The sequence below is a fragment of the Neoarius graeffei genome, chromosome 1 (genome assembly GCF_027579695.1).
Source record: "Neoarius graeffei isolate fNeoGra1 chromosome 1, fNeoGra1.pri, whole genome shotgun sequence".
In the NCBI taxonomy this organism is placed as follows: Eukaryota; Metazoa; Chordata; class Actinopteri; order Siluriformes; family Ariidae; genus Neoarius; species Neoarius graeffei.
Window position 1 is genome coordinate 6656575 of NC_083569.1, and position 144179 is coordinate 6800753.

The 144179-nt window shown below is 42.4% G+C and overlaps 2 protein-coding genes across 2 annotated transcripts in view; one reads left to right on the forward strand and one right to left on the reverse strand.

Annotated features, from left to right (window-relative positions):
- The first annotated feature begins 20890 nt into the window (after window positions 1-20890).
- Window positions 20891-89586, forward strand: st6galnac5a (ST6 (alpha-N-acetyl-neuraminyl-2,3-beta-galactosyl-1,3)-N-acetylgalactosaminide alpha-2,6-sialyltransferase 5a). Its single transcript, XM_060921305.1, has 5 exons — window positions 20891-20985; window positions 23268-23447; window positions 79824-80236; window positions 88362-88469; window positions 88857-89586. The coding sequence occupies exons 1-5, from the start codon at window positions 20971-20973 to the stop codon at window positions 89101-89103; spliced, it is 963 nt and encodes a 320-aa protein (XP_060777288.1). The 5' UTR covers window positions 20891-20970; the 3' UTR covers window positions 89104-89586.
- Window positions 89587-125795: 36209 nt separating this feature from the next.
- The window catches only part of pigk (phosphatidylinositol glycan anchor biosynthesis, class K), a 94973-nt gene continuing 76589 nt past the window's right edge, over window positions 125796-144179 (reverse strand). The window contains exon 11 of the mRNA XM_060928942.1: window positions 125796-126177. Within this exon, the coding sequence (XP_060784925.1) occupies window positions 126061-126177 (117 nt within the window). The 3' untranslated portion in view covers window positions 125796-126060. The remainder of the gene's footprint in view (window positions 126178-144179) is intronic.

The window sequence follows — 144179 nt, forward strand, 5'->3', positions numbered from 1 at the left end:
GACGTTTCCAAGTTAAAGCACGTTGTGTGTGCAAATTAATAAAGATTAGTACATCCGAAAAGCATGCATTATACGTGCTGAAATAATTTCCAAATTACGTCTTATTATTTCTGCCGTAGAGTTTCATATTAAATGTGCTTTTAATACATACAGCATTCAAAAAGAGCTTTTAATTTACAACTAACCAATAACTTGGTACTGTATTGGCAAAACATTTTTTAGTAAATCAGTGCAGAGAAACCAAGTTTACTAAGGTTAAAACCACCTTTATTTCACTGACGATACATGTCAACCTATACGGAATGTCCGTATTTTATATGGATTTGATTCAATAAACATAGTATACGGGCGTATAAATAAAGTTATACGGATTCTTTAAAAAAAACTTCAATATTTAGAGCTATAATCAATTCCCACGATGATAAAAGAGCGCATAACATTTACAAACGTACTGTACACCACAGACAGTCAGTAAAGAGTCTTATGAAATCGTGCGTTATCTTGTGGTAGCGAGACTTCGTTCCACTTTTGATCGTGCGCACACCGCATTGTGAGAATCCCGCCAACCGTGAAGTCATAGACATATAAACAGACACACCGCCTTCTGCGTAGAATCATACGTCATCCTCGCCGCCATATTGGATGTGGCAAAGTGGAGATTCTTCAACCGTCTCTGGTATAGCGTCTAGACAGTAGCCGAGAATAAAGATGCCTCATTCATGTGCTGCGTTTAACTGTACCAACAGGTTTACCGTCCAAACGAGATCACATGGGATTACCTTTCACAGGTGAGACTGGAAAAATACTTTTCATTGTATTTGGTCATAACGTAATTTTACGAACAGATTTTCCTGACTTTGTGGCTAATATGAAGTCTCGTGCATAATAGCCGCTCGGTGAAACCTGTCTCCAAACAACGAAGTATTTCCTTCGTAACGACGCTGATAACACTGTGTTTTTGTCAAACATTGGAGCTTTGTATTCATTCTGAAGGTTTATTGTTATTAATATTGAATAAAAAGTAACTGGGATATATCATTGTTAATTATCATTCAAATTTTAGGTAAATTATTTTAATTTGCATCTTATACGGATTTTATAAGGGAAATACGGATTTTGGAGGTTGGTTATACAGGTTTGATTGACCAAAGGTTGACATGTATGGATACAAACTAACTGAATGCTAATATCAAGGTATGCGATAAGACATTTTACATCAAATGTATAATATACAGTGGGGAAAACAAGTATTTGATCCCTTGCTGATTTTGTTGGTTTACCCACTAAGAGAGACTTGATCAGTCTGTAATTTTAATGGTAGGTGTATTCTAACATGTGGAGACAGAATATCAAAAAGAAAATCCAGAAAATAACTTTTAAATATCTATATTAATTTATTTGTATTTTATTGAGAAAAAGTATTTGATCCCCTAGTAACGATCAAGAGTTCTTGTTAATTCAGACAAGTTAGACTCTCCAAATTACCTTGTCACCTAAATTGAAGACACCTGATATCACTAATGACTTGTATAAAAGCCACCTGGCCACAGAATCAATCAGTTTGTCAGACTCCAAACTCTCCAACATGGGAAAGACTAAAGAGCTTTCTGTGGATTTAAGGGAGAAGATTGTAGACCTGCACAAGACCGGTATGGGCTACAAAACCATTAGCGAGAAGCTGGGCGTTAAGGTGACAACTGTTGGTGCAATTGTGCGCAAGTACAAGACTCACAACATGATCATCAATCGACCTAGGTCTGGGGCTCCAAACAAGATCTCACCTCATGGGGTTTCCAGGATCATGAGAACGGTGAGAAATAGACCTAATACAACACGGGCAGAGTTAGTGGATGATCTTAAAGCAGCTGGGATCACAGTCACCAAGCAAACAGTTGGTAACACTTTACACCGCAATGGTCTAACATCTTGCAGTGCTCGCAAAGTACCCCTGCTTAAGAAAGCACATGTGCAGGCCCGCCTGAACTTTGCCAATGAACATCTGAATGACTTGGAGAGTGACTGGGAGAAGGTGTTATGGTCAGATGAGACCAAAATTGAGCTCTTTGGCATCAATTCAACCCGTCGTGTCTGGAGGGAGAGACATGCTGCTTATGACCCCAAGAACACCATCCCCACTGTCAAGCATGGAGGTGGTACCATTATGCTTTGGGGGTGTTTTTCTGCACAGGGCACAGGGCTACTTCACCATATCAATGGGAGGATGGACGGAGCCATGTACCATAAAATCCTAAGTGAAAACCTCCTTCCCTCTGCCAGGAAGCTTAAAATGGGTCGTGGATGGGTCTTCCAGCAGGATAATGACCCAAAGCATACAGCCAAGGCAACCAAGGAATGGCTGAAGCCAAGGCAACCAAGGAATGGCTGAAGAAGAAACATATCAAGGTCATGGAGTGGCCCAGCCAGTCTCCGGACCTGAATCCTATAGAAAATCTATGGAGAGAGCTGAAGCTCAGAGTTGCCAAGCGACAGCCACGGAATCTTGATGATTTAGAGGTCATTTGCAAAGAAGAGTGGACCAAAATTCCTCCTAATATGTGCAGAAACCTGGTCATCAACTACAAAAAACGTCTGACCTCTGTGCTTGCTAATAAGGGGTTTGCCACAAAGTACTAAGTCCTTTTGGCAAGAGGGTTCAAATACTTATTTTCCTCAATAAAATGCAAATAAATTAATACAAATTCTTTAAAGTCGATTTCTTGATTTTTTTTGTGATATTCTGTCTCGGCATGTTAGACTACACCTACCATTAATATTACAGACTGATCGAGTCTTTATTAGTGGGTAAACCAACAAAATCAGCAAGGGATCAAATACTTGTTTTCCCCACTGTAGATATTTCGACACTGCGTAAAAGTGGAGCTCCTGATGAGCTTATGAACAAAATATTTGCAAGGGCACAAAATCAACCTGAATAGACTAATAATATTATAGCATAATATACGGTACACTGTATCCCTCTGCCAGAGGTGGACAGTAATGAAGTACGCTTACTTGAGTACTGTACTTAAGTACACTTTTTAAGCATCTGTACTTTACTTGAGTATTTTTTCTTTTGGAAACTTATGACTTTAACTTCACTACATTTGAAAGGCAAATATCGTACTTTTCGCTCCACTACATTTCTATCAAGGTCCTCGTTACTCGTTACTATGAAGCAGCTTTGAAAATGGATGTTTTTTGTTTTCTTTTCTAAAACGTGATTTTTTTTTTAAATTTTTTTTTTGCAGGTGACACTGAGACAGCCGATCACTAATCCCTAGGGTCCAGGGCTTTGAACCAGAATTTTTTTCCTATTGGTTCGTTCCGAACAGAAACGGAATTTTAACGTTTCCGGTTTTGGGTTCCACCATTAAATAGACGTTCCCGAACCGGTTAGAACAAAAAATTTCGTTCCCGGAACAGTTAATTACGTTCCCTGTCAGCTGTTTAACAAATGGCTATACAATTATGTCTCTGTCTCATCCAGCTTAAGCCAAATGTAGGCTAATTCTATTACAACCTTCATTAAATAAGACAAGAAATAATTCAAAACAATTATTATTTCAAATGTTGGCGATTTGGATTCTCAGTATGTCTTCCCATCTACACAAACAGAAAAAGTGCCAAAAATGAAAGAGAATTCGTTTAGTGTGTTACCAAAGGCTAGTCAGGCCCTATAGAGGGCTACCGCATGACGTCACCGCGCCGCGAGATTTTGTTAGGCGCCATATTGGAAGACCAAGTACACATCTATGCAAGTACATACATACATAAAACAAACTACACCTGAAATGTAGCCAGGGCCGGTTCTGCCCTAATCTGGACCCGGGTGCAACATCGCACAACCCCCCCCCCCAAAAAAAAAAACCCAGTCTAAATCAGGACAACCATCACATAACTATAACTATAAACATTTTAGATCAACTATTTTAACTAAATGGGCTATAATAAATAAGCCTGCAGGCAGCCACGGCGGGCTGCCTCAGAAAAGTAACCATTTGTCCTACCTTAAAACTCGTTTTGCATTTTCTGCCTCCTTTTTTGTATTTTCGACCCTCCGTTTATTTTCTTTCCTTTTCTGAAAACCCGATTTGTGTCCAGACATTTTGCTCTGCTACCAACGAACTAACTCGTCAGGTCTCGTCTCTCGAGCCCGCGATGATTCCCGTGGGAAGGGCAACAATTGATACGTTTTTACAAACAGCCAATAGGGAGGTTGCATCGTTCAGGCTCTTCTTTGCTCAGACACTCAGGCTACGTTTACATTACGTCGAATCAGCGGATCATCAGATTAATGTTCTTAAAACGATTCGCGTTTACACTAAAACCGTTAACCGTGCACACAGCAACACCAATACGCGGATACGCTCGGCTCCACAGGCATCCTGCGCTCCAAATCACTCCGCCCTGAACAGCGAGTGCCCTCTGGAGGGTGCGCACTCCGGCCCTGCGCAGCTCACACAGCGCGCGAGTGAAGTGAACAAGCAGTGATTCGGGACTGAGCCGCTGTGTGTGTGATCCCAGCGCATATCACTTACCACTTGCAAGTGGAAGGATGGCAAGCCTAAAGACAATCATAACTACACAATGGGCAGTATTTGCATCAGTATTTGCAGTATTTTCATACTTTTATACTCTTTAATGAAAGGTGATACAAGGCGGAAGTCCGCGCCGTTTTTCAGCAGTCGCGTCACATGACCAACGCCAGCGAATCAGGAAGGTGGATGTCACAGTGACGTTGTCCAATGAGACGCCAGCTAGAGCTCAGCACAGCGTATTCGCGTATTCTGAATGTTTACACAGCACCGGAGCTGACACGATCTGGATTGAATACGTGGACGCTGGCGGATTCCCGTTTCCTGGCTTTTCCAGGGGGTTTAATGTAAACGGACAGTGCGTCCGCGAAGAAAACGAGACAGATACGGTCTAATGTAAATGTAGCCTCAGTAATTCACTTATTATCACATGGAGACGTGATAGTAGTCCACCCTCCCGCTCTCTCCATTCAATCAGCGAACGTCACACAGGAAGTGAACCCCAGCGAGTCATAGAAACTTGCGCAGGAGAAGAATGACTTATTTGTAGGCTACAGAAACTTTGAGGAACGAAATAAAAACCGGTATTAACCGGTTACCATTATTTTTAATAAGCGTTTCTGTTCCGGAACATAAAAAATAATAAAGTTTCTGGTTTCGTTTCTGTTCCATGTGAAATAGAAAAAGTTCCCGGTTTTCGTTTTCGTTCCTTGAACCGGTTCAAAGCCCTGCTAGGGTCACGTCACGTCCACAGACTGGATAAAATCAAGTTCAATTTCTCAGCAGTATTACTTGAACACGATCAGTTGATGGCAGAATGGAAGGAGGCGGTTCTTCTGGGGAATGCACGCACCCATGGCCATACCGAGAACCCATGTTTCAGTTTTCAGAAAGGATTAAAGATTCGTTTCGTTTTTTTAAATGTTTGCTTTGTTTGCCGAAAACGAACCCCATCACGGCCTACGAAAACTTGCTGTCCAACCTGCGGAAGCATATTGAGGTCTGTAAACATTTTATTCCAAGAGAAAGCTTGCAACGAAGTTGTCTGTGCTTTTAGAGCTAGCGATAATGTTGCAATAGATATGCGGTCTGGTTAGTCAAATGACTTCACCCAGTTGCTCCAGCCTGGTCCGTGTATCATCCGATCATTCAAGTATTCCATTCAATCTGGAAAACGAAAAACAAAAAAACCACTCAATATTTCGTTTTCCTGTTTTTCTGTATGACCAAAAAATGAGGGATTGGTGTTTGTTTTCCTTTTTCCAACTCAAAACAGAATAAATAATAAACAGGGAAACCAAAACGAAATAATAACTCTAATTTACGATTATTGATTTTCTCTATTCCCCACGCTACATTAGCCTTCCCATGATCCTCAGCGACAGTCCATCATCATCATCTCTGCATCTATGAAACAGAAAAATTGCATGTGCATGTATATATCAAGTAATTTATTCATACATCCTATTCATTTAATATATTAAGCTGATGATCTCTTAATTATTATTATCTCAATATAATAGTAATCTGTACTCGAGTTGAGGGGGGATGGGGGGGATGCCATCCCCCCGGAATAAAAAATGGTCAAAATCATCCCCCCTCTAAAACGGGCATCCCCCCTCCCTTCCCTTGAGCAATTTTATCAATAAATGTGGACATTACTTCTATTTAACATTGGAATTAGAAATGCCATTCCACGTAGCTTTGCTGAAACTGAGCATACAGTAAGCTCCGCGAGAGAGGGCACGCGCAAGCGAAGCGTTTGAGGAGGTGACATTCAGTTGGGGTTCCGTTATTTTTTATTTAATTCGGCGTCAGTGACAGCAGCGGATTGCAGCATCATGGCCAAGCGGAGTGGACAGCAAGACCTAAGCAAGTTCGGATTTAAGATCGCAAGAAAAAAAAAAACATTTCAGGAGGTAAGTCAAGAGTTACGAATATCAGTCACACTTTCTGTGAGCCCACTATCACGCTGTAAAGTTCCCGATATGGAGCCTAATTTGTGGGCGGCGGATAACAACACAGCTATCATAATGAATGTTAGTTTGGAGTCTAGCCAGCTATCGATAGCTTACTCAGGTTCATGTTAGCTTTGATTTCTTGTATAATGCCATTAATTTAATCAGCCTGGACGTTCGTTTGTTATTCTTCAGGCAACAAATTCTATTGACTTGATATGAAAAGATTCAGTTGTTCATTTACATTGCCTGCTGAGGTTTTAATAAATTATTTACCAAACGATTTAAAAGGAGCCTACCATGACTATGAAGTTACACTTCAAATTGCACTAGTCACGGTAGGCTCCTTTTAAATCGTTTGGTAAATAATTTATTAAAACCTCAGCAGGCAATGTAAATGAACAACTGAATCTTTTCACATCAAGTCAATAGAATTTTTATTCAAAGCTGAACATTGGGAACATTGAGTTAAATACAGAGGTAGGTAGGGAAGCAATAAGCTAAAACAAGCAACAGTAAATTGTAAATGTTCAGCTCTTCAGCTGTTGGTTCTCCTGCTTGTATTGTCTCCCACTCCGGGTCCTCCAGCTCCTGTCGCACTGTGTGCCGACTGTCATCTGGAATAAAGAGCAGTGGATAAGATAATTTTATTAAATATAATTATAATGTTATTTCTGATTTATTTATTATCTGAATGAGGATTTGAGCTTTGAAAAATGACCGGATTCTTTCTGTAACGTTGATTCCCGCTGTTATCTAGGTCACGTGACACCTTAACGTTGACGGTTACCAAGGAGCTGCCTTGGATACTTTGATACTTTGCTTCGATACATAGCAGCACTTTGATACATACTGGATACAAGCTAGCAAAATGAGTTAAAAGCAGGCGTCTTTGGAAAGTTTCTTTGGAAAGGGGAAAAGGCCCATCGAGGAGACAGAAGAAGAGCCTACGACGAAGCTGCATTTTAGCAGACACTTTGTCGAGTCCTACACCAATCCTGCTCTGCCTTACATGTTGTGACCGGCTCTCTAATGAGGCAATGAAGCCTTCAAAACTGCTAGTGTCGTTTATTTTAGCCTTCCTGTCTTGAATAACACTTTTTGTTGCCTGAAGAATAACAAACGAACGTCCAGGCTGATTAAATTAATGGCCTTATACAAGAAATCAAAGCTAACATGAACCTGAGTAAGCTATCGATAGCTGGCTAGACTCCAAACTAACATTCATTATGATAGCTGTGTTGTTATCCGCCGCCCACAAATTAGGCTCCATATCGGGAACTTTACAGCATGATAGTGGGCTCACAGAAAGTGTGACTGATATTCGTAACTCTTGACTTACCTCCTGATATGTTTTTTCTTGCGATCTTAAATCCGAACTTGCTTAGGTCTTGCTGTCCACTCCGCTTGGCCATGATGCTGCAATCCACTGCCGTCACTGACGCCGAATGAAATCAAAAATAACGGAACCCCAAATGAATGTCGCCTCCTCAAACGCTTCGCTTGCACGCGCCCTCTCTCGCGGAGCTTATTGTATGCTCAGTTTCAGCAAAGCTACGTGGAATGGCATTTCTAATTCCAATGTTAAATAGAAGTAATGTCCACATTTATTGATAAAATTGCTCAAGGGAAGGGAGGGGGGATGCCCGTTTTAGAGGGGGGATGATTTTGACCATTTTTTATTCCGGGGGGATGGCATCCCCCCCATCCCCCCTCAACTCGAGTACAGATTACTATTATATTGAGATAATAATAATTAAGAGATCATCAGCTTAATATATTAAATGAATAGGATGTATGAATAAATTACTTGATATATACATGCACATGCAATTTTTCTGTTTCATAGACACAGAGATGATGATGGACTGTCGCTGAGGATCATGGGAAGGCTAATGGAGCGTGGGGAATAGAGAAAATCAATAATCGTAAATTAGAGTTATTATTTCGTTTTGGTTTCCCTGTTTATTATTTGTTCTGTTTTGAGTTGGAAAAAGGAAAATAAACACCAATCCCTCATTTTTTGGTCATACAGAAAAACAGGAAAACGAAATATTGAGTGGTTTTTTTTGTTTTCGTTTTCCAGATTGAATGGAATACTTGAATGATTGGATGATACACGGACCCAGCCTTGTCCACGGCTAACATTTACTAGTTAACTTGGACACTGTTAGTTAGCATGTAAAAACAGAGTTACGCTAACATGAATAACATTAACTTTAGCATAATCTTGCCAAATAAACAGTGTAGAAATCTTTCTTTTGTAGTAACATTAGCTACCCAATGCGATTTCGAGTTTGAAAAGAGTTTGTTAGCATGTCAGGTGGAGCTTCAGTTCTACAGGTTCTACAAACTAGTCAGAAAATCCAGTCAGTTGCTTCAGAGGCAATTAGGTTTTGTAAGCATTGTGGCAATAATACAATGATGCGTTGACAGAAAATGTACTTAAGTATTTTTAAAAGCGAGTACTTCAGTACTTTAACTTAAGTAAAAATTGGCCTGGACAACTTTCACTTGTATCGGAGTAACATTTAACCAATGGGATCTGTACTTCATCTCATCTCATTATCTCTAGCCGCTTTATCCTTCTACAGGGTCGCAGGCAAGCTGGAGCCTATCCCAGCTGACTACGGGCGAAAGGCGGGGTACACCCTGGACAAGTCGCCAGGTCATCACAGGGCTGACACATAGACACAGACAACCATTCACACTCACATTCACACCTACGCTCAATTTAGAGTCACCAGTTAACCTAACCTGCATGTCTTTGGACTGTGGGGGAAACCGGAGCACCCGGAGGAAACCCACGCGGACACGGGGAGAACATGCAAACTCCGCACAGAAAGGCCCTCGCCGGCCACGGGGCTCGAACCCGGACCTTCTTGCTGTGAGGCGACAGCGCCAACCACTACACCACCGTGCTGCCCATCTGTACTTTGACTTAAGTAATAAACTTGGGTACTTTGTCCACCTCTGCCCTCTGCTAGTAAAGGCAAAACTGAACCCTTCTTTTTCTCACCCAAAACTTTTCTTTTTAACTCTTTTGGCATGATGAATTGCTATTTTTTAGCATTCCAATTAACTTTAAGGTGCTACCAGCACTGTTTTTGCCATCCAAATTGATTCTATTGCAAGAGGATAGTGATGACCACAGCAGTGGTTTTTATACTTTTCCTCATTAAATAAGACTTGGTTCAGTAGCTCATTAAGTAAAATTAAGCAGGCTTGTGTTGGAATTCCAGCACAGACACCGAATGAAATGGCTGCCAACCATAGAGATGCTGATTTAAGAAAAAAAATTGAAGTGGTCTCTTAATTTTTCCAGAGCTGTAGGTGGTGTGTAAAAGCAGAGCTCCTGATGAGTGAGTGAGTGTAAAAATAGTTGCAAGGGCACAAAATCAGCCTGAATAGAATAATAATATTACAGCACCATGAATGAACCATCGAATTGTGTTGTGTTGTGTTTTTCACCTCAATAAATCATTGCATTGTCTTGTGACAGGGAGACCAATAAAGAGATGCGCATCGCTGTTACGATATATATTTATTCCTTTCTTTGACACCGGATGCCATGCGCCAGAAGCAACACCACCACATTTATTATGGTGTGACTCCGCTGCATTCCATACCCGATCCCTCAGATCAATTATTGGAGTGAAATGGAAGGATAAAATAACCAACAAAACCTTGTTTAACATCAATTCCCGACCACTGTCATCTAGGCTCAAATATACTCGTCTCCGGTGGGCAGGTCATGTTGAGAGGATGCCAAAGACCAGGATCCCTCATGGTGTACTACACAGTGTACTGGAGGAGGGTACCCGTCCCCATGTTTTCGCTATAAGGATGCGCTGAAGCGCAATCTGAAGGACTTCAAGATAGAACCCACCAGCTGGACCAGTACTGCTCATGACAGGCATAGATGGTGTGCTTGCCTCCATCAAGGGATCAGACATGACCACCAGAATAACTTGGACAGACTCAAGAGACGACGCTCCTGCCTCTCAACCACAGATGAATGACGGTCTTCCCTTGGCATAGCCGGAAACGACTGAAGCTGGTCAGAACTGATTGCTGGTGCCTGGTGGACAGCAGTGAACCAGCCCTTTCACTTTACATCATTACTATATAGATGCAATCGAATATCAAACTTGATCCATCAAACAGTTGTCTGTTTACATCTTTCACATCCACACAATTTGGAGCTCAGAGCGCGCAGCCGCAGTCTGTAAACGCATGTGCCGCACCATTAGGACTAATTACTCTGCACCTGTTCCTAATTAGAGCACAATCACAGCGCATAAGGATTCTGAGTAACACACAGACTTTGTGAAAGCCTTGTGTTTTGTGTCGCTTTTCTTGTTTTGACCCTTAGGACTGTAAGTATTGTATTCCCTCTGATATCCTGTCTGTGCCCCACTCTACCACTACCTGTTTTTCGACTCTGTCTCTGTTTTGGATCTGTTTGCTCTCATGTTTTCAGTAAAACTCTTCCTGAAGTTACATCCGTCTATCACCCTTACATGACACAAACTGTCAACTGTCCAACAAGCTAGTGGACTAATAAAACTGTTTTAACTCATTTTCTATGAAACTGTCGTGAATAGTTTCTGGAAAAATGTGTTAGTAAAAACAAAAAACATCTATCGTATGTCAATAAAGATATGAATTTTGTTGTCTGGTGGTTAAGTGTTTATGAGATACGCTGCCTTGCACTTACGATCATCTTTCCTGTGGTGGTACACGAACATACATACGGACATTGCCCGGTTGCAAAAGCCATCAAAAATCAGGTCGATGCATTACCATATTCTCTTAAGTATGGAGCTCCACTCTGAGCACTTCACTATTATTGTTATTATTATTATTTTCATAAGTGCAGTTAAAATAATCATCTTGCATACTTGCTAATAGCTGTGACAATACAAACTGCCATGATGAAAAAGTGTATGCAGCAACAGATTGATTAAGGTTGCATTATGACTTCATAAATATATGATTATAGAGAAAAATGTCGTGTTCTTCGCTGACAGGAGTGGACCTGGAGATGATATTCTGCTTCTGCCTTATGGTTCTGCGTGTTGTGCATTCTGAGATGCTTTTCTGCTCATCGTGGTTGTAAAGAGTGATTATCTGAGTTACTGTAGCCTTCCTGTCAGCTCCAACAAATCCAGCAGTTTTCCTCCTCTGACCTCTGTTCAACAAAACATTTCCACCCACAGACCTGCCACTCGCTGGATGGATGGGATGTTTCTTGTTTTGTGCACCTTTCTGAGTAAAATCTGTATGAAAATCCCAGAGGAGCATCAGTTTCTGAAAATTTCAAACTGGTAACATCATCACGGTCAAAGTCACTGAGCTCAGAGATTTTTCTGCATCCCAGTGTTCGATGTGAACAAACAATGTATATCTACATCGTTTTTATACAGGTGTTATATATTAGGTGTTCCTAATAAAGTCATCATCGTTCGTATGAACCGACCAAGAGTCACAGTGGGAGGTCAGGGCGAGAGAGCCAGTTGACAGTGGGGCCATCAAGAGTCTTTAGCCCCAGGATTCTGTTGGGGCCACGGAAAATAGGACAGGGTTCAAGTAGATAGCTCACAGTTTGGGGGGCGCCACAGGAGCAGTTCTCAGAAGCTGCCGCGCCAATGGTGTGGAGGAAGGCCTGAGTTTCCCCCTAACCGGTGCAAAGACGGTTCAGCTTGACCCAGGCAGGGCATGGGAGGGAGTGCCCAGCAGGTTTACTGGAGGGCTGAGGGGTGTAATTGTGCAAGGTGGAATTAGCACCCTCCCGTTCCTTGCGCCACTGATCCATGACCCAATCGAGGGTGAGGGGGGTGGGGGTGCTGTTCTCAAGATCTGCAGCACATACAGCAAAGTGCTTGCGGTTAAGGTGCGATTGAATATTAACTTCGCTGATGTTTGGCACCAGGCTGACCAGGACACGAGATTTCTCCATGAGTTTGAGAACCAGGTGGTTCTTTCGGATGCTGGCAGGCAGGATGCCTGCAACAACAGGCAGCATAACAGAGGGAGTGGGAGCCATGCATCCAGAGATAACACTCAAGGCATCACTGATCATGGTATCGATGGCTGGGGTGTGGTAACTATGTGCCCAGATTGGAGCAGTATACTCTGCAGTGGAGAACACCAATGCAAGTGTTGATGTGCGAAGGGTGGTGAAGTCGGCATCCCAGCGGGTGCCGGCGAGCTTCTTGATCAGGTTTACCCATTTGGAAGACTTTTCCGCGACTGCTTTCAGGTGTGGACCAAAGGTAAGGCTATGATTGAGAGTAATGCCAAGGTACACGGGCTGTGGATCAAATCTCAAGTCAAGTCAAGTTTATTTGTATAGCGCTTTTAACAATAAAAATTGTCGCAAAGCAGCTTTAAAGAATTTGAATGACTTAAAACATGAGTTAATTTTGTCCCTAATCTATCCCCAATGAGCAAGCCTGTAGCAACGGTGGCAAGGAAAAACTCCCTCAGATGACATGAGGAAGAAACCTCGAGAGGAACCAGACTCAAAAGGGAACCCATCCTCATTTGGGCAACAACAGACAGCCTGACTATAACATTAACAGTTTTAACATGAAGTCAGTTTCATTGATGTTATAAACTCTTCATTGATGGAAACTTGAGTGCAAAACTGTTCATGACAACCGCAGTCCTAAAGTTAGCAAGTCAACTGTAGTCCTCAGCCATAAAAGCATTACTGTAAGAGTCCAGAGCATCCTCCAAGTGTAACCCTCAACTGTCCTCATGGGGCCGTCCTCCACAGGAGCGATGCGATAAAACTCCGACCAGACACAGGGCACCAGGATGGATCAAGCAGGTCCGAGGGGCAGAAGAGGCCAGCATCTCGATCCCAGGACCAACATGCAAATCTCAGAGTTTTGCCTTTATGCCGGATGATCAAGTCTTTCTTGGCCAGCTGGTTTGCAAGGTGAAATAAAGTGAAAAGTGGCTATAAATACAGTAACAAAGTAATTGTACTTCCAAGCAAACTGTACGTTGCTACACAGACCTTTTACAGTACCGTGCAACAATCTTTTGAACAAAAGAACGCTGTTTTCTGACGCTGAAGTGTTTTGTCGCTAATAAACGTCGCATTGTTCTACAGACACTCAGGAGTTCATTAAGTCCCACATGCTGGAGTTTAATCGCTTTTGTAAAAAATTCCTTATGAACAAAACTGTGAAAGCGAGAACACAGAGCTTTATTGAGCCTTTATTTAGCCACCTGTTTTTCTGCGTTGGCACTGTTCCCACCCACATGCCAAGATTCTCAACTGGTCTGAGAAACATGTCTTCATTTATGACTGAAGTAAAGTATAACTGTATTAAAATCAAATGCCGTGGGTGTGGTTTACCGTACATTTTCAGGCACTTAGACAATGTCAAGCGAATTACATTTCTATGAATTTGAATGAAGGCCATATGAGGGTTATTGGGTTCCATGGCCCAAGAATGTAAACAATTCCGACAGAGATTACAAGGAAATATGATTCTTGATATTTCACACCAGCACTTCGAAAGAAACTTCACTTTCTGAAATACAGCAGTTTATTAGACTCGTCAGTATGTCAAAAATCAAAAACGCTATGACAAAATTATTTCTTACGTTTCTGCTTCAAGGTCACAGATTTTGTTTCAGTGTAAAACAAACAAACAAAAAACCCCAATGCTAATTAATGTAAGATTCAAATGACCAGTGTTTTGTTATTACTCAGACTATAAACTTGATCTTGGTATCATTTCAATCTCTTTATACAACCCCGATTCCAAAAAAGTTGGGACAAAGTACAAATTGTAAATAAAAATGGAATGCAATGATGTGGAAGTTTCAAAATTCCATATTTTATTCAGAATAGAACATAGATGACATATCAAATGTTTAAACTGAGAAAATGTATCATTTAAAGAGAAAAATTAGGTGATTTTAAATTTCATGACAACAACACATCTCAAAAAAAGTTGGGACAAGGCCATGTTTCCCACTGTGAGACATCCCCTTTTCTCTTTACAACAGTCTGTAAACGTCTGGGGACTGAGGAGACAAGTTGCTCAAGTTTAGGGATAGGAATGTTAACCCATTCTTGTCTCATGTAGGATTCTAGTTGCTCAACTGTCTTGGGTCTTTTTTGTCGTATCTTCCGTTTTATGATGCGCCAAATGTTTTCTATGGGTGAAAGATCTGGACTGCAGGCTGGCCAGTTCAGTACCCGGACCCTTCTTCTACGCAGCCATGATGCTGTAATTGATGCAGTATGTGGTTTGGCATTGTCATGTTGGAAAATGCAAGGTCTTCCCTGAAAGAGACGTCGTCTGGATGGGAGCATATGTTGCTCTAGAACCTGGATATACCTTTCAGCATTGATGGTGTCTTTCCAGACGTGTAAGCTGCCCATGCCACACGCACTAATGCAACCCCATACAGTACCATCAGAGATGCAGGCTTCTGAACTGAGCGCCGATAACAACTTGGGTCGTCCTTCTCCTCTTTAGTCCGAATGACACGGCGTCCCTGATTTCCATAAAGAACTTCAAATTTTGATTCATCTGACCACAGAAAAGTTTTCCACTTTGCCACAATCTATTTTAAACGAGCCTTGGCCCAGAGAAGACGTCTGCGCTTCTGGATCATGTTTAGATACGGCTTCTTCTTTGAACTATAGAGTTTTAGCTGGCAACGGCGGATGGCACGGTGAATTGTGTTCACAGATAATGTTCTCTGGAAATATTCCTGAGCCCATTTTGTGATTTCCAATACAGAAGCATGCCTGTATGTGATGCAGTGCCGTCTAAGGGCCCGAAGATCACGGGCACCCAGTATGGTTTTCCGGCCTTGACCCTTACGCACAGAGATTCTTCCAGATTCTCTGAATCTTTTGATCATATTATGCACTGTAGATGATATGTTCAAACTCTTTGCAATTTTACACTGTCGAACTCCTTTCTGATATTGCTCCACTATTTGTCGGCGCAGAATTAGGGGGATTGGTGATCCTCTTCCCATCTTTACTTCTGAGAGCTGTTGCCACTCCAAGATGTTCTTTTTATACCCAGTCATGTTAATGACCTATTGCCAGTTGACCTAATGAGTTGCAATTTGGTCCTCCAGCTGTTCCTTTTTTGGACCTTTAACTTTTCCAGCCTCTTATTGCCCCTGTCCCAACTTTTTTGAGATGTGTTGCTGTCATGAAATTTCAAATGAGCCAATATTTGGCATGAAATTTCAAAATGTCTCACTTTCGACATTTGATATGTTGTCTATGTTCTATTGTGAATACAATATCAGTTTTTGAGATTTGTAAATTATTGCATTCCGTTTTTATTTACAATTTGTACTTTGTCACAACTTTTTTGGAATCGGGGTTGTATTTGTATTCGCATCTAACCATGTTGAAAATCTTGCTCGCATTCACACTACGAAGCTAATTAACATTAAATGGTTAATTACTTACTTTATTACATGCAAACGAGTGTTTTACTGGGAAATATGCCACTTGTGTTTTTCATACGAGCTCCATCCGGGACATGGAGAACCAAAACCATGACATAAATCTCTATGCGTCACTCATGAGGAAATCGATGAGTGAGTTGTTTTGATAAATTTGGGTACGTTTTGCTTGTGAATGTGTCGATATAATAAAAAGATAAAAAGAAAATCACATGCTGGCTTGAAGATGTGAAGTTTATCTTCTTGTGTTGAATATATTTCACTCGTTCGCTTCACTCACTCATGATATATCCATTCACCACTCAAAGATAAATTTCATATCTTCATGCTACCTTGTGCAATATCCTCTATTTATTTTTTTCGCGGTCAGGTTTCCATCAAATCGTGTGCTCTGATTGGCTCGCGAGCGGTCCGGAGTCCTACGATCCGGACCCCGGTTACGGACCTTTGGCGACTCGCTCATTCACAACAAACATCGTAGCAATTTTTTGTCAACATTTATTTTCGCATTTCTCAGGAGAATAGCATTAATTTTACAGCATAGATAGCAATAACGACAGTGTTCACAGCGAAAGCGAGTTTTACTACCCTGATGAAGATGAAATAAAAGAAAAAATTTCAGGAGAAAGCCGAAAACCTATAACTGTTGCTAACGCCGAGCAAATCCAGCAGTTTATTGAGCAGCAAAGGGCAGAAAATACAACAAAAAAGACGACCTACGACCTCAATGTCTTTGGGAAGTTCTGTTGAAACCTAAATGAAGGTCGAAAGGTAGAAGACATACCTGGCGAAGAACTAAACATGTTGCTGTGCAACTTTTTCATGTCCGCAACAAAGAAAAATGGCGATGCGTACGAGCCGTCCTCGCTCACGTCTTTCCAGAGAAGTATCCAGCGCTATTTGAATCAGGTTTGTTCTAAATATGGTTTCCCTTTTGGGTGCTCTCGTTTTCTGTTAGAATTTCGTAAAGAAAAAAATAAATATATTATTTACCAGCTTAAGGTCGGTCCATATCATGAAATACCGTGACCGAGGTCTTGAAAATACTGACCGAGGCCTCTGGGCCGAGGTCAGTATTTTCAAAACCTCGGTCACGGTATTTCACGATTTTTTTCACGGTCCGGTTTCCATCAAATCCTGCGCTCTGATTGGCTCGCAAGCGGTCCAGAATCCTACGATACGGACCGTGGTTATGGACCTTTGGCGACTCGTTCGTTCACAACAACAAACATAGTAGCAATTTTTTGTCAACATTTATTTTCGCATTTCTCAGGAGAATAGCATTAATTTTACAGCATGGATAGCGATAACGACAGTGTTCACAGCGAAAGCGAGTTTTACTCCCCTGAAGAAGAAGAAATAAAAGAAAACATTTTAGGAGAAAGCTAAAAACCTGTAACTGTTGCTAACGCTGAGCAAAAACATGGCTGAATCCTGAATGACTCAATTTTGTATAAATAGGGGACTACATAGGTGGCAAAACGTAGTTTTTTTTCCTGCCATGGAAGTGCACTTGTATACCGAGGAGGAAGCCATTTGCATTACAGCCGTGAACGAGGATTCAAAATGACGGCTCGGCTCTCCCTTTCGGGTGCTCTCGTTTTCTGTTAGAATTTGGTAAAGAAAATAAATGAATATTATATTTACCAGCTTAAGGTCGGTCCGTATGGTGAAATACCGTGACCTCGGCCCAGAGGGCCTCGCTCAGTACTTTCAAGACCTCAGTCATGGTGTTTCATGATACGGACCTCCCAGCTGGTAAATACATTTTTTTTTTCACGGTCCAAATCCTGCGCTCTGATTAGCTGGCGAACAGGTCCGTATCCAATGGTACAGACCCCAGTTATGGACCTCTGGCAACTCGCTCATTCACAACAAACATAGTAGCAATTTTTTGTCAACATTTATTTTCGCATTTCTCAGGAGAACAGCATTAATTTTACAGCATGGATAGCGATAACGACAGTGTTCACAGCGAAAGCGAGTTTTACTACCCTGAGGAAGAAGAAATAAAAGAAAACATTTCAGGAGAAAACTAAAATCCTGTAACTTGCTAACGCCGAGCAAAAACATGGCTGAATCCTGAATGACTCCTATTTGTATAAATAGGGGACTACATAGGCGGCAAAATGTAGTTTTTTTTTCCTGCCATGGAAGTGCACTTGTATACCGAGGAGGAAGCAATTTGCATTACAGCCATGAATGTGGATTCAAAATGGCGGCTCGGCTCGGTTTTCCCTTTCGGGCGCTCTCGTTTTCTGTTAGAATTTGGTAAAGAAAATAAATGAATATATTATTTACCAGATTAAGGTCGGTCCGTATGGTGAAATAACGTGACCTCGGCCTGTACTTTCAAGACCTCGGTCACGGTATTTCACCATACGGACCTCCCAGCTGGTACAACCCTGAATCCAAAAAAGTTGGGACAAAGTACAAATTGTAAATAAAAACGGAATGCAATAATTTACAAATCTCAAAAAACTGATATTGTATTCATAATAGAACATAGACAACATATCAAATGTCGAAAGTGAGACATTTTGAAATTTCATGCCAAATATTGGCTCATTTGAAATTTCATGACAGCAACACATCTCAAAAAAGTTGGGACAGGGGCAATAAGAGGCTGGAAAAGTTAAAGGTACAAAAAAGGAACAGCTGGAGGACCAAATTGCAACTCATTAGGTCAATTGGCAATAGGTCATTAACATGACTGGGTATAAAAAGAGCATCTTGGAGTGGCAGCGGCTCTCAGAAGTAAAGATGGGAAGAGGATCACCAATCCCCCTAATTCTGCGCCGACAAATAGTGGAGCAATATCAGAAAGGAGTTCGACAGTGTAAAATTGCAAAGAGTTTGAACATATCATTATCTACAGTGCATAATATCATCAAAAGATTCAGAGAATCTGGAAGAATCTCTGTGCGTAAGGGTCAAGGCCAGAAAACCATACTGGGTGCCCGTGATCTTCGGGCCCTTAGACGGCACTGCATCGTATACAGGCATGCTTCTGTATTGGAAATCACAAAATGGGCTCAGGAATATTTCCAGAGAACATTATCTGTGAACACAATTCACCGTGCCATCCGCCGTTGCCAGCTAAAACTCTATAGTTCAAAGAAGAAGCCGTATCTAAACATGATCCAGAAGCGCAGACGTCTTCTCTGGGCCAAGGCTCATTTAAAATGGACTGTGGCAAAGTGGAAAACTGTTCTGTGGTCAGACGAATCACAATTTGAAGTTCTTTATGGAAATCAGGGATGCCGTATCATTCCGACTAAAGAGGAGAAGGACGACCCAAGTTGTTATCGGCGCTCAGTTCAGAAGCCTGTGTCTCTGATGGTATGGGGTTGCATTAGTGCGTGTGGCATGGGCAGCCTACACACCTGGAAAGACACCATCAATGCTGAAAGGTATATCCAGGTTCTAGAGCACCTTGCATTTTCCAACATGACAATGCCAAACCACATACTGCATCAATTACAGCATCATGGCTGCGTAGAAGAAGGGTCCGGGTACTGAACTGGCCAGCCTGCAGTCCAGATCTTTCACCCATAGAAAACATTTGGCGCATCATAAAACGGAAGATACGACAAAAAAGACCTAAGACAGTTGAGCAACTAGAATCCTACATTAGACAAGAATGGGTTAACATTCCTATCCCTAAACTTGAGCAACTTGTCTCCTCAGTCCCCAGACGTTTACAGACTGTTGTAAAGAGAAAAGGGGATGTCTCACAGTGGGAAACATGGCCTTGTCCCAACTTTTTTGAGATGTGTTGTTGTCATGAAATTTAAAATCACCTAATTTTTCTCTTTAAATGATACATTTTCTCAGTTTAAACATTTGATATGTCATCTATGTTCTATTCTGAATAAAATAAGGAATTTTGAAACTTCCACATCATTGCATTCCGTTTTTATTTACAATTTGTACTTTGTCCCAACTTTTTTGGAATCGGGGTTGTAAATAACAAATATGTATTTTACTTTTTGTAGATGACAGGGCAAAAAGCTTCTTCTAATACATTCAAGTCAGTATCTCAGAAATTTAAAAGTAATAATTCTCCCTTCAAAAAAGCTCATATTTTTATGCTTCACGTCGCAGCTTGCGTTTTAATTCCAATGGAAAACAAGGACCGCGTAATGCTAATTAACACAGATTTTAAATTACCAGTGTTTTGTTTTTCCTCAGCCTAGTTTTTTAAAAGTATTCAAGCTATTTCTATATGTTTTTACCCATGTTTCTCACGTACTATACGTACCATCTGTATTTCTGAGTATAAAAGTGTTTCCAATCCTGAGGAGAAACCAAATATTTAAAAAAAATTTAAAAAAAAAAAAAGATTGGTGGTGTTCAAAATGTTCGCTTTCCTTTCTCTTCCTTTTTGGGCTTCATTTAATGTTAATAACAAAAAAAAAAAAAAAGCTAGCAAATTTCACAAAACTTCAGCTTGCGAATCAATCACGTGATCAAATTCGACGCATCCTATTGGACAGGAGGCGTGCTTTCTAGATCATTCCATGACTTGGGACAAAAACCGTGCAATATTTTATGAGGTAAAAGATGTCAAGTTGAAAAATTAGCATTGTTTGTACCGTAAATTGCTTCCATAGTGTAGACTTGTCAGGCAGGATTTCATCTTTTTGTCTTAGTCGAAAAATACGTTTTTTAAAAAAAGTTTAATGAGTAAAATGAAAGACGTACTAACTTGGGCGACAGGAATACTTGCGGCACTGTGGAGGGAACTCACTCAGCGGGCTTTGAGACCATGAAGCGAGGCAACATCTGCTCACTGCTCGCGCGCCAGTGAAGGATGAGAAGTGAGGCAGAGGCGCGAGCGCACATATACACGCGGGCACGCACACTCGTACGCGCACACGCATTGTAATCTCACTGAGGAGAGAGAGATGATGATGATGGTGATGCTCTGGGTCTCAACCTAATCCCGTGCATTGCTTTGAGAACAAAGTGGAGCTGAATGCGCTGCTTGCGGGAAACACTGCATCAAAATGAGGACAGCGACGGTACGATTTATTCTTCTATGTGCACTTTAATTAAATTACTGTGTGGTCGGTATGGGTGGGGGGCCGGTGCGGGGGCATCGCGGGTGGAACCGTAACTCCGAGCACATTCATGAATGAACAATAGAAACCGCATCTCATCACTGAACACTTACACACTTTACTTGATCAAGGGCTGGAACTCAAACTGCAACTGCACTGTGACGTGCGCGCGCGCTGTTTTTGGGACGAACATATTCATGCATTCACGTGCACAACTGCAACTCTTAGGGGTTTTATTTTATTTTTTCTAAACTTCATACAGTGCACGTGAACTGAACTACATACAGGAAGTGCTGTCATGATTACTCCCAGAGCAACCGGTAACCTACCTGTCAGTAGTTTTGTCTTTGGGGGGGAAAAAAAAAAAGGTACTAATAAATAACCTGCACCTGTCCTTATCACTGGGGTGAAAGCTCATTAAATTAAAGCCTGGCTGCAATTAAATCATTTTTAAATGACACAGTGACATACACTTTAAAAACAGCTCTATCCCGGACAGTACAAGTCTCGTTTTTAAGCTCTGACAACGTGTTTATTGTGTCGATCTTGAGAATTTTTTTTTTCCCCCCTGGGAATTGATGCCAAAGGATGCAGTCCTAAACAAATTATTAACCAAACTATCTGTGGTTTTAAGGTTTTACGGTACATCTTCAAACCCCTGTGTACTGTATGAGAAGACTGGATGTCCAATTTGAATCTCTGACACCATGTATGTAGTTTTATCATTTCTTTTCAAAATATTGAAAGAAAAAAAAACATTTGAGGAATTTCTGGTGCGTAGACAGGTCCATTGTTGAACTTTGGACTTTTTTTTTTTTTTTGCGTGCCTGTAATATCCATGGAAAATGACTGCCAAGATCACTCAGAAGTTGAACGTATTCCACCAACAGTGTCTGCGCAAAATACTCAAGATCACTTACAGGGACAGAATCACAAACTCTGAAGTACTGTATGCAGAAAAGAAGAGTGAGGTCATGTTTTCCGACCGCCAGAAGAACGAACACCCAAGACGGCGATACAATGGGTACCACCAAAGGGACGAAGGAAGACAGGGAGAGCCAAGAAAACGTGGCGCACCACCTTCAAAGAAGATCTGAAGCAACTCAGCATCACCTGGGAAGATGCAGGAGACTATGCTCAAAACTGGAATGATTGACGACGAGACGAACTGAGAGAGAGTAATATCCATTGGCAATATGTCAGACTAGCAAACAGCACTTTTTTTTTCTTGAAATTGAAGCAAAAGTGTACCGATGGCATACCCGAAATCAACTTCTCCTCCAGTTCACTATACAGCATCATAAAACAAGGTACTAGTTCATTAAAGGTACAACGTGGTGCACTTTTAAAACTAATCACACGTCATTTGGACTTTAAAGCGACTCTTTGTATTTTGAGGTTAAAGCTGCAGTATGTAGTTTCGCCACAGTGCAATATGTAGAGTCGGCGCTATTTTAAAACATGCAGGTCACTTTGAAAAATTCAGATTAGCGAATTCCACTTTCGTTTATATGACACAAGAACGTGCGCTTTAATACATTCGAACCAAATGTTGGATTATTTGTTGTTTGTTTCCTCCTGCATCCTTCCAGCTTTATGGTGCATTATGGGTAATAATTTACCACGAGTTGGCCTAGTGGTTAGCGCGTCCACCTCTTGACCAGGAGATCGCGAGTTCTACTTGCGGTCGGGTCATCCAAAGACCATCATAAAAATGGTACCTATTGCCGTCTGACAAGGCATGCTGCAATACATATGCAAGTGGGGAGTCAAATTCTGGCGGTTAGCAGAGGACACGCCCCCCACTGTAACCTCTAACTGTATAGGCGAGAGGCTGAGGGCTACGGAATCGGAGATCGGCGCTGCCCAGTGCGCCCAATTGTATGGTGCCGGAAGGAGTTTAGACTTTATGGGTAATAATATAGCGAATTGTATTTCACAGGAATACAACTACATACATACCCACCATATCATTGGGCGATTGCAAATTCGAATCTCAACCCTCCGTGGCTGAGAGTACTAGCGAGCAAAACAAGCCATGACGAGAGAAAGAATAATGCCATCACTCCCACCAAGATAGAGGTGTCCCATGTATGTAGAAGACGGTAGATAGCACTTTCCTCTGCGTGTGTTCAGTTTGACAAGGCATTCGAAAAGGGTTCGAGATGAGCTGGTGGGAAAATGGAGTTTAAAATGTTAACACGTTTTGGTAACAGGAAATGGTGTTGTTTCATGTCCCTTAGCGCCATGGAGCAGCTGTGTTTCTGGCCATCACCATGTGCACCAGCTTGTTCTTCATATACAACAGCAACAGCAGCAATGAAGCCAGGGCAGGAAGTTCTCCTGCTGCATCCACCCAGAAACCACACAAAGTACCTCCAGCTCCACCTCTGCAGGGCTACGTCAGCATTACCGACCACAGCGTAAGTGCACGTCCTTGGATGTACAGTAATCATCCGTAATGCAGGTTTCTCTGGGTTATGAAGTGACAGGGAAGCTGGAATCCCATTACCTTCGAGCAAAACCCTTAACCAAGTTCTGGTGATTAAGGCTCAGTCTAAGTCTTCTGACGACGCAAATTGCTGTAGGAATAGTAAGAATAAAACTGCTCTTATGAAGAAAAAAAAAAAAACCATCAACGTCGGGGTGGCGTGATGAAATGGAGTTACTGTTACCACCCCGTGAAAATGATATACTATTGATTTTCCAATACTGAAGAGGACGTGCATTTCCATTAAAAAAAAAATTCCACCTTCCCTCCCTCCCTCTCTTTCTTTCTCTCCCTCTCTCTCTCTCGGCTGAAAGAAAACCCAGCCTTGAGGCATGAACGATAATCCTTCTGATTCAAATCTCAAACACTGCTTATTGGAAATGAACTTTTTAACCAATGGTATCGAAGAATCCATTCGTCACGTAACGCTTGGTCAATAAACCTAATTTATACCACAATGCTGATGAATTCTCAAACAAGAACAAAGGCAAACCGTGGTGTATATTAATACGCTCGTTCTAATCAGGGGGGAGCAATTCCACTTCATCACAGATTATTTTCTTAGAACAGCACTTATTTGCTTAAATAAAGCACGTTCTTTGAGTTCTTTTTTTTTTCAGACTCAAAGGCAGGAAACTGAAGCATGCTGTTTGAAGAAGCCCTTTTTTTTTTAAGAGGTCTTTTCAACTAATGTTCTGTGGGTTAACGCACTAAGCCCGGACTTGTTAAATCGGATTGAAAATACGACCGACCCGCTGTCCGTGTTTCACGTTTTATCTGAGGTGTCGGTGTTGTTTTTATCCTCTGTTGCTACGCATTGAAAAATGAAACACATGAATAATGAGGGAGGCAAGCGTGTGACTGAAAATTAATCAGTGGCATTTAGAATACTGCTGACATTTTAGAAAGCACTTTGTATACCGTACGTGTGCGTGTTTTAGAGCCTGTTTTGTTCCATGCAGCTTCCAAGATCTTAAAAGACTTCTCCATTGTGGCTGTAGATTAGAACCCCCGAGCCAAGAACTATTTTTGTTTGGGTGCATTTTCAGCGCTTCCAGGTGTTCTGGGACTTCGACTAAACCTGGCCTCTGAAATGCACCTGAAAACAAGGAAGGAACCATGTGGCTGCCGTTAGCCACAACTCACAAGTCCCATTAATCACAATTTACCCCCATCTCGCCGCTCAATAGCCACCTGTCATTAACAGTAACAGCCCGAGCTGAACTGAAAGCCTTTGCTCCGGGTGCTATCGACAAACTTGAAGTGTTTTCTCCTTCGTACTGCTGTTTTTTTTTCCCCCCGTGCCGAGGCCTGTGCGGAAATTCCTGCTCGGTGATTAGAAGTGGCAGTCGGTCTCCGGCGAGCTGCTGAAAACCTAAATGGCTTTGCACTTCGATCTATGGTTGGTGATCAATGGAGACCTCCTGCACCGATACCCAGCTTGGAGCTTCTTTGGCAGAGTGATCGACTTTCTCCCATGATTAATTCTCATTGACACTATGGCCCTGTCCACACGGCAACGGATTCAGGTGAATCTGATAAAATTGTTTATCGTTTCGGCCTGGCGTCCACACGGCACCAGTGTTTTGGTGCCCCACAACGATATTTTTTGAGAACGGGTTCCAGAGTGGAAAAATCTGGCAACGGCGCCGTTGCGAAGTCGTCTGGATGAGTAGAACGGATTTGTTTACGATGACGTCACAACCACATGACTAGAACAAGCAGCACTCTCGCTGTTTTGTATGAACCACTGCATTGCGTTCACTTTTGTACACAGCTTTTCTTTTAAATAAACAAGTAACTGAACCATTTCTTGAATTTCTTTTTTTTATTGGATAAGACTGCTTTTCAAAATGTTCACACACAGTAAGAAAAGGGCGGCACGGTGGTGTAGCGGTTAGCGCTGTCGGCTCACAGCAAGAAGGTCCGGGTTCGAGCCCCGTGGCCGGCGAGGGCCTTTCTGTGTGGAGTTTGCATGTTCTCCCCGTGTCCACGTGGGTTTCCTCCGGGTGCTCCGGTTTCCCCCACAGTCCAAAGACATGCAGGTTAGGTTAACTGGTGACTCTAAATTGAGCGTAGGTGTGAATGTGAGTGTGAATGGTTGTCTGTGTCTATGTGTCAGCCCTGTGATGACCTGGCGACTTGTCCAGGGTGTACCCCGCCTTTCGCCCGTGGTCAGCTGGGATGGGCTCCAGCTTGCCTGCGACCCTGTAGAACAGGATAAAGCGGCTAGAGATAATGAGATGAGACAGTAAGAAAATTAAGTTATATAAAACTATGCACACTAATAAAACTAATTTGTACACACAGAAGGCACGATTTCCTCGCGTAGTCGCAGCCATCTTCTTCTTGTTGTTGTGTGCTTGTTCCTGTGAGTGCTTCACACCGGGTAGAAGAAGGGGTTTATGCGCATACGTCCTACTTCTTCTATTGTTCTAGTGTCTCCGATGGGACCGTCTTACAGCTCCCCTAGAGGTGTGGCATGTGTATTGCATCGTTTTCAGCAAACGTTGCGTTGCCATATGTATCTGATATTTTACTGATCCGTTGCCCATGTGGACGCGATATTTTTTTAAATAAAAACTCGTTGCCGTTGTCGTGTGGATGTAGCCTAAGACGAATCCACTGGTCTGAATGGAGACGAACAAGACGACCAGAATTTTTGGAAATGGCGCTTGATTAAACTGCTACTACAGTATATCCCCAAAAATCTTGGTTATTCAGTAACTAGAGCGAACCTGATTGTCGGCGTCGCAGGTGAAAATTCAAACTTAATCCAAATTGCTTGAAACGGCTCTCATTGAATTCAGAAAAAATACTTTTTGCAGAATTAAAACGCTTATCCGTTATTACAAATCAAAGAGTTTCATTTTTAGAAAACTGCCGTAATATTCTGTCTGAGGATCGCATGGTCCAAAACGGGCCTCATTAACCAATGAGATCAAATGTTTTTTCTTCATTACTTTTCAAGATATTTACATAGAAATTGGCAGGAACATAGAGCGCTCTATACAGAATAAAGTTTGAAAAAAAATATGCAAATTAGCGTTTCATTCGGATTAATTATGCTAATTAGGTAAAACCGTTAAATCGGTACTCGATAAAAAAGTAATAAAAGTATTTCTAATCCCCTCTTTGTGCTCTGTAGGCCTTTGTATTTCTCAGTAAGACCTACTAGTGTTTATTCTACTTTGACACTCGCGTTTCTGACTTCTGGGCTTTTTTAAATCTCACTCCGACCACTAAGATCTCCATATTTTTCATCAAAACAACCCCAGTTGTACAACCCCGATTCCAAAAAAGTTGGGACAAAGTACAAATTGTAAATAAAAACGGAATGCAATGATGTGGAAGTTTCAAAATTCCATATTTTATTCAGAATAGAACATAGATGACATATCAAATGTTTAAACTGAGAAAATTTATCATTTAAAGAGAAAAATTAGGTGATTTTAAATTTCATGACAACAACACATCTCAAAAAAGTTGGGACAAGGCCATGTTTCCCACTGTGAGACATCCCCTTTTCTCTTTACAACAGTCTGTAAACGTCTGGGGACTGAGGAGACAAGTTGCTCAAGTTTAGGGATAGGAATGTTAACCCATTCTTGCCTAATGTAGGATTCTAGTTGCTCAACTGTCTTAGGTCTTTTTTGTCGTATCTTCCGTTTTGTGATGCGCCAAATGTTTTCTATGTATGGGTGAAAGATCTGGACTGCAGGCTGGCCAGTTCAGTACCCGGACCCTTCTTCTACGCAGCCATGATGCTGTAATTGATGCAGTATGTGGTTTGGCATTGTCATGTTGGAAAATGCAAGGTCTTCCCTGAAAGAGACGTCGTCTGGATGGGAGCATATGTTGCTCTAGAACCTGGATATACCTTTCAGCATTGATGGTGTCTTTCCAGATGTGTAAGCTGCCCATGCCACACGCACTAATGCAACCCCATACCATCAGAGATGCAGGCTTCTGAACTGAGCGCTGATAACAACTTGGGTCGTCCTTCTCCTCTTTAGTCCGAATGACACGGCGTCCCTGATTTCCATAAAGAACTTCAAATTTTGATTCGTCTGACCACAGAACAGTTTTCCACTTTGCCACAGTCCATTTTAAATGAGCCTCAGCCCAGAGAAGACGTCTGTGCTTCTGGATCATGTTTAGATACGGCTTCTTCTTTGAACTATAGAGTTTTAGCTGGCAACGGCGGATGGCACGGTGAATTGTGTTCACAGATAATGTTCTCTGGAAATATTCCTGAGCCCATTTTGTGATTTCCAATACAGAAGCATGCCTGTATGTGATGCAGTGCCGTCTAAGGGCCCGAAGATCACGGGCACCCAGTATGGTTTTCCGGCCTTGACCCTTACGCACAGAGATTCTTCCAGATTCTCTGAATCTTTTGATGATATTATGCACTGTAGATGATGATATGTTCAAACTCTTTGCAATTTTACACTGTCGAACTCCTTTCTGATATTGCTCCACTATTTGTCGGTGCAGAATTAGGGGGATTGGTGATCCTCTTCCCATCTTTACTTCTGAGAGCCGCTGCCACTCCAAGATGCTCTTTTTATACCCAGTCATGTTAATGACCTATTGCCAATTGACCTAATGAGTTGCAATTTGGTCCTCCAGCTATTCCTTTTTTGCGCCTTTAACTTTTCCAGCCTCTTATTGCCCCTGTCCCAACTTTTTTGAGATGTGTTGCTGTCATGAAATTTCAAATGAGCCAATATTTGGCATGAAATTTCAAAATGTCTCACTTTCGACATTTGATATGTTGTCTATGTTCTATTGTAAATACAATATCAGTTTTTGAGATTTGTAAATTATTGCATTCCGTTTTTATTTACAATTTGTACTTTGTCCCAACTTTTTTGGAATCAGGGTTGTATTCAAAAAGTGTTATTTATTCCCATTAATCAGTTTGATTTGAAAAAATAAGTGGGTAAAGCTATGAAAACTCACTTCGAAGTGAATCATAACGTCAAAACTAGCAGACAGAAAATGTTGCCAAATCCTTCATCAGAAACATTTTATAGCGAGAGACCATCCCTATGAAAGTTATCTGATTGATATTCACGAGTAATCTGGTCGGAAACCGATCAGAAGAGAGAGAGAGTTTCCCGAGTTTTGACTCTGTTGTACCGACTTCAACCTGCCGTTACTCCCAAAGTACTGAACAGATCTTAACCAGATACGTTTCTTTGGAAAGCAGAGATTATAAACTTTTTAATGCTAGAAAATATTCAAGAGTTAAGCAGTGACAGGTTTGGAAACTTAAATGAGCGTCTGCATGAACAATTTTCACAGCACGGCCAGCGAGCGCCCGATACGCCTAGTAATTGGAAACGGAGGTTAAAATAATAATTTATTTCTTAAAAACGCATATTCACATAGAAATCTCAATGCTTTTTACAGTAAAAATCATGAAAAATACTCAAAAAAAGTGATAAAGAATTATCCCCCCACCCAAAAAAAAAAGAAACATTTGCGGCAAGAAGAAAAAGATGCTAAAATGATACTAGTAGCTAAATAATAATAATCATGGTAGTTAATCACTTAAACAAAAATGTCTTTAACTTGGATTTAAAACTATCTATTGAAGGAGAGTCTTTAAGCTCAGCAGGGAGAGCGTTCCAGAGCTTCGGTGCTACTACAGAGAAAGCACGATCTCCATAAGTTTGTGTGTATGTGCGTGGAACAGCCAAGAGATTCTTCGTAGTGGACCTCAGACATCGAATTGTAGAGTAATCGTTCAAGAGACAAGTTAGGTATTGAGGTGCGAGGCCATTACGTACTTTATACGTCAGTAACAGGATCTTGTAGGTTATTCGATCTTGAACTGGGAGCCAGTGTAACCTCCTCAGAGTATCTTGGAGGTTTTGGTCTTGCGACAACTCTGGCAGCAGCATTCAGGACCTGTTGAAGCTTGTTGATCTCATAAGCAGGTAAGCCATACAACAGGCTGTTACAGTGGTCCACTCTAGAGGTGACAAAAGCATGGACCAACTTTTCAGCTTGGTCTTCATCCAGATATCGTCGAATCTTAGCAATGTTACTCGAAGCCATAAAAGACGCTTTGCAACAATTAGTAATCTGACCCTTTAGAGGGGGCGGCACGGTGGTGTAGTGGTTAGCGCTGTCGACTCACAGTAAGAAGGTCCAGGTTCGAGCCCCGTGGCCGGCGAGGGCCTTTCTGTGCGGAGTTTGCATGTTCTCCCCGTGTCCGCGTGGGTTTCCTCCGGGTGCTCCGGTTTCCCCCACAGTCCAAAGACATGCAGGTTAGGTTAACTGGTGGCTCTAAATTGACCGTAGGTGTGAATGTGAGTGTGAATGGTTGCCTGTGTCTATGTGTCAGCCCTGTGATGACCTGGCGACTTGTCCAGGGTGTACCCCGCCTCTCGCCCGTAGTCAGCTGGGATAGGCTCCAGCTTGCCTGCGACCCTGTAGAACAGGCTAAAGCGGCTACAGATAATGAGATGAGACCCAGATTATGATCGAAGAGAACACCAAGGTCGCGGGCCTCAGGCTTGGGTGCTATAATTTTATCGCCGACAGCAATTCCAGGTAAGGTAGAGAGTGACCGGGCAAACTTTGAGTGAATATGCAAGAGTTCAGTTTTGCCATCGTTCAAAACAAGGTTGTTGGCAGAACACCAGGACTTGATATCACGTATGCAGTTCTCAATAGTAGATTGTGCAGAGTCTTGCTGATGCTTCTGGATAACACAATACAGTTGTGTATCATCAGCATACGTCATAGGCGATATTCCATGAGATGTAAATATGTCTTCCAGTGGTGCAATGTAGAGGCAGAATAGGACTGGTCCAAGAACAGAACCCTGTGGGACGCCAGATTCCAGTAGATAGTTGGGTGATAAGAAACTATCAATCTTGACGCACTGAGTCCGGTTGTTAAGATAAGAATGAAACCAAGAGATAACAGTGCCAGAGAACCCAAAACGCTTTTCAAGACGTTGGAGAAGTAGACAATGATCAATCGTATCAAACGCAGCTGAAAAGTCTAGCAAAAAATTCTATTGCAATCCATAATGATCAAGTTCATGTCCATTGCATACATTATAGAAATTCGGTATTCATTAATTTGGGAATTGTCTCACTGAGCAACCAAGTGGCCCTGGCACCTGCTGGTACCGTAGGATAAAGAACCACTGTGTATAAATATGTATTTATTATATATGTATGGCTAAACTGTAATGCAGAAAAAGATAACTCATTGAGCTGAAGAGAGCCCTGGTGCAGAAAATAAATGTGAAGAGAGCAGAAGGCTTGTGTTTCTGCCTGTTCCAGAAAATGAAGGAGTCTCGTACTGGTAAGGAGTGATTAGTAGCTCGAGGAAAGGGGATATTAGAGCTGGAGCCACATATCAGGTTATTAATATTTACCAGTAAATACCATGAAATTGCTGGGTAATGCTAAAGACAACATAACAAACGAGACTGAAAGGAGGTGTGGAGAGAGTCGTTAATCCATCAGCCCCACGTGAGAAAGCCGTGTCCGTTCGGATCGTAGAGTTTATTACACACAATGATGTTTTCTTTCCTTTCACGTGTAAAAATTTGGTAAATAAGCTCATTAACATTCAGGTATTTTGCTGATCTCATGATGTTTCGTCATCAGGACTGGAGTTTCATCACTTCCTCTGGCACACAATACCTCCGAATCAAACGCCAGTAATACTACTACTGCTATGGATACTATAAATACGACTACATATTACACTTCTGCTAATACTAATACCAATTCTGCTGCTATTAATACGACTTAACTACGAATATTTTAACATTAATACATTGACTCCTCCTGATCCTATTAAATCTACTGCAAATAACCTGCTACTACCCAGTGACCGTGGAAAAACATGGACGGCGTGGCCCCATGCCCTTCTGTTCCATAGAACTGAAGCCAGTATTCCTCTGTAGCCAGATTCTGCACAGTAGAGATCTGCATGTCTTTGAACAGTGGGAGGAAACCTGATGAAACCCACGCGGACACGTGAAGGACATGCAAACTCCACACAGAAAGGCCCCAGTCGGTCAAGAGGGTCGAACCCGGAACCTTCTTGCTGTGAGGCGACGGTAATAACCACTACACCACCCTCTTCTGATATGTTTTAAAAACTAATGACTAGGGAAAATAAAATTTGTGCAGATATCAGCATAGAGAAAACTATGGGGCTGGGGATGGGCGGGGCTACTCATTATACTGCAGCCAGACAGCAGTACAGGGACTACTATTAATACTGATACTATTAATAATACTACTCCTAATATTTCTGCTGTTAATACTACTACGACTATTGCTACTACTCCTATTATTAATACTACTAATACTCTTACTGCTACTATTAATACCACTACTCCTACTCCTGCTACTATTCCTACTACTACTAGAATAGAATAGAATAGAATGCCTTTATTGTCACTGCACAAATGTACAACGAAATTTTAGTGAGCAAAGCCGCTGCGTACGTGCGCGCCGCCAGGGCCGTAACTACCATTGAGGACACCGAGGTCATGTCCTCGGCATTTTTTTCCCACGGTATTTTTTTTTTTCCACTCAGAAATGTGAAATTAATACATGATGACTTTGATCGGTGGAAAATTCTAAATTCAGCTTGCATCCCCCTGTTCTCATTTGTTTGTCTAAAAATAAAGTCCACATAATCATTTTTAAACGAAGCCGAAATATCCGACATTGGAAACATTTCATATTAGTCAGCTAAGCACCACGGGATACACAAGAGTTGAGAAGTGTTCTCATCAAGGTCCAACTCCGCAGCCAGTCAGTTTGTCAATTAGTCGTAGAATCTGAAAATTGACATAAGATGAAGAAGTCTACTACACTAAAACAAACCAAACTCAGCTCTGGAAAGTCAACAAGTGAGAGAAAAAGAAAGAGGGAAGAAGGGGAGTTAATTTTGCCAGTCACTGACAGTTATGTGCCGGAATGCTTATGATCATTAACAGTGCAATTTTAATTAGCATTTCAAGCAACAACAGTCGAAGCCACTTATAGATAGGATTTTCGTTTTCCAGGCGGCACAAACTCTTTTATTCTCTCTCGTCTCGATTTGATTTGGTGCGTTTCAGATCAGAAAAGGCTGGACAGTCGTGACCTGTTGTTTATGAAGTTATTGGATGCTGACGAGACTTGAGCTATTTTGCTAACTTACCAGACTATAGGCTAACGTGAACACAACACACTATTGTTTTGATCGTTGGTTGTATTTTCGAACGGAAATGAAAACGGGTAGCAAACTTATGTTCACATTTTATTTACAACACGATGTACCACCTCTGACTGCTTTCTGTCAATCATGAACAGCCCAGCCGCGTTCACAGCTCCTCCTCCAATCACCAATAATAATAATAGTAGTAGTAGTAATAATGATAATAATAATAATAATAATGTTTTAAAATCAAATAGAGGACACTGGAGAGGGTGAGGATCAGCGAGTTGAAGAGAGAGAGAGCCAGGAGAGGAAGAGAAAGGAAGAACAGAGCCAGTAGAGGAAGAAAAGGGAAGAACTGAATCATGAGAGGAAGAGATAACAGAATCAGGAGATACAGATAGGGAAATAACAGGTGAAGATCAAGAAACTCCAAGTACAAGTTTGTCCATCCATGATCCGGCAAGCTATAAAAACAAAAGTTCCTACACAGATGAGGAGAAAAAGAACATTCTTCAGGGTAGATGGAGTAGGGACCAGTATAAATACCCCCAGCGTCAATTTGGGAAAAGGCTTCTGAGATATAGTGCTGAATGGGGGAAAAAAAAAAAACACCCCTGGCTACGGTACTCTCCATCTGAGGATGCTGCACATTGTTGTGATCGTGCAGTTTTGAAATTGTTAAAATAAACATGTTCATCTCCTTGTTGGGCTTGTGATTTTGACTCATTTCCAAAATGTATGAAAAGTCACCATATTAGGACTTTTTTTTTTGGCAAATAAGATGTGTCGCAATGTTTGACCTCGGTATTTGAAAAATCCTGGTTACGGCCCTGCGTGCCGCCACTCTTGGGCACTTCAGCCCAAGGCTGTTCCATGTTAATCTAACTGCATGTCTCTGAACTGTGGGGGAAACCAGAGCACCCGGAGGAAACCCACGCAGACAAGGGGAGAACATGCAAACTCCACACAGAAAGGCCCCCGTCAGCCGCTGGGCTCGAACCCAGAGCCGCCTTGCTGTGAGGCGACAGTGCTAACTCATTAATACTATTACTCTTACTACTACTACTCCTACTCTATTAGTAATACTACTACTCCAACCCTACTATAAATACTACTACTACTATTCTTACTACTACTCTAAGTAATACTACTACTCCCATCCTACTATTAATACTACTACTACTCTATTAGTAACACTACTACTCCCACTACTCCTCCCCTACTATTAATACTACTACTCCTATTCTTACTACTGCCACTACTACTATATTATTACTACTCCCACCATTCCTACCCTACTGTTAATACTACTACTCCTACTACTATCCCTAGTCCTCCTACTCCATTAGTAACACTACTACTCCTACTCTACTACTCCCACTACTCCTCCCCTACTATTAATACTACTACTCCTATTCTTACTACTGCCACTACTACTATGTTACTACTACTCCCACCATTCCTACTCTACTATTAATACTACTACTCCCACTACTATCCCTAGTCCTCCTACTCTACTACTCCCACTACTCCTCCCCTACTATTAATACTACTACTCCTATTCTTACTACTGCCACTACTACTATATTACTACTACTCCCACCATTCCTACTCTACTATTAATACTACTACTCCCACCATTCCTACTCTACTATTAATACTACTACTCCCACTACTCCTGCCCTACTATTAATACTACCACTCCTACTGCTATTCTTACCCCTACTCTACTATTAATGCTACTACTCCTATTCTTACTACTGCCACTACTACTATGTTACTACTACTCCCACCATTCCTACTCTAATATTAATACTACTACTCCCACTACTATCCCTAGTCCTCCTACTCTACTACTCCTCCCCTACTATTAATACTACTACTCCTATTCTTACTACTGCCACTACTACTATATTACTACTACTCCGACCATTCCTACTCTACTATTAATACTACTACTCCCACTACTCCTGCCCTACTATTAACACTACCACTCCTACTGCTATTCTTACCCCTACTCTACTATTAATGCTACTACTCCTACCACTATCCCTACTCCTCCTACTCCCACTATTAATACTACTACTCCCACCCTACTATTAATACTACTACTCCTACCACTATCCCTACTCCTCCTACTCCCACTATTAATACTACTCCTGTCTCTCCTACTCCTATTCTTACTCCTACTCCCACTACTATTAATACTACTACTCCTACAACTCCTATTATTACCACTAATACTCCCTACTACTACTATTCCTAGTCCTACTAATATTATTAATACTACTACTCCTACTACCATCCCTACTCCTCCTATTAATACTACTGTTGCTACTACCCCTATTAACACCACCAATACTCCTACTACTATTCTTACTCCTCCTACTATTCTTACTCCTACTCCCACTACTATTAATACTACTACTCCTACAACTCCTATTATTACCACTAATACTCCCTACTACTAGTATTCCTAGTCCTACTACTATTAATACTACTACTCCTACTACTATCCCTACTCCTATTAATACTACTATTGCTACTACCCCTATTAACACCACTAATACTCCTACTACTATTCTTACTCCTCCTACAACTCCTACTACTATCCCTACTCCTCCTATTCCTACTCCTAGTACTACCCCTACTACTATTACTACTATCCCTACTCCTACTATTAATACTACTATTGCTACTACTCCTATTATTAATACCACTAATATTCCTACTACTACTATTACTATTAATACCACTACTACTACTCCTACTCGTACTATTGCTACTATGCCTATTATTAATACCACTAATAATCCTACTTCTACTATTAATACTACTATTGCTACTACTCCTATTATTAATACCACTAATACTCCTAATACTACTCCTACTCTTAATACTACTACTACTATTGCTGCTACCCCTATTATTAATACCACCTCCTCCTACACTATTCCTATTAGGCGTGTAATGATATGTATCATGAGGCGATAAGTCGTGATACAAATTTATGATTCGAATCTATGAAATAAAAAATGAATTGTGATTATTACCAGCCTACATAATTTCTTAATTTTTCCTCGCTGTAATGATGTTTAGACAGCAGAGGGCACAGTCACGTACAATAGCGGGAATGCACATGACTTCATCATAGGCAGAAGTACACAGTAACACAGCTCTAATGCTGCGAAAGCACAAAAAAACAGATCTAAAATGTGAAAGAACTGTTGTGTGAGTGACTGTACAAATTAGATTTAGCAATAAATTGGAGCTCTGTTTCCTTTTACAGACTGCTGAAAGATACAGAAAAGAGAAGCAAATGAAGGTAGTACAAATGGTCAGAAAAATGTAGTAAGAAAAGGCCTATTTGTTAGAAACTTTTAAATTTTTCATAAAAGAAATATTTTAGTTAATAGGCTATTATATTAAAATATATTACTCCAACCTTTACAAATGTGGGTAAATAATTATGGTTTGTGATTCAGAAAATGAAACAAAAAGGGGTTTTATTTATTAAAAAGAAGGAATGTTAAGTTTTTAAACAATAAAGTACATTTTTCAGTAAGAACATTTCCTTCATTTAATTTTTTTCAAAAAATATTATGGGGAAAATCAAATCGTGAAGCCAATATCATGAATTGAATTGAATCATGAATTCGGGGAATCGCTACATTCCTAATTACCACTACTATACAAACTAAGCAAGATCTTCAGTCCAATAAGATTTGAGTATTAATTAATTAATTAATGCTCACCCTAACAACTGAAAAAAAAAAAAAAACACCCACCACCGGCATAGCTGTTACCTAACATTAACACTCCTGACTCTCTATATGCAGTGAAAAAGGTGTGTATTAAGATGAATTAATGAAGGTGCCTACAGCTTGTGCTTCTCTGAAAGGCTCTTAGACAAATACAAACAAAACAGGAGTGAGGAAAATATGATCACAGTGTAATCAGGAGGAAGGATTTGAGACGCACTCCACTGCAATCAGTGCAGCCAACACGACTGTATGCTTTATAAACATCCTGGAACAGAACCTCCGTGCTTTGTTTGCATTATTACGAGCTAACAGGCTTATAAGCTAACTCGATTTTTATTTGCACCTGTAGCAACACTATTCACGGCTGCAGAGTTTGTTACGCCCATCCACCTGCCGTCCTGTTTGATGCAGTTCTCTAAATCAGCCGATCCCTCGACAGCAGCACGATGCATCAAATCACGCAGATACAAATCAAGAGCTTCGGTTAATGTTCACAACGTTCAAACATCAGAATGGGAAAAATTGTGATCTCGCAGTGAAGTGTGACTTCCTTTCACTGTAGCATGGGTGTTGGTTTGAGCCAGATGTGTGGTTTTGGTTTGAGGATTTCAGAAGCTGCTGATCTCCTGGGGTTTTCACACACAACAGCCTCTAGAGGTTACACTGAATGGTGCGAAAAACAAAAAACATGGAGTGAGTGAGTGAGTGAGTGAGTGAGTGAGTGAGTGACAGTTCTGTGGGTGGAAACAAACACCTTGTTGATAAGAGAGGTCAGAGGAAAATGGACAGACGGGTGCGAGCTTTTTTGCCAGGAAGGATTTACAGTGGTGCTTGAAAGTTTGTGAACCCTTTAGAATTTTCTATATTTCTGCATAAATATGACCTAAAACATCATCAGATTTTCACACAAGTCCTAAAAGTAGATAAAGAGAACCCAGTTAAACAAATGAGACAAAAATATTATACTTGGTCATTTGTTTATTGAGGAAAATGATCCAATATTACATATCTGTGAGTGGCAAAAGTATGTGAACCTCTAGGATTAGCAGTTAATTTGAAGGTGAAATTAGTCAGGTGTGAGTGGGCACCCTGGTTTATTTAAAGAACAGGGATCTATCAAAGTCTGATTTTCACAACACATCTTTGTGGAAGTGTATCATGGCACGAACAAAGGAGATTTCTGAGGATCTCAGAAAAAGCGTTGTTGATGCTCATCAGGCTGGAAAAGGTTACAAAACCATCTCTAAAGAGTTTGGACTCCACCAATCAACAGTCAGACAGATTATGTACAAATGGAGGAAATTCAAGACCATTGTTACCCTCCCCAGGAGTAGTCAACCAACAAAGATCACTCCAAGAGCAAGGCATGTAATAGTCGGCGAGGTCACAAAGGACCTCAGGGTAACTTCTAAGCAACTGAAGGCCTCTCTCACATTGGCTAATGTTAATGTACATGAGTCCACCATCAGGAGAACACTGAACAACAATGGTATGCATGGTAGGTTTGCAAGGAGAAAGCCACTGCTCTCCAAAAAACATATTGCTGCTTGTCTGCAGTTTGCTAAATATCACACGGACAAGCCAGAAGGCTATTGGAAAAATGTTTTGTGGACGGATGAGACCAAAATAGAACTTTTTGGTTTAAATGAGAAGCGTTATGTTTGGAGAAAGGAAAACACTGCATTCCAGCATAAGAACCTTATCCCATCTGTGAAACATGGTGGTGGTAGTATCATGGTTTGGGCCTGTTTTGCTGCATCTGGGCCAGGACGGCTTGCCATCATTGATGGAACAATGAATTCTGAATTCTACCAGCGAATTCTAAAGGAAAATGTCAGGACATCTGTCCATGAACTGAATCTCAAGACAAGGTGGGTCATGCAGCAAGACAATGACCGAAGCACACAAGTCGTTCTACCAAAGAATGGTTAAAGAAGAATAAAGTTAATGTTTTGGAATGCCCAAGTCAAAGGCCTGACCTTAATCCAGTCGAAATGTTGTGGAAGGACCTGAAGCGAGCAGTTCATGTGAGGAAACCCACCAACATCCCAGAGTTGAAGCTGTTCTGTACGGAGGAACGGGCTAAAATTCCTCCAAGCCGGTGTGCAGGACTGATCAACAGTTACCGCAAACGTTCAGTTGCAGTTATTGCTGCACAAGGGGGTCACACCAGATACTGAAAGCAAAGGTTCACATACTTTTGCCACTCACAGATATGTAATATTGGATCATTTTCCTCAATAAATAAATGACCAAGTATAATATTTTTGTCTCATTTGTTTAACTGGGTTCTCTTTAGCTACTTTTAGGACTTGTGTGAAAATCTGATGATGTTTTAGGTCATATTTATGCAGAAATATAGAAAATTCTAAAGGGTTCACAAACTTACAAGCACCACTGTAGGAACTCATAGCAACTCTGTACAACCGTGGTGAGCAGAAAAGCATCTCAGCATGCAACAGAAGACCACATTGGGTTCCACTCCTGCCAGCCAAGAACAGGGATCTTAGAATCAAGAACAAGTTCCTATTAAAGTGGCTGGTGAGTGTGTTTGTGTGTGTACAGTATATATATATATATATATATATATATATATATATATATATATATATATATATATATATATGGGGGGTTGAATTACATAACACTTTAAGAGGCTGAGATGAAAGAGAAGGCGTCTAGGAAGATGCGATTTTCGCAGTCTCTCAGTTACGGAGTGTTACTCTGACATGCCGTGGAGTCTCCCTTTCATATCATTACGCTTCATTCATCTGAGCACTTCAGGCTTAGGGGAAGATATTGGCCCCGGCTCAGTTTAGAACAGCAGTGACGGCTGAAGCGAATCCGCTAATACACGCCTGCCAGATTCATTTTAATCTCGATGGAAAAAGTGCAGCAGACAATGGAACAGCACTTTGTCAGCACAGCGTCGGAGAGGAAACATATTGGTATTCTTATTGAGGGAAAAAAACCAACAAGATCAGCAAACAGAAACAGAGATGTGATTGCGTGACATGCAATAAAACAAAACAAAAAAGTCTGGAAAATAACGTCGTGAAATTAAGTCTTATTAATGTTCAGCTAGCGTTACATTGAACAGAAATATTCAATGGCGAAAACTCATAATTCACGTTATAAGAAGCTCTCGATTTTGTTTTTGTTTGGTTTTTTCCTGCTCGAACATTTAACAGTTATTCCACGAAATCTCGTCGTACATGAGCTGATAGCCGACAAGGCGTGTAGCACTGAGTCGTCTATAAGCCATGTACGACGAGATTGAGTGGAATAACTCTTTTATTCTATCCACATTCACTGGATTTTGAGAAAAATCCAGTGAATGTGGATAAAATAGTTTTTTTTAGCATTTTTAGTTTTTTAAATAAAAATAAAAATGTGACAAAAAATATGAACATGAAATAAAAATCTCATCTCATCTCATTATCTCTAGCCGCTTTATCCTTGTACAGGGTCGCAGGCAAGTTGGAGCCTATCCCAGCTGACTACGGGCGAAATGCGGGGTACACCCTGGACAAGTCGCCAGGTCATCACAGGGCTGACACATAGACACAGACAACCATTCACACTCACATTCACACCTACGCTCAATTTAGAGTCACCAGTCAACCTAACCTGCATGTCTTTGGACTGTGGGGGAAACCGGAGCACCCGGAGGAAACCCACGCGGACACGGGGAGAACATGCAAACTCCACACAGAAAGGCCCTCGCCGGCCCCGGGGCTCGAACCCAGGACCTTCTTGCTGTGAGGCGACAGCGCTAACCACTACACCACCGTGCCGCCGAAATAAAAATATATAATAAAATATTTTTTAAATCATAAAAGTACATATAAAACTATAAATAATAAAAATAATAAAATGCTAATTTAGCATTTTTATTTTCAAAAATAAAAATGACTAAAATAAATATAGAAAAAGTTTAAAAAAATATATAATTTTAAAAATATAAAATAAATATAGTAATATAAAATAAATAATGTGACTAAAATAAATATAAAATGAAATAAAAATATATAATTTAAAAACTATAAAAATTTATGTAAATCTAAAAATATTTTTAAAAAAAATAAAAATGCTAATTTTTTTAGCATTTTTATTCTTTGCAAATTTGATAAATACAAACTTTATACAAAACGTCCGACAAAATCATTTCCACTCAGCATGTAAACAAACTGGTGAAATGACAGTAGCAATTTGTGAAAAAGATATAATAATTATGATTCATGAAAAAAAAAAAGATACATCCTACCATCAAATACTTTCATTCCATATTTTGTTGCTTTGTTTTTGTTGGTTTTTTTCTTGGGGTTTTGTTTTCAAGCAGTTTTTATTTCGTCCTCGGTTGCTTCAGCAACACGCTCCACCATTTTATTTTTCTCTACTCATGGTATATGAGCTGATAGCCAAGTAGTAGAGTAGCCAATCACAGTGTGCGATTGCTCATATCCAATGAATGTGGATAGAATTCAGTACACATTGGTTTGTTGTGTCAGTCACAATACATATTAGTTTGAAAAACAAACAAACAAACAAACATTCACCTTTGTTTTGAGATTCTGTGTATCGCAAAACACTATATTGCTAACACAAATTGAAAAAATGTGCATAATTGTTACCATAGTGATGTCTTCTTGAAGGAGTCTCCACTGTCAGTGCTTTGTACCAGTCAGGGAGTTTTCCACCGTGAGAAAGTCTTCAGGACAGACGAGTTTACGTGTTCTGATTTTTCTAACACAAGATAGTGTGTGTGTGTTTTGGGTTTTTTTTGGCTGAGTAACATCAAGAGGCTGGTGAGAGAATTGCTGTAATGAAAATGATAACAAGAACTAACTTGTTTCATGGACTTTCCATAATATTAAATGTCTCATCTCATTATCTCTAGCCGCTTTATCCTTCTACAGGGTCACAGGCAAGCTGGAGCCTATCCCAGCTGACTACGGGCGAAAGGCGGGGTACACCCTGGACAAGTCGCCAGGTCATCACAGGGCCGACACACAGACACAGACAACCATTCACACTCACATTCACACCTACGGTCAATTTAGAGTCACCAGTTAACCTAACCTGCATGTCTTTGGACTGTGGGGGAAACCGGAGCACCCGGAGGAAACCCACGCGGACACGGGGAGAACATGCAAACTCCGCACAGAAAGGCCCTCGCCGGCCCCGGGGCTCGAACCCAGGACCTTCTTGCTGTGAGGCGACAGCGCTAACCACTACACCACCGTGCCGCCAATATTAAATGTAACTATCGTAATTGTTCTTGTCAGATATATATAACAGACCACGTAGGTTCTTGTAACCTTTTCATGGCCCTTAACAAGAAGATAATAACAAGACGACCAAACGCTTTTAAAAAGTCTTGGAAAAACTTTAAAAATTTATTTATAAGGAAAAAGTTCCAGAACTGTGTTCTTCCCTCATGACCCAAGTGGCCAGTTATGTAGCTGCTGCTGCTGCTGAAGATGCGATAAAAGGTTCAGGGTAGACTTCAGCGTACGTCGTTACAGCAATAAATCCACGAGTTCCGTCCTCCTTAAAACAAGCGATGGCAAAGTGTCCTGGTGTTGCTTTGCGTGCTTAGCACTGAATCACAGTCGCTGGCATTTACGTCAAGCGCGTGTCTGAGTGCTCTTTCGCTTGCCTTTCATAGGAGCTTTAATTCGTGCATTTGTCAAGCCAGGCATGCTCTTAAGTGCCAATTTTCAAGGCTTGTCTTAGGTTCTGTGTTTACCAGGAGACATGCCCACCATCAGACAGAATAACACACACTACATATAGTAGGCCTGACTCTTAACAACGTTAAAGGAATTACAGAAGGAAATTCACATTTAATGAACCGTTTTCGACCGGATAAAACCACCACCAAAGTCGAGCACCTTGATGGAAACGAAAATAATCTGTTTGATCCTTTTAATATCCTTACATATAGATGCTGACTTCATTTGAGTACAAATTTCTCTCTCTGTTGCATGCTGAGATGCTTTTCTGCTCACCACGGTTGTAAAGAGTGACTATACGAGTTCCTATATCCTTCCTGGCCAAAAAGCTCGAACCAGTCTGTCCATTTTCCTCTGACCTCTCATCAACTGTGAGCTACTGCTGGCTTACGTATCCCCCCGCTCTCGCTTATATCAGAATGCAAGCAATCGAAGGAACAGGACACTTATTATGAATGTTGACTGCCACAAATAATGAACCCTGAAACAAGCAAGTAAAGAGCAGTGTCTCTCCGCAGGGATTTCAAACAGCATCCTGGCACACTGTCATTTTGAAATAGCATTTTGCTTCTTGAAATAGCGTCAGAATCCACCCTATATGTTTCATAAATACATTCAGTCGGTAAACAGGAAGTCGATGTGCGACAGACCTGAAAACGGTATACACGGTACAGAACCCCAAGCCGAAGCTCGGTACCAAAAATCAAGCAGTTGTGATTTGTATTGGCTGAGAAAAGTGTTAAGAAAATTTTGTAAATCCACCAGTTTCGTAAATACATGAAAAAAAAAAACCAGGAAGTCGATGTGTGACAGGCCTGAAAATGGTATACACGGTATAGAACCCCGAGCTGAACTTTGGTACCAAGTGGCTATGATTTGTGGTTGCTGAGAAAAATGGTGTTTCAGATGGATGGAGATACGGACGGTGTTAAAAAAAAAAAAAAAGTATCCCCCCCCTTCAGAGCGGGGGTATAATAATAATACGTTTGGGGCGGCACGGTGGTGTAGTGGTTAGCGCTGTCGCCTCACAGCAAGAAGGTCCGGGTTCGAGCCCCGCGGCCGGCGAGGGCCTTTCTGTGCGGATTTTGCATGTTCTCCCCGTGTCCGCGTAGGTTTCCTCCGGGTGCTCCGGTTTCCCCCACAGTCCAAAGACATGCAGGTTAGGTTAACTGGTGACTCTAAATTGACCGTAGGTGTGAATGTGAGTGTGAATGGTTATGTGTCTATGTGTCAGCCCTGTGATGACCTGGCGACTTGTCCAGGGTGTATCCCGCCTTTCACCCGTAGTCAGCTGGGATAGGCTCCAGCTTGCCTGCGACCCTGTAGAACAGGATAAAATGGCTAGAGATAATGAGATGAGATAATACGTTTGTTTCCACCCACAGAACTATCACTCAATGTTTTTTGTTTTTCGCACCGTTCTGTGTAAACTCTCGGGACTGTTGGTTGTGTGTAAAAACCCCAGGAGATCAGCAGTTTCTGAAATAATGGGAAAATATTTGACAAGTAGTTTGTAAATTGGGCGGCACAGTGGTGTAGTGCTGTTGCCTTACAGCAAGAAGGTCCGGGTTCGAGCCCCGTGGCCGGCGAGGGCCTTTCTGTGCGGAGTTTGCATGTTCTCCCCGTGTCCGCGTGGGTTTCCTCCGGGTGCTCCGGTTTCCCCCACAGTCCAAAGACATGCAGGTTAGGTTAACTGGTGACTCTAAATTGAGCGTAGGTGTGAATGTGAGTGTGAATGGTTGTCTATGTGTCAGCCCTGTGATGACCTGGCGACTTGTCCAGGGTGTACCCCGCCTTTCACCCGTAGTCAGCTGGGATAGGCTCCAGCTTGCCTGCGACCCTGTAGAACAGGATAAAATGGCTAGAGATAATGAGATGAGATAATACGTTTGTTTCCACCCACAGAACTATCACTCAATGTTTTTTGTTTTTCGCACCGTTCTGTGTAAACTCTCGGGACTGTTGGTTGTGTGTAAAAACCCCAGGAGATCAGCAGTTTCTGAAATAATGGGAAAATATTTGACAAGTAGTTTGTAAATTGGGCGGCACAGTGGTGTAGTGCTGTTGCCTTACAGCAAGAAGGTCCGGGTTCGAGCCCCGTGGCCGGCGAGGGCCTTTCTGTGCGGAGTTTGCATGTTCTCCCCGTGTCCGCGTGGGTTTCCTCCGGGTACTCCAGTTTCCCCCACAGTCCAAAGGCATGCAGGTTAGGTTAACTGGTGACTCTAAATTGAGCGTAGGTGTGAATGTGAGTGTGAATGGTTGTCTATGTGTCAGCCCTGTGATGACCTGGCGACTTGTCCAGGGTGTACCCCGCCTTTCACCCGTAGTCAGCTGGGATAGGCTCCAGCTTGCCTGTGACCCTGTAGAACAGGATAAAGCGGCTACAGATAATGAGATGAGTTTGTAAATCATGCATAGGACATGTAGGTAAAAGTTTTGAAGTTACATCTGGATTGTATCAATCAGAAGTGTAAAATTAACCAGATTTTGTGACAGCTATGGCTAAAGAAACCCCTCACACTCAGTAGAATGGATACAAACGCAGATATCACAGTTTCTTGGCGTGACATTCAAAGAAAACACAAATCACCATAATCCATAAAGCTAATTAGCAGGGAGAAGCCTCTTGTTGCTCACCAGGCCAGAGGATATTAATTCTGTGTTGATGGCGTGTGGATTTGACCCACATGCCCTTTTGCTTGACTGATAATTAATGAGAGTGCGGCGGAGCGTGGTAGACGTTGAAGCTTTTCCCACTGTATAGCCTCACGATATCATCATGTGAAGCGTCTGATTCAGCTCCCAACCCCACAGACAGGCAGTGGTCAAGTGTGATCAAGTGCTAATAAAACTCATTTGTCTTCCAATAGCAATGATTTGACCATTCTGGGCGCGATGTTGAACTTTTCCGATGTCCTTCGTGATTAATGCTGAGAGGGGTGTTGGCAGGAGCCATGGTCAGTTCTTTCATTTGCTGCATGGCTGATTTTTTAGATCTGTGCAGTGTAGAGAGAGGAAGAGAGAGGGAGATGGCTTGGAGAGCATCCCGAGGGTCTTCTCTCTACACACCGTTGCACTTTGATGTCTCAAGTGGTGGCGGATTTGCTCTCAGCCCCGAAGCTGAAACATGTCATAGGCTGGCAAAGAATGAACATTCACATGCGTAGCTGCGTGGTGTTACGGTGCACATGCTGAAGCCCCCAAATGAGGAGGAGGAGGAATATGTCCAAAATAACCAAGTTGCCAGAATGGCCACGTTTCAGCATGTGCTTCAGAGCAGGAAATCTTATCCAGTGACCTTTTAATTTTACCTCTTGAATTAGCAGCTGTCACAGATTATTGTTCACTTCTGGATTATTAGTACTCCATGGCGAGTTGTGAAAAATTACTGTGGCAACAAAATTGCCCTGTAGCGCAAAACTGCATCTAATCTCATTTTTGGCATGCGGCAAAACACACACCGGTGTTCATTTGGACAGCCAAGTTGAATTCATGTGCTGATTGTTAGCTTTCGTCTACAGCCCCAATTACATAAACAAAAACCACACTATGATGATTTGCAAATCATGGAAACGCCATATTTCACTGAAAACATTACCAAGACAACATGTCAGAGAAAAAAATATCTGCTCGTTTTGAATTTGATGTCAGCAACATGTTTCAGGAAAGTTGGGACAGGGGCAACAAAAGAAAAAAAAACTAATTTGGTTAATTGGCAACAGGTCAGGAAGATGATTAGGTATAAAAAGAGCATCCCAGAGAGGCGGAGTCTCTCAGAAGTAAAGATGGGGCGTGGTTCACCACTCTGTGAAAGACTGCGTGGGCAAACAGTGCAACAATTTAAGAATAACGTTCCTCAATGTAAAATTGCAAAGAATTTGGGAATCATATCATCTATGGTCCATAATATCATTAAAAGATTCAGAGAATCTGGAGAAATCTCTGTATGCGAGAGACAAGGCTGAAAAGTGAGACTGGATGCTTGTGATCTTCAGGCCCTCAGGAGACACTGCATTAAAAGCAGACACGTGTCTGCAGTGGAAATCACTGTATGGGCTCAGGAACACTTCAGAAAACCATCGTCTGTGAAAACACTTCATTACTGCATCCACAAACGCAAGTTAAAACCAGATATAAACAATATCCAGAAACACCAACACCTTCTCCGGGCCTGAGCTCTTTTATGATGGACTGAGGCGAAGTGGAAAACTGTCCCGAGGTCTGACGAATCAAAAGTAGAAATTCTTTTTAGAAATCATGGACACCATGTCCTCCGGGCTAAAGAGGAGATGGACCATCCGGCTTGTTATCAGCGTACAGTTCAAAATCCAACACCTGTGATGGTATGAGGGGGCATTAGTGCACATGACATGGGTAGCTTGTACATCTGGGAAGGCATCATTAATGCTGAATGATATAAATATGTTTCAGAGCAATATGCTGCCATCCAGACTCAATCTTTTTCAGGGAAGGTCTTCCTTCTTTCAGCAAGACAATACCAAACCGCTTTCTGCACGTCTCCGTAGTAAGAGAGTCCAGGTGCTCAACTGGCCTGCTGCGGTCCAGACCTGTCTCCCATTTAAACATTTGGCAGATTATGAAGCACAAAATATGACAAAGGAGACCCCGAACTGTTGAGCAACTAAAATTGTAGATCAGGCAAGAATGGGACAAAATTTCTCTTTCAAAATTACAGCAACTGGTCTCCTCAGTTCCCAAACGTTTAGAGTGTTGTTAAAAGTAGAGGTGATGCAACACAGTGGTAAACATGCCCCTGTACCAACTTTTTTTGAAACGTGTTGCTGACATCAAATTCGAACTAAACATGCATCTCATCTCATTATCTCTAGCCGCTTTATCCTGTTCTACAGGGTCGCAGGCAAGCTGGAGCCTATTCCAGCTGACTACGGGCGAAAGGCGGGGTACACCCTGGACAAGTCGCCAGGTCATCACAGGGCTGACACAGACACACAATCATTCACACTCACATTCACACCTACGGTCAATTTAGAGTCACCAGTTAACCTAACCTGCATGTCTTTGGACTGTGGGGGAAACCGGAGCACCCGGAGGAAACCCACGCGGACACGGGGAGAACATGCAAACTCCGCACAGAAAGGCCCTCGCCGGCCACGGGGCTCGAACCCGGACCTTCTTGCTGTGAGGCGACAGCGCTAACCACTACACCACCGTGACGCCCCCCTAAACATGCATTTAAAAAAAAAAATTCTCAGTTTCAACATTTAACACGTTGTCTTGTACTATTTTCAAAGATTTGCAAATCTTCACATTGTGTTTTCATTTACAGTTTACACAGCGTCCCACATTTATGGAATTGGGGTTGTAGTTGACTAGCCTTACAAAACAAATTCAATCAACCAAAACAGAACTGTTTTAGTCCCCCTCCCCCGCCAAAAAAAAAAATTAAGTTTCCACCCAGCAAAATGGACTCATTTCTGGTGGCCAGTTGCACCAATTGGACACAAGTTTGACTATTATTAAAATAAATCAAAGTTTATGACTTACAACTCAACTTGGAGTTCGCATCTTAAGACTAAAACCGAACTCAAATTTCAAAGTTTACGACTCAAAACTCAACTCGACTTATGATCAGCTAATCAGGAACACAATCTGGCATCAACAGGAAATACTGCACCCATGAGCGAGATACAGGGAAGAGATGAGCATCTCTCTCTCTAATAAAGAGGTGATTCAACTTGTTGTATTTGTACTTTGTGTTCTGTTTGGACTCTTGCGCCACAGTGGAATTTTCGTAAGGAACTATAAGCGATGAGAGATAACGAAGCAGCTGCAAACTTCCTGTGCACTTAAATATGCTGCACTGAAGATGCCAGTGTAACAACATTACGTGATATACTGCCAATAATCTCAACCGAAACCTCTGACATTTTGCACTCTCCCTTAAATGCACTTCATGATGTAAAAACAGCCTATTTGTATATCAGCAAGGCAGCCAGGTCAGGTGACCGTACAGACCACAAAAAAAACTTCCCACAGAAAGAAAAATGTTCTACACCTTTTAAAAGATAGGAGTGGCGGCACGGTGGTGTAGTGGTTAGCGCTGTCGCCTCACAGCAAGAAGGTCCGGGTTCGAGCCCCGTGGCCGGCGAGGGCCTTTCTGTGCGGAGTTTGCATGTTCTCCCCGTGTGTTTCCTCTGGGTGCTCCGGTTTCCCCCACAGTCCAAAGACATGCAGGTTAGGTTAACTGGTGACTCTAAATTGACCGTAGGTGCGAATGTGAGTGTGAATGGTTGTGTGTCTATGTGTCAGCCCTGTGATGACCTGGCGACTTGTCCAGGGTGTACCCCGCCTTTCGCCCGTAGTCAGCTGGGATAGGCTCCAGCTTGCCTGCGACCCTGTAGAACAGGATAAAGCAGCTAGAGATAATGAGATCCTGTGAGAGCAGATTCAAGGGCCCCAAGTATAACCCGGGTTCATTCAAGATTGTCTACAGTTTCTTAAAATGCTATTTTAATTGTGCACTGGTTTTGACATTTGCGTCTTCTTCTAATAGAAGTTATTTCCCCCGGTTACCCATGTGACAGTCCCACTCTGGACTCTCAGAAATGTTAAATAAAGTCTTTGTAATTACATCCAACTGTCTCTAGCTCACATTAATTAAAGCGTAAAACTAAATATCTCTAGTCAGGCCTGAAAGACTGTGGCGCATCGTACACACTTAAACCATCGCAAACCAACGTTTTCAGAGCTTTAAAGTCTGTCCTGATGCTTCACCTCAGTAAACATCATCAATGTGAGGGATTTAATTTAAGAACCGTTCTTAAAGCGAGACAGCCTTTCGATTTCATCAAATCGGTAGCAAATAATGTGCATGAAATCGCTCGCTTCGTGCAGTCAAGCAAACAGAGGATGTCCGTGTGCATGCGCTCGCTCGCATGCGCAGGTTTACCTTTGAGCGTGCACTGACAGTTCCATCATTCTGTCACTAAACGAACAGCTGATCACACCGAGCGCCGATATTTATTAGTTTGGTCCTGCGTTTCCTTTCCTCCGTATATAACATAACGTCTTTTCTTCTCGCTTTCCGTTACTGTAGTCGCTCTTTCACGTTTCATTCATTTGCCTCTCCCGTTTCAAATTTGTATCCCATAATGCCTTGAGCGAACGGGGAAAGCCCACCACCGTCATGCATGACGTAGTATCTTGAATTGGGTCATGGTGAAGCAGGAAAAAATAGCGGAGAATTTAGGGCAACATGGCCTTAAATTCATTAATTGTTCTATTTTAAAAAACGAATAAAATTGGAAGTCTGTGATTGCAATTCAGTAGCTTTTGGTCCACTAAACAAAAATAATCGAGCGTCAGGGAAAATTGTTTTTATGACCTAAACTTGAAAAATCTGAAAGGTAATCTACCTTTAATAAGACCCTAAGGAACATTTCTAAAGCTAAGACATTATGGTCATAGGATTAAGAATGTACAGCGTGAACCATGCAGAAGTTCTCCACCACAGTAACCGGCATGTGTATGCCTTTCCTATGTCCCTTCCTTATGAGAATCCACTGGTGGCTCAGACTTTAAACGCAACCTGAATTTCAATTCTTATGACTCTGAACTTGACCTTCAAGGCTTTTGACTTGAAACTTGACAACCTGGTGTTTTAAAAGTTCGTGATTCAAAACTTGACTTGCATTTCAAAAGCCTACGAGTTCTACAGAATACGCAGATGATGTATTACTCATTTCATCTCATTATCTCTAGCCGCTTTATCCTGTTCTACAGGGTCGCAGGCAAGCTGGAGCCTATCCCAGCTGACTACGGGCGAAAGGCGGGGTACACCCTGGACAAGTCGCCAGGTCATCACAGGGCTGACACATACTGTAGACACACACAACCATTCACACTCACATTCACACCTACGCTCAATTTAGAGTCACCAGTTAACCTAACCTGCATGTTTTTGGACTGTGGGGGACCCAGAGGAAACCCATGCGGACATGGGGAGAGCACGCAAACTCCACACAGAAAGGCCCTCGCTGGCTGCTGGGCTCGAACCCAGGACCTTCTTGCTGTGAGGCGACAGTGCTAACCACTACACCACCGTGCCCCCCTGCACGCTAATTATAATAAGATCAAATCGGAAATATCATCTGATATCCAAAGATGGTCCAATCTTAAAATGTCATTGCAAGGCAGAGTCTCAATCGTAAAAATGAACGTCCTTGGACGACGAAACTTTCTTTTTGCTATGATCCCTGTTACCCCACCAGCTAAATATTTTGAATTACATTCTCTGATCTGGGGCGGCACGGTGGTGTAGTGGTTTGCACTGTTGCCTCACAGCAATAAGGTCCTGGGTTCGAGCCCAGCGGCCAACATGTGTGGAGTTTGCATGTTCTCCCCGTGTCCGCGTGGGTTTCCTCCGGGTGCTCCGGTTTCCCCCACAGTCCAAAGCAGGTTAGGTTAACTGGTGGCTCTAAATTGACCATAGGTGTGAATGTGAGTGTGAATGGTTGTGTGTCTCTATGGTGGGGTTTACATTAGACCGTATCAGCGGATCATCAGATTAACGTTTTTAAAACGATTAGCGTGCACATAGCAACGCCAATACACGGATACGCTCGGCTCCGCAGGCATCCTGCGCTCCAAATCACTCCGCCCTGAACAGCGAGTGCCCTCTGGAGGGTGTGCACTCCGGCCCTGCGCAGCTCACAGAGCGTGCGAGTGAAGCACACGAGCAGTGATTCGGGACTGAGCCGCTGTGTGTGTGATCCCAGCGCATATCACTTACCACTTGCAAGTGGAAGGATGGCAAGCCTAAAGACAATCATAACTACACAATGGGCAGTATTTGCATCAGTATTTGCAGTATTTTCATACTTTTATACTCTTTAATGAAAGGTGATACAAGGCGGAAGTCCGCGCCGTTTCTCAGCAGTCGCGTCACATGACCAACGCCAGTGAATCAGGAAGGTGGATGTCACAGTGACGTTGTCCAATGACGACGCCAGCTAGAGCTCAGCACAGCGTATCCGCGTATTCTCAATGTTTACACAGCACCGGACCAGACACGATCTGGATTGAATACGTGAACCCTGGCGGATTCCCATTTCCCGGCGTTTTAATGTAAACGGACAGTGCATCCGCGAAGAAAACGAGACAGATACGGTCTAATGTAAACTTGGCCTATGTGTCAGCCCTGTGATGATCTGGTAACTTGTTCAGGGTGTACCCCACCTCTCACCCATAGTCAGCTGGGATAGGCTCCAGCTTGCCTGCGACCCTGCACAGTGGATGTCAGAGACAGATGACAGAGATGAAAGTCCTCAAGAGGTCTAGCTGTTCCCAATTTCAAATTATATTATTAGTCTTTTCAAATAAAGACTTTGGCAACTTGGCATGACAAACAAGCACAAGCAGGTACGCTCTGGCATCAGACAGAGCAGGAACTAGTAAAACTACACAGGTTAGAAGATGTATTGTTCTGCAGAGTGAAACCTGGGTTAGCACGTAGAATGTCTGGACCATTTATTAGCAATTCATTACAAATTTGGTCCAAGAAGCAATGGGTTGTAACATTAAACTTTGTAATCATTCCCCAGTCTGGTTTAACTATAATTTACTACAGGACACTGGCTCATATTTCAATGATAAGTGGTCCTCTGGAGAAATCCATAGTCTGATATGTATGACAGAAATGGACTACTTTCATTTCAAAAGGTTAAAGGTAGACTGCCTTTCAGATTTTTCAAGTGTAGGTCATAAAAAGAATTTTCCCCGATACCCAGTTATTTTTGTTTAGTGAACCGAAAGCTACTGAAGTCGAATCACGGAATTCCAATTTTATTTAATTAATTTTATTTTTTTAAATAGAACAATTAATGAATTTAGGGCAACGTGGCCCTAAATTCTCCGCTATTTTTTCCTGCTTCACCATGACCCAGTTCAAGATACTACGTCATGCATGACATGGTGGGCTTTCCCTGTTCGCACAAGGCATCGTGGGATACAAATTTGAAACAGGAGAGAAAAATAGATGATGTGTGTGCGCGAATGAAACGTTAAATGTGAAGACCGACTACAGGAACGGAACGCAAGAAGAAAATACATTATGTTGTGAAGGAAAGGAAACGCAGGACCAAATTAATAAATATCGGTGGTCAGCGAGCACCTCAGCGTGATAAGCTGTTTGTTTAGCAACATCATGACAGGACTGACACACAGAGATGAACAACCATTCACACCTATGGTCAATTTAGAGTCACCAGTTAACCTAATCTGCATGTCTTTGGACTGTGGGGGGGGGGACCAGAGCATCCAGAGAAAACCCACACAGACACAGGGAGAACATGCAAACTCCACACATACCCCTTTTCCACCAAATCAGTTCCAGGGCTGGTTCGGGGCCAGTGCTGGTTCACAACTCGTTCAACTTGCGAGCCAGCTGAGAACCAGTTTGCTTTTCTATAGCTCGCGGTGCTAAGCGGAGCCACGTCATTACGTCGCTGTATACGTCATTACGTCGCTGTATACGTCAGTTACGGCGTTACGTTTACATAAACCTTGGCGCGAATATCGAAGCAAAAACAACACGGAAGAAGCAGCAGCGGCAACAACAACAACAATAATGGATGACTTAGCGTTTGTACAGCTGCGGCTTCTCGTCGCTTAAAAATGGCGATCTTTCACAGTCTTGTTATTGTTGTTGGTCTTAACAACTCCGCCCCCCCCGCTGACGTAAGCGGTTCTTTCCTCTGGCCCAGCAGAGAGTTGGTGCTAGCCTGGAACCAGTTTTTCTAGCCCCAGAGCCAGTTCTTTGTCAGTAGAAACAGAAAACCCGGTTCCAAACTAAGCATTGGCCCCGAACCAGCCCTGGAACTGCTTTGGTGGAAAAGGGGCAACAGAAAGGCTCCCATCGGCCACTGGGCTCGAACCCAGGACCTTCTTGCTGTGAGGCGACAGAGCTAACCACTACACCATCGTGCCATCCGCTAGGGAATCCCCTCAAATTAAATAACTTCCCAGCCACAGAATGGCCTGATATTTTGAGAGATATTACAGAAATAAACATCCATCACAATGACCAAATTTCAGAGGGAACTAAATTTCACCGATTTTATGAAATCGAAAGGCCGTCTCACTTTAAAGAGAGATATCCTCTTCCTGGATTCTCTTGGTTCCTCTACCTTCAACTGAGATCAGCAATTCGTGCCCACGGAGTCCCCTGGGACTCGCCTCTACCCTCTCATCCATTAAGCGCTTGGTTTGAGCCCAGAATATCCTGTGCTGGTCTAGTGTCCAACACAATCACCTGGCCACAAAAAAATACCAAAACCCTCGGGGTGACTGAGTCCTGGAATCATGATTTAGAGGGCCAGGACCTTGAACTTGACTGGGACAGTGTATTTATTTTGTCAAAAAACCCAGTACATCAGCTCATACACTAAGTTTGTGCTCAAGTCACATTTTAAAAAGGTCACGACTTAAAACTCTACTCAAATTTCAAACCTTATGACTCCGAACTTGACTTGCGTTTCAAAGCTTATGACTCACAGTTCAACTCAAATTTCAAAGCTTACAACTCAAAACCCAACACTCTAGACTTGACTTGTACTTTACATCTTGGAACTCTGAACTTGATTCTGACTAAAAAAAAAAAAAAAAACATAACTAAATCTGTGGAAACTTGGATAATTTGTGTAACTAGCAGGTAGAAAGGGCCTGGACTGGAGGGATATACAGTTATGGGGAAAAAGAAAGGACACCCTGCTTCAGTTCTGTGCTAGGAATAATGGAATAGGACTCCAGTTCTATTTTGTGGGTTTTTCGGAACCTGGGCCATGATTAAGGGGGACGGCCGGGGGCATTTGTATTGCGCCGCTAGAGGTGAAATTCTTGGATCGGTGCAAGCCGGGCAAAAGTGAAAGCGTTTGCCAAGAATGTTTTCGTTAATCAAGAACAAAAGTTGGAGGTTTGAAGATGATCAGATACCATCGTAGTTCTGACCATAAACCATGCCAACCCGTGATCTGGTGGTGTTATTCCCATGACCCGCTGGGCAGCGTGCGGGAAACCATGAGTCTTTGGGTTCTGGGGGGAATATGGTTACAAAGCTGAAACTTAAAGGAATTGATGGAAGGGCACCACCAGGCGTGGAGAATGTGACTTCACTTGACTCAACATGTGAAACCTCACCTGGCCCGGACACGGAAAGGATTGACGGCGATAAATAATAACTGTGTGGTGTAACAACTCTTTAACTTGTAGGAAACAGAGGAACTGGAGGCAGGCTTCAGAACAGGTGGGTTCTTTTTATTTTTACACTTTTCAGTGACAACGAACACGTATACTTTCCTACATAAACACACACGTGGGGTAACACAGGTCTCCCTCTTGTTCCTGGCTATCTGAAAGATACACAGAGACACAGATTAATAGACAGCCAGTAATTAGATACAGGTGCACCTCATCTCACGTTACCTGCCGGTTGAACCTGCCGACGCTCAACCACGCCCCCGCTGCCACATGTGGTTATTACCAACTTCTATAAACCAACAAATAACCTCAGGTGACAACACAACAGATTTCAATATGTAGTCATTTTTTCCAAAAACGTAAGCCAGCATTTTGGAACCAGGTGGTGAAAAATAAGTACACCCTCTAATTCAGTAACATGTAGAACCACCTTTAACAACAATAACTTAAATTCCACCACAGCATCTCAGTGGGTTTGGGGTTTGGACTTTGACATGGCCATACCATCACCCCTTGATTTTTTTTTTCTTCTTTAGCCATTCAGATGTTGATTTGCTGGTGTGCTTGGGATCATTGTCCTGTTACAGATGGCCTCACATTTGTCTCAAGAATATTCTGGTATCAAGTGGAGTCCATCGTTGTCTCAATGACTGCAAGTTTCCCAGGTCCTGTGGTTGCAAATCAAGCCCAAATCACGACCATACCGCACAGTTGGTATGAGGTGTTTGTGGTGATACACTGTGTTTGGTTTTTGCCAAACATGGTGCTATGCATGATGACCTAACATCTCAACCTTGGTGTCATCAGTCCAAAGGATATTGTTCCAGAACATTTGTGGTTTGTTCAAATGCTTGTCATGCTCCATATTGCTTTTGCAGAGAAGGGTTTTTTTTTTTCCTTGCCACCCTTCCATGAAGGCCATAATTGTTCAGTCTTTTTGATTTTGCGGTCATGAACATAAACATTTAATGTGCTTACAGAGGCCTGCAGTCGTATGATGTAGCTCTTGGCTTTTTCTGTAAATCTCAGCGCATTAAACAGTCTGACCTTGGACTGAATTTGCTGAGATACCCACTCCTGGGAATATTGGCAACTGTCTTGAAGGCTCTCCATTTATGAACAGTTCTTCTCACTGTAGAATGGTGAATGTCAAATTGTTTGGAGATGGCCTTATAACCCTTCCCAGATTGATGAGCAGCAAAAATTGCTTCGCTGAGGTCATGGCTGATGTCCTTTCTTCTTGATATGATAAGGACCCACACCCGAGTGCTTCAGAACATCAGAAATGCCAAAAGTTCTCCTCTTAAAGAGGTAGTCAAGAGGTACTTCTTGATTATGTAGTCTTGTACATTTCATTAGTAATACCTGGCTGAGGGTGTACCCCGCCTCTCGCCCATAGTCAGCCGGATAAGCGGCTACAGATAATGGATGGATGGATGGATGGATGGATGGATGGATGGATGGATATCTGGCTGCTAATTACTCTGTGATTGTGGAAACAGGAAGCGTGTACTTATCTTTCCCGTGTGGTTTCGAAATGTTGCAACAAATGACTGTATATTGAAATTTGTTGTATTTTTCTGTTGTCATCAGATGTTATTTGTTTGTTTATAGAAGTTGGTGAGAACCATACAATTATTATGAAAGCCCTTCAGATTTTTCAAGTGTAGGTCATAAAAAGAATTTTCCCAGACACCCAATTATTTTTGTTTAGTGGACCGAAAGGTGCTGAATTTGAATTACAGACTTGCAATTTTATTATTATTTTATTTTATTTTTTTTTAAAGAACCATTAACGAATTTAGGGCCATGTGGCTCTAAATTCTCCGCGATTTTTTCCTGCTTCACCATGACCCAATTCAAGATACTACGTCATGCATGACGTGGTGGGCTTTCCCTGTTTGTGCAAGGCATTGTGGGATACAAATTTGAAACAGGAGAGAAGAATGGAGGACGCGAGTGCGCAAATGAAACGTGAAGACCGACTCCAGTAATGGAAAGCGAGAAGAAAAGACGTTATATTACACTACCGTTCAAAAGTTTGGGGTCACTTTGAAATGTCCTTATTTTTGAAAGAAAAGCACTGTTCTTTTCAACGATCATCACTTTAAACTAATCAGAAATCCACTCTATACATTGCTAATGTGGTAAATGACTATTCTAGCTGCAAATGTCTGGTTTTTGGTGCAATATCTCCATAGGTGTATAGAGGCCCATTTCCAGCAACTCTCACTCCAGTGTTCTAATGGTACAATGTGTTTGCTCATTGCCTCAGAAGGCTAATGGATGATTAGAAAACCCTTGTACAATCATGTTAGCACAGCTGAAAACAGTTGAGCTCTTTAGAGAAGCTATAAAACTGACCTTCCTTTGAGCAGATTGAGTTTCTGGAGCATCACATTAATTTGTGGGGTCGATTAAATGCTCAAAATGGCCAGAAAAATGTCTCAACTATATTTTCTATTCATTTTACATCTTATGGTGGGAAATAAAAGTGTGACTTTTCACGGAAAACACAAAATTGTCTGGGTGACCCCAAACTTTTGAACGGTAGTGTATATACGAAGGAAAGGAAACGCAGGACCAAACTAATAAATATCGGCGGTCAGCGAGCACCTCGGTGCGATCAGCTGTTCGTTTAGCGACGGAATGATGGAACGGTCATGCACATTATTTGCTCGGAAATCCCCTCAAATTAAATAACTTCCCAGCCACAGAATGGCCTGGTTTTTTGAGATATTACAGAAATAAAGATGCATCACAATGACCAAATTATGACCAGAATGGCCTGTTTTTAAGCCCTGATGAAAATGTAGACTCGAAGGAGGGTGTACTTTGTTTTTCCCACAACTGTATAAGCAACATTTGGCATTCTGTGTTTACTTGAAGAAGAATGGTACGACTGTGCCTCAAGAACTCAACTCAGCATGGCTGTACGATAGCACTTTTGAAGTTATTCATAGCTAACCCCCCTGAGCTTCTGTACTGCTCAGATGAAACATGACTCTGGAGCCCAACGTCGCGGTGCCAGCACGGTCCTCGGGACTGTGGCACCAGGCAGCGCAGAAGCCATCTTCTGCCAAGCGAAAAGCAAGCCTGAGGGTATTCGCAAAAGCAATTCCAGACTCTCTCTTTTGATAAACATTTTTTCCCTGGAGTCATTAGCCGCTTGGCGTTCTGGCGCTCTGGACATCTGCTGCCCAACGCGCACATGCTTCATCGTGATGCCAGACATGGAATGATTTTGAGTCTGGAATGGCAATTTTCATGCCTTTTATGATTAACCTTCAACATGTTTAGCCTTAATAAAAGCGGAATTGTGCCAGAGGAGTGTCAAACCGTAACGAACGAGCAAATGTACAGATGTATACATGCAGTAAAACGAATCAGGCAACTGAGACTTTTCCTTATGAGAAATGTTCAAGGGAAAGCTACATCAGAATGACATGTGGTAATGCTTTTTTTCCCCGCTCCTGCCGCATTTCGGGGGCCGCAGGCATTGCTCGGCTATTTGGGTGTGATTGATGAGGCTGTAGTTTGGGGGGAAAAAAAAAAATCATGCCATTATTAGCACTTTCTGTATAATTTGTCAGCGAGACATTTGCATGCCAATCGCATTTCTTGTGAGATTTTGAATATTGCATGTCGAGGATGATAATTAACGCTGTGCATTCCTACCGCACGACTTCTTTAAATTTTATACTTCGGGAGGAAAAACAATAAATTCGAGCTGTTTCAAAAATGATAGTTTAAAGCCATTTGGGACTACTAAGCGTAATCGTTCTGCCTTTTTTTTTTCCGTATATCCGTTCATCCTGTTTTATTCCCTTTTGCTTGAACACATTGTTCTCCCAGAACAGCTTGACACCTTGCAGGTTTGGAACAGAGAACACCTTAAATTGGTTTTCACAAAGGAATTGAGGCATTTTACCTCCAGCCTAATGAGCATTCAGGGATTCAGCAGGCCCTCAGTGGCTTTCCTGGCATGAAAAATATAAAACGTCACACAGCGGTTTGGTCACCAATATCCTTGACAGCGTACCCGCATCGTACAAGCTGATTTCTTTTTTTTTTTTAGTACTTATTCAGACCTCGTGCTGGGAGCCGACAGGAATTCAGGATCGGCTGCACTGATCAGCACGAGTTTCTGAAGTGAAATTTAGTTACAGTGCTCGGCGTAAATGAGTGCACCCCCTTTGAAAAGTAACATTTTAAACAATATCTCAATGAACACAATTTCCAAAATGTTGACAAGACAAAGTTTAATATAACATCTGTTTAACTTATAACGTGAAAGTAAGCTTAATAATATAACTTAGATTACACATTTTTTCAGTTTTACTCAAATTAGGGTGGTGCAAAAATGAGTACACCCCACAACAAAAACTACTACATCTAGTACTTCATATGGCCTCCATGATTTTTAATGACAGCACCAAGTCTTCCAGGCATGGAATGAACAAGTTGGCGACATTTTGCAACATCAATCTTTTTCCATTCTTCAACAACGACCTCTTTTAGTGACTGATGCTCAACTCGTCTCTTCAGAATTCCCCGTAGGTGTTCGATTGGGTTCAGATCAGGAGACGTACTCGGCCACTGAATCACTTTCACCCTGTTCTTCTTCAGAAATCCAACAGATGTGCGTTTAGTCATGTTGGAAAAGTGCATGACGACCAAGGGCATGGAGTGACGGTAGCATCTTCTCTTTCAGTCTACAGCAATACGTCTGTGAATTCATGATGCCATCAATGAAATGCAGCCCCACATAAGGACACTGCCACCACCATGTTTCACTGTAGGCACCAGGCGTTTTTCTTTGTATTCCTCACCTTGGCGACGCCATCAGTTCCAAAAACATTTATCTTGGTCTCATCACTCCAGACTATAGAGTCCCAGTAGTCTTCATCTTTGTCAGCATGGGTCCTGGCAAACTCTAGGCGGGCTTTTTTGTGCCTGGGCTTTAGGAGAGGCTTCTTTCGTGGACGGCGTCCGTGCATGCCGTTCCTCTGCAGCGTACGCCGTATTGTGTCACGGGAAATAGTCACCCCAGTTTGACTTTCTACTTCTTTAGATAACTGCAGTGAACTTGCATGCCGATTTTCTTCAACCCTTCTCATCAGAAGACGCTCCTGTCGAGGTGTTAACTTCCATGGACGACCTGGACGTCTCTGTGAGATGGTTGCAGTTCCATCTTTCTTAAATTTTTGTACCACTTTTGCTACAGTATTCTGACTGATAAGTAAAGCTTTGCTGATCTTCTTGTAGCCTTCACCTTTCTGGTGGAAAGAAATTATTTTCTTTGGGGAATTCTGAAGAGACGAGTTGAGCATCAGTCACTAAAAGAGGTCGTTGTTGAAGAACGGAAAAAGATTGATGTTGCAAAATGTCGCCAACTTGTTCATTCCATGCCTAGAAGACTTGGTGCCGTCATTAAAAATCATGGAGGCCATACAAAGTACTAGATGTTGTGGGGTGTACTCATTTTTGCACCACCCTAATTTGAGTAAAACTGAAAAATGTGTAATCTAAGTTATATTATTAACCTTACTTTCACGTTACTAGTTAAACAGATGTTATATTAAACTTTGTCTTGTCAACATTTTGGAAAGTGTTTGTGTTCAATGAGATATTGTTTAAAATGTTACTTTTCAAAGGGGGTGCACTCATTTACACTGAGCACTGTATATACAGGATTTGCTTTTATGAATGGAAGCCACCAGGGCAAATAATCATTATAGTGATGCACACTGGGATGTTTCATAGAAAGCCTGCCTCGCCTGCATGTGAACGTTTTGTTTTTGGTGTTTATCCGTTCATTTTGTGTCACTGTGATGAAAATGTGATGCGATAACAATTAATCTAATGCATTCGTGTTCATCCATATTCAAACCCAGTGTGGGTTGTTGATCGTCACTTAAAAGGCCGTTGCTCCAGCTTGCCATCATTATCAATTAACCATGGAGCTAATGTGGAGAGCTGTAGGCGGTAACAGTTTATGAGCCAGTGTATTAAAATACACAGTAATATATACATATATACAAACAGTTGTGATCAGAAGTTTACATACTGTGACATGAATGCCATCTTGGATATGAATGTCATGGGCTTTCAGTCATTTCTTTGAACTATTCTTTTTCTGTTGCAGAATGATCGGACAGCATACATCTTTAATTTAAAAAAAAAAACGAGAATTCGATGCACAATTTTCTTTGGGTTTTCTGAAATCGATACAGGGTTAAAAAATTTACATATGGCGCACCTAGAGTGGTGTGTGAAAGTTGGTGAACGCTTTAGAATTTTCAATATTTCTGCATATGACCTAAAACATCATCAGATTTTCACACAAGTCCTCAAAGTATCTAGTGTGCCCCCCTTGTGCAGCAATAACTGTCGATCAGTCCTGCACACCGGCTTGGAGGAATTTTAGCCCGTTCCTCCGTACAGAACAGCTTCAACTCTGGGATGTCGGTGGGTTTCCTCACATGAACTGCTCGCTTCAGGTCCTTCCACAACATTTTGATTGGATTAAGGTCAGGACTTTGACTTGGCCATTCCAGAACATTAACTTTATTCTTCTTTAACCATTCTTTGGTAGAACGACTTGTGTGCTTAGGGTCGTTGTCTTGCTGCATGACCCACCTTCTCTTGAGATTCAGTTCATGGACAGATGTCCTGACATTTTCCTTTAGAATTCGCTGGTATAATTCAGAATTCATTGTTCCATCAATGATGGCAAGCCGTCCTGGCCCGGATGCAGCAAAACAGGCCCAAACCATGATACTACCACCACCATGTTTCACAGATAGGATAAGGTTCTTATGCTGGAATGCAGTGTTTTCCTTTCTCCAAACATAACGCTTCTCATTTAAACCAAAAAGTTCCATTTTGGTCTCGTCCATCCACAAAATATTTTTCTTCTGGCTTGTTCACGTGATCTTTAGCAAACTGCAGACAAGCAGCAATGTTCTTTTTGGAGAGCAGTGGCTTTCTCCTTGCAACCCTGCCATGCACACCATTGTTGTTCAGTGTTCTCCTGATGGTGGGCTCATGAACATTAGCCAATGTGAGAGAGGCCTTCAGTTGCTTAGAAGTTACCCTGGGGTCCTTTGTGACCTCGCTGACTATTACACGCCTTGCTCTTGGAGTGATCTTTGTTGGTCGACCACTCCTGGGGAGGGTAACAATGGTCTTGAATTTCCTCCATTTGTACACAATGTGTCTGACTGTGGATTGGTGGAGTCCAAGCTCTTTAGAGATGGGTTTGTAACCTTTTCCAGCCTGATGAGCATCAACAACGCTTTTTCTGAGGTCCTCAGAAATCTCCTTTGTTCGTGCCATGATACACTTCCACAAACATGTGTTGTGAAGATCAGACTTTGATAGATCCCTGTTCTTTAAATAAAACGGTGCCCACTCACACCGGACTCTAATTTCACCTTCAAATTAACTGCTAATCCTAGAGGCTCACATACTTTTGCCACTCACAGATATGTAATATTGGATCATTTTCCTCAATAAATAAATGACCGAGTATAATATTTTTGTCTCATTTGTTTAACCGGGTTCTCTTTATCTACTTTTAGGACTTGTGTGAAAATCTGATGATGTTTTAGGTCATATTTATGCAGAAATATAGAAAATTCTAAAGGGTTCACAAACTTTCAAGCACCACTGTATATTTAAAAAGTGAAAAATTGAAGATTATTATCTCATCTCATCTCATCTCATTATCTCTAGCCGCTTTATCCTTCTACAGGGTCGCAGGCGAGCTGGAGCCTATCCCAGCTGACTACGGGCGAAAGGCGGGGTACACCCTGGACAAGTCGCCAGGTCATCACAGGGCTGACACATAGACACAGACAACCATTCACACTCACACTCACACCTACGGTCAATTTAGAGTCACCAGTTAACCTAACCTGCATGTCTTTGGATTGTGGGGGAAACCGGAGCACCCGGAGGAAACCCACGCGGACACGGGGAGAACATGCAAACTCCACACAGAAAGGCCCTCGCCGGCCCCAGGGCTCGAACCCAGGACCTTCTTGCTGTGAGGCGACAGCGCTAACCACTACACCACCGTGCCGCCCAAGATTATTATTATTATTAATTATTATTAAAAATGAATTAATTCCTGTGAGGGAAATGACTTGCCCAGTGTGTAAGATTCTGTCTGTGTGTTGTTGCATGTTTTACTCATCTGTACGTGAACGCTTTGTTTCCACTCCGGTGTATTTCCTCCGAACTCTGTCGCTTGCTGTGTAATTACATCCTGCAGCACCGCCAACTGAACTTGTTTACCCCATTAACTATAATTAACCTTTTAATCCACATTTTCACCCCAGATTAAGTCACCGTTTCCGCTGCGTGCTCATAAATACGAGTGTTTAAAGAGCGCGGGGTTATTTTCAGGTCTTGTTGTAGAACATCTTGAATGATTTTTCATAACCTCATTGAACAGTGTCCTTAAAATTCCCCAGAATCGAGCGTTTCCTTCTCTTCCTTTTGGTCTTTTGGTTTCATCCATGGTTACATTTTTAACACCAAAAATGCTTTTTAGTTTTTGTTTTTTAACCACAGACGTACGATTTCATTTATGAGCACAAACTTGGCTATAAATCTAGTCCTTTTTGTCATTCGTATGCACTCCGTCACCTCCAGCAGCCAAAATTCAAGAAATAAACAAGAAAATTTGCATAACAAGATAATTTATTCCCAACTGCATGATAAATAACATGAATTAATCAGTTGGGAAGATCGTTCAAACACTAGGCATAAAAAGTTTTACTCACTTATGAATATTAAGCAGACCTAACCTAATTTTTCAGCCGTGTTATTTCATTTCACGTGTTTCCGGATGCAGAATTAGTGTTTCATAAAATGCTATTTTGTTTGTAATGTATCGATCATTTGTATTTCTTTCCATTTTTACAGCTTTGTTTTCAGTATAACCAATGCAAAAAGGCACAAGAATTCAGATAGTATGGGAACCGCTTTGCGAGAATACCATTTCATTTCCCATTGCCTTTTTGTCAGCCGCAAAACTGAAAACCTATCGCTGTTTCTTACAAAGATCTCATCGTCAACCAACATCAGTGTCCGTTTTCTCTCTTAATTGTACAACTCCGATTCCAAAAAAGTTGGGACAAAGTACAAATTGTAAATAAAAACGGAATGCAATAATTTACAAATCTCAAAAACTGATATTGTATTCACAATAGAACACAGACAACATATCAAATGTCGAAAGTGAGACATTTTGAAATTTCATGCCAGCAACACATCTCAAAAAAGTTGGGACAGGGGCAATAAGAGGCTGGAAAAGTTAAAGGTACAAAAAAGGAACAGCTGGAGGACCAAATTGCAACTCATTAGGTCAATTGGCAATAGGTCATTAACATGACTGGGTATAAAAAGAGCATCTTGGAGTGGCAACAGCTCTCAGAAGTAAAGATGGGAAGAGGATCACCAATCTCCCTAATTCTGCGCCGACAAATAGTGGAGCAATATCAGAAAGGAGTTCGACAGTGTAAAATTGCAAAGAGTTTGAACATATCATCATCTACAGTGCATAATATCATCAAAAGATTCAGAGAATCTGGAAGAATCTCTGTGCGTAAGGGTCAAGGCCGGAAAACCATACTGGGTGCCCGTGATCTTCAGGCCCTTAGACGGCACTGCATCACATACAGGCATGCTTCTGTATTGGAAATCACAAAATGGGCTCAGGAATATTTCCAGAGAACATTATCTGTGAACACAATTCACCGTGCCATCCGCCGTTGCCAGCTAAAACTCTATAGTTCAAAGAAGAAGCCGTATCTAAACATGATCCAGAAGCGCAGACGTCTTCTCTGGGCCAAGGCTCATTTAAAATGGACTGTGGCAAAGTGGAAAACTGTTCTGTGGTCAGACGAATCAAAATTTGAAGTTCTTTATGGAAATCAGGGACGCCGTGTCATTCGGACTAAAGAGGAGAAGGACGACCCGAGTTGTTATCAGCGCTCAGTTCAGAAGCCTGCATCTCTGATGGTATGGGGTTGCATTAGTGCGTGTGGCATGGGCAGCTTACACATCTGGAAAGACACCATCAATGCTGAAAGGTATATCCAGGTTCTAGAGCAACATATGCTCCCATCCAGACGACGTCTCTTTCAGGGAAGACCTTGCGTTTTCCAACATGACAATGCCAAACCACATACTGCATCAATTACAGCATCATGGCTGCGTAGAAGAAGGGTCCGGGTACTGAACTGGCCAGCCTGCAGTCCAGATCTTTCACCCATAGAAAACATTTGGCGCATCATAAAATGGAAGATACAACAAAAAAGACCTAAGACAGTTGAGCAACTAGAATCCTACATGAGACAAGAATGGGTTAACATTCCTATCCCTAAACTTGAGCAACTTGTCTCCTCAGTCCCCAGACGTTTACAGACTGTTGTAAAGAGAAAAGGGGATGTCTCACAGTGGGAAACATGGCCTTGTCCCAACTTTTTTGAGATGTGTTGTTGTCATGAAATTTAAAATCACCTAATTTTTCTCTTTAAATGATACATTTTCTCAGTTTAAACATTTGATGCGTCATCTATGTTCTATTCTGAATAAAATATGGAATTTTTCCACATCATTGCATTCCGTTTTTATTTACAATTTGTACTTTGTCCCAACTTTTTTGGAATCGGGGTTGTAATATTGGCTGGTGTCGAGTGGTATATCATATACATTACTGTCAGCTGAATGGAATATATCTGATAGACCACGAAAAAATCCAGCCAACATCATTATTATTATTATTATCATCATCATCATCATACATACACATTCCTCTTGGGTGTTCAACGCATCTTTCTCTTTCAAAATCTTCCGTATTTAACGAAGCAAATCTGGCAGCTATGTTTGTTTATTTACAAATTGTCACAGTTGCTCACTCGCTAGCACAGAAGTTTTATGTCTCCGACGTGCGACGTCATGTCGTCTTGACAACCATGCAATATCGTTAACCATATTCAGTGCTCATTCTCCATTGGGTAGAGTGACGTAATACATGCAAGCGATATGCTAACAATATTGCATGCTATCAAACCAAATGAACGAAACCTGCTAGAAGGGAATAGAACACGTTTTTACTCCATTGAAAAAGTATCCTGTATGTATAATAATTATTTATACCACAGCACGGTGGTATCACGGTCAAATCTGGTCAGAAAGTGTGCATGATGTTCAATATAACACATGGCTCAGAAAGTAGTTCCGGCTCCAACACAAACGATAGGTTTATATTCGCAAGCTCGCTCTCGTACGGTATCGTTAGACATATCAGGTGAAAATTCAAATTCAGTCCAAATTGCTTGAAACTGATCTCATACGCTAAACATACTTTTTACAGAATTAAAATGTTCATCCGTTCTTGAGATATTGCAAATCGAAAGATTGAAGAAACGGCTTCATTTTTAGAAAAAACTGCTGTCTGAGGATCACGTGGTCCAAACTGGGCTTCATTAACCAATGAGCTCAAATGATTTTTCCTCTAACTTTTCAAGATATTTACATGGAAATTGTCAGGCACATAGATGGTTGGATACTGAATACAAAGTTTGAAAAATTTGTAAAAACCAATTATGCAAATTAGTATTTCATATATTAATATGAATTATGCTAATTAGGTAAACCATTAAATCGGTACTGAATAAAAAAGTAATAAGTATTTCTAATCCCCTCTTTGTGCTCTGTAGGCCTTTGTATTTCTCAAAAGTAGGGCCTACTAGTGTTTATATGAAAGAATATCAAAGATTATTTCGATTAATATTCACAGCTTTCAAGGCGAACCTCAGAAAAACTGTCTGATCCACATCCAATAAACAATTCACATAAATACTTGCGTTTCCGACTTTTTAAAATCTCATTCCGACCATTAAGATCTCAATATTTTCCATTAAAACAACTCCAGCTCTATTCTAAACTAGTTATTTATTTACACAAATCAGTTTGATTTGAGGCGGCACGGTGGTGTAGTGGTTAGCGCTGTCGCCTCACAGCAAGAAGGTCCGGGTTCGAGCCCCGTGGCCGGCGAGGGCCTTTTTGTGCGGAGTTTGCATGTTCTCCCCGTGTCCGCATGGGTTTCCTCCGGGTGCTCCGGTTTCCCCCACAGTCCAAAGACATGCAGGTTAGGTTAACAGGTGACTCTAAATTGACCGTAGGTGTGAATGTGAGTGTGAATGGTTGTCTGTGTCTATGTGTCAGCCCTGTGATGACCTGGCGACTTGTCCAGGGTGTACCCCGCCTTTCGCCCGTAGTCAGCTGGGATAGGCTCCAGCATGCCTGCGACCCTGTAGGACAGGATAAAGCGGCTAGAGATGATATGAGTTTGATTTGAAAAAATAAGTAGGTAAAGCTATGAAAACTCACTTCAAAGTCTCCCGTGAATCATAACATCAAAACTAGCAGACAGAAAACGTTGCTGAATCCTTCATCAGAAACAGTGAGAGCGAGAGAACATCGCTATCAAAAAGTTCTGATTGATACTCATGAGAAATCCAGTCAGAAACCGATCAGAAGAGAGAGCCTGAGCACTTTCAGTTTTCCGAGTTTTTACTCTGTTGTACCGACTTCAACCTGCCGTTACTCCCAAAGTACTGAACAAATCTTAACCAGATACATTTCTTTGGAAAGCAGAGATAAGATTTTTAATGATAGTATTCACAACAGAAAATATTCAAACTTAGATGAGCTTTTGCATGCACAGTTTTCACAGGACGGCCAGCGAGCGTCTGATACGTTTCTATAGTAACATAGATGTTCCACGTAACCCAAGACTAATAATAAACAGATTTTTAAAATGTGTTCTTGAACAAAGTAAAGTGTATAATTTTGATGTGGTCGTGAATTTTTCTTCTCCCTTAGGAGATGTTTATTTCACATTTATGACAGGATGTTCAGTTTTAATCACTTTGTAAGAGCTATTTACAAAGTTTATACCCCTTGTGTTAAAGCTACAGGGTACATATTACAACACGCATCATGAAACTGTCTGAGAAAATTATGACAAAAACATTGACGGAAATTAGATTAAAATGGATCAAAACAAAGCAAAAAGACTAAAATGCGACTAAAATGCGACTAAAATGCGACTAAAATGCGACTCCAGTTTTTAGTAAGTGATTAAGACTAAAAATCAAATTTAAATCATTGTCCAAATTAATCCTGAGCACAGGGAAGTCTTCAGGATGGAGTTTATTCTCTCTGTTTTCTTAATAAAATGACTTTTTTTTGGCTGCTGAGAGAATGACTGTTTATCACGACTACAACTTGGCGAGAACCTGAACTAATCTGTCTCTCGGATGTTCTGCAAGATTAAATCTAACTACAGCCCATCAAAATGCATGACGTTTCATATGTTAATAAATTCAACATTGTAATCACTGGCAGATCGTTGTGGCGTCAGTGGAAAAACACAATCCAGACTGTGATCTTGTACTAATGCACTTCGGGGCTGCATTTTGTTCATATAACATGAAAAAGGATTCTGGGAAAATGAAAATATAACATACTTGCACAGTACAAGTAAAATGTGACGTAAACATTTCTAGTGTTTACATTTTAAATAAATAAATGACATTTGACTCACCTCCCAGCAAACACTGGCATTCAAATCCGCTACAACACAAATAAATTAAAGACTCAAGGGCGTGAATACTTATGCAAGGCATTGTAACCCCTTTCTCTATAATTTATATAAAACTGCACAATGCTTCTTGTACAGTTAGACAAAATTAACAACTCAAAACAACACACATAAATATAGCTTTTGAGGTTTGTAGGTGGCTCACTTGGTAAATAAGTATTGACACCCCTACTCCCTGTGTATCTCTTACAAATCACCTGCCTGAGCACTCTGAGATCCACTGATGCGCTCTAATCGAAGACTTTTCAAGTCATGGCACTTCATATGCCAGACACCATGCATGCTCAGGAACAAAGGAACCACCAAGCGAGCATCTGTGGTTAAGCGCAAAAACCTGAAGACTCCAGGGTGTTTTTGTAGGCGAGTTTTAAAAAAAAGGAAAAAAAATGTGAGTATCATTTGCATAATATGAGGAGAGGGGTTTTGGGGCAGTCGATTAAGACTTGCTGAGAGAGCTGGCTAATGGGCACTCGGCGATCAGGACGTAGCACCCTTGCTGAAACCGAACCCCAATTAGCCAAATCCCTTTGCCTTCTCTACATCCCCCTCCGATGGCAGCAGCTGCTGCTGCCAAACATTTCCAGCACCAGCTTTTAATTAGACACAAAACAGATTTTTTTCTCATCTTATCCAAGACCCTCTCGAAAAAAGGAAGCACAGCCCAATTATCCGAGGCTGAGGGGAAGAGCGCGTGACCCGGAGAGGTTTGGGGCATCAGTGGGATGATGAGAATCCTGGGACGGATGGGAGGGTGGGGAGGAAAGGACATGTTTGTGTAGGTCAGTTTAAACTGGGCAGTTTTGTGGCATGGAGAGAAAAGGAGACTTTGATCTGTCGAGATAGAAGAGGTCTTGAGGAAGGTAAAAAGGTCCCTCAAGTGTGCTCCATCTCGTGAAAAATTCAGTTTAATTTCGGCAGCCAGGCTAACACCTCCACTCGGCTGTCTTTAGCTTAACCTTCACATTCTGTTCAGATCAGAGTGAAGTGTTGGACATTTTTACTGCAAGTGTTAACGTTTATTCTTTCTGTGCTTAGCGCGATTGCTTTAAAGAACATGAAAAAAAGCTTAAAGAAAATCAGAGATAATGATTAGCCGCCTGTTGCATTCAGTTTCAAATTTTGAAGAATTCAGCCAGCCTTGATTTATACCAATCCCTGCCCTTTCTTTGAGTCATTACTGCATGGACAAAAGGTTTACCGTACATATAACTCTAATTATAGATATAAGATACTCTACTGAAGGCTAACATTAACTACCTACCCAACACTAACAATTGTCGGCAACAGCTGTCCATCGCGAGCTATGACGACTGCTTCATCAGAATGCGCAGAAACGCAGATGGGCTGCGAGACCCTCACCAGAGCGACAGAGTCGTCTACAGTGGTGGCATGAATGGCCTGGTTGAGCTGCTATGGAACGTCTGGTTCCGTGAGCCCTCATATACTCCTGTTGACGCTTGTCTTCAATTGTGGACACTGAGCTTTTAACTATGCTTGCTGTACCCGAGTCATCCCTTTCCCACGTCTGATCTATAACTCTGGCATTCTTCATGTTCCTCTTCAAGACATCTTTGTACCTCCGTTTCTGTCCTCCTTGTCTCCTCTTTCCTTGGCTCAGTTCTTTATAGAAAATGGCTCTGGGTAGTCACGTGTCAGGCATGCACCAGATGCGTCCAGCCCAACGAAGTTGGGAGGCTGTGATAAGGGCTTCCATGCTTACTGTTTTGGCTCACCTGAGGACTTCTACATTGGGGTCACAGCCTAGCTGAAGCTCTAGGTAACAGTGGGCTGAGGCAGCATTGCGGGTGTCCAGACAGCCCTACTCAGAGAGAGCACGGTCTGTCCTGGAAAGGGAAGTCCCTAGAAAAGGAGGGGTAAAGAAAGCTTACCCAGTCCTTACCTGGCTGGCTCACCACGGCCAATCTTATTCAAAATGGCATGGCCAGCGGATGGCCACTTTTCAACACTAACAAGAACAGTAATGCAAACAAACAGTATAGTGAACACTAAGCACTGAAGCCGAATTCTCCATTCTGATTGGTCAGAAGGTGTTGGCTGATTGATTGATTAGTGCCCAGTGCAATTCACAGGTTTATTAATTATTAATGCACTTCTAATATGCTATTATTTTTGTCATCACTGACATGAAGTTTTCTATAAAGAGTCTCCAGGGTCAGCCAAGCGAAAATCTTTTCTCTGTAGTTTCTCAGACAGAAGGTTTATCATCTTTTAATTTGTCACACATCTGGATCTGGGGCCGCACGGTGGTGTAGTGGTTAGCGCTGTCGCCTCACAGCAAGAAGGTCCTGGGTTCGAGCCCCGTGGCCGGCGAAGGCCTTTCTGTGCGGAGTTTGCATGTTCTCCCCGTGTCCGCGTGGGTTTCCTCCGGGTGCTCCGGTTTCCCCCACAGTCCAAAGACATGCAGGTTAGGTTAACTGGTGACTCTAAATTGACCATAGGTGTGAATGTGAGTGTGAATGGTTGTCTGTGTCTATGTGTCAGCCCTGTGATGACCTGGCGACTTGTCCAGGGTGTACCCTGCCTTTCGCCCGTAGTCAGCTGGGATAGGCTCCAGCTTGCCTGCGACCCTGTAGAACAGGATAAAGCGGCTAGAGATAATGAGATGAGATGAGATCTGGATCTGTCCATCTTTACTAAACTTTTCATCCCAAATCTGAAACGAAGTACTTTTTTTTTTCTCTTTTTTTTTTTTTTAAACAGACTTCCAATTTTAAGACTCTTGAGATCAGGACAGAAAAAGAGACAGTTGTTCATTTCCATGTGATACATTTTCAGTCCTAATGCACCATGATGAGAGCGACATGTCAGGGTGGTTTGTCTGCAACTGACCTTGCCACCAGTGAGCAACTCACTATGTGAGCTTCACACACTTTCCTCCACTTCATACACCACGCTCATCACCTTCACAGCAGGAGGACAGACATAGCGAGGTGATTGGGATGGGAGAATGGAAGAGGGGGGGTAGGATGTTGAGAAATGAACCAAGACACTCTGTATTGAGATGATGGCCACGTCTCGAACCCAAAGGGCATCCTGTGTAGGGTTCATGCTGAGGAAGAGGCAGAGTAAGCAACAAGCTCGCCAGCATCCGATGTTGAGCTCTCAGACACTTATATGAAGAACAAAATAACGAGATCCCCTCAGGAACGGGGGGCAGAATCTGGAGGAAGGGTGATGGCAATCACAGGAAAATAAGGGAAAGGGATTGAGAGTATCGAGTAGGAGGTGGAGAAAAATAGGACAAAACTCTTAACAAGACCGCTGAAGATTTGAAGACAGACATTCTCTAAAGATTCTCTGACAATGCTGCATGTCTGTTTACTTGCCACTCAGGTGCATTACTCAAGGACTTATTATTTTATATAATATTTGCAACAAGGTTTTAACTGAAATACAGCAAAAACGTAATCAGTACATCTGTCTCTATCTATAAAGTCCGATACTTAGCTAACTGAAGGAGGTGTGGCCTCCACGATTTCAGAAGACAGAAGGAGGCACAGTCTATGACTGATATACCTCAGTAAAGGAGGTGTGGCCTCAGTGTTTCAGTCCAACTTTAGGTGTGGCCTCCATGCTTATGAGCAGATTAAAGTAGGTGTGGCCGCCACACTTTTCAGAAGACACAAGGAGGCACAGTCTATGATTCCTATACCTTAGTAAAGGAGGTGTGGCCTCTGTGTGTCAATCCAACTGAAGGAGGTGTGACCTCCATGCCTATCAACAGATTAAAGTTGGTGTGGCCTCTGTATATGTAAGCAGATTAAAGTAGATGTGGCCTCCAAGCTTTTCAGAAGATAGAAGGAGGCACAGCCTATAACTTTGTACCTCAGTGAAGGAGGCATTGCCCCTACATCTGTGAATCTCAATGAAGGAGGTGTGGTGTCTGTCTATCCATCTCAGTGAAGGATGCGTGGCCTCTGTCCATTTCAATGAAGGAGGTGTGGCCTCTGTACTTGTCAATCTCAGTGAAGGCATGGCCTCCGTCTGTGCATCTCCGTGAAGGAGGCATGGCCTCTGTACTTGTCACTCAATGAAGGTGGTGTGGCCTCTGTATCTGTCTCAGTGAAGGTGTGGTCTCTGTACTTGTCAATCTCAGTGAAGGAGGTGTGGCCTCTGTGTCAGTCTCAGTGAAGGAGGCATGACCTCTGTCTGTCCATCTCAGTGAAGGAGGTGTGGCCTCTGTGTCTGTCTCAGTGAAGGTGGTGTGGCCTCTGTACTGGTCAGTCTCAGTGAAGGAGGCATGGCCTCTGTACAGGTCAATCTCCATGAAGGAGGGATGGCCTCTGCACTTGTCAATCTCAGTGAAAGTGGTGCGGCCTCTGTCTGTCCATCTCAGTGGAGGTGTGACTTTTGTCGGTCCAGCTCAGTGAAGGTGGTGTGACCTCTGTCCTTGCCAATCTCAGTGAAGGTGTGGCCTCTGTACTTGTCAATCTCAGTGAAGGAGGTGAGGCCTCTGTACAGGTCAATCTCAGTGAAGGAGGTGAGGCCTCTGTCCTTGCCAAGCTCAGTGAAGGAGGTGAGGCCTCTGTACAGGTCAATCTCAGTGAAGGAGGTGTGGCCTCTGTATCCGTCTCAGTGAAGGAGGTGTGGCCTCTGTACTTGTCAATCTCAGTGAAGGTTGTGTGGCCTCTATACTTGTCAATCTCAGTGAAGGAGGCATGGCCTCTTTCCACCTCAGTGAAAGAGGTGTGGCCTGTGACCTCTCTGCCTGTCAGTCTCAGAGAAAGATACTCAAGCTGTGCTTCTTTCTCTGAGACTGACAAGCACAGAGGTCACAGGCCACACCTTTTTCACTGAGATTGGCAAGAACAGAGTTAAATATCTATAATTCTTATCATACTGAATCATTGTGGCTTTTAAAGGTCTGATGACACGAACATGACTATGCAATTTCTTAAATAAACTATACAACATGGCAAACATGTTAGATTTCTGTTATAATTACGTGAAAAGAAGCTGTTGTTGCGCGAATATCCAACTTTTAATTGCACAGCGCAAGAAAACTGGGTCCGTGGCTCGCGGCCATGCTGTGACGTCAGCGGGAGAACACGCTGCGGTTCACTGGCTGTTCTACTCTGGTTCTACTCAATGGAAATGGCACATGAAAACGCCGGTGAACTCTCTAATGCTAGCTCTTCCTCTTCTGGGAGTCTAGAATTGTGTTGATCTCTTCTGAATAGAATCTATGATGGCCTACCCTCTTTACCCTTTGCCTCTCATTGCTAGGCGGCAGTTACATGAAAGCCGCAAGCTTTCACAAGCAAATACATGACCGATATCACGCCGACTTTATGATTACATTTATGATTATCATGTAGAATCTATAGCTCTACGTACCTTTATCTTATGTCGTTTCACAACACATGTTCTGACAGGAGGACTGTCTTTGGATCCGGCATAGCTACTAGTAGGCCCCCTCCGGAATACTGGCAGTGTTGCCAGATTGGGAGGTTTCCCGCCCAGCTGGGCGGTTCCAAGTGCATTTTGGTGGGTTTTGAACATATTTTGGGCTGGAAAACTTCAGCAGTATCTGGCAACAGATACTGCTGATGTTTTCCAGCCCAAAATATGTTCAAAACCCACCAAAATACACTTGAAACCGCCCAACTGGGCGGGAAACCTCCCAATCTGGCAACACCGTGTAGGCACTGCTGATAGTAGCAGCACACGTTTGTGCTGAACGGAACACCCAAGAGATTCTTTTAAGCTGGGAAGGGTGTCAAAACAATCCAAATCGAAGTGTTCAGAGCACAGGACGGATGTTGGTGAGGGCTCCCACTTGTCACGAGTGCGCCTGACTTGCCTCACCCACTTCGCATGCAGCTCGGGATCTCTGGGAAACTTGAATAAACTTACCCCATCCTTGTGGGTTTTGGAGCAAAAGCCGGCAACACAACGCGAAGGCAAACTGAACACCTCTCGCATCAACAACAAACTGGTAAGTTAGGAGGAAGGTTCTTTCGCTGACGTCATATAGCTCCTCCTCCTCTTTCGTCTCCTGGGTGCTGCAGCCCCGTCAAATTTGCCCAAATAGCCGCGTTTTTTTATCATAACTTGTAAAATAGGCGCCTTCGTGAATTAATATATGGATCATTGGGAATTACTTTTTATGTTATAAAACATCGCCAAAGATGTCAAAAACGTGTCATCAGCACTTTAAGGTGCATCAGATCATGATTGGGAAGATGATGTTTCTGAAGAGCAGATACACACACACCTGTAGAGTATTGGATTACATAAACATAATTGTACAGCGTATAGATATACAGTGTGTAGGAGTGTGTTGAAGGTGCTGACTAATGTACATAAAACACACAGTGCTCTCTGCTGCTGCGAGCGTTTCGCTTGATGTATAGATCCATTCATGCCGACCTTCCTCTTCAGCATGATAAGCCATGGGGAATTGGGTAACGGCATTTTTGTCCGCTGAAGCTGCAGGAAAAGACTTAAATAATATTCATTATGACGTACTGTTGACGGACACACTGATGCCTGGAAAGTACAAATGAACTCCTGTTTGAATGCATTTTGTTTCCTCGTTGCTGCTTTACCATTACATTGAACAACTGCTGGAACCAAATCAATATTGCTGAGATCTCAGAAATGGTAAACAAAGCTTCATCTTTTTGCTTCTCATGTTCGGTCAGCTTATACGCCGTGTGTTGAGAGTGGAAGAACCCAGTCTCCCGACTTCTCGCCATGTTCCCAGCTTTCCTTCAGTGTTAATGTGTTCGTTTGGTTTTCCTCTTGCTTCTTCCTCAGTGTGCGAGAGACAAGCTCCAGCGCTGATGGCTCCAATCCCACCGGGAGCCGAATCCGGTCTGCTGACTTCCTCCGCCTCAGATATAACCGATTTGATTTCCGCAGGCTTGTTTCCTGGCGCTGCTGGAAACGTGTTCATGCTGCTAAAGCAGGTCCCCAAGCTGTTCCATCCACACGCACAGCACAAATACAGACAAAGATGACGGAGAAGGCTGTTGATCAGTGTCCTCATTCAGGTGCCACTAATGCACCTGAACACGAACGGCTCTCCGGGGCTCAGCTGTGAGAGCTCTGTCTGCTATTTTCCTTGGTCATGTCTGGTTGGATTGGTTTTTTTGTTTTTCTTTTTAACCTCCTAAGGCCCAAGCTGTTTTTTTTTTTTTTTACATGCATTTTTTATTTCTCTTTGCTATTCGGGCTTATTAGAACCTGATTAGAATAAAAACTAAGCATCATCTTTTGATAAGATGTACTTTTAGAGAAAAAGTATGTCCACATATGTGGATTCTTGTTCCGAATTTCCATAAAGTGCTGTCCACGCATGTGACCGCTAAGCCCTAGGAGGTTAAAGGAAGTGCTAGGCGAGACACAGGATGCTCACACAGATGGGGCCGTGAGAACCTCATTAACATCCTGGCTTTGTTAAATATTATGTCAGTAGACTTGAGCTGCACGTGCACCTCTGGTAACCTCAGGGGTGGCTGACGGATTTCATTAACAAGAGAAAGAGGATGAGGATGCCAAGAGTAAGAGGAAAAAATGCATGCAAATGCTGCATGGTTGCCTGCGGGTCGCCAAGTACATTGCTGCCATTTGTTATTTTTCCCCCCTCTCGCAGCAGATGCTGTCATCCGGGACAAATTGCATGCCATCCATTTTTTATAGGCTTTCTGCATACTATTGATTTAAACAGAAATTCCACAATAAGCGTGACACCTGCTTGAGCAGCAGGGATGGACATTAATCCCAGAAAAACACCTGTATTACCAGGCAGGGTGGGCAGGACGTACCCTTATACCGACTGCTCCCGAATACCAATGCTTTTATCTGTGCAAGCTTTGGACTTGGAATAATTTATATGCCATAAAAAAAAAAAGAGGAGCAGAGTGAGAATCTTTGGAATGAATATGGAGGTGTCGAGAATGCACTAATGTTAGAAATGTGTAAAGAATTCTCACAACTGATGAGTTTACTGCCTGGATGCATTATTCTAGCATCTTTATTAGCGTCTAGCGTCTCATGTTGCTGCGTTTAAACAAGAAAAAAAAAAAAAAAGCCAATTGGCCTTTTGTGGCACTTCTGAATCAAGACCAGGAATTCAAGGTTAGAACGTAACGACATGCTGGTTAAGCTTTTGAATTGTCGGAATGCATTTATATTCCTCCCCCGAACAAGATGTTTGATCAAACAGGCTTGTTAATGAAAAACTGGAACAGGTGCAACTCCCCCGTTGTGCTTTTTTTTTTTTTCCTACTAATAAAAGCAATCATCTTTGACACTCTCTGCAAATAATCCGCTGCTCAAAACAATTCTGTTACTTCCCCCAGTCCCGTCAGGCCTCGCTTGAGAATAACACACAATTCATATTTGGCGAAGCCTCCACTCGAGAGCGAAACATCTCCCCCTCTTTCTGTAACATCAAAAACACCTGGAGAGGATCTTTGACTCTCATTCAAAACAACCGATATTCATACATACAATAAAGTTATACGGATTCTTTAAAAAAACTTCAATATTTATTTAGAGCTATAATCAATTCCCACGACGATAAAAGAGCGCATAACATTTACAACCCCGATTCCAAAAAAAGTTGGGACAAAGTACAAATTGTAAATAAAAATGGAATGCAATGATGTGGAAGTTTCAAAATTCCATATTTTATTCAGAATAGAACATAGATGACATATCAAATGTTTAAACTGAGAAAATGTATCATTTAAAGAGAAAAATTAGGTGATTTTAAATTTCATGACAACAACACATCTCAAAAAAGTTGGGACAAGGCCATGTTTACCACTGTGAGACATCCCCTTTTCTCTTTACAACAGTCTGTAAACGTCTGGGGACTGAGGAGACAAGTTGCTCAAGTTTAGGGATAGGAATGTTAACCCATTCTTGTCTAATGTAGGATTCTAGTTGCTCAACTGTCTTAGGTCTTTTTTGTCGTATCTTCCGTTTTATGATGCGCCAAATGTTTCTATGGGTGAAAGATCTGGACTGCAGGCTGGCCAGTTCAGTACCCGGACCCTTCTTCTACGCAGCCATGATGCTGTAATTGATGCAGTATGTGGTTTGGCATTGTCATGTTGGAAAATGCAAGGTCTTCCCTGAAAGAGACGTCGTTTGGATGGGAGCATATGTTGCTCTAGAACCTGGATATACCTTTCAGCATTGATGGTGTCTTTCCAGATGTGTAAGCTGCCCATGCCACACGCACTAATGCAACCCCATACCATCAGAGATGCAGGCTTCTGAACTGAGCGCTGATAACAACTCGGGTCGTCCTTCTCCTCTTTAGTCCGAATGACACGGCGTCCCTGATTTCCATAAAGAACTTCAAATTTTGATTCGTCTGACCACAGAACAGTTTTCCACTTTGCCACAGTCCATTTTAAATGAGCCTTGGCCCAGAGAAGACGTCTGCGCTTCTGGATCATGTTTAGATACGGCTTCTTCTTTGAACTATAGAGTTTTAGCTGGCAACGGCGGATGGCACGGTGAATTGTGTTCACAGATAATGTTCTCTGGAAATATTCCTGAGCCCATTTTGTGATTTCCAATACAGAAGCATGCCTGTATGTGATGCAGTGCCGTCTAAGGGCCCGAAGATCATGGGCACCCGGTATGGTTTTCCGGCCTTGACCCTTACGCACTGAGATTCTTCCAGATTCTCTCAATCTTTTGATGATATTATGCACTGTAGATGATGATATGTTCAAACTCTTTGCAATTTTACACTGTCGAACTCCTTTCTGATATTGCTCCACTATTTGTCGGTGCAGAATTAGGGGGATTGGTGATCCTCTTCCCATCTTTACTTCTGAGAGCCGCTGCTACTCCAAGATGCTCTTTTTATACCCAGTCATGTTAATGACCTATTGCCAATTGACCTAATGAGTTGCAGTTTGGTCCTCCAGCTGTTCCTTTTTTGGACCTTTAACTTTTCCAGCCTCTTATTGCCCCTGTCCCAACTTTTTTGAGATGTGTTGCCGTCATGAAATTTCAAATGAGCCAATATTTGGCATGAAATTTCAAAATGTCTCACTTTCGACATTTGATATGTTGTCTGTGTTCTATTATGAATACAATATCAGTTTTTGAGATTTGTAAATGATTGCCTTCCATTTTTATTTACAATTTGTACTTTGTCCCAACTTTTTTGGAATCGGGGTTGTACAAACGTACTGTACACCACAGACAGCCAGTAAAGAGTCTTATGAAATCGTGCGTTATCTCGTGGTAGCGAGACTTCGTTCCACTTTTGATCATGCGCACACCGCATTGCGAGAATCCCGCCAACCGTGAAGTCATAGACATATAAACATAGACGCCGCCTTCTGCATAGAATCATACGCAATCCTCGCCGCCATATTGGATGTGGCAAAGTGGAGATTCTTCAACCGTCTCTGGTATAGCGTCTAGACAGTAGCCGAGAATAAAGATGCCTCATTCATGTGCTGCGTTTAACTGTACCAACAGGTTTACCATCCAAACGAGATCACATGGGATTACCTTTCACAGCTGAGACTGGAAAAATACTTTTCATTGTATTTGGTCATAACGTAATTTTACGAACAGATTTTCCTGACTTTGTGGCTAATATGAAGTCTCGCGCATAATAGCCGCTCGGTGAAACCTGTCTCCAAACAACGAAGTATTTCCTTCGTACGCTGATAACACTTTGTGTTTTTGTCAAACACTGGAGCTTTGTATTCATTCTGAAGGTTTATTGTTATTAATATTGAATAAAAAGTAACTGGGATATATCATTGTTAATTATCATTCAAATTTTAGGCAAATTATTTTAATTTGCATCTTATACGGATTTTGGAGGATGGTTATACTGGTTTGATTGACCAAAGGTTGACATGTATGGATATTGATTCTGATCGACCCGGAGTTTGAGGATGGACGTTTGGAGTCATTATCTTCCTAAAAATAGGTGTTTATCATCCATCTGTGACCAGTACGTAACCTCCTGGCAGAGGTGACTAGGATCTGAACGAAAACATCCTTCGACTTAACACGATTCATGATACCATCAATCTTTACAAAAGCTCTTGGACCCCCAGCTACGGTATAAAACAGCCCCCAAGCATCACTAATTTGCCTCCAAATTGTACAGTGATTTGTATTTTTAAAGCTCTGATTATGCCTAATGGTATTTCTACTTGTTTACATATATTTATGTTTTTTTTTAAAGTATCCATTAGCTGATAACAGCAGCCATCTGTCTCTTCTGTATTCAACGTTGTATAGTTTTTCCTGCATAGTGTTAGATGAAATAATTCTGCATACAAAAGCTCATATTTGGCTGAAGGCAAAAATTATGTTTCCAAAGAGTACGAATAAATATCGTTTAGGAGCGTCAATCATTTTACCTTTTTTTTTTTTGGAGAGACAGGATACGGTCTCTGAGCAGTTGAGTATCTTGCTCAAGGTCGCCAGTAGTGACAGCTTGGTGATGCTGGGATTTGAATTTATGACCTCCAGCTCCGTGCCTTAACCACTGAGAAAACAGCAGAGGACAAGGCATTCTGACACTAATTACAGAGATGACTACAAGGTTCTGTGATAAAGAGCAGATCCAGATTTCAGACTCTGGGTTTGTAGTATTCCACAGTGATCTGACGAGGTTTTCATGGCGTTTAGGAGTAACTTGTCACAATTTGCCCCTACAGCCCTTGAAGATGCATTGCGGAAGCTGCTCACTGGTCACTAGCTCTGGTCACCTGACAGGAGGAGGGCGGGGTGAGGAGATCGACAGTGCCGAATGCGTGATCCGCATGAACGATGCGCCCAGCGGCCGCGGTTTTGGTCCGGACGTGGGCCGACGCACTACCCTGAGGGTGATCGCGCATTCTAGCATGCAGCGCGTCTTACGCAGTCGCCACGAGCTGCTCAACTCCAGCCACGACACCGTGTTCATCTTCTGGGGCCCGAGCAACTACATGCGTCGGGATGGGAAGGGCCTGATCTACAACAACCTGCGCCTCATGAACCAGGTGCTGCCCAAGCTTAAGGTCTACATCATCTCTTGGCAGAAGATGCTGCAGTTTGACGAGCTCTTTAAAAAGGAGACGGGCAAAGACAGGTACGAGAAGAGTTTGGTCATGTTTCGTTGATTTGTCCTAAGCTGGTGTCCAAACAGTTTTAATTACATCTATTATTCATTTACTTACAAGTGTTAAATGTCAACGTTTGGTGACCTGCTTTAATTTGAAATAAAATTTGTAATCATTGCTAAACTGTTTATTTGACATGAGGCAAGTTGCATATTTAAAAAAAAAAAAAAAATTTATTATGGAATTTGGCACAAAGCAAAATTGGAGATGCAACACTTGAGTACTGCTTTCTTGGCTGATTGATTGATTTAGGTATTCTGGTCTCAGTGGGGTGGGGTTTTTTTTGTTTTTTTGTACTGACTAGAATACAGTGGTGCTTGAAAGTTTGTGAACCCTTTAGAATTTTCTATATTTCTGCATAAATATGACCTAAAACATCATCAGATTTTCACACAAGTCCTAAAAGTAGATAAAGAGAACCCAGTTAAACAAATGAGACAAAAATATTATACTTGGTCATTTATTTATTGAGGAAAATGATCCAATATTACATATCTGTGAGTGGCAAAAGTATGTGAACCTCTAGGATTAGCAGTTAATTTGAAGGTGAAATTAGAGTCAGGTGTGAGTGGGCACCCTGTTTTATTTAAAGAACAGGGATCTATCAAAGTCTGATCTTCACAACACGTTTGTGGAATCGTTGATGCTCATCAGGCTGGAAAAGGTTACAAAACCATCTCTAAAGAGTTTGGACTCCACCAATCCACAGTCAGACAGATTGTGTACAAATGGAGGAAATTCAAGACCACTGTTACCCTCCCCAGGAGTGGTCGACCAACAAAGATCACTCCAAGAGCAAGGTGTGTAATAGTCGGTGAGGTCACAAAGGACCCCAGGGTAACTTCTAAGCAACTGAAGGCCTCTCTCACATTGGCTAATGTTAATGTTCATGAGTCCACCATCAGGAGAACACTGAACAACAATGGTGTGCATGGCAGGGTTGCAAGGAGAAAGCCACTGCTGTCCAAAAAGAACATTGCTGCTCGTCTGCAGTTTGCTAAAGATCATGCGGACAAGCCATGAGACTATTGGAAAAATGTTTTGTGGACGGATGAGACCAAAATAGAACTTTTTGGTTTAAATGAGAAGCGTTATGTTTGGAGAAAGGAAAACACTGCATTCCAGCATAAGAACCTTATCCCATCTGTGAAACATGGTGGTGGTAGTATCACGGTTTGGGCCCGTTTTGCTGCATCTGGGCCAGAACGGCTTGGCATCATTGATGGAACAATGAATTCTGAATTCTACCAGCAAATTCTAAAGGAAAATGTCAGGACATCTGTCCATGAACTGAATCTCAAGACAAGGTGGGTCAAGCAGCAAGACAACGACCCTAAGCACACAAGTCGTTCTACCAAAGAATGGTTAAAGAAGAATAAAGTTAAATGTTTTGGAATGGCCAAGTCAAAGTCCTGACCTTAACCCAATGGAAATGTTGTGGAAGGACCTGAAGCAAGCAGTTCATGTGAGGAAACCCACCAACATCCCAGAGTTGAAGCTGTTCTGTACGGAGGAACGGGCTAAAATTCCTCCAAGCCGGTGTGCAGGACTGATCAACAGTTATTGCTGCACAAGGGGGTCACACCAGATACTAAAAGCAAAGGTTTGCATACTTTTGCCACTCACAGATATGTAATATTGGATCATTTTCCTCAATAAATAAATGACCAAGTATAATATTTTTGTCTCATTTGTTTAACTGGGTTCTCTTTATCTACTTTTAGGACTTGTGTGAAAATCTGATGATGTTTTTGGTCAGATTTATGCAGAAATATAGAAAATTCTAAAGGGTTCACAAACTTTCAAGCACCACTGTATGCCAAGTTTGTTTCTGAAATCGTGACAATTTGTAATTCTCATATATAATTGTGCTGAATGTCACCCCGTATTTGTGATGAAACGTTACAGATACATCACGCTGACATGTCATGAGGAAATACAGTTGCAACATGATCATCAGCAACTCAGCCGGATTTAACGATCCACATTTTCCAACAAATTCCATAGTCTAATTACAAAAGCAATACACGTTACGACTGATTAATTAGTCTAAATGAGACACTGACCATCCTCAGTGTTGCGTCTCACCATAACCATATTAGTATTCACACCACACTGCGTACATCTCTAATGTAATCACCTCTTCATCTTTTATCTCCTGTTTACTGGGAGGAAATCTCCGAGGTGGGACAATGGAAAGGGGGGAGGAAGACGTAAGGATGAAAAGACAGACTTCTATGAGAAATATGCCAGTGCCTTTTCCTCCAAAAGCCTCTGTTAGATGTCAGTGTCAGATGGGCGAGCTGTTGCCGCCGTTATTGTGCGTTTGCTTGACGAGTTTGCAATTGCAAAGAGCAAACTCAGCCTGTCAAAGTTGTTCCAAGAAACTTTGACAGGCTCGTTGCTTATTTAAGAGCTCTAAAGCTGCCACTGCTATCAGTCTCTTCTGAATGAGAAAATCCTTTCATCATATATTTATATATTTAAAAAAAAAATCCCAGCTCAAGTTTGATTAATGTCAACGAAGTTGAGTGCGCACATTTTTAACCAATGGCACTGTTTCAACATCCTGCTAATTTCTGAAAGGTTCTCCGATTTATAAAAGCTTTTGTTCACCTTGCACCAAACACTTGGGGGAGGGGCCCAAGTCTTAGATATATATATATGAGCGTCATCATCATGTCAGAAGATGCCAAGACACATGGTTATATTGGTCACACACAGCACATTAGAGGTTTGTCTGCTAATGTGCTCAAACCCTCCACAAGCCATCACGGCATCATAATGAAAATGGCTGCAATCCTGCAGAAATATTTGTACATCATCTCAAAGTCTCAGGCTCGGCATACTGAACCGGCAGTGCTTAACCGTATTTTTGTACACACATCATTTCAAAATTCCTGACAACAGATTCACTTTTCTCCCCTCCCTGGATGCATTCATCACAGTACCAAACTGTTGTCAGGATTCGGGAAGACAAAAGGATTTGACAGTTACACAACAAACCAAAAGAAAAAGGCTTGGCTGAATGAGTAAGTCCAGCCAAAAAAAAAAAAAGACATAAAACAGGCACTTCCTGAAGATCATGGAGTTCTGTGTGGGTTTGCGATTTTCCTTCCACGTCTCGGGCATGATTTGTTCATATGGGCGGCACAGTGGTGTGGTGGTTAGCACTGTCGCCTCACAGCAAGCAAGAAGGTTCTGGGTTCGAGCCCAGTGGCCGACAAGGGAAAGGGTTTCTGCATGGAGTTTGCATGTTCTCCCTGTGTCTGTGTGGGTTTCCTCCGGGTGCTCCGGTTTCCCCAAATAAAGGCTTTTTCTTCAGGGAATACCAAGTGGATCCATTGCACCAATTTTCAAATGCCTAATCTGTCCCTGTTCTCACTTGTGGTAATCTAGTGTGGGTAGTGACCAAAAAGTCATAAGGCAAGGTGGCAGAAGTGAGGCATCTCCACAGGGTTGCCGGGTTTACTCTCTGTGGTAGGCGAGTAGCTTGGTAGTCCAGGAGGGCCGAGGAGTGAAACCGCCGATACTCTGACTTGAGAGGAGCCAGTTGAGGTGATTTGGCCACTTTACAGGATGCCCCCTGTTCAGTTCCCAGTAGAGCTGCATCAGTGAAGTCTCCCTGGACAGGAACCTCAGGGCAGATCCAAGACTGACTGCTGAAATTGTCTCTTGGTAATGTCTGGGAATTTCCCTGTGGCTGAGGATAGAGAAGTGTGGACTGATGATCTCAGCCTGGTGATCCCTAGCAGCAAAGAACAAAGCAAAACTCTTCTTCTTTCGGCTTCTCCTGTTAGGGGTCGCCACAGAGGATCGTCTCATCTCATCTCATTACCTCTAGCCACTTTATCCTGTTCTACAGGGTCGCAAGCAAGCTGGAGCCTATCCCAGCTGACTACAGGTGAAAGGCGGGGTACACCCTGGACAAGTCGCCAGGTGCGGATCATCATAAACTGTATATTTGATTTGGCATAGGTTTTTACACCGGATGCCCTTCCTGATGCAACCCTTCCCAATCAGTGCCGGTCCCAAGCCTGGATAAAGCATGCACTGGCTTGTGCAACACTGGGTATTTTTACCTAACCTGCATGTCTTTGAACTTTGGGGGAAACCGGAACACCTGGAGGAAACCTATGTAGACACGGTGAGAACATGCAAACTCCACACTGAAAGGCCCCCCCATCGGCCATGAAGTTCGAAGCCAGAACCTTCTTGCTGTGAGGCAACAGTGCTAACTACTGCACCACCGTGCCACCCAAAGAAAGTAGTAAAATTACTGAATTAAAATATTTATTCCGTGGAAGACCATCAGTTCTTTCGTTTAACAAGTAGACAGATTCCATTCCTTTATTCCTGAATGTACTCTGTTTTAAAGCTGTGGATTTTATGGCTGAAATGTAAACTTCAAACTGGAGTTATCTGGATTACTGAACTTGATCAACTATCTGCGACAAGAAAAGCCATTGCTGTCCCAGCACAAACACCCACTTTTTTTTTCCTCCAAAGTGTTGTCGACAGGTTGAACTCCATCAGGCGCAATTATCCTCGAATAAAAGGCTTCCAGGCTCATCCTCTGTTGTGCATTAGTTGTCCAGTGAGATTTCTGTTTCTTCCCAGGATGCTACAGTAATGCTCAAGACACCTGTGCCGAACCGTACTGATTTACTCAAACACGCAGCAGAAGGAGCAAAAAATGATGAACCATCTGGCTTTTCTTATTGAACTCACTTCAGCATAAATCAATTGCATCTGCTTGCTTCCACTAAACCCAGGCATCTGCCAGAAGCTCGCAACTTTAGGAAGCACCTTCATCTTCATAGTTTCATGGCAGAAAACAATATTGGCCCCTGAAAAGCTACATCTGCTGTAAATTCTTGAGGTCTCTGATATCAAGAGAAGAAAAGAAACACCAGTTCATTGAATTTTTCAAGTAAAGCTGCAAATATTGTACATGTTTTGGGGCAAAGTACTCTCACCGTCAAGCCAGGCCAACTGCTTGCAGCAGTCTTCAGATATTTCTATGTTCTTTACGCATTGGGTCATTGATAAAACTCTTTCGAAATCAAAAAACGGTCTCCCTTGCATTTCTAACACTTATTACAAATGTATGCCATGACATACCATACTACCAAGAAGAAGAAGTCTTTAAATACTCAGGGCTTTAAAGAGAGGAAAGTAGTGACCTAGATTCTCAAACTTTTTTGGAATCAAGGACCTCTTTAACTTTATTTTAAAAATCCACAGAGGTTCTGAGTGGCATAACAGAAAGGTGTCCTCATGAGATCTCCAGTGTGAATCCTGATAAGGCCACAGCATTCCATGGAAAGCTATTCAAGAGAGCCTGCGCTATCTGGATTTGGAGGGATAGCATACTCTCTCTTCTCCGCTACTCAGAGAAACACTGACCCAATCTTGGGTATTTGTGAACTTTTATGTGGAAGAGGATAGTTAACGCTTTCTTCTGAGTGCATTATGAAGCATGAGCTTTACGTGGTAGCTGTTATATATGATGGGCGGGAACAACCAAATTGGGAGAAGATGTGGTAATGTACAACCCCGATTCCAAAAAAGCTGGGACAAAGTACAAATTGTAAATAAAAACGGAATGCAATGATGTGGAAGTTTCAAAATTCCATATTTTATTCAGAATAGAACATAGATGACATATCAAATGTTTAAACTGAGAAAATTTATCATTTAAAGAGAAAAATTAGGTGATTTTAAACTTCATGACAAAACGTCTCAAAAAAGTTGGAACAAGGCCATGTTTCCCACTGTGAGACATCCCCTTTTCTCTTTACAACAGTCTGTAAACGTCCGGTGACTGAGGAGACAAGTTGCTCAAGTTTAGGGATAGGAATGTTAACCCATTCTTGTCTAATGTAGGATTCTATTTGCTCAACTGTCTTAGGTCTTTTTTGTCGTATCTTCCGTTTTATGACACGCCAAATGTTTCCTCTGGGTGAAAGATCTGGACTGCAGGCTGGCCAGTTCAGTACCCGGACCCTTCTTCTACGCAGCCATGATGCTGTAATTGATGCAGTATGTGGTTTGGCATTGTCATGTTGGAAAATGCAAGGTCTTCCCTGAAAGAGACGTCGTCTGGATGGGAGCATATGTTGCTCTAGAACCTGGATATACCTTTCAGCATTGATGGTGTCTTTCCAGATGTGTAAGCTGCCCATGCCACATGCACTAATGCAACCCCATATCATCAGAGATGCAGGCTTCTAAACTGAGCACCGATAACAACTCGGGTCGTCCTTCTCCTCTTTAGTCCGAATGACACGGCGTCCCTGATTTCCATAAAGAACTTCAAATTTTGATTCGTCTGACCACAGAACAGTTTTCCACTTTGCCACAGTCCATTTTAAATGAGCCTTGGCCCAGAGAAGACGTCTGCGCTTCTGGATCGTGTTTAGATACGGCTGCTTCTTTGAACTATAGAGTTTTAGCTGGCAACAGCGGATGGCACGGTGAATTGTGTTCACAGATAATGTTCTCTGGAAATATTCCTGAGCCCATTTTGTGATTTCCAATACAGAAGCATGCCTGTATGTGATGCAGTGCCGTCTAAGGGCCCGAAGATCACAGGCACCCGGTATGGTTTTCCGGCCTTGACCCTTACGCACAGAGATTCTTCCAGATTCTCTGAATCTTTTGATGATATTATGCACTGTAGATGATGATATGTTCAAACTCTTTGCAATTTTACACTGTTGAACTCCTTTCTGATATTGCTCCACTATTTGTCGGCGCAGAATTAGGGGGATTGGTGATCCTCTTCCCATCTTTACTTCTGAGAGCCGCTGCCACTCCAAGATGCTCTTTTTATACCCAGTCATGTTAATGACCTATTGCCAATTGACCTAATGAGTTGCAATTTGGTCCTCCAGCTGTTCCTTTTTTGTACCTTTAACTTTTCCAGCCTCTTATTGCCCCTGTCCCAACTTTTTTGAGATGTGTTGCTGTCATGAAATTTCAAATGAGCCAATATTTGGCATGAAATTTCAAAATGTCTCACTTTCGACATTTGATATGTTGTCTATGTTCTATTGTGAATACAAGATCAGTTTTTGAGATTTGTAAATTATTGCATTCCGTTTTTATTTACAATTTGTACTTTGTCCCAACTTTTTTGGAATCGGGGTTGTAACTTTTTATAACCATAGACCAATTATTTAAACATTCGACTCATCGGTTAAACGTGTACAATAGTATCATGGCTATTAGAGCTTCTTATTCCTGAACTTCCCACCAACAGAACACATTTCACTCTAGTAGACAATAGATTTACTCGGTTTTGAGATTCAAATTAAACCCATCCAATTCAAGTGGCCACTGAAATGACCGAAAAAACAATAATAAACATAACAGCTTTGATGATGATAATGGGTTGTGATTTCCAGCGCTGTAAGAAAAAAAAAAAAAAAAAAAAAAAAGAGTTTGGATCCTCCTGGCTGCATTTAATGGACTCCACTTTGAGAGCCACTGATGCAGAGAATCCTGTAGGCTCCATATGATGCAAGTACACCTCCAGCACATCGAAAGGCAAGACTCTGATCCACTGGTATAATGGTCAACATAATGAGCTAAAATCAAACGTGGTAAAAGCTTCAGCAAAGAGATTTGAGCTAAGAATGAGGCAAACACCGAGCCCCAGAAAGCACACCATCTTGATGTTATATGATGAACACTCGGTTTGCACATATGCACAAGAGATGATGGATAAAACCAAGCTGCCAGATGGGTGACTTTTTTCATCACAGGTAATTTCCTAGCAATCAGACTACCTAATCAATCACCTCCTGTGATGTTCTTCGCTAATGGTGTTTGTTTCTCTATTATTATTTGTTGGGAAACCATTAGAGTTTCCGTATCAGATGGCAAGAACAGGAGAGTTGATGAGCAATTGATGATAACGATCAGTTATAGTTACATCACGTCATATGGGAACCATTCCTAAATGGCACTTGTATGCGGGTTCGGTCCACTGGAATGAATGATCTATTTTACAGATTTGCATAATATAATTATAGTCTTGTAATCAATCACTGACTCTTTTGTTCTCTTTCTTTCTCTTTCAACCAGGAAGACATCCAACTCCTGGTTAAGTACGGGTTGGTTCACGATGACGATAGCCCTAGAGCTGTGTGATCGCATCAACGTTTACGGCATGGTGCCTCCAGATTTCTGCAAGTAAGTCCAGAAACCTTCTGGATAAAACATGTTGAGCAAAATCTCTTTTGTTAACTTGAAGCACTGTCATGTCATATATATATATTGAACACTCAGCCAGCCCATGCTGTCATGCTGTGCACAAACCCCAATCTAACAATAACCAAGAGTGGAAAACGAGATGATTTATTGCGCTTTTCCGCTGAGGCATGACCTCTCCCAGGCCATTCTGAAGCTTTATTGTGTTACATGGAATCAATTTATTCCGCTTATTCTCCCGAACCAATTCAGGTTAATTGCCTCGCTTACGGTTATCCAGCTCCAGATTAATTTGGGAATCTGGGAACCTAGTTTCTCATGTACTTTGCGATTGTACCCTTTTTAAAAATATGTTCCAATTCTCCACAGGGAAGCTCAGCACCCATCCGTCCCGTACCATTACTACGAGCCCCTGGGGCCAGACGAGTGTGCCATGTACATCTCCCATGAGCGCGGACGCCGAGGCAGCCATCACCGCTTCATCACAGAGAAGCGCGTCTTTGCGAACTGGGCACGGACGTTTGACATCCATTTCTACCAGCCAGACTGGAGTCCAGCCCCTTTACCCAAAAACAGCACGGGAAACACAATATTTCCTCAGTCACGGACGACGTGACTCCAAACTTCGTATCCACAGGCGAATATGTACAAAGAGTTGTCTTGCTTTTCTTTTTTCCTGCAGACTGAATGAACAGAGAGCTCAACAAGCATCTCGGCTTTGTTTGTGCTATAGCTGCATGGACATGTCCAATCCACAAAGCAGACACGACTTGCATTGATGGTACTTTTTTGGGTACCGGTGACTGACGGAGCTCCACAGGGCTCCGTGCTGGGACCACTTGATTTTGGACAAACGTTCAAGATAGAAGCATGTGTAGAAAAGTTAGTGAAACCTGCGATAAATCCTGTCAACATTTTAGCGTTAAGGTCTACATGGAGACTAAATAAATCGTGGACGATACTGGAATTCTTATACAAACGTCTGCTGTTACAAAAAAGAGGCATGAATGTCATTTTTATATATTTACGAGCTTAATCATTTTGATCTAATCGTATAAAAAGCTAAGAGGAGTAGATTATTATTTAAGATGACCTTATTTTTGCTGTTTTTGTTTTTAATTTTATTTACCCATCAGATTTTTGTGTTACAGTTGAAAGACAAAGGTTTCTTTTTCTTTGCTTTGCAGGATTCTCAGGATCTGTTGTGTTTTCTAAAATAAATTGTATTGTATATAGTAGAGCATACAAACACAAGGTATGAGAATATATGTAAGTTATTGATAATTTGAATTGAATTTTAATAGTAGTCACATTATTATGGCTTTGGTGGCTGATGGTTTTGAAGTTTGTTTTTTTTTTTTTTTTAACTTCATTTGATTTTCTTTAACAAGAGCAAATAAAACAACTTTAATCTTCCAGACAGAACGGAGTGGTGTACGCAATCGATCCAATAATCGGTACGCAGAATGTTGCCTTGGTAGTAATACCGTATCATGTATAGTAATAATTACCCAGAAATGAGCTTTATAAAAAAATGTAAGTCCTATTAAAATATCCAAACATTTTGTCTTGAGTGATCAACTATATTTGGAGACTACTTCCATAAACGTTTAAAGAAACCAAACGATTATACGGTTTTTCTTTCTTTCTTTATGCAATTAAGTTGCAGTTGTGTACAACCCCAACTCCAAAAAAGATGGGACACTCTGAAAAGCAAAAACAGAATGTGATAATTTGCAAAAAATCACAGAAACCCTATATTCCATCGAAAATGGTACTAAGACAACATACAAAATGTTGAAACTGAGAAATTGTTTTTTTGAAAAATATATATGCTCATTTTGAATTTGATGTCAGCAACACATTTCAGAAAAGTTGGTACAGGGGCAACAAAAGGCTGAAAAAGTTGTGTAATGTGGGGGGAAAAAAAATAACTAATTAGGTTAATTGGCAACAGGTCAGTAAGATGACTGGGTATAAAAAGAGCATCCCAGAGAGGCGGAGTCTCTCAGAAGTAAAGATGGGGACGGGTTCACCGCTCTGTGAAAGACTGTGTGGGCAAACAGTGCAACAATTTAAGAATAACTTTCCTCAATGTAAAAACTGCAAAGAATTTGGGGAATCGCATCATCTATGGTCCATAATATCATTAAAAGATTCAGAGAATCTGGAGAAATCTCTGTATGCAAGAGACAAGGCTGAAAACTGACACTGGATGCCTGTGATCTTCAGGCCCTCAGGAGACACTGCATTAAAAAGCAAGCACGTGTCTGTAGTGGAAATCACTGTATAGGTTCTGAAGTGTGAGTCCAGGTGCTAAACTGGCCTGCTGCACTCCAGACCTGTCTCCCATTTAAAACATTTATGAAGCGTAAAATACGACAAAGGAGACCCGAAAGTGTTGAGCAGCTGAAATTGTATATCAGGCAAGAATGGGACAACATTTCTCTTTCAAAACGACAGCAATTGGTCTCCTCAGTTCCCAAATGTTTACAGTGTTGTTAAAAGTCGAAGTGATGCAACACAGCGGCAAATATGCCCCTGTCCCAACTTTTTTGAAACCTGTTGCTGGCATCAAATTCAAAATGAGCATCTCATCTCATCTCATTATCTCTAGCCGCTTTATTCTGTTCTACAGGGTCGCAGGCAAGCTGGAGCCTATCCCAGCTGACTACGGGCAAAAGGCGGGGTACACCCTGGACAAGTCGCCAGATCGTCACAGGGCTGACACATAGACACAGACACCTACGGTCAATTTAGAGTCACCAGTTAACCTAACCTGCATGTCTTTGGACTGTGGGGGAAACCGGAGCACCCGGAGGAAACCCACGCGGACACGGGGAGAACATGCAAACTCCGCACAGAAAGGCCCTCGCCAGCCACCGGGCTCGAACCTGGACCTTCTTGCTGTGAGGCGACAGCGCTAACCACTACACCACTGTGCCGGCCCAAAATGAGCATATATTTAAAAAAAATAAATAAATAAAATTTCTCAGTTTCAACATTTGATATGTTGTCTTTGTAATATTTTAAATGAAATATAGAGTTTCCATGATTTGCAAATCTTCACATTCTGTTTTTATTTGCAGCTGCACTAGCTACCGTCAGAGCTGCTGCTACAGAAAATTAATCAACACCTTGATTCTGACCAATCAGAATTAAGAATTCAAAAGATACTCATTAGTATGAAATTTAAATGGAGGGTTCCCCCCCAGAAGCTCCTGATATAGTTTGCGCTTAAAATCTCAACACGTTATGAAAAGTCATTAACATTTCGAATAAGGCAGGATTCTGTTGCAGGAACATTGATCACACCCAGTGTGCTTGTTGGTTCCCGTTTTGTTGTAGAGACACTGAAATGGACGACTCCGCATAAATAACCCATCATCTGGAAACGTAGACTTCGTTTGTATTCAGGTGACACGACAATGTATTCAGAACTCACTGTATTCTTGCTCGGATCCAGATGAAAAACAAATATCCCTGATTTGCAGATTGTGTTTGGGGAATTGCACTCATCTCAAATTATTGACTGCGACGATGAGAATAAAACAGTGTCTTTTTTTTTTTTTGGTAATTGCGTTAGCCACGATTGCCAAATTTGCTCCCTCGAAGGGGTCCATGCTGAGAAAAAGTCTACTATTAAATACAGTATTTGGATTGATAAAAGGATGTTATCTAAGGCATGAACTAAGTAACAGTTTTCCAGACTCTGGCCTGTTTAGTGGAAATTGGCCATGTTCCACTTTTAAAGAGAGCAGGGAATTAATCAGCCACTCGGCTGGTGATCTAATTTTCATGAGTGCAGCAGAAAATCAGCACTGTGCTATAGAACCACTTCGATTTGTAGGTGCAGCCTTTCCCCGCCAACTTGATCAAAACCCTGTGCAGACTCTAAGAAAGTGTTCAGTTTCTTGCTGGGTTGAGCACGGTCCATCACCCAGATAATATCTGCTCAGCAGTGGTGTAATGGAGGCTCCATTCCACTGATTAAAGCCACTGTGCAGAGAAATACATAATCAGTAACTGTACAGTGTACCGTATATATACACACCTGATTGCACCCCTGTTGGAGTGAAACCCCAAAATCAATTCTATTACCATCAGAAATCACCAAATGAGTTGAAATCTGTCCCTCTGAGTTGCATGTCAGTCCTGGGATCGAGATGCTGAACCTCTTCTGCTCCTCGGACCTGCCTGATCCATCCTGGTGCCCTGTGTCTGGTTGGAGTCCTGTGGACAGCGGCCCCATGTGGACAGTTAGGGGTCGTGCCTGGAGGACGCTCTGGAATCTTGCAGTGGTGCTTTCGTGGCTGGGGACTACAGTTGACTTGCTGACTTTGGGACTATGGTTGTCTAGAACGGTTTTGCGCTCGGGTTTCCATCGGTGGGGGGTTTATAGCATCAACGAAGCTGACTTTATGTTAGGACTGTTAACGTTATAGTCATGTTGTCTGTTGTTGCCCAAATGAGGATGGGTTCCCTTTTGAGTCTGGTTCCTCTCGAGGTTTCTTCCTCAGGTCGTCTGAGGGAGTTTTTCCTTGCTTAAGCACCACAGGCGTGCTCATTGGGGATAGATTAGGGATAAAATTAGCTCATATTAAACGGCGCCCCATAAGCTGCTTTGCGACAAGGTTTATTGTTAAAAGCGCTATACAAATAAACTTGACTTGAATTATTATTAAAGAGCATACTGAAAATCAGCACCATAAAGACCTAAGAATTATCGAAACAAGTCTGGGATGTAGTTCGGGGGGGGGGGGGGGGGGGGGGGGTGTATAAATCCAGGTTCGGTTATTAAAACGTTCAAGGTATTTCCCCGACACCCAATTATTTTTGTTAAGTGGACCGAAAGCTACTGAATTCGAATCACAGACTTCAAATTTTATTAGTGGCCCAAATTCTCCGCTATTTTTTCCTGCTTCACCATAACCCAGTTCAAGATACTACGTTATGCATGACATGGTGGGCTTTCCCCGTTCGCTCAAGGCATTGTGGGATACAGGAGAGAAAAATGGAGGACGCGAGTGTGCAAATGAAACATGAAAGACCGACTACAGTAACGGAAAGAAAGTGAGAAGAAAAGACGTCGTGTTGTATGCGAAGGAAAGGAAACGCAGGACCGAACTAACAAACCTCGGTGTGATCAGCTGTTCGTTTAGCAACAGAATGATGGAACGGTCGGTGCACGCGCACACACACGGACGATTTCATGCACGTTATTTGCTTCAAATGAAATAACTTCCCAGCCACAGAACGGCCTGATGTTTTGTGAGGTATTAAAATGCATCACAATGAGCAAATTTCACCGATTTTATGAAATCCAAAAGCCGTCCAGCTTTAAATCCGTTATCATCAAACAAAGAACATGGCACAAACTGTTTCACTAAAACTCAGTGACCAGGTAATGCCTAACGCTTAATATGATGCTACCATCACCGTGCTTCGCTGTGCAAATTGTACACAAGTTACGGTTGACCTGTGAATGGCTTCTCCTGTCCGAGTTCTGGATCTCGCCAACAACGAGTTAAGCTAAAGGCACATACTCGTGTACAGGGTACAACAGAACATGTGTCACTGTGGGTGAATAGCAGCGTTGGGTTCCTGCCGCATGTAGTGATCTGTTCCAAGCCCAAAACGTTTTGCTCTCATCAGACAAGAGAAACCTTTTCCACATGTTTGCCGAGTTGCCAACATGCCTTTTGGCAAACTCCAAATACCTTGCTACAGTAGCACGTCCAGGCGGAATAGCTTCCCATCGGAGCTCGCTTGTAATTTCAGAGAGTTACCCTCAGGCATTTTACCTTTAAAAAAAAAAAAAAAAAAAGGCAACAAGCAAAGCTGAGTGTATATACAGGTAGAAAGAAGTTTAAAATGTCCTTGACATGAAGAACCCAACACCGTGCAGATATTCGTAATCGAATTGTACTACAGATGCAGAGAACTACTCTAGTCTGTGAACCGAAATGAAATGCCAATATACGACCAAAGAAATTACACTGGAAAGCCAGCAGGCTTTTCTATTTTTAATGCACCTAATATATTGCAAGTTTCCACAGACAAATTAAATCATTGTTTCATCTCCGTTAATCAGCCGAAGCACTAATATGTGCTGAGCTTTTTATAGATTCCCTTCAATTGGACTCAATTATACATGGCTCCATGAATGTCTAATCTGATCATAGCTTCCAGCTGGAACAAAAGAAAGGTGAGCGCGGCTTTAATAAGAGTCCGTATGTCATCTTTCACCATGTCCATTTCGATTTTTAATTTGACACGCACGTCATTCCCACCTGCCACGGGATAAATAAGTCGCGTGCGTCGTCATCCGTCACAGCGAAAGGCCACGCATTATTCTCGGCGACGGAAACATTTCCTGCCTCTCTTTAGCGTGGGTTCAGCCTGACTAGCTGCAGTAGATCACAGTCAGACACATTAACAGCTTTGAACGGTGTCAGTGGTTAATAGCGTGATTTATTCTGCAAGATGGCAGCACGTCATGTAAATGTGCAAGAGCGTCAATCCAGATTAAGCGTCCGACTCAACATAAAGAGCACATCTCTCTATCTTTGTGTTCTGAGGAAAAGACTCAGAAAATAGGTACATTATTGTAATAGATTTGGCCGCCGCGGTCGTTGATTTTCGGACTCGTCCTCTTTACGGCGAGTTATGTGACTTCACCGAGATTCATTAAGGACTTGCTCACTTCCTGTGTTGCATCTTGCATGACTAAATGACTGAATTTATATCGCTAATGTTAATTTTATGAACATCAGGCCTCATCATTTTAGATACATTTAATCACTGCTAGTTCCCAGCAACCGTGGTGTAGTGGTTTGCACTGTCGCCTCACAGCAAGAAGGTCCGGGTTCGAGCCCAGCGGCCGGCAAGGGCCTTTCTGTGTGGAGTTTGCATGTTCTCCACGTTTCCACGTGGGTTTCCTCCGGGTGCTCTGGTTTCCCCTACAGTCCAAAGGCATGCAGGTTAGGTTAACTGCTGGCTCTAAATTGACCGTAGGTGTGAATGGTTGTTTCAGCCCTGTGACGATCTGGCGACTTGTCCAGGGTGTACCCCGCCTCTCGCCCATAGTCAGCTGGGATAGGCTCCAGCTTGCCTGCGACCCTGTAGGACAGGATAAGCAGCTGCAGATAATGGACGGATGGTTCCCAGCAACTAGCTGAGTGTCTTCTTTCACACAACAGCTACCAGTCCTGAAGGGTGACTGCTAACGTGCGTCATTCTACATGCATGAAAATCTTCCAACTTTGCAACCGGATTAAAGGCTAATCTGATGGCATTGTTGGAATTACAACTCACCATCTCCCTAAATTAAGCATAAAGGATTGTTGTATTCATGAGCTCTGGACAGCATTGCAAAACAGAAGACGGTAGTGGTTTGTCCGATGGCATCAGCATAACGAAAACAGAAGCATATTCTGTCCCGGGTTTGTTCAACAACAATACTTTTGCCGCTTTTCCACTACCAACGCGGCTGAGTTGGGCTGAGCCGTGCCATGCTGAGTTGGGCCGAGTCGAGCTGAGTGGGGCTGTTGGAGTTGCATTTCGACTACAACCGCGCTGAACCGTACTGGCTGGAAGCGGATGGACACATTGAGTGGAGTTAGCGAAAGTGGGTGGACGTCACGTGATGTCGTTAGGCGGCGCAAACAGTGACATCAGTGACCTTTTAAGCGGTAGTCTCACGACCCGGATAGTAAACAATAAACATGGACGACATGGAGTTGTTAGTGTTGCTGGTCTTGGTGCTGTGGCTTCTTGTCACCGACAACGCCAACAGATGCTGGCACGAGCGTATAGATGAAGCGAGGCGCATAAGGCTTCAGAAATTCTCGTAATTCGTAATTATTCTTCTTCCGGGTTTACGATGTTTACAGATCCCAGCGTGCTCGCGGGGCGTGTGTGGGCATGTGAGGACACTCCTCCTCACCAATCAGTGCACAGGGGAGTGTCTCCTCAAGCCCCGAGCCCGACTCGGCTCGGTTTGGCTCGCTTCAGCCCCACTCCAAAACCGTGCAAGTTTTGGGTGCTAAGCAGGGCTGAAGCGAGCTGAGTCGTGCTGCTCTGAGGTAGTCGAAACGCGAGCCGTGTCGGGCTGAAGCGAGCTGAAAAAGGGTAGTGGAAAAGGGCCATTTTTGTAACGTTACATAAGAAATGAACACATTTGCTGAATAAGCCAATGGCGTGTCATTTTAACTTCTTGACGAATTTAGTATTTTTTCCACTGTTGCACTTCAGGAAAAACAAATGAGCAATGTACTAGCAATGTACATTTGTATAGATGCAAGTGAAGAAAAATGCAAAGTCATCCCTCACTTGGACTCATTCATTGGAACTGGAGATGAAGCCTGTCCTGGGAACACTGTTCTATCATTTTCACCACTTGTTTCAAGAACATCACCACTGGGAGAACCCACATTTAATAAATGTAGCCACTGGGGCAAAGCCGTATTTAATAAATGTAGCCATTGGGGCAAGGCCGTATTTAATAAACGCAGCCACTGGGGCAAGGCCGTATTTAATAAACGTAGCCACTGGGGCAAGGCCGTATTTAATAAATGTAGCCACTGGGGCAAGGCCGTATTTAATAAACTCAGCCACTGGGGCAAGGCCGTATTTAACAAACGTAGCCACTGGGGCAAGGCCGTATTTAACAAACATAGCCACTGGGGCAAGGCCGTATTTAACAAACGCAGCCACTGGGGCAAGGCCGTATTTAACAAACGCAGCCACTGGGGCAAGGCCGTATTTAACAAACGCAGCCACTGGGGCAAGGCCGTATTTAACAAACGCAGCCACTGGGGCAAGGCCGTATTTAACAAACGCAGCCACTGGGGCAAGGCCGTATTTAACAAACGCAGCCACTGGGGCAAGGCCGTATTTAAGAAACGCAGCCACTGGGGCAAGGCCGTATTTAACAAACGCAGCCACTGGGGCAAGGCCGTATTTAACAAACACAGCCACTGGGGCAAGGCCGTATTTAACAAACGCAGCCACTGGGGCAAGGCCGTATTTAAGAAACGCAGCCACTGGGGCAAGGCCGTATTTAACAAACGCAGCCACTGGGGCAAGGCCGTATTTAACAAACGCAGCCACTGGGGCAAGGCCGTATTTAACAAACGCAGCCACTGGGGCAAGGCCGTATTTAATAAACGCAGCCACTGGGGCAAGGCCGTATTTAATAAACGCCGCCACTGGGGCAAGGCCGTATTTAATAAACGCCGCCACTGGGGCAAGGCCGTATTTAATAAACGCCGCCACTGGGGCAAGGCCGTATTTAATAAACGCAGCCACTGGGGCAAGGCCGTATTTAATAAACGCAGCCACTGGGGCAAGGCCGTATTTAATAAACGCAGCCATTGGGGCAAGGCCGTATTTAATAAACGCAGCCACTGGGGCAAGGCCGTATTTAATAAACGTAGCCACTGGGGCAAGGCCGTATTTAATAAACGCAGCCACTGGGGCAAGGCCGTATTTAATAAACGCAGCCACTGGGGCAAGGCCGTATTTAATAAACGCAGCCACTGGGGCAAGGCCGTATTTAATAAACGCAGCCACTGGGGCAAGGCCGTATTTAATAAACGTAGCCACTGGGGCAAGGCCGTATTTAATAAACGTAGCCACTGGAGCAAGGCCGTATTTAATAAACGTAGCCACTGGGGCAAGGCCGTATTTAATAAACGTAGCCACTGGGGCAAGGCCGTATTTAATAAACGTAGCCACTGGGGGACACCGGTTTTAATAAACGCAGCCACTGGGGCAAGGCCGTATTTAATAAAAACGCAGCCACTGGGGCAAGGCCGTATTTAATAAACGCAGCCACTGGGGCAAGGCCGTATTTAATAAACGTAGCCACTGGGGCAAGGCCGTATTTAATAAACGTAGCCACTGGGGCAAGGCCGTATTTAATAAACGTAGCCACTGGGGCAAGGCCGTATTTAATAAACGTAGCCACTGGGGCAAGGCCGTATTTAATAAACGCAGCCACTGGGGCAAGGCCGTATTTAATAAACGTAGCCACTGGGGCAAGGCCGTATTTAATAAACGTAGCCACTGGGGCAAGGCCGTATTTAATAAACGTAGCCACTGGGGCAAGGCCGTATTTAATAAACGCAGCCACTGGGGCAAGGCCGTATTTAATAAACGTAGCCACTGGGGCAAGGCCGTATTTAATAAACGTAGCCACTGGGGCAAGGCCGTATTTAATAAACGTAGCCACTGGGGGACACCGGTTTTAATAAACGCAGCCACTGGGGCAAGGCCGTATTTAATAAAAACGCAGCCACTGGGGCAAGGCCGTATTTAATAAACGCAGCCACTGGGGCAAGGCCGTATTTAATAAACGTAGCCACTGGGGCAAGGCCATATTTAATAAACGTAGCCACTGGGGCAAGGCCATATTTAATAAACGTAGCCACTGGGGCAAGGCCGTATTTAATAAACATAGCCATTGGGGGACACCGGTTTTAATAAACGCAGCCACTGGGGCAAGGCCATATTTAATAAATGCAGCCACTGGGGCAAGGCCGTATTTAATAAACGCAGCCACTGGGGCAAGGCCGTATTTAATAAACACAGCCACTGGGGCAAGGCCGTATTTAATAAAACGTAGCCACTGGGGCAAGGCCGTATTTAATAAACGTAGCCACTGGGGCAAGGCTGTAATTAATAAAAATGTAGCCATTGGGTGAAAACCCTATTTAATAAAATGTATCTACTGGAGGAAACAATATTTAATAAATGTAGCTACTGGGGAACACCATATTTAATAAACATCACAATTAAGTCAAAACCGTAATTAATAAAAACATAGCCCTTGGGGAACACCGTAATTACTAAAAATATAGCCATTGGGGGAACACCGTAATTAAGAAATGTTGCCATTAGGGGACACAGTATTTAATAAGCATAGCCAATGGGGGAGACCATATTTAATAAACACTGCCGTTAAAGCAAACCCATAATTAAATAAATGTAGCCATTGGGGGAAAACCATTTTTAATAAACATAGTCATTGGGGTAACACTGATTTTAATAAACGTAGCCATTGGGACAAAGCCGCATTTAATAAACATAGCCACTGGGACATAGTCGTATTTAATAAATGTAACCATTGGGGCAAGGCTGTATTTAATAAACATAGCCATTGTGGGACACCAGTTTTAATAAACATAGCCAATGGGGGAAAACTGTATTTAATAAACATAGCCACTGGGGGAAAACTGTATTTAATAAACGTAGCCATTGGGGGACACCGGTTTTAATAAACATAGCCATTGGGGCAAGGCTGTATTTAATAAACATAGCCATTGGGGGACACCAGTTTTAATAAACATAGCCACTGGGACATAGTCGTATTTAATAAATGTAGCCATTGGGGCAAGGCTGTATTTAATAAACATAGCCATTGGGGGACACCCGTTTTAATAAACATAGCCACTGGGGGAAAACTGTATTTAACAAACGTAGCCATTGGGGGACACCAGTTTTAATAAACATAGCCACTGGGGGAAAACTGTATTTAACAAACGTAGCCATTGGGGGACACCAGTTTTAATAAACAGCCATTGGGGCAATGCTGTATTAAATAAACGTAGCCATTGGGGCAAGGCTGTATTTAATAAACATAGCCATTGGGGGACACCAGTTTTAATAAACATAGCCACTGGGACATAGTCGTATTTAATAAATGTAGCCATTGGGGCAAGGCTGTATTTAATAAACGTAGCCATTGGGGGACACCAGTTTTAATGAACATAGCCACTGGGGGAAAACTGTATTTAATAAACGTAGCCATTGGGGGACACCAGTTTTAATAAACAGCCATTGGGGAAATGCTGTATTAAATAAACGTAGCCATTGGGGCAAGGCTGTATTTAATAAACATAGCCATTGGGGCAAGGCTGTATTTAATAAACATAGCCATTGGGGGACACTGGTTTTAATAAACGTAGCCATTGGGGGACACCGGTTTTAATAAACGTAGCCATTGGGGGACACCGGTTTTAATAAACGTAGCCATTGGGGGAAAACTGTATTTAATAAACGTAGCCATTGGGGGACACCATTTTTATAAACGTAGCCATTGGTGGAAAACTGGAAAAGGGAATTGAATAAACTTTGATGGTGTGATCTTGGACATGGAAGGACCTCAGTCATTGCTTCCACACTATGAATCCGGATAAGCCACGACAGCATGTTAGCTGAATCATCGTTGTAAACATTTAATAATTTTAAACAAAGTAAAATATATTCATAAACTGTTTAGAATTCATGTAGGCTTTTACTGAAGAGAACAGAATAGTAGGAGAGATTAATTACAGAATATGTGCTCAGGATGATACTGACCTGAGAAAAATGAGGTGATTTTAAATGTCCATTATTTGTAAATGTGAAGCAAAAGGGTTCATGTTTCGTGTAACAGCAAGCTTATAGCATGTAGGCTCAGTTACTGTAAGGATGCAAGTACTGCATCTGTGTCAGGTGTCAGTCGATAGGACTCCGAGCTTTGATATCGGTATTGTATCAAAATGAAAAACAGGACCTGCGAATCCCCAATTGCAAAACCGTCCCAAGACAAATAACATTTTAATATGAGAAATGTATCGATTCATTGAAAATAGAAGGCACTCATTTTCCACAGTGTTTATCTTCTACAGGTCAAGCTCCGCCTGGAGCACTGCGACTCGCCTTTCCAGAAAATGACTCATTACTCTTCCATGAGTCCCCGCTCTGTCTCAATTCAGACAGCCTCCTGCTGTAGCTTCAGAACAAATGTCATCTCTGTGATTGTCCTGCCTTTCTCTTTCTCCTTGTTCCTCCTGTCAAAATTAGAGCCTGTTCTATCATTTTCAGTGCCTTCCATCCATTTTCTTCACCAGAGCCTCCAGCTCTTTTCTGGATACATCACTCTTTCTCTGTGTTTGCTGGAAAGTGTGGTCCCTCTCTTTCTGCCACTTGCAGCTTCTCCATGATGACCCAAGACCAACACCTACTCCAGTTTCTTGGTGCTTTCCATCTGGAGCTGTTGATCAGCTCCATTCTGTGAAAAAGCATTCAACTTCTCATCTGCCCTTCTGCTGTGTATGTTGCTTCTTATTTTCTTCATTCTTAAGTTCTGCAATGACCTTCAGGAGTTTCTTTTCTTCTGGCTCTTTCTTCTAGCTCTTGCAGCCTTCTCCTGATGGCTTCATGGTGGTGCCAAAATGTACAATGAAATACAATAGTGGTGTTTATTAATTAAGGCCAGCAGTGTTTCCTTAGGTTTTTTTTTTTTTTTTAAGTTAATACAGCAACATTTCAGAGATTTCTGTAAATCGTTATTAGAATTTGCAAACATCCATGTACAATTTTAATCATCAACTAGAGGTCCTGGGCCAAGGGTACAGTGGCATCCCATTTCCACACCTGAGGCTTTGGGACAAAGGTCAAGGTCACAGAACAGAGAAATGAGGCCACTTGTCTGGAATCTGATGACAAAGGGAAAGGGATATAATACTTCAATGGTTAATAATATTAACCAAGTTCCTATCTTTCACCAATTTCTTGATGCAGGCCAGTGACAAATATGCAGATCATCGATCTGACCCGTCAAGGTCACTCCAGGGCAAAACCAATGCTCCCAAATGAAAGCCCATATGACTTCCTATTCTGAATGAACCCTTTATTGTCACTGTTACCAGTGAAATTGGCCATCAACCTGTCCTTACAGAGGGGGAACAGGACAGGAAGACAGGGATAAAATAAAAGAAACACAGAAGTAACATGAGGAAAGATGAGGAAAAAAGAACACCCCCACACTATGCTCCTGTCAGGAGTACAGTGTGGGAGCATTTAAAAACCTCCGCACAAGCACACAATAACAAACAACACCACAAGTACACTTTAAACATGGGATTTTGGGGGGGGGGGGGGGGATCGGGTAAGGGGCAAGGGGAGGAGGTAATCCAGCGCAAGCAAGCAGCCGTCCGCTCCTGTAGCCATGAAGGCGCTGGTCACGCACCCGCTTGTCACACTGGGGGTAAAAATGGCGACCGCAGAAAGTTAGAGAAGGAATGCAAGAGTTTCTCCCGGCAGTGACCTTCAGGGGGAAACGTTGCCTCAGCAACGGCCTGAACCAAGGCCGTCTCAGGGCGCCGAATGTCGATAAGATATGAATTCTTTGGTCTTTCCAGACGCAGTCTTTGCACGTCCATACCGCTCGTCCATATCTGTCCATTCCGTCCATTCTATTCAAATTGATCTCCGAAAAACGTATTCCTTGCAAAGCTGAAAGCTGCTCCGAGATAACCATTTTGTGGTTAAAGTTCTGAATGTCCACAGTCCGAGTGCCAACAGCTTTGCCCACCACTCCAATCATATCGGGCAGCTTTGTGGGGCTTTGAACAGCTGTCACCGTTGTCTGATTTCCTCGATATACCAGGGCAATGCCTAATCCAATCAGCAAAAGTCCTGTAATCATGGTTCCGAAAAGGTAAATATCTTCAATGTCCTCCACAGAAAGAATCGCCAGGCACACAACCCGCCACCGCTCCTACGCGTCCATCGTGTAACCAGCTGCAAACGTTCCGGCAGGACAGACGGGTTCCCCCGAACCCAAACTTCTCATCGAGAAAACTGTGTCAATTTCATTGAGACCAGTTTATCAATTCCATGCTTTTTTTAGTTTAGAAAGTAATGCAGGAAGAGTCTCTTCAAAAAGTACAGCAGACGAGACAAGACACAGAAGCACAAGCAGGGAAAAAAAGGAGGGAGAGCAGAAAATGTGACCGCCTTCCGTGGAAGCATGGAGAGGAAAAAAAAATTCATGGTTAATAGTAACTTTGGCCTTATCTTGGTCCATTTTTGAGATATAGGCCATTGAAAATACAACCCTGATTCCAAAAAAGTTGGGACAAAGTACAAATTGTAAATAAAAACAGAATGCAATGCTGTGGAAGTTTCAAAATTCCATATTTTATTCAGAATAGAACATAGATGACATATCAAATGTTTAAACTGAGAAAATGTGTCATTTAAAGAGAAAAATTAGGTGATTTTAAATTTCATGATAACAACACATCTCAAAAAAGTTGGGACAAGGCCATGTTTACCACTATGAGACATCCCCTTTTCTCTTTACAACAGTCTGTAAACGTCTGGGGACTGAGGAGACAAGTTGCTCAAGTTTAGGGATAGGAATGTTAACCGATTCTTATCTAATGTAGGATTCTAGTTGCTCAACTGTCTTAGGTCTTTTTTGTCATATCTTCCGTTTTATGATGCGTCAAATGTTTTCTATGGGTGAAAGATCTGGACTGCAGGCTGGCCAGTTCAGTACCCGGACCCTTCTTCTACATAGCCATGATGCTGTAATTGATGCAGTATGTGGTTTGGCATTGTCATGTTGGAAAATGCAAGGTCTTCCCTGAAAGAGATGTTGTCTGGATAGGAGCATATGTTGCTTTAGAACCTGGATATACCTTTCAGCATTGATGGTGTCTTTCCAGATGTGTAAGCTGCCCATGCCACACGTACTAATGCAACCCCATACCATCAGAGATGCAGGCTTCTGAACTGAGCGCTGATAACAACTTGGGCCGTCCTTCTCCTCTTTAGTCCGAATGACAGGGCGTCCCTGATTTCCATGAAGAACTTCAAATTTTGATTCATCTGACCACAGAACAGTTTTCCACTTTGCCACAGTCCATTTTAAATGAGCCTTGGCCCAGAGAAGACGTCTGCGCTTCTGGATCGTGTTTAGATACGGCTTCTTCTTTGAACTATAGAGTTTTAGCTGGCAACGGCGGATGGCACGGTGAATTGTGTTCACAGATAATGTTCTCTGGAAATATTCCTGAGCCCATTTTGTGATTTCCAATACAGAAGCATGCCTGTATGTGATGCAGTGCCGTCTAAGGGCCCGAAGATCACGGGCACCCGGTATGGTTTTCCGGCCTTGACCCTTACGCACAGAGATTCTTCCAGATTCTCTGAATCTTTTGATGATATTATGCACTGGAGATGATGATATGTTCAAACTCTTTGCAATTTTACACTGTTGAACTCCTTTCTGATATTGCTCCACTATTTGTCGGCGCAGAATTAGGGGGATTGGTGATCCTCTTTCCATCTTTACTTCCGAGAGCTGCTGCCACTCCAAGATGCTCTTTTTATACCCAGTCATGTTAATGACCTATTGCCAATTGACCTAATGAGTTGCAATTTGGTCCTCCAGCTGTTCCTTTTTTGTGCCTTTAACTTTTCCAGCCTCTTATTGCCCCGTCCCAACTTTTTTGAGATGTGTTGCTGTCATGAAATTTCAAATAAGCCAATATTTAGCATGAAATTTCAAAATGTCTCACTTTTGACATTTGATATGTTGTCTATGTTCTATTGTGAATACAATATCAGTTTTTGAGATTTGTAAATTATTGCATTCTGTTTTTATTTACAATTTGTACTTTGTCCCAACTTTTTTGGAATCGGGGTTGTATGTGACCTAATATCGACCTAGGTCAAAACTATAAATATTCATTAAAACATGTTTTTCTATGGCAAAGGAGCAAGGCTAGATCAAAGACCATGAAAAATAGACAAAACTCAGACTTTTTGCTATCGAGCCACCTAATTGACAGGTTCAAGGTCAAGTAACTCAGTGAAAACGGGTCAAATCGCTTAACCGACGCAAACTATTTTGAACCCCCCCCCAAAAAAATAGGTTCTCCTTAACCCATTTGGTAAAAATTCATGAAAAAAAAAAATGGAGTAGCGATTTAACGCACAAGTGACCTTTGATCCAATTCTGGCAAAGGGTCAAGGTCAGAGGTCAAATGAGTGCAAAAAAAGTATTAAGGTATAAGGGCCATGGAAGATGGCATGAAAGAATTTTGGCTAGCTTGTCCAGGTGGTCCCATTCATAGCCATTCCTGAAAATGTTATGACGTCATAAAATGACATCATGTATGATATGGAGATCACAGATGGTCCCTACCTATATGCACACCAAGTTTCATCCAGATATCTTGAAAACTGAGCGAGAAATGACCCTTGTCGAACTACTACTACGACATGTACACTAAACCTAAGCAATTCCAAGATCCCAGTCCACACTCCGATAACTTAAGTCCTGTGCACACCAGGTCGAAATTTTCAGATGAAATATTCGCACAATATCCTACAGGTCATTCAGTACATGTGTTCTTATTAGTCTTTACACACCAAGACCGGAATTTGGTACAAGGAACTAAATAAATGTAGATCAGTCTTGTTTGCTGTGTGATATCCCGAGAGGCTGCGTCGTCGAAGGGCACTACGTCACACGCAGATGGCTCCAACTTCTGGCAGCTATAACTCCATCTGGTGGTGGAGTTAGGAACTGCACCCCTCAGCACACAACACGGCAGCACACCTGTGGCCAATGAGGGCCTAATGCGCAAGAGGGCTTTGTGAGAGCTCAAAAGCTCTCAGTGTGAAGGTGGAGGGGAGAGGAGCGAGGTTCATGGACTCCCGTTGCTGAGTGGAACCTGCTGGGCAGAGCATTTGTTGGAAAGCTCACCTGGACTTCTTACCTGAAGGATTTTTGCACTGAAATACTTCCCTGTGCTACAGACGCCTGCTACTGGGCTGCCATCGGGCTAAAGACTACAGGGATTGTTAACTGGACTCAAAGTAAGGCAGAAGATTTTGTTTGTTTTGGGAAAAGGATATTGGACTGAAAGGAAACCTGCGTACAATTTCATTGCTCTAAAGCCAGAGACATTATTTGAGTTTGACTTTTGGGAATCCGTTTTCGTTTGACCATTGGACTTTGAGATACCTTTCTGTTTAACTTCCTGGCATACCATTAAAAATCTTGAGTTATTTTAACCTGTTGTGTCCTTGCACTGATTGAAGGGTCCCGCCGAGAGTCAGCCCGCCTCTCGTAATATCACAGCTGTGAAATTCCTCATGCGAAAATGATGAGCTGACCAATCAAATGAGGGTTTTCCACGCACAATGAAATGTTAAGCCATCAAAATGGATGAGCAGCTCATTAATCTTGTTGCTCAGCATCCTGTATCTCATCTTCAACCCGAGGAGCTTATGAAACCCTTCCTGTCGTAGTCTCAGTTCCAACAACAGGTGTAAACATTGGCATTGCTCAACCCATTTTACTGGAACCCTATTGATCTGCTGTTCCCCAGTAAAATACTCCTATATTACTCCTTTCAAACAAACTCCTATATTTGGCAGTGGATTAATTGAGATTGATGACAACAGGAAAGAATAGATCTTTTTCCCGACCCAAAATACAAACCGAGGCATGCACCTTCCTTGTGGTCCACATCTGTATGCTGTGACACATATTAATGTCTTTGCAGGCAGCCATCCAGGTACCGGTGCGTTAAACAGGAATCATGATTGTAGAATGATAACATGATTATAGCACAGGCAGGCATTCAAGAAAAAAAAAAAAAAAAGTTGTGAGATTTGAGTAACGAGAGGCTTTCAGTAGCCCAGTAGAGCTTTCAGTCTAGCAACGCCCCTGCTCAAAATTTGTGGAAACGTCTATGTATAATGACAAGATGACTCCCTGAGTCACTCAGGGCACTAGGCTACTGACAGTCGCTGCGCAAAACCAGCATGAAATAAATATATATATATATATATATATATATATATATATATATATAAATATATATAAATATATATATATATATATATATATATATATATATATATATATATATATATATATAAAAATCTCCTTCTCACCCCCGCCAGGGGGGTGGTATCCATGTCATCCTCAAGCTCGGGTCCTCTACCAGAGGCCTGGGAGTTTGAGGGTTCTGCGCAGTATCTTCGATGTTCCTAGGACTGCGCTCTTCTGGACTGAGGCTTCAGATGTTGTTCCTGGGATTTGCTGGAGCCACTCTCCCAGTTTGGGGGTTACTGCCCCAAGTGCCCCCACTACCACGGGGACCACGCAACCCTTGACCTTCCACATCCGTTCCAGCTGCTCTTTTATTTTTATATATATATATATATATATATATATATATATATATATATATATAAAAATCTCCTTCTCACCCCCGCCAGGGGGGTGGTATCCATGTCATCCTCAAGCTCGGGTCCTCTACCAGAGGCCTGGGAGTTTGAGGGTTCTGCGCAGTATCCTCGATGTTCCTAGGACTGCGCTCTTCTGGACTGAGGCTTCAGATGTTGTTCCTGGGATTTGCTGGAGCCACTCTCCCAGTTTGGGGGTTACTGCCCCAAGTGCCCCCACTACCACGGGGACCACGCAACCCTTGACCTTCCACATCCGTTCCAGCTGCTCTTTTATTTTTATATATATATACACACACACACACACAGTATATATTTTAAATTCACATCAGATTTGGTGTGCATACTCATTTCATATTACAATTTAGCTTCATATCTGGTGTGTAAAGGCCTTAAGTCAGGGAAAACGTCCATCAGTTATGGAAGAATACCAAGAATAGGCCATCAAGAAGAACTTCAGAGGAATGGTGGGGAAAGGAGTGCAGGTTAATTTACATCAACTGCAAATCTTATAAATAATCTTAGCTAAAAATTGTTGCTCAAGACTGTAAAAGCTGTCTAAGGAACTGCCTGACTGCTGAATCAAAGTATTTTACAAAAAATAAACAAATAAAAACAAGACCGTCAATGGCAGCGTAGCTCACTCCGGCCCCACCTATTCCAAAAGGAATGATCTAAAGTGGGCCACCTTGCGCAATAAATGTTGCGAGCTAATATACACTATATACAAGCTATATCCACCCTAGGAATACCAACCTATTTGCCAGAAAGAATCCAAAACGGCGAGGAATTGACCGAGAAGAAGTGATTTTTTTTGAACTGCTCATTAAGGCTTAATTAGTCCATAACTTCATTAATAATTGTAATGAAGCAAATCTGGGGAGAACTTATATGCACCCTCGGTACCCCTACCTTCATGCCAGAAAGAATCAAAATCGGTGAAGAATTAAGGGAGAAGAAGCAATGCGTGTGGAAACTGCTTGTTAGAGCTTAATTACTCCATATCTCCATTATTAATTGCAATTACGCAAATTTGGGTAGAAGCCATCTATATGCACCCTAGGCAGACCTACCTGTCTGCCAAAAGGAGTAGAAAATGGTGAAGAATTGAGAGAGAAGAAGCAATTTGTGAAATGTGGACAACGCCGGACGGACAACACACGATGGCATAAGCTCATCTCCTGTCCGCCGGATGAGCTAATAACAACAAAGCCGATTCGATAAAGACTTTATGTTTGGAAGACATTCCTTTTCTTAGTTTCAACAACTCCAACATTGGAGAACCACAGTTTCAAGAACTTCACTTATGGTGAATCAATTTTCAAGAACTTCATCATTAAAGAAACCTTATCAGTTTTGAACTTGACCGTTGGAGAATCAGAGTTTAAAAATTTGCCAAATGGAGAACCAGAGGTTCAAGAACTTGATTGCTGGAGAATCAGGATTTCAAGAACTTTACTATTAAAGAATCCATCTGAGATTTAAAAAAAAATAAAAATAACTACTGGAAAATCAGAGTTTCAAGAACTTCACCACTGGAGACCAAGATTTTAAGAACCTTACCACTTGGGAATCAGAGTTTCAAGAAGGTTACCTTTAGTTGACATGTGTCTGATGAAGGTGGCTCTGGGGCTGGCTGGGTGGATGCGGCTGGTGTCTTCCCTCTTCCCTTGCCCTTCTTGGGTCCTGACTTCTTCACTGACATGATGCTTTCTTGAATGTGACGAATGACAATGAATGCAGCGTGGGGCCCCCTTTTTATACCCACCTGTGAACGCCACAGATATGCAGCAGCAACGTCACGCGTAATAACGAAATGCCACGCCAACGAAACAGTTACGCCACAGCAACGCATCATACACCACGCATACGCCTCAGTACACCATAACTTTACGTCCCTTGAACCCCATACAAACCCCAGATACGCCACAGAAACGTCGTGTATGTCACAGGACTTTAATTTTGGACAAAATATGCCTCGTTTCTTGCCGTTTAACCCACACATGACTTACGTGGCAAGATACAAGACAACGTGATAGTAGCCTAAGATTTAGAGATTAAGATTTTAAGAACCTTACCATTGGGGCATCAGAGTTTCAAGAAGGTTACCACTGGAGATTAAGATTTTAAGAACCTTACCATTGAGGCATCAGAGTTTCAAGAAGGTTACCACTGGAGATTAAGATTTTAAGAACCTTACCATTGGGGCATCAGAGTTTCAAGAAGGTTACCACTGGAGATTAAGATTTTAAGAACCTTACCATTGGGGAATCAGAGTTTCAAGAAGGTTACCACTGGAGATTAAGATTTTAAGAACCTTACCATTGGGGCATCAGAGTTTCAAGAAGGTTACCACTGGAGATTAAGATTTTAAGAACCTTACCATTGGGGAATCAGAGTTTCAAGAAGGTTACCACTGGAGATTAAGATTTTAAGAACCTTACCATTGGGGAATCAGAGTTTCAAGAAGGTTACCACTGGAGATTAAGAGTTTAAGAAACTGACCACTGGAGAATCAGAGTTTCAAGAACGTTACCAGTGGAGACTAAGATTTTAAGAACCTTCCCATTGGGAGTGAGAAAGTTGGACAGGATTAGAAACAAGGAGTATATTAGCGGGACAGCACATGTAGGACGGCTTGGAGACAAAGTGGGAGAGGTAAGATTGAGACGGTTTGGACATGTACAGAGGAGAGATCCAGGGTATATTGGGAAAAGAATGCTGGAAATGGAGTTGCCAGGTAGAAGGAAAAGAGGAAAAGCAAAGATGAGATTTATGGATGTGGTGAAGGAGGACATGAGGACGGTTGGTACTACAGAAAAAGATACAGAAGACAGGAGGAGATGGAGGGACATTATCTGCTGTGGCAACCCCTAATGGGAACAGCCAGAAAAAGAAAAAGACGACGACGACCATTGGGGAATCAGAGTTTGAAGAACTTTACCACTGGAGACTCCGTTTCAAGCACATTACGTTTGGAGAATCACTTAATTCAGAGCTTGAAGTACAATGCTGGAGGATAAGGCTGAAAATCTTTGCCAGAATCAGTGAAGAACCTAATGGAGTCCATCCTGAGATATGTAGGAGCTCACAACCTGCTTGAGGAGCTGTGGAATGTCACTGTCAGTACTACAGACATAATTTGAGGTACACTAGCAAGATTTATTCTGTGAGATTGGACCCTGTTGTGTAAATCCAGTCAAGCTAGAGATTGAGTACACGAGAGGCTTTGAATATACAAGAAAGTGGTTTGTTTCTCCACCGAGCTGAATTTTTAAAGGCCTAAAGGCAGAAAAATACCTGGTGCAGGACGACAGCGAGGACATGCTTGGTGCATAGGGATTGCGCGTATTCAGACGCTAAAGCTGGAGGGTTTTATTTTCCTGCTGCTGCACAGAGACATTTTTTTTTTTACATGAACATCTCTGGCTGAGAGACAGGGTACAAATGTCTGCTGACATAACAGAGATAACAAAGATCGTGCCCAACATACACGTGGCCAAACACAACAGCAGGACTATTAACAGCTTGGGATGGAGCAGTCAACCTCACATCAACTTTTAAATTACGAATTACTGTGTGCTCACGTAATTTTATATCCAGTGCGCTTCTGATTCAACAGGTATTATTGAGTTAATTGCTTATGCATATAAATATTAACACAAAGCTATATTCAGAGTCAGTGGCTTACAGTGCTGTGAAAAAGTATTTGCCACCGTCCTGATTTGTTCTATTTTTGTCACACTTAAACGTTTGTCATCAAACTAATTTTAATATTAGACAAAGATAGTCCAAGTAAACACAAAATGCAGTTTTCAAATGTTGATTTCATTTATAGATGGAAAAAAAAAAAAGTTACCCAACCCTACCTGGCCCTGTGTGAAAACGTAATTACCCCCCTCAACCAATCAACCAAATATAATTGATAATTGGGTTCAGTTTCACTAGCCACACCCAGGCATGATTACTGCCAGACCAGTTCAATCGAAATATCACATAAATAGATCCAGGCTGGCAATGTGAAGTACTACCCCGATTCCAAAAAAGTTGGGACAACGTACAAATTGTAAATAAAAATGGAATGCAATAATTTACAAATCTCAAAAAACTGATATTGTATTCACAATAGAACATAGACAACATATCAAATGTCGAAAGTGAGACATTTTGAAATTTCATGCTAAATATTGGTTCATTTGAAATTTCATGACAGCAACACATCTCAAAAAAGTTGGGACAGGGGCAATAAGAGGCTGGAAAAGTTAAAGGTACAAAAAAGGAACAGCTGGAGGACCAAATTGCAACTCATTAGGTCAATTGGCAATAGGTCATTAACATGACTGGGTATAAAAAGAGCATCTTGGAGTGGCAGCGGCTCTCAGAAGTAAAGATGGGAAGAGGATCACCAATCCCCCTAATTCTGCGCCGACAAATAGTGGAGCAATATCAGAAAGGAGTTCGACAGTGTAAAATTGCAAAGAGTTTGAACATATCATCTACAGTGCATAATATCATCAAAAGATTCAGAGAATCTGGAAGAATCTCTGTGCGTAAGGGTCAAGGCCGGAAAACCATACCGGGTGCCCGTGATCTTCGGGCCCTTAGACGGCACTGCATCACATACAGGCATGCTTCTGTATTGGAAATCACAAAATGGGCTCAGGAATATTTCCAGAGAACATTATCTGTGAACACAATTCACCGTGCCATCCGCTGTTGCCAGCTAAAACTCTATAGTTCAAAGAAGCAGCCGTATCTAAACACGATCCAGAAGCGCAGACGTTTTCTCTGGGCCAAGGCTCATTTAAAATGGACTGTGGCAAAGTGGAAAACTGTTCTGTGGTCAGACGAATCAAAATGTGAAGTTCTTTATGGAAATCAGGGACGCCGTGTCATTCGGACTAAAGAGGAGAAGGACGACCCGAGTTGTTATCAGCGCTCAGTTCAGAAGCCTGCATCTCTGATGGTATGGGGTTGCATTAGTGCGTGTGGCATGGGCAGCTTACACATCTGGAAAGACACCATCAATGCTGAAAGGTATATCCAGGTTCTAGAGCAACATATGCTCCCATCCAGACGACGTTTTTTTGAGATGTGTTGTCATGAAATTTAAAAATCACCTAATTTTTCTCTTTAAATGATACATTTTCTCAGTTTAAACATTTGATATGTCATCTATGTTCTATTCTGAATAAAATATGGAATTTTGAAACTTCCACATCATTGCATTCCGTTTTTATTTACAATTTGTACTTTGTCCCAACTTTTTTGGAATCGGGGTTGTAGGCGAACAGATCTTAAAAAGATGCGGCGAAGTAAAGAGTTATAAGAACAGATGCGCAACAAAATAATTGAAATCTATCCATCTGGAAAGGGTTACAAAGCTATTGCCAAGGCTCTGGGATGCCAGCGTGAACCACAGCGAGAGCCGTTATCTACAAATGGAAAAAAAAAAAAAAAAAAACTTTTCCCAGGAGTGGCCGGCCTTCCAAAATTCAACCAAGAGCGTGTTGACGACTGATCCAGGAGGTCACAAAGAACCCTGATGAACATCTAAAGAACTGCAGGCCTCACTTGCCTCAGTTAAAGTCAGTGTTCATGATTCTACAATAAGGAACGCACGGAGCAAAAATGGCATCCGTGGGAGAGTTGCAAGGTGCAAACCAGTCACTGCTGACCAAAAAGAACACAAAGCCTCGTCTCACATTTACCAAAAAGCATCTCGATGACCCCCAAGACTTTTGGGATAATATTCTGTGGACTGACGAGTCAAAAACAGAACTTTTTGGAAGACATGGGTCCTGGTACATCTGGCGTAAAACTAACACAGCATTCCAAAATAAGAACAAGAGTCAAACACGGTGGTGGTAGCGTGATGGTCTGGGGCTGCTTTTCTGCTTCAGGACCTGGATGACTTGCCACAACTGACGGAACCATGAATCCTGCTGTGTACCTGACTATGTCTATCCATCAGTTCGTGACCTAAAGTTTAAGTGCAGCTGGGTTACGCAGAAGGACAATGATTCGAAGCACACAAGCAAGTCCACCTCTGAATGGCTCAAAAGAATTAAAATTAAGGTTTTGGACTGGCCTAGCCAAAGTCCTGACTTGAACCCAATTGAGATGCTGTGGCAAGACCATGCTCGAAACCCCTTCAATTTTTGCCCACTCTTCTTTGCTGAATTGAAACAATTCTGCAAAGAAGAGTGGGCAAAAATTCCTCCACAGCGATGCAAGTTGTTGCCGCCGCCAAGGGTGGCCCAACAAGGTATTAGGTTTGAGGGGGCAAATACTTTTTCACATGAGTGATACAGGTTTTGATTAACCCTTTACTTTTAATAAATAGAGTGATCATTTAAAAGCGGCATTTTGCGTTTGCTTACATCATCTTTATCCCGTCTTGGATGACCTAAAACATTTAAAACGTGACAAATCAGCAAAAACAGAAGAAATACTTTTCCCAGGACTGCAAGTTCAACATTTACGATGGGAAAATGAAAGAGCACGTAGTGTTATTTGGCTTTTAAATCGAGGTTTTTGTGAACTCTGTGGAAATAAAACCTCCCGAAGAGTATGCTCCGGTGAAGAATAACTGACCAACCCTTCTGGATACAAATATGAATTAGTTCATGCTTAGGTTTCCAATATGGCGCACGCTCAAGTGTTGAGAAGCGTCCGATTAGACTGAGCCTCTGGTGTACGGCTGCAGAAAGACAATGCAGTAGAGTTCGTTTTTTTAGTGCCAATATGTTTGGCAAAAACCTTGAACGCCTCAAACAGGCTGAATTTGAAAGCACAAAGTAAGGGTCTCTGCTGCAGAACGTGGCGGTGACTAAACCACAGGGCGCGGCTCAGGTAATCAACCGACTGCCGCAATTAGCGGTTATCACACCCATGAGGCTGGTGTCCTGATGTAATAATAATGAGAAGGAATTGAATACGGTTAGGGTCATAAATATTTGGACAGAGGCAACATTTTTCTAATTTTGGTTCTGTACATTACCACAATGAATTTTGAACAAAACAATTCAGATGCAGTTGAAGTTCAGACTTTCAGCTTTAATTCAGTGGGTTGAACAAAATGATTGCATAAAAATGTGAGGAACTAAAGCATTTTTTAAACACAATCCCTTCATTTCAGGGGCTCAAAAGTAATTGGACAAATTACATAATTGTAAATAAAATGTTCATTTCTAATACTTGGTTGAAAACCCTTTGTTGGCAATGACTGCCTGAAGTCTTGAACTCATGGACATCACCAGACGCTGTTTCCTCCTTTTTAATGCTCTGCCAGGCCTTTACTGCAGCGGTTTTCAGTTGCTGTTTGTTTGTGGGCCTTTCTGTCTGAAGTTTAGTCTTTAACAAGTGAAATGCATGCTCAATTGGGTTGAGATCAGGTGACTGACTTGGCCATTCAAGAATATTCCACTTCTTTGCTTTAATAAACTCCTGGGTTGCTTTGGCTTTATGTTCTGGGTCATTGTCCATCTGTATTATGAAACGCCGACCAATCAGTTTGGCTGCATTTGGCTGGATTTGAGCACACAGTATGTCTCTGAATACCTCAGAATTCATCTGGCTGCTTCTGTCCTGTGTCACATCATCAATAAACACTAGTGACCCAGTGCCACTGGCAGCCATGCATGCCCAAGCCATCACACTGCCTCCGCCGTGTTTTACAGATGATGTGGTATGTTTTGGATCATGAGCTGTACCATGCCTTCGCCATACTTTTTTCTTTCCATCATTCTGGTCGAGGTTGATCTTGGTTTCATCTGTCCAAAGAATGTTCTTCCAGAACTGTGCTGGCTTTTTTAGATGTTTTTTAGCAAAGTCCAATCTAGCCTTTTTATTCTTGAGGCTTATGAGTGGCTTGCACCGTGCAGTGAACCCTCTGTATTTACTTTCATGCAGTCTTCTCTTTATGGTAGATTTCGATATTGATATGCCTACTTCCTGGAGAGTGTTGTTCACTTGGTTGGCTGTTGTGAAAGGGTTTCTCTTCACCATGGAAATTATTCTGCGATCATCCACCACTGTTGTCTTCTGTTGGTGTCCAGGTCTTTTTGCATTGATGAGTTCACCAGTGCTTTCTTTCTTTCTTTCTTTCTCAGGATGTACCAAACTGTAGATTTTGCCACTCCTAATATTGTCGCAATTTCTCGGATGGGTTTTTTCTGTTTTCGCAGCTTAAGGATGGCTTGTTTCACCTGCATGGAGAGCTCCTTTGACCGCATGTTTTCTTCACAGCAAAATCTTCCAAATGCAAGCACCACACCTCAAATCAACTCCAGGCCTTTTATCTGCTTAATTGAGAATGACATAACGAAGGAATTGCCCGCACCTGCCCATGAAATAGCCTTTGAGTCAACTGTCCAATTACTTTTGGTCCCTTTAAAAACAGGGTGGCACATGTTAAGGAGCTGAAACTCCTAAACCCTTCATCCAGTTTTAATGTGGATACCCTCAAATGAAAGCTGAAAGTCTGGACTTTATGTCCATGTCCATTATATAACTATAACTTGAATATGTTTCAGTAAACAGGTAAAAAAAAAAAAAAAAGAAAATTTGTGTCAGTGTCCAAATATATATGGACCTAACTGTATCTGGGCTGAACAGCTAAACCACAAGCAGGAAAAATGTTTTCTAATGCTTACCTGTTCAATCTAGGAATGTTCTTGTGAACATTGCGTCAATAACATATAGCTCTGCTTAACCTCGTTGCTTGGTTCTTGACTCTGCAGGTACATCTACTGCATCGGACTACAGCTTGTTTTAGCTGTAAAATGGTCAACGTGCTTACTGTACATTAGATCTAAACAGGGAGACATCTCCTGAAAGTAACAGCTGTACAGGTAAATGTACAGTACACAGTGATCTCCTTCCCTTCATATTGCACCGTTTGTCATCATTCTTCAGATTAGGAGTGGAACTATACCGAAAATTCACAGTATAAAATCACTCCAAAGACATACAGTATCAGTCAAAAGTTTGGACGCACCTTCTAACGGTGTTGTAGTCGAGCCACTAACCCTCGAGTCCCCAGTGTTCAAATCAGTCATTAAAAAAATTTCGAGTTGAGTTCACTATTGATCCGAGTCAAGTCCAAGACTCGGACCGCAAGTGAAGACAAACAATCCAGAACAGCAGGCAAAATCGTAAAATGGTGAAGCAGGCGATAGGCACAAACAGGCTATCGTAGACTCGGCAGAATCAAAGACAAGAAACAGGAAACAAGGCTCAGTAACGTGCCAGCAATGCAACTCAATACTTCGCAAAGTAAGTGGTTTTTCACAGTTTTTATATAGGCGCGCCAATTGCGCCTTAATCCTGTGCAGGCGCGAGTCGTTTACAGTGCGTGTCCAAGAGTCCGCTTGATGCTCGCGCTGTCCAGAGCGCACCCGAGAGTCTATCTGATGTACGCGCCAAGGCGCGCTCTTGAACAAAATTAGCACAGAAATTAATGTAGATATAAATACCTTATGGCAAATTAAAATAAATAAAAAAAAAAGTCTCTTCAGAATTCCCCGAAGAAAATAATTTATTTCCACCACAAAGGTGAAGGCTACAAGAAGATCAGCAAAGCTTTACTTATCAGTCAGAATACTGTAGCAAAAGTGGTCCAGAAATTTCAGAAAGATGGAACTGCAACCATCTCACAGAGACGTCCAGGTCGTGCACGGAAGTTAACACCTCGACAGGAGCGTCTTCTGATGAGAAGGGTTGAAGAAAACCGGCATGCAGTTATCTAAAGAAGCAGAAAGCCAAACTGGGGTGACTATTTCCCGTGACGCAATACGGCGTACGCTGCAGAGGAACGGCATGCACGGACGCCGTCCACGAAAGAAGCCTCTCCTAAAGCCCAGGCACAAAAAAGCCCGCCTAGAGTTTGCCAGGGCCCATGCTGACAAAGATGAAGACTACTGGGACTCTATACTCTGGAGTGATGAGACCAAGATAAATGTTTTTGGAACTGATGGCGTCGCAAAGGTGAGGAATACAAAGAAAAACGCCTGGTGCCTACAGTGAAACATGGTGGTGGCAGCGTCCTTATGTGGGGCTGCGTTTCATTGATGGCATCATGAATTCACAGACGTATCGCTCTATACTGAAAGAGATGATGCTACCATCACTCCGTGCCCTTGGTCGTCGTGCACTTTTCCAACATGACTAAACACACATCTGTTGGATTTCTGAAGAAGAACAGGGTGAAAGTGATTCAGTGGCCGAGTACGTCTCCTGACCTGAACCCAATCGAACACCTACGGGGAATTCTGAAGAGACGAGTTGAGCATCAGTCACTAAAAGAGGTCGTTGTTGAAGAACGGAAAAAGATTGATGTTGCAAAATGTCGCCAACTTGTTCATTCCATGCCTAGAAGACTCGGTGCCGTCATTAAAAATCATGGAGGCCATACAAAGTACTAGATGTTGTGGGGTGTACTCATTTTTGCACCACCCTAATTTGAGTAAAACTGAAAAATGTGTAATCTAAGTTTATATTCTTAACCTTACAAGTTAAACAGATTTCATCGAGATATTGCTTAAAATGTTACTTTTCAAAGGGGGTGCACTCATTTACGCCGAGCACTGTAGATATAGAGTGTGTGTAAACATTAGACAGAGTTCTCCAGAAAATCTGAAGTAGCCGGCTTTAAAAAAAAAAAAAAAAAAAAAAGTAGTAGGCAGCTAATGCTAATACTAATGCGCTAATTCTAAGGGGGTCTGGGGGCATGGCACCCCAGAAAATTTTGAAATTTACATACCTTCTGGTGCACCCTCAGTTAATAAATTACTAACCATTTCCCTGTAAAATATTTGCAAAACATGTCTGAAATTTCCCTCCAGATGTGCACACTTGGCTTTCTCAGTTCCCCTCTGGAGTACGCTGCCTGGCTATGTCGATGTATATAAAAAAAAGACCACAATAAATAATTTCAAAATTTTCCCATCTTTAATGTGACCTGTTACTTGTACAATTCAATTGAAAAACAAATCTCTTTGGGGTTAAAAAAAAAAAAATACAATAAGCTGGTTGCACAAGTGTCAATCGACAAATATGCCATCGTTTCCGGTCTTGACCCGAATCGAAGACAATTTCGTGGTGGAATAATTGGATTTGCAGCAAATTATGGGCAGCGGAGACGATCTAAATCGTTTGAACATTGAAAGGCAAGGGTTTTTGTTTTGTTTTTTCTGGGCTTGAGTCGCCGGCGCAGACCGTCTGCGTAGCCGGAGAAAACCACCGGTCGCTGGCGCTTGTGGACGTCTCCATTCGAGATTTCACGCACGCCTTAGATAAGGTTGCATGAGAAGTTCTGGAACAGGGCTTCCTCAAATGGGAAGTCCTCAATGGCGATCTTGGCGTAGCTTAGACGAACAAGGTGGTCCAATGCACAGATTCTAAAGTTGGTTGCGGAGGCCAATCTTTATTCTGTTGCTACAGGCTGAACCTGGCTGTACAGTAGTATGAAACAAGGACTGTGGTTGGCTGCCATGCCATGCCCAATGGGAGCGCGCTATCGGTTCTGAAATTACAGAACTAAGGCAGAGCAAACATTGGACCAGAGAAACACGCACATGGCATGCAGATTTATTGTGTCGTTTGGGGTCCCTACTCGTCCACTGGCGTTTATTTTGATCAGCAACTAACACTGCTCGTTTTTGTTTCATCGTAATTTTGTCGAATAGGAATTCTGAAGCCCGTCGTTGGAGAAAATTACTGGCTGTCGAAAAGACAGGTCTCTAGATAACACGGAGATGAGCGCACAGACAATTACCCAGAGCAGCGGGGGTTAGATAGGAGCAGTTAGGAGTTAGGCACCTTGCTCAAAAGCACTTGATACAGAGACAGGGGAAAGTGCCATCATCCACTCGACTCCCTTGACGTTTTTCCTGCCGTTCCTGGGAATCAAACCGGTGATCCTTTGGGCCCAAGCCGCTTTATCCTGTTCTACAGGGTCGCAGGCAAGCTGGAGCCTATCCCAGCTGACTACGGGCAAAAGGTGGGGTACACCCTGGACAAGTCGCCAGGTCATCACAGGGCTGACACAGACAACCATCCACACTCACATTCACACCTACGGTCAATTTAGAGTCACCAGTTAACCTAACCTGCATGTCTTTGGACTGTGGGGGAAACCGGAGCACCCGGAGGAAACCCACGGGGAGAACATGCAAACTCCGCACAGAAAGGCCGTCGCCAGACACGGGGCTCGAACCCGGACCTTCTTGCTGTGAGGCGACAGCGCTAACCACTGTGACGATAATGCCAATAGTGTGTGAAGCATCGTTAAGGTAAACGGTGGCTACTTTGAAGTCTTCAGAATTGTTCGACAATGTAGAAAATACACAGAAACCTATGAGCAGGGGTGTACAAACTTTGGACTGGTATGACATGACATGACTAAATTTCATCTTCAGTGGTTTATTGAACCTTGATAATGTAACGTAATGTAATGCCATGCTTACTTGTAGGGGGGAAAATGTTTCGTTCTCATCTTTCATGGATCATAACACGAGTACTGAAACGCTGAAATGGGGAAAAAAAAAAAAAAATCCTTGGCTGAAACCCGAACCGATTATTTAGTGCATTCTGGACTGAAGATGAACAAAAAAATAACCCAAACAGCTATAATTTAGGAATTGGTTTCCATAATAAATAATTTTGCTTTTTTTTGTTTAAATGCTTTATTAAAATAGAAAAGCAAAGCATTCAGTAAAAATTGCTTAAATTTACGTCGTGCTTATTCGACTTTTGGGGATACTGCTCATAAAATTGTGCTGAAAATAAATAAAACCACGCTTGGTGTGTTACAAGATAACAGGGGAAAAAAACAAAAAAAACCCCAAACACTATGACTGAAATCCGTCTTGAAAAGACTCCGGCGATGACCCCGCCTCTGTCTGTGTTTTCTGTTCCAGATGTCCAGTAGGTGTGGTTCACCTGTTCTTGTTTTCTTTTTCCAAACCAACACCCCGCTTCACATTCCATCATCCATGCGTACATCCTGACACTACTGATGTACTGACTGTCGCACCTCAGAACCTTTTTGATGCTTTGACTGTTGGGGTTGCTCTTAAACGAATTAAGATCTTTTGCTTTAACTTCTTTTCGTACCTCCTGTGATTTGTCAGGATTCTGAGCCGGTCGTGACAAAGTGAGGCCTCGTCTGCGATTTGAACCCAGGAACTCTCCGACATTAAATTATAATAAATAACACTTCAGGATTCTTACAGTTTTGGTCAAATTTTCAAAGAATCCGTCTCAGAAACTGGGTACTGTGGGGGTACACCATTAAATACTGTATACTTCCATTCGATAAACTATACGGTTTTGAATGGTGGTGATGGTTTTAAATTGAAATAAAACAATGAAAGAAATAATACAGATAAAACTAAAGTCTTTGATGTGAATACTCTATTCAGAATTTGGCGCAAATTTGTGGAAAAATGGCGGCTTGATCTGGGACATGATAAACGGTCGACTACATCGCGTTCCCTTAAAAAGGTTGTAGTCCACTGAAAAGTCTACAGTTATCACTGATTGTATTTTAAGTTGTAACTTTATCCACCTAAGGATCGGTGCGCTCACAGAATAATCATAACCGTAATAAAACATCACGCAAAATATTTCATCGCCGTCGTAACTCCGTTTTCCGCAAACCCAAAACCAATACGATCGCGTGTTTTGATCTGAACGGAAAGCCTCAGGGTCGAGGTCACGACCTCACCAAAAGTAGTAACTTAAAATCACTACGCCGTATAAAAATTGTTATAAATCTGCGATTTTGTTTTTTAAAACGAAAGCTGAAAGTTAGGTAGAGAATACGTTTCTTACAGAATATGTTACGATGGTATGAATTTCTGAGCTATAAAATGAGTCGTGGTCTATTTTTTACCGTAGCGTGTTATTTGTGTGCGGGGAAGGACACGCATTAACAATTTGCATGTGTAGAATGGAATTTTCCACTCCGACAGTTAGAAGTTGATCGTGCTTCCATTTGCGGTCTCTCTGTTACGCGGGTGATCTGTTCGGACGTTATCGCTGAAAAGGTGAGTTTTGACAGTTTTATTTTGTTTTAGTCTTGCAGTATAAGGCGACAGAATGGTTCTTTTTCATCTTACTTTCATATTTCGTAGTGTTTGCGTATTTTTGGCCAATATTTTGCAGCCATGGTCAATTTAGATCGAACTTTTGATAGAATCTACGGCCAGTCGTTTTGCCCCGCCCCTGCCTCGCTGTTCTTTTACCACCGCCGTTATTCTCATCTTTCCGGTGTGTTCTTGATTTTTCCCATTGTGTCCTATTTCGCCGTATCAAATACCCAAAATGCATCATATTATTCATATTTAAGTGAATAATCAATTCAGTCATCATAACTTGGCATTTTTAACCCAAGCAATCAAAAAGAGGAAATGTATTCAATATTTTCACTCCTCTGTGAAGGAGCGGCTTTAATTCTTCATGATGGAGTTATTTTATATGGAAATCAATTTTACAAAAGCATTTGAATTGGAATTTTAAAAAATGTTCCACAGTGGAGGCCAGATAAAGCAAGATGCTATCTTTATTCTTATTAAACATGACAAAAGAAACATTGAGTGTTCGGTAAATGCAAAAAAAAAAACCCAGTAAAATTTATTTTTTGACCATAAATGTCCCAAATGAGAGACTGTCGCGTCATAGGAAGGAGGAGGTTCTTCTGGGTTCGAGCCCAGTGGCCGAAGGGGGCCTTTCTGTGTGGAGTTTACACGTTCATGCGGTTAGGTTAACATGGGGCGGCCTTGGGCTGAAGTGCCCTTGAGCAAAGCACCGGACTCCCAACCGCTCCCTGGGCGCTGTAGCATAGCTGCCCACTGCTTCCAGGCTTGTAGTGCCCCAATTTTACGAACTCGTGACTTCAGCACTGATGATTCGGACTCGTAAATTAGAGACAAGGACTCCGATTTTTTTTTTTTTTTTTTACTAATTTCATGCAAGAGAATGCACATTCACCTGTTCATACACTACCGTTCAAAAGTTTGGGGTCACTCTGAAACGTCCTTATTTTTGAAAGAAAAGCACTGTTCTTTTCAATGAAGATCACTTTAAACTAATCAGAAATCCACTCTATACTTTGCTAATGTGGTAAATGACTATTCTAGCTGCAAACGTCTGGTTTTCGGTGCAATATCTCCATAGGTGTATAGAGGCCCATTTCCAGCAACTCTCACTCCAGTGTTCTAATGGTACAATGTGTTTGCTCATTGCCTCAGAAGGCTAATGGATGATTAGAAAACCCTTGTACAATCATGTTAGCACGGCTGAAAACAGTTTAGCTCTTTAGAGAAGCTATAAAACTGGCCTTCCTTTGAGCAGATCGAGTTTCTGGAGCATCACGTTAATTTGTGGGGTCGATTAAATGGCCAGAAAAATGTCTCGACTATATTTTCTATTCGTTTTACAACTTACGGTGGGAAATAAAAGTGTGACTTTTCATGGAAAACACACACAAAATTGTCCGGGTGACAAGAACTATCGAGGAGACGACGGGGACGACCTCGCCAAATGAGTCTCAGGTCCGGGAGGACTTGAGTATTGGGGAAAGTGGAGTTACTCTTTAAATCACCATTGCTCCCAGGTCCGCTCTGACCCGGAGTGGTAGCACCTGCCTGGGCTCCAGCTGGCAGCCGGGCGCTTTTCGGTGCAATGTGGCAGATTAACCCAACAGGGTCAATGGTACACCACCAGAGGGCACGTGGAAGAGCCGCTCAAATGGCCAAGTCAGTTGTCACTGCGGGGCTACTTTTATACCCGTCAGGTCTGTGGCACTTTTGTGCACCACTTGGCATCAGGTCTGGAAGTACGACGTCGTTTGTTTTACCTTACTGCGCAAGGCGCTTGGTTAGGAGAGGAGAATAGTATGCGAGAGCTCATGAGGCCAGACATTCCATGGCGGCTTGGCTGGGCCGTCCATCCCACCAACGCAGGCTTCGTAGCCCATCTGCACATCCTAATGAAGCGGTCATCATCGTTAGCGACGGACAGCCGATGACGCCGATTAACTAAAACGGGACTCGACTCGAAATTTTCTTTAATGACTCGGACTTGGACGCTGGCTGCTTCAGATGAGTTCAATGCGATAAATAAGTCGTCGTCTTCGGTTACAGGTTTCCTCACCACAGAACCCCATCACTCTGGCATCCGGTAACATCCCGACCCTGAGTGTAAGCGTTATCGGCTAAAACCGTGCGAGAAAGCTTTCAATTCGACGGCTAATTCAATTACTTGGTTGATGGAAGCATTTATTCAAGGATGAAAGCTTTGAGAACAAAAAAAAAAAAAAAAAAAGAGCACTCAGCGTCTCTTCACTTTAACAAAACACCTCATTGGTGGAAAACCTCTAAGGGAAAAGAAAGCCTTCTTTTCATAATCCATCAGCGTGTTTTAGTGACTGATGGAACAGTACAGTGCATTAGACCGAGGGAAACAAAAGAAAACGCTTTCATTGATCAGATGTGCAACGTTTTCACCCCGAAAGCTACGAGAAAGTAATGCACGCGACGTTCCATCATCCCTCACTTAAGAAGTGAAAAACGTGCCCTAGTTGACTGAAGGTAGCGCTCGCGGGGTGCGCGGTTACAGGAAAATAATCAATGAAACTGATTTATTAAACCAGTGACCACTTTTATCCATTTATAGTCAGCATTTGTAGATTAAACTCCGATACCGGAGACGCCTTCGTAAAACTAGATGAGGTGCCGATATACAATACTATTAGCTGTTGCTATAGAAACGATAAACGACGGGTTAATCAACAGACCAATCGGAACCGTTTTTACAGTTCGTACGTTCCTAATAAAGCTTTTTTTTTTTTGAAAAGAAAAACAACCCAACCCTGATTTCTAACCGCTTGGACATTGGCGAGGCAAAAATTCTGACGTGAACGGGAACGTTATTGCATTGCCGGATGTAGCCAAGTTTGCGATGCACCAAACTCCCGATGGACTTTAGATCGGAAGAACGTCCGTTTAATGCTTACTAGATGGAAATCGCATGAGAAAGCGTCTCAGGTATACATACGGAGATCCTAAACTGCGCTCATGATTCAGACGTGCAAGTGAGTGCCGTGCTAAACTGGCGGCACGTTTAATATGGAATCAATTTTGTGCCAAAATGTTCATACGATACTTTTGAAATATCAAACAAAAACGACAAATCCAAATATAAAAAAGTCAATTTTTTTAGACTGGCAAACAAATTATTGGTGTAATCGTGCAAAATATCAGTCTGTTACTCTTCAGAAACCTTTTATTTTTGTTCCGCGTCTTTCTCGGTTTTGTTTGACGTAATTTATTTTGGTTGCGATTCCAGCTTTCTCGTTTGCGCTCCCTGACTTTTTCTGGGCGGGCTGTCCAGGAATGCATTCCCACTGGCTAACTTGTGTTTGACTGACAGAATCCTACTCGGATTCTGGCGGACTGTTTGACGAGTGACCGATCCATTGACGGTAACCAAGGATCGAGTGGACTTCAGTGGCGACTATGATATTGAATTCTCATCTCATTCTCATTATCTCTAGCCGCTTTATCCTTCTACAGGGTCGCAGGCAAGCTGGAGCCTATCCCAGCTGACTACGGGCGAAAGGCGGGGTACACCCTGGACAAGTCGCCAGGTCATCACAGGGCTGACACATAGACACAGACAACCATTCACACTCACATTCACACCTACGCTCAATTTAGAGTCACCAGTTAACCTAACCTGCATGTCTTTGGACTGTGGGGGAAACCGGAGCACCCGGAGGAAACCCACGCGGACATGGGGAGAACATGCAAACTCCACACAGAAAGGCCCTCGCCAGCCATGGGGCTCGAACCCAGGACCTTCTTGCTGTGAGGCGACAGCGCTAACCACTACACCACCGTGCCGCCCTGATATTGAATTAATTCAACAAAGTGTAAGTACGGGACAAATGTGTTGTATGTGTTGCAGTAGTGCACACTGAGCTGTCAGTCAAACACGAGTTACCCAATGGGAATGCATTCCTGGACGGCCCGCCCACACGTGAAGTTTGTGCAAAAAGTCAGGGAGCGCAAACGAGAAGGCTGGAATCGCAACCAAAATAAATTACGTCAAACAAAACCGAGAAAGACGCGGAACAAAAATAAAAGGTTTCTGAAGAGTAATAGACTGATATTTTGCACGATTACACCAATAATTTGTTTGCCAGTCTAAAAAAATTGACTTTTTTGTATTTGTATTTGTATTTGTCGTTTTTGTTTGATATTTCAAAAGTATTGTATGAACATTTTGGCCAAAATTGATTCCGTAGTTTAAAATGCGCTGAACGGAGCTTCGAAGCAAGTTTGTCCATGGTTGACTGTATCCCAGGATTAAAAAAAAAAAATTTACCCAAAGGATCATCAAAGTCAGTAGTTAGAACGAGACATGAGAATGCCCTGGGCCTCAGGATGGTTTTTTTTTTTTCCTTTTTCCTCCAGCCGACAAGAAGAAATCGGTGCTGGAGGGACGCGGAGACCGTTCAGAAGATGTGCTTGAGGTGTTTGATGCCGTAGGTTTTGAAGAAGACGAGCAGGATGAGCGTCCACAGGCCGAGGATGAACCCGTCCGGAGGGTGCCACTCCTTCTGCTTGGGTTTCTGTGCAAAGCAGAAAGAACATTCAAAACAAACAAAGGGCATTTTCCTCATTCGTACGGTACAGCCACGTCATCAATATACACAAACACACACACATTATACTTTTAAATTGTTTCCTATTACGCATGCATCAGCAGGAGTGCATTTATATGCTAATGCGGACGAGAGGTTTATTCTCTAAAAAGAAAGACCGGAACTTTGCAATTACGTTTGAGAGAATAACGCCAGGCCATCTTCTTAAACTGCTTCGCCGTGCGCTGCAGATGAGCGCTACAATTCTCTCTTATCTAATAAAGCAGCATGCAGCCTGCAGGGCAGGAAGACAAAGACCATCTTTAGAGGAAGTAAGCAGCCGCAGCAGCGGGGGAGCGTCACGGAAACAGGTCGATGCTCTTGTTATTAGCCGAAAATGAACGAGCGGAATTTGGAGGAGATTACGACCCCCTCCTCCCTTTTCGAAAGCCGAGTGGCTCGGATTACTCGTTAGCTCGGTTCGATCAGCAGCACGACCTCAGGCAGCTGAGGGTCAATTACTGAGGCTACATCCACACGACAACGGCAACGAGATGTTATTTAAAAATATATCGCGTCCAAATGGGCAACGATCAGTAAAATATCAGGTCCATATGGCAACGCAACGCTTGCTGAAAACGATGCAATACACATGCCACACCTCTAGGGGCGCTGTAAGACGGTCCCTTCGGAGACACCAGAACAATAGAAGTAGTAAGGACGCATGCACATAAACTATTATGCGCGAGACTTCATATTAGCCACAAAGTCAGGAAAATCTGTTCGTAAAATTACATTATAATGACCAAATACAATGAAAAGTATTTTTCCAGTCTCACCTGTGAAAGGTAATCCCATATGATCTCGTTTGGACGGCAAACCTGTTGGTACAGTTAAACCCAGCTAATCTTTATTCTCCGCTTTGACCTATCCAATATGGCGGCGAGGATGACGTATGATTCTACGCGGAAGGCGGCGTCTTTAATGGTCCGGAATAAATTGAATGCTACGTTGATGGATTAATTTGCTCCTCTACGCCCTTTTTGAGGAATGTATTGTAGGACTTAAACCAACATCTGAAGAGGTGAGATCGCTCCTTTTTTTCCCTATTTTTGCTGGCGGGATTGACTCTGCCCTAAGGGCTATTTTCTCTCTCTCTCTCTCTCTCTCTCACTTTGCACCATTACACAATAAATATTCATAGTGAAAATATTTTGTAAGCGTGTTTCATGAACCAAGTTATAGGATTTGTTGACAACTCGCATTGAGTTCGTTACACTTCTACCCGGCGTGAACCACATGTGGTTGTGACGTCATTGTAAACAAATCCGTTCTACACATCCAGACGACTTCACTACGGCAACGTTGCCAGATCTTTCCACTCTGGAACCCGTTCTCAAAAAGATTGCGTTTTGGGCACCCAAAACGCCGGTGCCGTGTGGACGCCAGGCCTAAACGATAAGCAATTGTATCGGAGTCACCTGAATCCGTTGCCGTGTGGACAGGGCCTGAGTTTACAGCACGGATATTGTTATTTAAATTTTAAAAAAAAAGCAAGAGAAAAACATTTTCCTGCAAATGTCAATGCGATCTTGACCATGCAACACTGCGAAAACGACATCATGCTATCCACATTCGCCGGATATGAGCAATCGCCCATTCTGATTGGCTAGTCTACATATCCGGCGAGTTTTCGCGGTCCAAACCCTGCGCTCTGATTGGCTGGCGAGCGGGTCTGTATCCTACGGTACAGAACCCGGTTACGGACTCGCTCCGTAGGGGGCGGAGCCTTTTCTTACAAAGCCCCACAGTTATGGAACAGCCTTCCAAGTAATGTTCGGGAATCAGACACAGTCCCAGCGTTCAAGTCTCGGCTGAAAACATATCTGTTTAGTCAAGCCTTGTGTTAATGGTGTTTATGAGGTAAAGGTGTAGATCTGGAGGGTCCTCAGACAGAGTGTTTTGGTAAACTGGGATGTATGGATGCTGTCAGTCCCCACTCGCTTGCTCACTCGAGTTTGTTGACGGTGTAGTGGCTGGCTGCTTTATGTCCCGGGGCTCCCTCATGCCTGCGTTACCTTCTGGCTCTCTCCTTTTAGTTATGCTGTCATTGTTAGTTGCCGGAGTCCCTGCTTGTACTCAGTGCAATATGTATACTGCTCCTACTTATTCAGGTGACATTGGGCATACCTAACAACTTGCGTTTTCTTTCCCTTCCCTCCCCCCCCAATCTGTCCCTCTGAGTTACATGGAGTCAATAGAGATCTTGCAGTCACGTGACCGGAAAGTACACAACTGCCATCGTGTCGGTCAAAAACACCGCTGAATCCTGCTGCACTCGTGTACAGAATGGATCAAGTTCAACCGACGGACTACACGGCTCATTTTTCTAATGAACAGATAACTAGATACATGTCTAAAATAAACGATCTACAGATTTGTGACCCTTATGGCTTTCCGGACGGAGTTTTCACGACCAGATTTTGAACTGCCAGCGGAATACCCGGACGTGTATGATTACCTCATTAACTTTCCCTCGCTGTTCAGTGGTGAAGCACTGCGTGCCTATAAATCTCTGGACAGTTTTCTTTACAGAAATTCAGGATTTGTCAGCGACTCAGATGTGGCATCTTGTAAACAAGAAAATGATCCTCATTGGATGGGTAAGTCACTTAAGTATTGAGTATAGCACTGACCAGCCGATTATAGAATAGAATAAGGTAATTCCAAATCGTCCGTGTTGTTTACATGGATCTGGCGTTGGAGAGGTAGAGGCTTGGCAGTGGAGGTTTGAGTAGCTGTTTTCTGAGCTTAGTCAACAGGCCGGCTCTGCCTGTAGCCTCGCTTTTGCTTCGGCTGCTGGCGCCGCCTCCTTCGCTTTGCTTCCGATAACAATCCACGGAGACCCCGCTGGTCTCGCAATCTGGTCTCGTCCGGAATGTTTTTTTTTTCTCGTCCAGAATGTTGTGCATGCGATGGAAATCGCTACAAACCGTCATTTTCTGCTGGAAACCAATGTCCAGTAAGTCCATACGGTTGTAGTGGATATTGAAGTCCGGTACAGACGAACAACACGCAAAAATACACACAAAAAACATAAAAACCGTGCACAGGTAGGGAGAGCTTGTAGCCGCAGCTGTTGTAGTAGAATTGTATATAGTAGGGTTTTCCAGAAGAAAAGGTAGAAGTAAAAGCAGAAGTAGAACTAGAAGTAGAAGGCGGAATATGGCGTTTGACCGACACGATGGCGTCTGTCACAATCTGGATCGGCTGTGACGTCACATGCAAGATCTCTATAGGAAATCTTTTGGTGGAGAGGGTGGAGACCTCGACTGGCTATCGTAGCCTGCAGGGAATCGGCCGTCAGACTTTCTGTCGCATGTCCCAGACCTGGTGAAATGTAACTGAATTGTCTTGGCCAGCCCTAAGGGTCCCATCTGCATCTCATCATTGCTGAGGAGTGTGCTCCCATCACCCAATCAAGCATCCAGCCAGAGCAGGTCATGATATATTTTTAACCAGATTAACATGCCATTGTTGTGTGTTATGCCTGATGTAAAGACTCTCGTCTCTGCGAGCCTACCACACAGATTTAATACTTGTCATTTTTAGGGCATACCTAACATGTGTTTTCTTTCTCTCTCTCCCCCCCCCCCCCCCCCCCATCTGTCCCTCTGAGTTACATGTTGGTCCTGGGATTGAGACGCTGGCCTCTTCTGCCCCTCGGACCTGCTTGATCCATCCTGGTGCCCTGTGTCTGGTCGGAGTTTTATCGCATCGCTCCTGTAGAGGACGGCCCCATGAGGACAGTTGAAAGTCACACCTGGAGGATGCTCTGGACTCTTACAGTAATGCTTTTATGGCTGAGGACTGCAGTTGACTTGCTAACTTTAGGACTGCGGTCGTCATGAACAGTTTTGCACTCAAGTTTCCATCAATGAAGAGTTTATAACGTCAACGAAACTGACTTCATGTTAAAACTGTTATAGTCATGCTGTCTGTTGTTGCCCAAATGAGGATGGGTTCCCTTTTGAGTCTGGTTCCTCTCGAGGTTTCTTCCTCATGTCGTCTGAGGGAGTATTTCCTTGCCACCGTCGCGCTCATTGGGGATAGATTAGGGATAAAATTAGCTCATGTTTTAAGTCGTTCAAATTCTGTAAAGCTGCTTTGCGACAATGTTTATTGTTAAAAGCGCTATACAAATAAACTTGACTTGACTCGCTCGTTCACGACAACAAACATGGTAGCAATTTTTGTCAACATTTATTTGCGCATTTCTCAGGAGAACAGCATTCATTTTTACAGCATGGATAGCGATAAAGACAGTGTTCACAGCGAAAGCGAGTTTTACTCCCCTGAGGAAGAAAAGAGAACATTTCAGGAGAAAGCTAAAAACCTGTAACTGTTGCTAACGCCGAGCAAAAACATGGCTGAATCCTGAATGACTCAATTTTGTATAAATAGGGGACTACATAGGCGGCAAAATGTAGTTTTTTCCCTGCCATGGAAGTGCACTTGTATACCGAGGAGGAAGCAATTTGCATTACAGCCGTGAATGAGGATTCAAAATGGCGGCTCGGCTCGGTTTTCCCTTTCGGGCGCTCTCGTTTTCTGTTAGAATTTCACACACATCACACATCACATTATCTCTAGCCGCTTTATCCTTCTACAGGGTCGCAGGCAAGCTGGAGCCTATCCCAGCTGACTACGGGCGAAAGGCGGGGTACACCCTGGACAAGTCGCCAGGTCATCACAGGGCTGACACATAGACACAGACAACCATTCACACTGACATTCACACCTACGGTCAATTCAGAGTCACCAGTTAACCTAACCTGCATGTCTTTGGACTGTGGGGGAAACCGGAGCACCCGGAGGAAACCCACGCGGACACGGGGAGAACATGCAAACTCCACACAGAAAGGCCCTCGCCGGCCCTGGGGCTCGAACCCAGGACCTTCTTGCTGTGAGGCGACAGCGCTAACCACTACACCACCGTGCCGCCCCTGTTAGAATTTGGTAAAGAAAAAATAAATATGTTATTTACCAGCTTAAGGTCGGTCCGTATGGTGAAATACCGTGACCTAGGCCCAGAGGGCCTCGCTCAGTACTTTCAAGACCTCAGTCACGGTATTTCACCATACCGACCTCCCAGCTGGTAAATAACATATCTTTTTATATTTTTCAAGAATTTCAATAATATCACATTTTTTCACAAACTGCTCCCGTCATTTCGCTGGTTTGTCTACGTTCAAAGCAGAAATGATTTGGTCGGATGTGTTGTGTTTAAAACGTTTTTCATCTGTCGAGGTTGCGCAAAATTGAAATAAACGCTGCGTTTCTCAAAATCCAGTGCGTACGAATAGAACAAAACAGTTATTCCGGTCAGTCTTGTCGTACACAGCTGTCAGCTCACGTACGACTCGATTTCATGGAATAACCGTTCGATAGTAATAGTCAATCGAAAAAGTCATAAAATTGAACAGACGGCGCTTGTGAATGCTGCGAGAGATCCGCATTGTTTGACTTCCAGAGAAGCTAGACGCGTTCTGTGAGGAAGAGAGCGGGTGAAAATCCCTCGAACAAGGCCGAGAGACTCCGAGCTGGCTACACAAAAGGTTGGCAAGCTGGGATATCGGTACTTTTCCAGATTTCGAAGGGTGTCCAAACTTTTGCACGTGCACAATATTTTTTGTGCTTTCCGTCTTTGAATTCATGAAATGTAAAGGAACCGTGAACAAGGGTGCCAAAACTTTGGTGGAAACAACGGGTGGGTTTTTTTTGTGCTCATTTTCAGGAAGCGTGCCAATAATTCTAGAGGGCACGGTAGGAGTAATTTCCCTCCTCCGCTTCGTGAGACTGGCACTCGGCCCGATGCTGAGAGCTGAGATGCAAACGTCGAATCGACTCTGGACCTTTCCGGAGCTCTCTCGCGTTCGGAAATAATTATGCGATCGCACACAGCCGGCTGAGAAACAATTTAAGAAAACGCTGTACGGATACGTGCTCGGTGTGGGCGCTTCTGCGGTTACTTCGAGTTCACGCATCATCCAGTAGCTCAAGGCAGGGTGATAATTATGGGAAATGATGAGGGGGACCTGCTGTTGCCAAGGAAACGACAACTCCGTGTTGACACTGGTGGTCCACCCCCACCCACCCACACACACACATCTCTGATCCTTGTGGCATCCCAAGATGGAATTTATACAGTAAAATTAAAGCAACATATTCAGTTGAGTGCAAAAGTTTGTGCTCCCCATACCTTTTGAATAAGGAAAATTATTTTTTTTTAAATTATAGATATCAAATGTTTTTTTTTTTAATGGATATCAACAAAGGGAATTTACGCTCACAATCTGAGCAGATTGTTTCTTGTGATACTAAAGGAACATCTGTGAAAACACATCTGTGATGCCAGAGCTGCTCAAAATTAAACATCTCTATTTTGTTGTACGGGTGTGCAAACTTTTGCAGGGGGGAAGCAGCTAATTACAAAATGAAGCTGATTATGTGTGTGTCGATACGACATCATGACGCATTTAATTATATAACCAGCTGGCTGATTCAGGAACTGATGAGAATTTGGTCCGGATCGTTCCGCCGTGTGTGAAAAGGCGGAATGGATTAGAGGATTTTTAATACTTTTTTTTTTTCCTTCACGGTCTCCAACACACACAGTCACGCTCGTACACTCACACCGAGCCAATCAAACACACACCCGTCTCAGTTTTACAGCAGGGCAGGCAGGAGCTAAAGCAAGCAAGAAAGACAGAAAAGAAAGCAAGAAAGAGAAAAAGAGAAAGAAAGCAAGAGGAAAAAGGAAAAAAGCAAGCAAGAGAAAAAAGAGAAAGAAAAGAAAGCAAGAAAAAAAGGAAAAAGCAAGCAAAAGAAAAAAAGAGAAAGAAGGAAAGAAAGAGAAAAAGAAAGGAGAGGAAGAGAGAGCAAGCAAGGAAGAAAGAAAAGAAAGCAAGAAAGAAAAAGAGAAAGCAAGCAAGAAAGAAAGAAACCGAAAAAGAAAGAGCAAGCAAGCAAGAAAGAGAAGAGAAAAAAAGCAAGCAAGCAAGACAAAAAGAGAAGAGAAAAAAAGAACAAAAGCAAGCAAGAGAAAGACAGAAAGAAAAAAGCAAGCAAGAAAAAAAGCAAGAAAGAAAAAGCAAAAAAGCAAGCAAGAAAAAGAAAGCAAGAAAGCAAGAGGAAAAAGGAAAAAAGCAAGAGAAAAAAAGCGAGAAAGAAAAGAAAGCAAGACAAAAAGGAAAAAGCAAGCAAAAGAAAAAAGAAAGAAGGAAAAAGAAAAAGCAAGCAAGAGAGAAAAAGAAAAAGGAGAGGAAAAGAGAAAGAAGAGCAAGCAAGGAAGAAAGAAAAGCAAGCAAGAGAAAAAGCAAGAAAGAAAGCGAGAAAGAGAAAAAGCAAGAAAGAAAGCAACCGAAAAAGAGAGCAAGCAAGCAAGAAAGAGAAGAGAAAAAAAGCAAGCAAGACAAAGAGAAGAGAAAAAAGAACAAAAGCAAGCAAGAGAAAGACAAAGAGAAAAAAGCAAGCAAGAAAAAAGCAAGAAAGCAAGCAAGAAAGAGAAAGAAAGCAAGAGGAAAAAGGAAAAAAGCAAGAGAAAAAAGAAAGCGAGAAAGAAAAGAAAGCAAGAGACAAAGGAAAACGCAAGCAAGAGAAAAAAGAAAAAAAAGAAAAAAGCAAGGAAAAAGAAAAAGCAAGCAAGCAAGAAAGAAAAAGAAAAAGGAGAGGAAAAGAGAAAGAAGAGCAAGCAAGGAAGAAAGAAAAGCAAGCAAGAGAAAAAGCAAGAAAGAAAGCGAGAAAGAGAAAAAGAGAAAGCAAGAAAGAAAGAAAGAAAGAAAGAAACCGAAAAAGAGAGCAAGCAAGCAAGACAAAAATGAGAAAAAGAACAAAAGCAAGCAAGAGAAAGACAGAAAAAGAAAAAAGCAAGCAAGAAAAAAAACAAGAAAGAAAAAGCAAGCAAGAAAAAGAGAAAGAAAGAAAGCAAGAAAGAGTAGAGAAAAAGAACGAAAGCAAGCAAGAGAAAAAGAGAAATAAAGAAAAAAGAGCAAGCAAGAAAGAAAAAGAGAAAGAAAGAAAACAAGCAAGCAAGACTTTTTTTTTATTCGGAAAAAAGTCTATTTTATGACTTCAACATCGAGTCAAAATATTACAAAAACATTTTAGGAGTTCCAAACGTTCAGGTGTTTTTTCTTCTTCCTTCTTTTATCATCTTCTTGTACTTTGAGGCGTCTCGGGGAGTTGGAGACGCCGGTGGGCAGCTTCTGGAGCAGACAGGTGCTCGGTTCTGAGGGTTTCCCTCACGCCGTCAATCCAGCGTTTGCGAGGCCGCCCTCGAGCTCGGGCCTCTGAGCTGCTTTTGCTGTCGGCTCTAAAAGCAGGATGATGGATCGACGCCCTATTGAGACGGCCAAACCCTTTGATACGCTGTTGCTGAACGTGATCATGGACCGACCTTGCGCCCACTGCTCTCCTCATCTCTTCGTTCCTTGTTCCATCATGCCTGGTCTCGGTGGCTGCTGTTCTTAGACATCTCAGGGGTGCTGGCTGGTAACGAACACTGTTGGCTTTTTGCATTCGTACTTCAATCTCCCGATCCATTCTTCCGTTTTCAGTAAATATGCTGCCCAGATATTTAAATAACTTGTTTCAGGGGCGTGTCATTGTGGGGTCCCCCCCAGTACAAAGTTACAGGAAATAAAACGTTTATGTAATATGTCTGAGTGGCATATTCCATAAGAGAGCACTTTTCAGATGAAAAAAAAAAACGAACAAAAGCAATAGAGTCAACAGATCCAACAGAGAGCTCAGTAAACGTACTTCCATCCTTTAGATCCGACCTCCTGAAGTCACGGTGACCCCGCCGATGTAACGGATTCATTCACAGACAGGATTTCGTTCACATAAAGCCAGACGTAATCACGCGGAGAGCGGCAGGACAAAGACGGCCCAGATCTTCAACCGAGCGCGTTGTGATGAGCGTTGAATCTTCGAGACGTCCTTTATCTGCAAGTGTGCTTTGTGATGTCTGCGTGCTTCATCGCAATTGTTTGATGATCTGCTAATCACGGGCTTCGAAATGCCCTCCTCTGCAATATACGACTCTCTTGGCGCAAACTGCAATCATGTAGATTTGGACAAAGCACTTTGGGGTTTTTTTTTTTGTTGTTGTTGTCGTTCCTAACCATTACCACAATGTAAAAAAAAAAAAGTGTCCTTACTGAGCACAAAGCAGGAATTACATTTACACCTGGAAATTGCACGAGTGAGCTTTATTCCTTTCGAAACGACGCGCACGAGCCGAGATTCTCGCAAGAAACTGAACGCAAGAGACTTAAAAATGAACGACTTGAACTTAAACAGTCATTCCAACAAAACCAACTGTTTCATTTTACTTGGAGAAACCGTAACATTATGGTTTTGTCATGGTGGCTGCACAGTTTAAAAAAAAAAAAAAAAAAAAAAAAAAAAAAAAAGAGTCCAGGTGCTAAACTGGCCTGCCTACAGTTCATTTAAAACATGTGGCGAATTATGAAGCGCAAAAAACGACTAAGGAAACCCCGAACTGTTGTTGAGAAACTGAAATTGGACTGTATATCGGGAAAGCATGGGACAAGATCTCTCTTTCAAAACTACAGCGATTTTAAGAAGGGATCCAAACGCCTCGCTGAAAACTACCGTGGCTTATCGATAACTGCAACGATGTCGAAAATTGTCTCATTGTCGTGGAAAGGATAAGGACGGTGTACGAGCTTATTCTGATGGATTCGGCTTGATTAACGGGTGATGCCATTTACATCACTAGGCACGTTCTCGAGAAGGAAAAGGAAGCGGTGTTCCTCTGCTTTATCGACCTTAAAGCAGCATACGACTGGATCCCTCGTGAAGCACTCTTCCGCATGTTAGAAATTCGACTGCCTTGCTCTAAACTTGTATCAATATTGAGAGTCCTCTACACAGGTACAAAGGCTTGCATCAAAGGTGCTGTGGAACACTTTGAAACCGTCGTAGGATGTCGCCAAGGCTCTTGAAAGCCCTAACATGGACTTTGTTATGCGGCGTGCAAAGTACCAAATACTGAAGCAGTTTCCGGACACTGGCATCCTGGTAGAGTTCCAAACACTAAATGAGGTTTCACCGCAGGACTATCGGAGGAGTGCGGCAGCGGCGGGCAAGATAAGAGTGACCGAGCAGTTGTATGCGGACGACGTGGTAATTTTTTCGAAAGATATCGAAGAGCTTAAATCAGATCCTTGCTATATCTACATACACACGGCAGAGCATTATCAAGATGTCTTAGTCTAAAACAGAGTCCATGGCATTCAATGTCGACGAGTCGATCAAGACTCAGAAATCCCTACTATCTGTAAATAACATCAGCATAAAGAACGTCAGGGAGTTTCGATACCTGGGTCGGATGATTACTAACACGGGGGGGGGGGGGGGGGGGGGAATAAAGAAATATATAAAATATAAAGAAATACAGTTGTGCTCATAAGTTTACATACCCTGGCAGAATTTTTGCTTTCTTGGCCTTTTTTCAGAGAATATGAATGATAACACAAACTTTTTTCCCCCACTCATGGTTAGTGGTTGGGTGAAGCCATTTATTGATAAACAACTGTGTTTTCTATTTTTAAATCATAATGACAAAAAAACATCCAAAAGTTTACATACCCCAGTTCTTAATACCGTGTATTGCCCCCTCTAACATCAATGACAGCCTGAAGTCTTTTGTGGTAGTTGTGGATGAGGCTCTTTATTTTCTCAGATGGTAAAGCTGCCCATTCTTCTTGGCAAAAAGCCTCCAGTTCCTGTAAATTCCTGGGCTGTCTTGCATGAACTGCGCGCTTGAGAGCTGCCCAGAGTGGCTCAATGATATTGAGGTCAGGAGACTGAGATGGCCACTCCAGAACCTTCACTTTGTTCTGCTGTAGCCAATGACAGGTCGACTTGGCCTTGTGTTTTGGATCGTTGTCATGTTGGAACGTCCAAGTACGTCCATGAGATGAGTGCAAATTTGCCTGCAGTATTTGCTGATAACGTGCTGCATTCATCTTTGACCAAGTTTCCTGTGCCTTTGTAGCTCACACATCCCCAAAACATCAGCGATCCACCTCCGTGCTTTACAGTAGGAATGGTGTTCCTTTCATCATTGGCCTTGTTGACACCTCTCCAAATGTAACGTTTATGGTTGTGGCCAAAAAGTTCAATTTTGGTCTCATCACTCCAAATTACCTTGTTCCAGAAGTTTTGACGCTTGTCTCTGTGCTGTCTGGCGTAAATTTTTGTTGGTCTACCTGACCGTGGTTTGGTTTTAACAGAGCCCCTGATTTTCCATTTGTTAATCAGAGTTTGAACACTGCTGACTGGCATTATCAATTCCGTGGATATCTTTTTGTATCCCTTTCCTGTTTTATACAGTTCAGCTACGTTTTCCCGTAGATCCGTTGACGATTCTTTTGCTTTCCCCATGACTCAGAATCCAGAAACGTCAGTGGCTGGATGAAAGATGCAAGAGTCTGTCTGGATCCCAGAAACTCACTCAGCTTTTATGCACACACACTGATTACAAGCAAACAGATCACAGGTTACCTTTAGTAGCCATTCAAACCCATTTGTGTCAACTTCTGTGCATGTTCTCAGGCCAAAATCACCAGGGTATGTGAACTTTTGATCAGGGTCATTTGGGTAGTTTCTGTTGTCATTATGATTTAAAAAGAGAAAACACAGTCGTTTGACAATAAATGGTTTCACCCAACCACGAGATTTCAAACGAGCATCTACGCAAAATTACAAATTCATGCTTTATAAGGGACTTTTGCCACGCCCAATCTTTGAAATATTTGGGCCATGTATGCCGTATGGAAAGCAAAAAAAACTCTTAACAAGATCTGGAGCAATATCGAGATGTTGCTACGGATCCGACCGATCCCACGTCCTTGGAAACGTACTTGAACTTGTTTTAAAAAAAAAAAAAAAAAAACTGGCTTGAAATCAGACCAATCAGAACGGAGAATTCGACGGCGCTGTGGTATAAACGAACGCAACACAATAAAATCTAGAAATACAAGCTCAAAAACCGAACGTCTGCACGGGACAAACTGGTTGAACTCGGGGTGAGGCGAGAAGAAACCGCGCAACAAGATTTACTCTCCCCTGTGGGGCATTTGGAGATCATGAGGAGTTGAAGCGTGGCCTCGGCGGAGAGGAAAACCAGCATGGGGTCTTTAATCCGTTTAAGCCGCTCGCTTCGGACGTGTTGTAAGATGTATGTTCAGAATCAACTACAAGACGAGATGGGCAAAGAAGCAGAAAAAAGGAAGGGGGGGAAAAAAACAAAAGCATGAGCTTCAATTGTTAGTATCAGTAAAATTCAAAAATTCAAGGTGGGCGGGGCTTTATTTAAAGGGTCAGATGATCAGATCAACAGCAGCAGCGTGGGAAATAAGGCTGGACGAGCGGACATTAGGGCTGTGCGATGTCCCCTTAATTGGCATCGACGATGTTTACAGTGCAAACATCGTGATGGACGATCATATCGTGGGCGGGGGGATTTTAATACCACTATTGAATATTATTATTATTATTATTATTATTATTAAAAGTATTAAATACTCATCCGAGGCTTTGGCACGTAAAGAAAAAAAAAGCGCTAGGTGATGTGGAATATTTGGCCTTGATAACGGATATGTGGTCCAGCTGCAACATGATGCCCTATATGTCAGTTACTGTACATTATGGCTACGTTCACACTGCAGGCTGAAGTGACTCAAATCCGATCTTTTCGCCCATATGTGACCTGTATCCGATCTTTTATTGACAATATGAACGACACAGATCCGATTTTTTCAAATCCGACCCAGGCCGTTTGGATATGTGGTCCTAATTCCGATTCCTATCCGCTCTTTTCATATGCGACTTCAGTCTGAACCGCCAGGTCGCATTCATCCGACTTACACGTCAACAAGCCACAAACGTCACTATTCTGCGCTGAAGTAGGCGGCGGGTCTCTCAAAAAAGTTACAACAACATGGCGCATAATCACGGGCGCAGATAGAGGGTGGGACGAGTCATATTTAAATTCACCTCGTTCGGTCCCCCCTACTTATAGGGAGGAAAAAACGTCTATGCTGTCTTTCTTTGCATAAGGCAAACCTCACGGAAAAATCAAAAGACTAATTACCATTCGGTTTATTGAGGTGCACAGCAGTGTATACATAGTTGCAACAACTCACATAAAACAAAACAAAGACTGATATTCGGTTGGTTGAGCTGCGCAGCCTGCACAGGTTGCGAGCTCGAGCTTGGTTGCTATGGTTACTAACAACAAGTTTGACAGGCATATCGGGGTTGGGGTTGGTTTGCTGGCAGCTTTGTCCCCCCCAGTTCAAAAAACGTATCTGCGCCCCTGCGCATGACATCAATGCGAGGGACGCTTCGGGCTGTGAAGGTTCTGAATCTTCTCAATGGAAGGACGCAGAGGTTAGGGAGCTGATTTCCATTTGGGGGGATGCAGCTATTCAAGCTAGATTGGATGGGTCATACCGCAACCGGGCGGTTTTACTTCCGTAAACACTGGCCATGCTCACTGCGTGTGACGTCGTCGTATCCTGCAATGCGCATGCGGAACACTTTTAGGTCGCTTTTCGTTCATACTGAGGATCACATACAAGTCGCATATATTTGTTAATGTGAACGACCTCACAAAAAAATCGGATTTCACAAAAAAATCGGAATTGAGCATTAAGCCTTGCAGTGTGAACGTAGCGTATGTGGACCGAGAGTGGGCAATGCAGTCCAAATGCCTGCAGACGAGTTTCATGCCAGAGACACATTCAGTGGACAATTTAGAAGACGCATTGCGCGAGACACTTGCCGAATGGAAAATAGAGGAGAAAAAGATCGCCTGCATAACAATGGGGCGAATATTGTCACAGCCATCAGGCAATTGAAATGGCCGTGGTTAAGTCGTTTTGGGCGCAATTTGAACCTGGCCATAACCAACTCGCTTGCGCAACAGAGGGTCAGTACAGACCGAGCGTCTGGAGTTTGCCGAGCAGTCAACACTGCGTTTGCGCACAGCTGGCTTCGGAGAAATGAGCTGCGCAAAGCGCAGGTGGAAATGAACCTCCCCGAGCACTCACTGATCACGGCAAGATATTAATCTGCTCTAACAATGAAAGACTAGTATTCAAATTATGAGAAGAAACTACACTTAAGCTACTACTCATTGTTTATTTACACCATATCAATTGAAGATGCGTTTCGGCCTTTAGTGCGCACTTGAACGCGCCAATTTTCCCAATTTATTAGTGTTTGAATTATTGCACCAGCTTTTAAAATCATGATTTAATATTGTTTTTTTTTTTTTACTGTCTTTACATTTATCAGAAATCACCTTCATTCTTCCATTTGGTTTGACATTATGGCTTAGAGTGGACCATTTTGTGTCTGAAAGTACAACCCCGATTCCAAAAAAGTTGGGACAAAGTACAAATTGTAAATAAAAACGGAATGCAATAATTTACAAATCTCAAAAACTGATATTGTATTCACAATAGAACATAGACAACATATCAAATGTCGAAAGTGAGACATTTTGAAATTTCATGCCAAATATTGGCTCATTTGAAATTTCATGACAGCAACACATCTCAAAAAAGTTGGGACAGGGGCAATAAGAGGCTGGAAAAGTTAAAGGTACAAAAAAGGAACAGCTGGAGGACCAAATTGCAACTCATTAGGTCAATTGGCAATAGGTCATTAACATGACTGGGTATTAAAAGAGCATCTTGGAGTGGCAGCGGCTCTCAGAAGTAAAGATGGGAAGAGGATCACCAATCCCCCTAATTCTGCGCCGACAAATAGTGGAGCAATATCAGAAAGGAGTTCGACAGTGTAAAATTGCATAGAGTTTGAACATATCATCATCTACAGTGCATATCATCATCAAAAGATTCAGAGAATCTGGAAGAATCTCTGTGCGTAAGGGTCAAGGCCGGAAAACCATACCAGGTGCCCGTGATCTTCGGGCCCTTAGACGGCACTGCATCACATACAGGCATGCTTCTGTATTGGAAATCACAAAATGGGCTCAGGAATATTTCCAGAGAACATTATCTGTGAACACAATTCACCGTGCCATCCGCCGTTGCCAGCTAAAACTCTATAGTTCAAAGAAGAAGCCGTATCTAAACATGATCCAGAAGCGCAGACGTCTTCTCTGGGCCAAGGCTCATTTAACATGGACTGTGGCAAAGTGGAAAACTGTTCTGTGGTCAGACGAATCAAAATTTGAAGTTCTTTATGGAAATCAGGGACGCCGCGTCATTTGGACTAAAGAGGAGAAGGACGACCCGAGTTGTTATCAGCGCTCAGTTCAGAAGCCTGCATCTCTGATGGTATGGGGTTGCATTAGTGTATGTGGCATGGGCAGATTACACATCTGGAAAGACACCATCAGTGCTGAAAGGTATATCCAGGTTCTAGAGCAACATATGCTCCCATCCAGACGACGTCTCTTTCAGGGAAGACCTTGCATTTTCCAACATGACAATGCCAAACCACATACTGCATCAATTACAGCATCATGGCTGCGTAGAAGAAGGGTCCGGGGACTGAACTGGCCAGCCTGCAGTCCAGATCTTTCACCCATAGAAAACATTTGGCGCATCATAAAACGGAAGATACGACAAAAAAGACCCAAGACAGTTGAGCAACTAGAATCCTACATTAGACAAGAATGGGTTAACATTCCTATCCCTAAACTTGAGCAACTTGTCTCCTCAGTCCCCAGACGTTTACAGACTGTTGTAAAGAGAAAAGGGGATGTCTCACAGTGGGAAACATGGCCTTGTCCCAACTTTTTTGAGATGTGTTGTTGTCATGAAATTTAAAATCACCTAATTTTTCTCTTTAAATGATACATTTTCTCAGTTTAAACATTTGATGTGTCATCTATGTTCTATTCTGAATAAAATATGGAATTTTTAAACTTCCACATCATTGCATTCCGTTTTTATTTACAATTTGTTCTTTGTCCCAACTTTTTTGGAATCGGGGTTGTAGTCGGCAAGGTCACAAAAGACCCCAGGGTAACTTCTAAGCAACTGAAGGCCTCTCTCCCATTGGCTAATGTTAAAATGTTGAGTCCACCATCAGGAGAACACTGAACAACAATGGTGTGCATGGCAGGGTTGCAAGGAGAAAGCCACTGCTCTCCAAAAAGAACATTGCTGCTCGTCTGCAGTTTGCTAAAGATCACGTGGACAAGCCAGAAGGCTACTGGAAAAATATTTTGTGGACGGATGAGACCAAAATAGAACTTTTTGGTTTAAATGAGAAGCATTATGTTTGGAGAAAGGAAAACACTGCATTCCAGCATAAGAACCTTATCCCATCTGTGAAACATGGTGGTGGTAGCATCATGGTTTGGGCCTGTTTTGCTGCATCTGGGCCAGGACGGCTTGCCATCATTGACGGAACAATGGATTCTGAGTTATACCAGCGAATTCTGAAGGAAAATGTCATGTCCATGAACTGAATCTCAAGAGAAGGTGGGTCATGCAGCAAGACAACGACCCTAAGCACACAAGTCGTTCTACCAAAGAATGGTTAAAGGAGAATAAAGTTAATGTTTTGGAATGGCCAAGTCAAAGTCCTGACCTTAATCCAATGGAAATGTTGTGGAAGGACCTGAAGCGAGCAGTTCATGTGAGGAAACCCACCAACATCCCAGAGTTGAAGCTGTTCTGTACGGAGGAACGGGCTAAAATTCCTCCAAGCCGGTGTGCAGGACTGATCAACAGTTATTGCTGCACTATTCTATTCTAAAGGGTTCACAGACTTTCAAGCACTACTGTAGTTCAAGGGTCATTCCATGCCAAATCAACAAATATCTGACAAATTTATGCTCGACCATCTCAGATTTCAATGAAATTTGGAGGGCTCAGAGATCCTATTAAAAGAAGTTAATCCCCAAAACTTGAGCTTCCTATCACCAACGGCTTCAGAGATACAGGCATTTGAATTTTTCTTTTTTTTTTGCATTTTGCTCAAAACATACATATTTCAAAGTGTAATATAATCTTTATTATGCAAGATAGAAACCTAAAATTTTGCACAGAGAGACTCAATGTCTTGTACTACAAGCTTCAACTTAGAATTTCAATGGTCATTGTATATTAGATGGTGATTTTAACAAGGAAATTAAAAAGACAAATTTGCATTTTTTGCATTTTTAATTCATTCTGGAAGCTTGCCTGCGGCAGTAATGCTTAAACTAAGAATGTTATTCAAATCTACACAGAAATATCTACCAATTTCAGTTTTACCAAGTCTCCACTATTCCTAGTTTGTCTGTAATAGGGTTTTGAAATTCGCCGATTTCTAAAACATGCCATTTTCAGTAGCAAGAAATCCAATGTGGGATAGCAGTTAGGAACTTGCAAATTTTTTTCAGTAATCCCCAAGACCCATATTTTATATTTCAAAATTTTTGTTCTGTGTCTCTCAAGTATTTTTAAACTACAGGGGTTTAAAAAATCCATTTTCACCAAATTCGAATTTTTGATATAACTGATATTTGAGGGTTAATAAATGCTTCAGTAAGGCTCAAGTAGGTTAGGAGACATGTTTCTTCCTCGATTTTAAATAAAATTTCAATTAATGCTCAGTATTAATTATTTGTAAATTGATTTTAATCTAAGACTGTGTAACATTAGCAATCAATGACCAGCTATTGTGTACCAGTCAACAGCCAGCCTTATCAATATCAACACAGCACAATAGGTGACCTTTGATACCAGAACAGGTGGCTCATATCTTATAGTTTTAGAGTCTGTAAACTGCATACTTGTTCAGATAACATTATATTGCTTGGATTATATTAAATACGTTGTAATACAGAGCACTGAGAAAATTTACCCACGTTATTAACTGAATGTGTTTCTTTGCAAGGATTGGATATTTTGAATAGTTGACTA

Bases quoted from the DNA above. Each gene is read 5' to 3' on its own strand.
- st6galnac5a (XM_060921305.1), top strand. The intron at 23,448-79,823 runs GTAAGTGCACGT...TTGCCCCTACAG, and splicing joins TCAGCATTACCGACCACAGC to CCCTTGAAGATGCATTGCGG. The intron at 88,470-88,856 runs GTAAGTCCAGAA...AATTCTCCACAG, and splicing joins GTGCCTCCAGATTTCTGCAA to GGAAGCTCAGCACCCATCCG.